The sequence below is a fragment of the Schistocerca piceifrons genome, chromosome 2, assembly GCF_021461385.2.
Source record: "Schistocerca piceifrons isolate TAMUIC-IGC-003096 chromosome 2, iqSchPice1.1, whole genome shotgun sequence".
NCBI classification, from domain to species: Eukaryota; Metazoa; Arthropoda; class Insecta; order Orthoptera; family Acrididae; genus Schistocerca; species Schistocerca piceifrons.
The window spans coordinates 1,028,505,996-1,028,627,891 of record NC_060139.1 but is presented as its reverse complement, the minus strand read 5'-3'; the positions used below and the strand labels follow the sequence as shown (position 1 = coordinate 1,028,627,891).

At 39.6% G+C, this 121,896-nt stretch overlaps 1 protein-coding gene across 1 annotated transcript; it reads left to right on the top strand.

Moving 5' to 3' along the window:
- The first annotated feature begins 1,925 nt into the window (after positions 1 to 1,925).
- LOC124776878 (integrator complex subunit 4) lies at positions 1,926 to 111,472 on the top strand. The gene is given in 18 exon segments (XM_047252060.1): positions 1,926 to 2,207; positions 9,702 to 9,854; positions 22,863 to 22,965; positions 22,968 to 22,990; positions 38,098 to 38,244; positions 48,279 to 48,446; positions 72,955 to 73,094; positions 73,975 to 74,167; positions 76,626 to 76,800; positions 80,177 to 80,382; positions 85,065 to 85,187; positions 88,808 to 88,943; positions 90,212 to 90,345; positions 92,906 to 93,079; positions 101,649 to 101,821; positions 104,147 to 104,311; positions 109,526 to 109,685; positions 110,831 to 111,472. Coding segments are annotated over 18 exon segments (2,874 nt in total). The 5' UTR covers positions 1,926 to 2,153; the 3' UTR covers positions 111,278 to 111,472.
- The last annotated feature ends 10,424 nt before the right edge of the window (positions 111,473 to 121,896 follow it).

The following is a 121,896-nucleotide window of genomic DNA, read 5'->3' as shown; positions in this document are numbered from 1 at the left end:
CCTCATTCACTGTTCAAATTCTCGGATATGTCCCTTGAAATTTTCTGTAGTGGAAACACGACCATTCGGAGTGCAGTGTCTCCAGCAGCATTGAAATTTGTCTTTACAGTAATGGCCTCCTTTTCATTGCCACTTTTGACTTAAAACAGATTGTCAAAAGAAATTGGACCCAGAACTTTCCCAGTTTCAGGACATGTTTCAAATCCTGTTTCATCTGCATTATAAATTCTATCTGGTTCATTTAAAATGTCCAAATTATTACCCTGTTGAAGATGCTGATGAAGTTCATTGAACCACTGCCTGATATTTTCCTCAGTAACTGCTGCTCTGGCAGTATTTATGCTCTCAGCACGCCGTTCTGATTGCATTTCATGGATGACTTAAACCATTTTTTACCAGGCTTTCCATCCTTGAATGGTGTAGTTCTTCCAACTGCCAAAACAATGTCACTCACAGTTTCATACAGCGTCCTTTGCTGTATAGGAAAGCCTTTTCTAGCGTTGGCATGGATTCAGCTAACCAGTAAATTCTCTTCAGCCTCTGTCAAAACTGAACTTGGTCCCACATTACGATGCATAGGTACTTTTCCTTTAATTTTATTATTTAGCGTACTGAATGAAATACCAAAATGTTTTGCAGCTTTCCTCATACTACTGCCACCTGCTTGAACTCCTACTGCACATTTTAAGTCGTCCTCAGAATACTTATCTTCTTTTGGAACCATATATTAATTCAGTCTGCAGATTTCACTCCTGTAAACATAGGGATGAAATTAATGACTAATGAAAATTTTGTTTGTATGCCTCAATACTTGTTGGTTGATGATATGTAAACTAGTAGATGATCACCCCGATCAACTACTGGGAGCCATATAAATTTCACATTTCCATCAGTATGGGACAGAAGAAAGGAATGCCTACTTGGTCCATGGTTAAAAGCAACTCTTTGTGACAACATTCTAAAAAGTACCAGTAATTGATCATTATGACCAACTACTGGAAAACATGCTTTCATGCACTCCAGTAGTTGGTATCCCCCCCCCCCCCCCTTATAAACGACTGAAGCAATAATTTACAGTTCCTTTATGATAAATGATACAATCAATCATTCATAATGAGTTATCAGTTAACACAGTTCATCATATTTCAGTATTTAGTACTTGTGTCAATAAATATCTGTATCACTGTAACCTACCTTACAATTAGTCTAGACGCTCTGACACTCCACTTCTCAGCACAGCACAAAAGGAAAGATTTTCTCAAACCTATCAGTTCCCTCCAATTGCTGTAACAATAGAAGAAACAGGTTTGCCAACATATGTTCTTTATAATTATTCTCTTACATTTTTAAAAGTGTCAGTGCTGCCAACTCCTATAATTTAAAGATTAGAATGAAACTGACCAACTACTGGGTGATGATCAACTACTGGCTGGGGCACCCTATATTGTATCTCCTGTCTATTGACTATTTATAAAACTATTGTAATATTGTACTTATAACTCCTGCATATAATTTTGTTTATATGTTGTAATTTGACGTTGTCTATTGCTTTTGTAAGCGTAACGACAATAAAATCTTATTTTTTATAATTTATTATTATTATCACATACAGCGAAAGTGAGGCCACTCTGCTGCCAATCGAGAGGCGTCACGGAAGTTGCTCGTGAATACACCCAAATTCCTGTGACACCACTTTTAGCCATTCCAAAAAAAAAAGACGGCCATGTCCTGAAGTGAATTCTCATGCTATAGATTTTTCATGGAGGTATAATAATTATACTTCCTGGAGATTTTTCCAGTCATAATATCGGCGATATCAGCCAGCGATTTTACTGCAACCAGGCAATGAAAAAAATCATAATGGTGTCGTTGGACAGTTGTCACTACTGTAGTAGAATAATTTAGTAAACAATATTAACAATTGAATGAAATGTTTTGTGCATGAGCCCACTGTGTTTTGTGTACAGTGACATTATTTAACAATAAAACATCCACGAAGAATGACATGAAGCAGCACTAGACGTGAGCTCTCAGTGAATGTTTTGGAAATATCGTAATGCGGTGGAGGTATTGTATCCGAGTTCTGCAAGTGATCTGATACCGTGATGCGGTACCGGTATTGCATGTGAGTTTTGCAAGTGATCTGTTACGAAATGGCAGCACTGTTGAAGAAGCGGGCACTTGCTGAGTACAGCCAGGTTATACAGGTAACTACAACATTTTTATAATCATAACTTCGCGGTAATGTTAGTAAAATACAGAACGCTTTCGGACGGATCCAAAAGCGATTCCTTATTTGAGTGACATTCCATTGTAGCCTTGGATACTTCACCGTTGATGATGAGCGGAGACTGACAAAACGATGACAAAGAATATAAGAGTTATAATCCTACCAATTTTCTTGTATAGTACACTCTTAAGCGCCTGCCGAAGGTAACCGTGGGCCTCGTCATTAACATGTTCGTTACTGTTGAGACAAATTAATAACACGGTCTTTGTAACTTCATTTACTTATTTATTTTTGATCCAACATCAAGTGGATCCAAAAAAAAATTGTGCCAGCCTTCTGGATAAGTCGCAGCATTAATTACTAGAGTTACATATTATCTACACAAATTTTTCCAAATTTAGTTGAGACAACAATGTTACATATATGGACAATACGTAAAAACAATTTGCTATTGCAATATATAGATGAAGAAATTTACAGTTTATGACACAGTCTAAGATCTGAGATTCATATATTTTTAGAAAGAGGGTCTTCCGTCATACGAGTGTATTAAATCTGGAAACTCCTCAATTGAATATGTAGGATTGTTTAGGAGCCATAATTTTAACTTCTTTTATAGTTCTGTAATGGGAAATTTGGAGATATTAGGGTGGAAGCAATTCAATAGTTTTATGCCTGCACATAGTTCTGCCCTAAAGCTGCACACTATTTCAGTTCTTCTACTAAGTAGATTTGCTGGGGGTTATCTGCATAAAATTTCTTCATTTTCATGTGAAATATCTCATCAGTTAAATATATCCTCATTGTTTTTGAACAACTACCAGCCCAAGCCATCCAATTAAAGCAGACACTAGTGAGGCACATTGTCTCATTATACCTGCTCTGTATGGAGACTCAGTGTAAATTTTCAAACATTCAGCTTGTTTCTAAGCAGCATCTACTGAAAACATTGTTGGATGTCTGATTTGTAGTAGACTCATCAGCATTTTTATGTCCTTTTGTCTTTTGCCAACGTGGATTGTAAGGAGCAACTGAGATTAGCACTTAGTTTTCTGGGTGTGTAGGTGGTGGGTTTTTCATTTGCAAAATGGGTTTTTCATAACCTAATTTGGATGCACTGTAGTGTTAATATTTCAAAGTATCAGCACTGGCTGTGTCTTTTAATCACCAGAGACATGTGTCACATGCAGTAATTGCATCAAATAGAGCACACAGTTAATACAAATTCTGATAGTATGTTTATTATCCAAACACATGTGAGTATAGATTTAGCCAGGCTGCCTCCTGAACTAACAATACTCCTTTTTACATTCCTCACAGAATTTCCTTTAGTGATCCTAGCATTATATCCAGTAAACACCTACAATGTCCCAGAATCTGGAGTACATCTAAAATTACACCACAAATACTGCCAAGAAGTTTGAATAGAACCCAGAATTGCATCTTGCCAGTCAGCAAATCCAGCCACTGGACTACACAAGACATTGCAAATGCTGTGGCATTTTAAATTTCCCGTTATGCCTTCAGAACATTGACAGTTAAAAATTACAGAAGTTATTTAATAGTGTCTGTTTTTTCGGACACATAACTGAAAGAACAGACACCATTATTCGATCCAGCAGCCAGCAAGATGACCAATGCTCTCTCCAGCACAGATGCACACCAGGCTCAAACTCTTACAGCAATCGGCAAAACACCACAAGTAATGAGGATAATGGGCCGGGGCACTACATTTGTAGTGTGTGGGTAAGTTGAGAATTTGGGTCTGATGGGAGGTGTGCTAGGGTATTCTGTGCAGTTGCAGTGACCACTGATTTTGCCTATGTTCTTTATTTATTAACTCATCTCTAAGATTAGTGAATTTTTATGCCAATTGTCATTATATTGGTTTTGTAGTTTCATTTTGATATTCTGCACACATTTTTAGAACACATAGTGTGTATAAATGTAAGTAATGGAGTAAAGGTTGGGAAGCATATATGACTTGTCACAAGCTGGAGCTGATAACCCGAGAAGAATTCATCACTTTTTGTACTGCTACACATACTCAAGCTTCGTGCATGTAATATCATTGTGATGTCATCATTTAACACACAGTAAGTACATAACCCATGTCAAGATGGGGTGGCTTGTGGTACGGATACAGATAACTGTATCATGGGTGCACTCACAACAGAGGAGTATGTATGGAGAGGCCAGACTAACCCATTGTTCCTGAAGAGGAGCAGCAGCCTTTTCATCAGGAATAACAGTCTGGATGACTTGACTGATCTGGCCATGTAACATTAGCTAACATAGCCATAATGTGCTGGTACTACGACTGTATGAAAACAAGGGGAAACTACAGCCATTATTTTTTCCGGTTAGGTGATGCAGCCCAGCTGTGTGGCTTAATGGGGATGGCATCCTCCTGAGTAAAATATTTCGGAGATAACATAGACTGTAATTTGAATATCCAGGTGGGGACTACTCAGGAGGACTTTGTCATCAAGAAAAACAAAACTAGCATTCTATGGGGCGGGTTGTGGAATGTTAGATCTCTTAATCCTATACTTAGGTTAGAGAATATCAAAAGGAAATGGATAGACTGAAGTTGAACATAATAGAAATTAGTGAATATGGTGGCAGGAAGAACATGACTTTTGGCCATGTCAGTATTGGGTTATCAACATAAATAGGGTTAATACAGGAGTATGCATAATAATGAATAAGATAATGGAAATGCAGGTACCCTACTATCAACAGCGTGATGAATATATTATTATAGCAATGATAGACACAAAACCAGCACCCACCACAATTGTGCAAGTTTATACGCCAACTAGTTTACACGATGAAGAGATTGAAAGATTATACAGTGAGATAAAGGAAAGTATTCAGGCAGTTAAGGGAGATGAAAATGTAATTGTGATGGGGGACTGAAATTCAGTAGTAGGAAGAGTAAGAGAAGGAAAAATAGGAGGAGAACATGGACTAGGTAAAAAGTATGAAAGAGGAAGCTGCTTGGTTGAATTTTGCAGAGAGAATAGTGTAATCATCACTAACACGTCACCGAGCGAGGTGGCGCAGTGGTTAGCACAATGGAGTCGTATTCAGGAGGACAACGGTTCAAATCTGCGTCCAGCCGTGCTGATTTAGGTTTTCTGTGATTTTGCTAAATCGCTTCAGGCAAATGCCGGAATGGTTCCTCTGAAAGGTCATGGCCAGCTTCCTTCCCTGTCCTTCCCTAATCCGATGGGACCAATGACGTCGCTGTTTGGTCTCTTCCTCCACATCAACCTACCATCTAACACATAATTTAAGAATCGGTAAAGAAGGTTGTATGCAAGGAAGAGACCTGCTGACACTGAAAGACTTCATACTTTTTGTATTATGATAAGACGAAGACATTTTTGGGAGCACGTGTATCCTCTGATCACAATTTATTGTTTATGAAATTCAGATTAAAAGCCAAAAAATTGTAAAAAGCTGTAAAGATTAAGGCAAAGGGATCTGGATAAATCGAAGAAACCAGAAGTTTCTGAGAGTGTTAGAGTGAGTATTCGACAACATTGGACTGAAATGGGGGGAAAGAATACAGTAGAAGGCAAGCGAGTTGCTGTGAGATAAAATAGGGAAGGCAGTAGAAGATCACAGAGGTAAAAATGCAAAGCCTAGTAGAAATCTGTGGAAAACACAGAACATACTGAATTTGATTGTTGAGAGGCAAAATAAAAAATTTAAAAAAACTTACAGCAAATGAAGGAGTCAAAAGGAAATATAGATGTCAAAGAAATGAGACTGACAGATAATGCAGAATGGCTATGCAGGAATGGCAAAAGCACAAATACAAGGCTCTAGAATTATTCATGGCTACAGGAAAGATAGATGCCACCAATAGGAAAATTAAAGAAGTCTTTGAAGAAAAGAAAAGCAAGCCAGTACTGATCAAAGAATGGAAAGCTGAAAGGTGGGGCGAATATACAGATTCCCTATAAAGGAAACAAGCTTGAGGACAATATTATAGAAGGGGAGGGGAAAATCGGTGAAATTGAGATGAAAGATATACTACTGCGAGAAGAATTTGACAGAGTGCTAAAAAACATAAGTAGAAAAAAGGCCGCTATAGTAGAAGACATTCTGTAAGAACTACTAATAGCCTTGGCAGTGCCAGTCATTACAGAACTGTTCCACCTGGTGAGCAAGATACATGACTGAGGGGAAAATAATGTAATAATTCAAAAAATGATAGAAGCTGATTTCGAGGAATCAAGCAAAATTTGTGATTGGATTGAGGAGTTTTTTGGTAGGTAGTACGCAGAAAATTATCTCGGATGGAGAGTCATTGACATATGTAGACGTAACTTTGAGTGTGCCCACGAAAGTGTGTTGGGTCCCTTGCTGTTCATCTCGTATATTAATGACTATTGGAAAGTATTAATTGTAACCTCAGACTTTCTGCAGATGATACAGTTATCTTTGATGAATTACAGTCTGAAAGAAGATCCAGAAATATTCAGTAAGTTTTCAAAGTGGTGCAAAGGTTGACAACTTGCTTTAAATGTTCAGAAATATAAATTTGTGACTTCACAGAATGAAAATACTTAGTGTACTATGACTATAATACCAATGAGTCATTGTTCTAAGTGGTCGACTCATACAAGTAGCTGTGTGTAAACTGAACTGTCAGACTCTGTTATAGACAGACATGAGCTATCCTGAGAAAGTCTACTTACAAAGCTTCAAGAACTGGCTTTAAATGACAACTATGAATATACTACAAACCCATACGTATTGCTCCCCTAAGGATTGTGGTTTGCAGAGTATGGATGAAGGTGTAGTTCAGTTTGGATTCTGGAGAAATGCAGGAATATATGAAGCAATACTGTTCCAGTGGCTTAGCTTATAAGACAAGTTAAAGAAAGGCAATCCTACATTTATAGTATTCGTAGATTTAGAGAAAGTTTTTCGCAATGCTGCCTGCCTCCATAGCGAGTTATCAGTGCAGCTGAATGCCGTTCAGAGGACATGGGCTTGATTCCCTGTGCTGCCAGAGATTTTTCCTTGGTGGGAGGACTGGGGCACTCAGCTTCATAATGCCAGTTGAGGAGCTACTGGACCAAGTAGTATCAGCTCCAGGTCATGAAATCTGACAGTGACCGGGAGGGTGGTGTGCTGATCCCATGCTCCTCCATACAACATCTAGGTGATGCCTTTGGCAAAGGAAGACACGGCAGTCAGTCAGTACTGATGAGCTATCCACGGCCTGTGCATGGAAGTTCCCCCCTCCCCGCACTGATGATTGGACTACATGCTTTGTCATTTTGAAGGTAGCGGGGATAAAATAAAAGAGTGAAAGGTTATTTACGACCTGCACAGAAACCACAATGCACTTATAAGAGTTGAAGCCATGAAATGGAAGTAGTGATTGAGAAGGGAGTGGTACAGGTTTATGGCCTGTACAGTGAGCAAGCTGTGAAGGAATCAAAGAAGAAATTTGAAAAAGAAATTGAAGTTCAGGGAAAAGAAATGAAAATATTAAGGTTTGTCAAAGCATTTCTGAAGAAGAGAAATTTGTTAACATCTAATGCAAATTCAAGTGTTAGGAAGTTTTTGCTGAAGATATTTTTCTGGAATGTTGCATTGTACAGAAGTGAAATGTGAATGAATAGCAGCATGTAAAATGTGATACTGTAAAAGAATGCTGAAGAGTAGATGGGTAGATCAAATAACTAATGAGGAATAGGTGTGCACAGGAAAGACTAGTGTGGTGAGCTGCATCAACCCAGTCTTTATCCTTAAGACCACAATCAGAGCAGCTAACATACACATTAACTAGATAGTCACCATATATTACTGTAGTCATCAAGGGAAGGGGCATAGACCAAATATTCAGGATGAATGTGACCAACCCAATTAAGATTTTTTGTAGTTTCCTGGAATAGCATTGGGTCAATACTAGGATGGTTCCTTAAACAAACTGTGGTCAGTTCCAACACCCTGCTCCTCCAACTGAACTAGTGCTCTGGCTTTAGTGAGACTGACATCAATGAAACATTTTTCTTCAATGAAAACTATCCTTATTGGACTGACTCACACCTAGAAAATATTGCACAAACGAGAGATAATCAGCATATTTAAATTTTTGAACACATTTCCTTTCAGATTCTAAAAGTTGATATATTTTGTGTGTTCTGGTCAATACAGTTCTAAGCAGACCAAGTACTTTGAAGACTTTTTAAATGATTATGCACTATCACATACAGGTAATTGCCAGATGCTGATAAATGTGTCCTTTCTTGCCAGTGAGAGCTTGGATATTCCAGCGAAATGTAGCATTGAATTGCTGCATGTAGATTTTGCACCTCATATCTTGAAGCAACATCAGGAATTATTGAGATTGTCTGGAGGTGACCTTCCTGTCGTTACACTCTAAATTCTGTATTTAGGTGCCACACATTTGGCAACAGAGAGAACAGAATATGAGAAGTAATCATAAAGTTTAAATTATCATAAAAAATTACGTAATTAACTTTTACTTTGGTTACAGGTACATGCATACAGTCTTGGTACACGTTGAAAATCCTGTGCCACAGCATCATAGCATGTTCCAAAAAGGGGGGAAGGGTGTGAAATCCACTGATGAAGTGGATATGGGATGTGCCTTCTTGCTCTGGCCCTCTATCACTGGTCTGTGGTATTTGGGTGTGGGCATTTTAGACTGTATCAGGACTGCAGATGTGTGCACACAAACAAAGAAGTTAATTACATAGCTTTGTTTTTTCAGGTGATAATTAAAACTCTATGACTACACCTTGTACATTCCATTAAGAAGAGGATTATAGTAGTGCATACTGTTTCCTTACAATTCCTTGTGTCATTTGTGAAATACAAATTATGTTAGTTATAACATGAAGAGTAAAGGTAACAACTCATCATGTAGCTGGGGCATTGATTAGTTGACAGGGACATAAACAAAACTGAAAACACTGCTGATCTTTCAATCTCTACTTTTAGAATTGACTAGAGAAGGAAAAAGTTCGGAGTGCTGCAGATGTAAAGAGAGAAATTAATGTTGATGTATGGTGGTACCTTCCATCCTATTATTTCTGTTCATAATTATCTTGTCATATATGGAATTAGCATTACTTTGTGCCATTAACCAATTTGTGAAAGACGAGGAGACATAAATTTTAAGGGAGACTAAAAAAGTTCAACAGTGGGAGTTCATTTCTGAAGATATTTTATTTGCTTATCTTTGTCCATAGTTTAAATGAATTTCAGTTTGAATGAGTGACTGCAGAAAATATCACCAAAACCACTGGAGCTTTATCCAAAGGAATTCATTTATTTGTTTTATAAATCACGACCAGAAAAAATGAAACTGGGTCATCCTTTGCTGTGATATGACTACTATGTAATGATGATGAGCTGTCCCCCACTGATCACCATATGAAGACTAATCACTTTTTTTATTATCTCGTGTTTTTAGGAACAGCCAAAACCATTAAAAAAATTACGACTAGCAAAGAAGATCACTCCAGGAAGTTCTGCAGCTGCCTATGTTGGTTTGTTGGAGAAGAGTAAAACCAGTAATGATGCATTGCAGATTTTGTTGAGAATATCTGACTCCCAGAAGTTTCAGGTAAGTGATTATACTTCACGGAAATTTGGAAAAAAAATAATAATAATTAAAAAGTGAAGTCATAAAGTTTCCACTTTACAGTGACGGCTCTGAATTTTGCTGATTGGGTAGAGTTTGTAGATGTGCTCACATAGTCTGTATGAAGCTTTTTCACCATAGCAAAATTGTAATTTAAGAAATATACGACTTCTGTAAAAGTCACAAAAAGAAAGTGGCGGAATTTAGTTGCAATGGTGAGGAGACTGGAAGAGTGGTGAGGAGACTGGAAGCTTGAGATCTGCTTATACTTAGTTGTTTTTTTAATAAAAGGTCAATGGGAAGTATGATCAGTGATTTTGCTAGTATCAAAACATGAGACATAAATGGCCACATCTTTTGACTGCTCTGCCTTACTATCTTACATTTGTTGCTCTGCTAAGGAACAATAGACCTTAGTATGTGACGTAAATTTCAGCTTGGTGCATCTACCCGTTCCTCAGAAAAAGAGGTCTTCATAGACTGACGGATGGGAAGACAGATGGATAACAAATGACCAAAAAAATTTTTTTTTTCACATGTAATTACAAATCAACAATTTTTGGATTGTTTCTTTGCTTGTATTGTGAAACCATGCTTTTTGCCAAATTCCACGATTCTAGTGGAAAGGAAAGTATCTTATAGTTTTGATGAGTGAGTGTGCAAATATTAAAATACGTGATATAATTGACTGTTATCTTTTGTTTGCATTGACTTAGAAGCTTCAATGTTTAGCCCCAACAAGGAACATAGACCTTAATATGTTACATAAATTTCAACTTGATATTTCTACCCATTCTGAGAAAAAGGGCTTTTAAGAGACAGACAGACAGACACATAGAGAACAGAGTGATCCTATATGGGTTCTGTTTCTACTGACTGAGGTACGGAACCCTAAAAAGTGAGCCATCATCAGAAAATTCTCAAATCCACCGCTCCCATGGATATTTATGTTTGAGATGATATTTAAATTTATAAACAATTAACAAAAACATCTTGTAATCTATTATCCAGTACAAAAATAAAGACATTTTGTTCCACTTCCATCTGGCATAGTCAGTGTAGCCTCAGTACCATTTAATAAAAATCAAATTACCAGAATCGCAAACTATCTCTACACACTCCAGAGATGTCCACAACTGTCAACCTTCAGCTGAAGCAACTCCTTTTATTGTAGTGGTTTGTACCGTCTCTCCTGTGGTATCAAAAATGCCCAACATCATGATTACTAAGTGTATTATGAATAAAATTAATATCTCTGTACTTTGCAAAAACATTGAATGCAAATTTTCTGTATGATATTGTTGATCAAAATAGTACTCGGGGCTCCTCACAGATTGCTGGTTGTGTTTACGTAAAAATCATCTAAACTAATAATAAAATTGTAAACCGATGTATCTATCTTTGAACGCACGTTAATCTCCAAATTAGATGGATTCGTATAGGGTTTTCGCTGGTAACTTCATTGTAGCTTGGGGCAATGTATAGACTTTGCTTCGTCAAAACTAGATCACAGAAAAAAAGACATTGTAATTTAAAGTTTTACTAAAATTTTCTTGTGTCTCTGTTAAAACACGCTAATCTCCAAAACTACTAGACAAATTTTCATGGGTTTTCGCAAGTAACTTGACTATAGCTTTGGGCACCATATGGGCTTTATTTCATCAAAATCAGATCACAGGAAAAAAAGAAAGCCATACATATTATAAAAATGTATGTGTGCATATTTGTGTGTATGTACGTTTGTTCCACATGTCCTCCAAAACTACTGAACTGACTTCAGCAAGAATTGGTATGCATATCACGTACTACCTGGAGAGAATCGCTGTGGAGATAAGAACTACCTGCCTATTAGAGGAATGGGGGTGGAAAAGAAATGTAGGCCAAGGCGCACAAATGACCAATATTGTATTCATCCAGTGTTTGAGAACGAATTACTTGCAACAATCTTTATATATAATTTCAAACCTTTACAAAACTTTTTCTCAGCAACACACCCCACAAAATGAAGGTACGAAAGAAGTTGATCCCGTACTACATTTTCCTGCTCATTTTCACATCAGGCGTTACACTGAACATGAGGAGAACCGGCATTAGTGAACTACCTAGAAGGACCACTACCAGTCATTTTGACCAGTGAAGATTTTTTTTTTTTGTTTGTTTTCAGTTTCACTTCTTAAGTTATTTTCTATAGAAAGTATAGTTAATTAAATACAAAAGGTCGAAATAAAGAATATGTTGTAAGTGCAAAAAAACATAATTATACAAGTACATTTTTTATCTGTATGACTTGCACTCAGTCAAAGCCACAAACCGGTCATAAACCTATATTTGGTACAAAAAATAAAGAAAAATGGACACAAATTGCTGTAGTAATAATGAGAAAATAGCATTTTTTTTTTCTCTCTATGACATCTTTTCAACCAAAGCCACCATCTTCATCAAAACACTGTACACATGTATTGAACACTTCCAGCACATGAACTACATATGAATTTCTTGCATTGCACACACAGATTTTTAGTTTTGTTCGAACTTTTACATTCTCCTGTCTGGCAGGTCTTTTATACCGGTACCTTACATATTTCAGTGATTGCAATGAATGTATGAGTAGCTCCTTTCCTTGATCGTAAATACACAGAAAGAGTTCTTCCACTAATTTGAAAAGAAACATTCCTTGGCTGACATTTTCTCCTGTTGTCTCTCTGTAGAGGATCCAGGCATTGATTCTAGCGAGATCTAGGATGTTGAAAATCAAGTGCATAGGCCATCTGTGGCAGCCAAACTGGTTAGTGTAAAGACGAGTCATTTGGTCCAGAATATCAGCTCTAAATTTAGTGGAATTGTAGCTGTTCTCACTTTCAGGGAGTTTCTTCTGTGTTTGTTTGTCTGCTGCAACTGACTGTTGCCTTGTTCTGCTTTGTGGGGCTGATATTCCGTGTCATCTTTATAATCTTTGTCAACTGTATCATCCAACTCATGACATTCAAAAATACCTCCCCCTTCAGAATATTCTTGTGGTAAACTATTCACGTAATTCAGTAATTCTTCATCTGAACAAAAACATTGTCGCATCATAATAATGAGGAGAAGCGCTAAACTTCTGCTGAAGACAACAGCATACGGACAGAGAACAGCACTCTTCCACTAAATAAATTTAAATATAAAGAGAGTGAGGACAGGTACGAGATCACAACAATAAAAACGAAATCAGTCAAGTGGCTGAAAAAATCCATTGTTGCTCCTTTACAAGCATGAAATGTAAAAAATATATCATTCACCAGAATGACTGGCTGCAGTCCTTTAAGGTAATAGTGTCTACAATTTGTTCAGTTTTTGTAATAGCCATTTGTCTTTTACAGAAATTACAAACCACCAAGGCACATTAATAGTCATGAAAAATAACGTCCATAAATTAAAATGTACACTATTTATTAAATGTTCAACACTCACTGGTCAGATTGATTGGTACGGTCCTTCTAGTGTTAATTTATTACTTCTTTACCACTTACTGTATTCAAGACACATTTCGCAGACAGTATTCATATATATTCATAAAGGTGGGAATTTAAGGAGATGGGACCTGGATAAACTGAAAGAACCAGAGGTTGTACAGAGTTTCAGGGAGAGCATAAGGGAACAATTGACAGGAATGGGGGAAAGAAGTACAATAGAAGAAGAATGGGTAGCTCTGAGGGATGAAGTAGTGAAGGCAGCAGAGGATCAAGTAGATAAAAAGACGAGGGCTAGTAGAAATCCTTGGGTAACAGAAGAAATATTGAAGTTAATTGAAGAAAGGAGAAAATATAAAAATGCGGTAGATGAAGCAGGCAAGAAGGAATACAGACATCTCAAAAATGAGATAGACAGGAAGTGCAAAATGGCTAAGCAGGGATGGCTAGAGGACAAATGTAAGGATGTAGAGGCTTATCTCACTAGGGCTAAGACAGATACTGCCTACAGGAAAATTAAAGAGACCTTTGGACAAAAGACAACCACTTGTATGAATATCAAGAGCTAAGATGGAAACCCAGTTCTAAGCAAAGAAGGGAAGGCAGAAAGGTGGAAGGAGTATATAGAGGGTTTATACAAGGGCATTGTACTTGAGGACAATATTATGGAAATGGAAGAGGATGTAGATGAAGATGAAATGGGAGAAAAGATACTGCGTGAAGAGGTTGACAGAGCACTGAAAGACCTGAGTCGAAACAAGGCCCCGGGAGTAGACAACATTCCATTAGAACTACTGATGGCCTTGGGAGAGCCAGTCCTGACAAAACTCTACCATCTGGTGAGCAAGATGTATGAGGCAGGCAAAATACCCTCAGACTTCAAGAAGAATATAATAATTCCAATCCCAAAGAAAGCAGGTGTTGACAGATGTGAAAATTACCGAACTATCAGTTTAATAAGTCACAGCTGCAAAATACTAATGCGAATTCTTTACAGACGAATGGAAAAACTGGTAGAAGCCAACCTTGGGGAAGATCAGTTTGGATTCCGTAGAAATGTTTGAACACGTGAGGCAATACTGACCTTATGACTTATCTTAGAAGAAAGATTAAGGAAAGGCAAACCTACGTTTCTAGCATTTGTAGACTTAGAGAAAGCTTTTGACAATGTTGACTGCAATACTCTCTTTCAAATTCTGAAGGTGGCAGGGGTAAAATACAGGGAGCAAAAGGCTATTAACAATTTGTACAGAAACGAGATGGCAGTTGTAAGAGTCGAGGGGCATGAAAGGGAAGCAGTGGTTGGGAAGGGAGTGAGACAGGGTTGTAGCCTCTCCCCGATGTTTTTCAATCTATATATTGAGCAAGCAGTAAAGGAAACAAAAGAAAAATTCAGAGTAGGTATTAAAATCCATGGAGAAGAAATAAAAATTTTGAGGTTCACCGATGACATTGTAATTCTATCAGAGACAGCAAAGGACTTGGAAGAGCAGTTGAACGGAATGGACAGTGTCTTGAAAGGAGGATATAAGTTGAACATCAACAAAAGCAAAACAAGGATAATGGAATGTTGTCGAATTAAGTCGGGTGATGCTGAGGGAATTAGATTAGGAAATGAGACACTTAAAGTAGTAAAGGAGTTTTGCTATTTGGGGAGAATAATAACTGATGATGGTCGAAGTAGAGAGGATATAAAATGTAGACTGGCAATGGGAAGGAAAGCGTTTCTGAAGAAGAGAAATTTGTTAACATCGAGTATAGATTTAAGTGTCAGGAAGTCATTTCTGAAAGTATTTGTATGGAGTGCAGCCATGTATGGAAGTGAAACATGGACGATAAATAGTTTGGACAAGAAGAGAATAGAAGCTTTCGAAATGTGGTGCTACAGAAGAATGCTGAAGATTAGATTGGTAGATCACATAACTAATGAGGAGGTATTGAATAGAATTGGGGAGAAGAGGAGGTTGTGGCACAACTTGACTAGAAGAAGAGATCGGTTGGTAGGACATGTTCTGAGGCATCAAGGGATCACCAATTTAGTATTGGAGGGCAGTGTGGAGGGTAAAAATCGTAGAGGGAGACCAAGAGATGAATACACTAAGCAGATTGAGAAGGATGTGGGTTGCAGTATGTACTGGGAGATGAAAAAGCTTGCACAGGATAGGGTAGCATGGAGAGCTGCATCAAACCAGTCTCAGGACTGAAGACCACAACAACAACAACAACAACAACAACATCATTCATATATACCAGATGTCACCAAACTTTTTCATGGTGGCCTGGATAACTGACAAAATAATGAGCGTGTGCCCCACCAAGGTTCTGTACTATATCTAGATACAATAATTTAAAACTGAAAATGGTAAGCTTAAGTCACATAGCAGCCAGTCCTGCTATTCCGAAAATAATATTTAATATCCCTTTTTGTTCTAAGTATAATATTTAAGTTTAAATTGTTTCACATCATCTTGTGTTCTATACATTTTATGAAGCATATTTAAGTACCAGTAGCGGGCCAGATAAACTGATGTCATGGGCCGGATCTGGCCAGCGGGCCTTAGTTTGGTGACCCCTGATACATACCACAGAATGCACCTGCAAAATTATATGATTGTACAACATACAGATCGGGGTACACAACATCAAAAATACTGAGATAGGCCTATGTGAAGAACTGCCACATCACGTATGACATTTAAATTTATTATTACTACTCCACTGAACCGATTTCAGTGAAATTTGATAATCAGATAGGTTAAGTCCTGAATAAGACCACAGCCTACTTTAGAAAGTGTGTAGCAGAAGGTACTACATGTTGTTTTGAAGAATATTATGTGAATTAAGGAAAAACATATACTGTTTACTGCTTGAAAAAACTTTACTTTTTGACTTTTGAACTTTATCATATGTGTGAAAATACTCCTGTTGGTTGACATGTGCTGTGTGATACTATTCAGAATAATGAATACAATGTTTGTACAATATTCAGTGTTTTTAATCTGTACTTCTACATTGTGTTATGCGCGCAATCCATTATTTGAGAACAAGAGCACTGAATGACTTGCTACAAACTTTGCACAATTTCAAACCTTTCAAAACTTTTTCTCACTTACAACCCCAACAAAATGGTGAAAGGAAAAAAGTGTTATATTTTCACTGTTCACGCAGTAAAATTGTCGCATCAGGCATGACATGATGATGTTTAATTTTATTACTTCTTTGCTACTAACTCTATGCACAATACATTTAGCAGACGGCATTCACATATGCCGCTGAATGTTCCTGGTGATCAAAAAGTCAGCATACGTCAGTGACTGCACATGACAATCGTGTATAAAAGGAGCTGTAATGAGAGAGAGAATCAGATGCGCCATCAGTTGCAGCATTTTGATGCTACTTGAAAAGGGGCTTTTAGTGAATCTGTATTATCAGAATGGGGAATGTGCTAGTTCAGCATTACGATCCTATCGCTATAGGAAGGGGATTCGAACGGGTAAAGGTCTGTTGACAAATGCGGCTGTGGCGAGAATGATTTCGAAGTTCGAAGCCACGGGTTGTTTAGACGATAGACCCCATAGTGGCCAACCGAGCACAAGGCGTAATGCTGCTGAGACAGTTCAGAAAGAAATGGAGACTGCAGCAGGTTCATCTATGCATGGGGAAGTCAGCACTCGTGCAGTTGCACATCGTACCAGCATTCCATACACTACTGTTTGGTTGGCACTTAGGTGTACCCTCCGATGCTATCTGTGCAAAATCCATCGGCATCATGAACTGTTACCTGGTGATCTAGTGAAGTGGAGGGCATTTGCAGTGTGGGCATTTCAAAAGATGGCGGAAGATGACGATTGGTTGAGTAACGTTTTGTGGACCAACGAAGCTCATTTCACGCTCTGAGGGTCTGTCAACGCGCACAACTGCAGAATTTGGGCTACCGAAAATCCTAGAACTGTCGTGGAAATTCCATTGCACGATGAGAAAGTCACAGTATGGGTTGGATTTACCACATCTACCGTTATTGGACCTTTTTTCTTCAAGGAAATGCATGATTCTGGTTTTGTAACTGCTACCGTGACAGGTGAGAGGTACACCGATATGTTACAGAATCACATCATCCCCAGCCTGGCTGATAAACACCTGCTGGAATGTACGATGTTTATGCAGGATGGCGCTCCACCCCATATTGCTAGACGCGTGAAAGATCTCTTGTGCGCGTCATTTGGTGATGATCGTGTGCTCAGCCACCACTTTCGTCATGCTTGGCCTCCCAGGTCCCCAGATCTCAGTCCGTGTGATTATTTGCTTTGGGGTTACCTGAAGTCGCAAGTGTATCGTGATTGACCGACATCTCTAGGGATGCTGAAAGACAACATCTGACACCAGTGCCTCACCATAACTCCGGACATGCTTTACAGTGCTGTTCACAACATTATTCCTCAACTCCAGCTATTGTTGAGGAATGATGGTGGACATATTGAGCATTTCCTGTAAAGAACATCATCTTTGCTTTGTCTTACTGTGTTATGCTAATTATTGCTATTCTGATCAGATGAAGCGCCATCTGTCGGACATTTTTTGAGCTTCTGTATTTTTTTGGTTCAAATAAAACCTCATGTCATCCCAAGCATGTGTGTTAATTTGTACCTCTCCATCTACATTATTCTGTGATTTATTCAGTTTTCAAATTTATACTGACTTTTTGATCACCCGGTACATAAAAAATTATACCATTGTATGATGCAGAGAGGGGGGAGACGGAGATGGACAGAGAAAGTGAAGAGGAGATGGACAGAAAGAAGACAGAGCAGCAGATGCAGAGAAGTGTGGAAGGAGATGGACAAGAGCGGGGGGGGGGGGGGGGGGGTGGACAGAAAGAAGGGGGAAAAAGGAAATGGCCAGAGTGGGGCAGAGGAGATGGACAGTGTGAGGGCGCAGGAGAACATGGACTACTATAATTGAAATAAATAAATAGCCGGGCAACACCGCACATTCAGCTGGTGTTTGTAATATGTTGCTTCAGACGGGTTAACAGGGGGATAAAAGTTTGAGAAACACAAAGAAATGAAATCACAATAAAAATTTCAAAATCAATATATGCTTCATGTATGTATCAGAAGATTGCATTCTAATCATATGTTACATATCTGAACTTGGATTTTTCCAGGGGAACTTTTCTTGCAAACTTTCATTGCATTTGTTTAAGTATTTTTAATTAATTGATATAAATGCAGACATTGTGGTTTGGTGAAATGAATTTACTGTATTGAGGTATTTTGATATTGTACATCGAAAGTGATCCTACAGTTACTTCGGAAACTTTCAAAGAAACTGTCAAAAAATAAGTTGAGCAGTGCTCTCATATCATACTTCACAGAATTAATTCATGGGCACTTCTCTCTGCAAAAGCTGTTATGTCAGTCTGAACAAGAGGCTCTCATTTCCAATACATGTTAAATGCTAAGGATAATTTCTAAAATAGAAACTAAATATGGACACTTCCTTGCATCATATGAAGAAAGCTGATAAAATAAATACTAGTAAAAGGATCAACATTGAAAGAGAGGAGTAATTTCGAACAGCTTTTTATAGTAGCCGAAAGTGACTTATGTAACTACTGTTACATGTTCAAACAGCTTTTTATAGTAGCCAAAAGTGACTTATGTAACTACCGTTACATGAAAATTTGAGTTATGCTGAGCAGTGTACCTCCCTTCTGACTGGGTGGGGGGTAAGGAGGAGGCTGGGGCGGGGAGAGGGAGGGATTGTATAGTAGGGGTAGTGGACAGTGAGGTGCTGCAGGTTAGATGGAGGGCAGGGGAATGGTGGAGGGAAGGGGGGGGGGGGAGGGTAGCGGAGAAGAAGAGAAGTAAAAAAAAACTGCATATGTTGGTGGAATGGTGACTGTGTAGTGCTGGAATGGGAACAGGGAAGGAGCTGGAGGGTGAGGACAGTGAGTAACGAAGGTTGAGGCCAGAAGGGTTACGGGAACATAGGATGTATTGCAGGGAAAATCCCACCTGTTCAGTTCAGAAAAGCTGGTGTTGGTGGGAAGGATCCATATTGGCACAGGCTACACTGGGGTATGGCTTTGGGCACCTTCATGGCAACATCCTGTGCCAACCTATTCATGGGCCATCTAGAGGTATATTCGTGGGCCATCTAGAGGAATCCTTTCTAAACACCAAAATCCTAAACCCCTCACCTGGTTCAGGATTCATTGATGACAGCTTTGCGATCTGGATCGAGGGTGAGGACTGCTATCCACAGTCCTCCAGAACCTGAACAACTTCTCCCCCATTTTGCATCATCTGGTCGTACTCAACAAACAAGCCACCTTCCTAAATGTTGACCTCCACCTCAAAGATGGCTACATCAGTACCTCCGTCCATATCAAACGTACTAACCACAAGCAATACCTTCTCTTTGATAGCTGCCACCTGTTCCATACCAACAAGTCCCTTCCTACAGCTGGTTAGACACTGACTCACATTCAGGAGGATGATGGTTCAATCCCGTGTCCGGCCATCCTGATTTAGGTTTTTCCGTGATTTCCCTAAATCGCTCCAGGCAAATGCCGGGATAGTTCCTGTCAAAGGGCACGGCCGACTTCTTCCCCGTCCTTCCCTAATACGATGAGACCGATGACCTCCCTGTCTGGTCTCCTCCCCAAAAACAACAACAACCTTCCTACAGCCTAGCGACCTGCGATCATCGCATCTGCAGTGATGAGCGCTCCGTCTCGAATATAGCAAGGCTCTCACTAAAGCCTTCACAAAGCTTAATTATTTTCTCAACCTTGTACAAAACGAAATCTCCCGTGCCTCATCTTTCCAGTCTCCACCAACTCCTGAAGTCCCATTGTCCCGGCCACAGGAGCATTCCCCTCATAACTCAGTACCACCCATAACTGGATCAACTGAATACATTCTCTGCCTGGGCTTCGACTGCCTCTCATTGTGCCCTGAAATGAGAAATGTCCTGTCTGCTATTCTTCCTACCCCTCCCACAGTGGTATTCCGCCGTCCACCGAACCTACACGATATACTCATCCATCCGTACACAACCCCAGCTCCCAATCCCTTATGTCATGGCTCATACCCCTGGCAAGATCTGACCCATACATCCTTTCACCACCACCTACTCCAGTCCGTTCACAAGCATCACCTATCCCATCAAAGCAGGGTAACCTGTGAAACCAGTAGTGTGATCTATAAGCTAAGCTGCAACCGCTGTACTCCATCCTATGTGGGCATGACAACTAACAAGCTGTCTGTCCGCATGAATGGCGACCGACAAACTGTGGCCAAGAAACAAGTGGACCACCCTGTTGCTGAGCATGCTGCTAAACATGACATTTCAGTGACTGCTTCACAGCATGTGTCACATGGATCCTTCTCACCAACACCAGCTTTTCTGAATAGCGCAGGTGGGAACTTTCCTGCAATACACCTTATGTTCCTGCAACCATCCTGGCCTCAACCTTTGTTAATCACTGGCTTCACCCTCCAGTCCCTTCCTGTTCCCATTCCTGCACTACACAGCCATCATTCCACCATCACATGCAGTCTTTTTAATTCTCTCCTTCTCTGCTACTCCCCCCCCCCCCCCCCCCCCCCCCACTTCCCCCCCACCCCCATCCCCCTGCCCTCCGTCTAACCTGTGGCACCTCACTGTCCACTACCCCGAACCATACTATCCCTCCCTCTCCCTGCTTCAGTCTCCTCCTTACCCTCACCCAATCGCCATTCCCATCATGCACTGGTGCTGCTACTCACAGTGTGGTTTCAGTTGCCTGAGACTGCAGTCGTGTGTGTGTGTGTGTGTGTGTGTGTGTGTGTGTGTGTGTGTGTGTGTGTGTGAAAAGTCTATTTTTAACGAAGGCCTTACTGGCTGAAAGCTTTATATGTGACAGTTTTTTTTATTGTGACTATCTGCCATACAGCATCTTTGCTGTATGGTGAGAAGCAACTTTCCTTTTCATAATATTGTTACAATCCACCTTGGATTTTCTATTGATCGATTATTACTTACTGTAATAAAGGTGTATTCAAACTCCAGTGTCTCCAGATTACTTTTTCTGGTGACTAGATTGCAGTAAAAGGATTGATTTGAGATTATGCATCAGCACCCGTTATATGATACCAAAAAATACAGATCTCAGGTTTTTGTGACTGCCCTTAGACCGCAGAATTATTTCCATGTTTGTCAAAGAATGGGACGCAATCATCTGTTTTCCCCATTTATGTGGTATTAACATTCATCTAAATTCATTGTCAATTTGCGTTCATGAGTGCAGTAGGCCAAGATAGGTTGTGCATTGATAACAGCAAACCTTTGCAAATGCAGCCATGAACAACAAAAATGTAATTTACGTAAGAGGAAAATAGCGAGAAATCTTCACAGTCTTGATCACTCACCATCTGTGAGCATACAGTCTGTGTTCACTTATTGCTATTTGTGTGACACTTTCTCTGTCAAGATGATTATGATGATTAATGTGGGGCACATAGAAGTTCGGTACAGTAAAATAAATTGAAAAGTCAGTGTCGATAACATGGTTGTCTCTCGGATATTCATGGGTTACAGTATGCAGAAAATGATCTGTGAGTACAAAATATGAGAAAATCACAAATGAAAAAGTTCCTTTTTTGTGTTAAGGCTGAGACACAATTTGTTTTTCAGTATGTATTCGAGGAAATAGTAATTAAGACATATTCAGTGAGCACTTGACTGATAAGTGTTAGTAATTGCTTGGTTTTCTATAAATTACATTAGGGAGAGCTTAGAAACATCAAGTGTCTGAATTTTTGCTTATATGGCTCTATTTTTATGAAAAGTGAATTTTATAGTATTTTTGTAGTCCAGTTCATTGATGAAACTCAAAATGGAACATTGTATGTGGTATGTACATTATAGATGGGATAGCAGTGCATATTACATGACTAGAATTCTTTGGCTAGTATTTATTTCATTAAGTGCTTTAGGTGACCCATTGGCTTACATTTATTTCGTCAGTTTTTTGTGTGTTAAATACATTAATCACTGAGCTGTGGAATGTTTTAAACATTTGACTTATTGCCACCATCTACTGGTGTTAATTTAGTACTATTGAAACAGTGGAACAAGTCACCTGCTCAACAATAGCATAGCAGCTTTTTGTTATAAGAAATTCTGTTCAGGTCAGCATTTTACATATTTTCCATAGTTTTCTTGAACATCAGAATTGTTCTTTAAGAACAGGTTTTGTAAATGATTTCAATTTTTCAATAGTTGTAATAAAGTAATTGCTGTTGTTTGATTGAACAACAACTTGGTAACTTGTAGTATCAGTATATTGTGTAGTGCTACATAAGTAAACTTTCAGTGCTTAAACAACATATAGTATGGATGAGATCCTGATATTTTATTTTCATTTATTACAGATTGTTATTGTGTGATTGGAGTAGCAATTTAATATTCTACATGCAGTTTAGGAAATATAATTTTATTTCTATAAAACCTCTGTGCACATTCAGTAACAAGTCATTCTTTTTCACTACAGGAGAAAGATTTACCAGACACAATAAAGAAGCTTGCTGAGCATTTCCAGAGAGAGCAAGAATCTGTTGTGAGAGCTAAAGTTTTATCTTTGCTTGGTGATATTGGAAAGAGTCAGGTGCAGATGTACAGGTGAGTATGTCCGTGGTTACATTTACTTGATTGTATGTTTGCATTCTTTCTTTGCAATGTAAAATCTGAAATAGGTGCAGGAAACCATAAGAATCTTAGTTTACTTTTAATCTACAAGGTGTACAACTTTGCTTCTGCTGTTTTTTCCCCCAACATTTGAGGCTTTAATGAAACAAATTTGTTACACATGTATCATTCAAAGTATTTTCCATCGCTGGCTACTACTTTCTCCCATCTTTCAGGCAGTTTGCGAATCCCGCATCGAAAAAAATTGTTCATCTTTTGAAGTGATCCATGAATCAATGCAATTTGTGACTTCTTCGTGAGATCAGAAGTGTTGGTCAGCCATGCCATGCACCATTGATCTAACAGGTCATAGTCAGGGGGAGCAATGTCTGGAGAATACGGCGGCTGGGGTAGGACTTCCCATTTTTGATGTTTCCAAAACCTTTTGCAAAGTGGGGGTTGAGTGTTGGTGTGCTGCAAAATCACTTTATCGTGCCTCTCACTCTATTATGGCCATTTGTCTTTTAATGCTCTGCTCAAACTCATTAATTGCATTCAATAACGAGCACCTGTGATTGTTTCACTTGGTTTTAGCACCTCATAGTACAGGAAGTTCGGTGGCAGGAGGAACAAGACTTCTGGTCAGGTGACTACACGGTTATAAACACAAAATCAAATAGGGGTAATGCAGGAGTAGGTTTAATAATGAATAGGAAAATGGGAATGCGGGTAAGCTACTACAAACAGCATAGTGAACGCATTATTGTGGCCAAGATAGATACGAAGCCCACGCCTACTACAGTAGTACAAGTTTATATGCCAACTAGCTCTGCAGATGATGAAGAAATTGAAGAAATGTATGATGAAATAAAAGAAATTATTCAGATTGTGAAGGGAGACGAAAATTTAATAGTCATGGGTGACTGGAATTCGAGTGTAGGAAAAGGGAGAGAAGGAAACATAGTAGGTGAATATGGATTGGGGGACAGAAATGAAAGAGGAAGCCGCCTGGTCGAATTTTGCACAGAGCACAACATAATCATAACTAACACTTGGTTTAAGAATCATGAAAGAAGGTTGTATACATGGAAGAACCCTGGAGATACTAAAAGGTTTCAGATAGATTATATAATGGTAAGACAGAGATTTGGGAACCAGGTTTTAAATTGTAAGACATTTCCAGGGGCAGATGTGGACTCTGACCACAATCTATTGGTTATGACCTGTAGATTAAAACTGAAGAAACTGCAAAAAGGTGGGAATTTAAGGAGATGGGACCTGGATAAACTAAAAGAACCAGAGGTTGTACAGAGATTCAGGGAGAGCATAAGGGAGCAATTGACAGGAATGGGGGAAATAAATACAGTAGAAGAAGAATGGGTAGCTTTGAGGGATGAAGTAGTGAAGGCAGCAGAGGATCAAGTAGGTAAAAAGACGAGGGCTAGTAGAAATCCTTGGGTAACAGAAGAAATATTGAATTTAATTGATGAAAGGAGAAAATATAAAAATGCAGTAAGTGAAACAGGCAAAAAGGAATACAAACGTCTCAAAAATGAGATCGAGAGGAAGTGCAAAATGGCTAAGCAGGGATGGCTAGAGGACAAATGTAAGGATGTAGAGGCCTATCTCACTAGGGGTAAGATAGATACCGCCTACAGGAAAATTAAAGAGACCTTTGGAGATAAGAGAACAACTTGTATGAATATCAAGAGCTCAGATGGAAACCCAGTTCTAAGCAAAGAAGGGGAAGCAGAAAGGTGGAAGGACTATATAGAGGGTCTATACAAGGGCGATGTACTTGAGGACAATATTATGGAAATGGAAGAGGATGTAGATGAAGATGAAATGGGAGATATGATACTGCGTGAAGAGTTTGACAGAGCACTGAAAGACCCGAGTCGAAACAAGGCCCCCGGAGTAGACAATATTCCATTGGAACTACTGACGGCCGTGGGAGAGCCAGTCCTGACAAAACTCTACCATCTGGTGAGCAAGATGTATGAAACAGGCGAAATACCCTCAGACTTCAAGAAGAATATAATAATTCCAATCCCAAAGAAAGCAGGTGTTGACAGATGTGAAAATTACCGAACTATCAGCTTAATAAGTCACAGCTGCAAAATACTAATACGAATTCTTTACAGACGAATGGAAAAACCAGTAGAAGCCAACCTCGGGGAAGATCAGTTTGGATTCCGTAGAAACACTGGAACACGTGAGGCAATACTGACCTTACGACTTATCTTAGAAGAAAGATTAAGGAAAGGCAAACCTACGTTTCTAGCATTTGTAGACTTAGAGAAAGCTTTTGACAATGTTGACTGGAATACTCTCTTTCACATTCTAAAGGTGGCAGGGGTAAAATACAGGGAGCGAAAGGCTATTTACAATTTGTACAGAAACCAGATGGCAGTTATAAGAGTCGGGGGACATGAAAGGGAAGCAGTGGTTGGGAAGGGAGTAAGACAGGGTTGTAGCCTGTCCCCGATGTTGTTCAATCTGTATATTGAGCAAGCAGTAAAGGAAACAAAAGAAAAATTCGGAGTAGGTATTAAAATTCATGGAGAAGAAATGAAAACTTTGAGGTTCGCTGATGACATTGTAATTATGTCAGAGACAGCAAAGGACTTGCAAGAGCAGTTGAATGGAATGGACAGTGTCTTGAAAGGAGGATATAAGATGAACATCAACAAAAGCAAAACAAGGATAATGGAATGTAGTGTAATTAAGTCGGGTGATGCTGAGGGAATTAGATTAGGAAATGAGGCACTTAAAGTAGTAAAGGAGTTTTGCTATTTGGGGTGCAAAATAACTGATGATGGTCGAAGTAGAGAGGATATAAAATGTAGGCTGGCAATGGCAAGGAAAGCGTTTCTGAAGAAGAGAAATTTGTTAACATCCAGTATTGATTTAAGTGTCAGGAAGTCATTTCTGAAAGTATTTGTATGGAGTGTAGCCATGTATGGAAGTGAAACATGGACGATAAATAGTTTGGACAAGAAGAGAATAGAAGCTTTCGAAATGTGGTGCTACAGAAGAATGCTGAAGATTAGATGGGTAAATCACATAACTAATGAGGAAGTATTGAATAGGATTGGGGAGAAGAGAAGTTTGTGGCACAACTTGACCAGAAGAAGGGATCGGTTGGTAGGACATGTTCTGAGGCATCAAGGGATTACCAATTTAGTATTGGAGGGCAACGTGGAGGGTAAAAATCGTAGAGGGAGACCAAGAGATGAATACACTAAGCAGATTCAGAAGGATGTAGGTTGCAGTAGGTACTGGGAGATGAAAAAGCTTGCACAGGATAGAGTAGCATGGAGAGCTGCATCAAACCAGTCTCAGGACTGAAGACCACAACAACAACAACAACAACAACAACAACAACAACAGTACAGGACACCGATATGGTCCCACCAAATGCAGAGCATGATCTTGGAGCCATGAATATTCGATTTTGCCTTCGACATGGAAGCATGGCTGGGATATCCCCATGATTTTTTGCGTTTAGGGTTCAAGTAATGAACCCATTTTTCGTCCGCGTCACAATGCAATGCAGAAATCCCTTCCGTTTTTGCCTCTGAAGCAACTGTTCACAAACACACAAATGCTGTTCAACGTCTATTGGTTTCAGCTCACACGGCACCCAAGTTCCTTCTTTCTGGATCATGCCCATAGCCTGGAAACAGTGTGAAATGGCTTGCTGTGTCACTCCCACTAATTATGCCAATTCTTCTTTGAGTTTGTTGCGAGTCTTCACTCAGCAATGTCTCCAATTCTGCATCTTCAAAAACATTCTCTCTTCCACCACTATGCTGGTTTGTGATTTTAAAAATCACTGTTCTTGAAGCATTGAAACTGCTCACGACACATTCTTTCACTAATAGTGCCCTTACCATACATACTTGAGAGTGTTTGATGAGACTCAGCTGCTGTTTTTATCACATTGAAACAAAACAGTAACACCTCTCTTAAATGACGAGAATTAGGCTTGTAAACTGACATTTTCAGTCAAGAACAACTTTATGATGCAGACACAAACCGACTAATGTTTGAATGAGATTATGTTAACCAAGGTCCAAGCTAACTGCCTGACGTCTGTGATCTGTTTCTTTCGACTGCTACTTACGGTTGTCACCACCTATTGGCAAATGGTGGAAGCAAAGTTGTACACCTTATACAAAAAGACCTCTTTAATCAGCAAGAGAGTTTCTTATTTCAGATTTTAGTCCAATGGCTTTTTTTTTTTTTTTTTTTTTTTGTGATCCTGTTTAAATTGACGTTATTCTAACATCCCTGTAAACTGTTTTCACAGGTACCACACATGTCTTAACTAATGGCAGTATTATTGTAATGACTGTGTGACACGTGTGGAATATCACAGATCCGTTTGAATAGCTACTTACATTTTAAATGAAACAACAAGTTTACTGTTACCAGTCACCGTTTTATTTTTTCCACGACGGGTTTCGAAGGTTTAAACCTCCATCATCGGGTGGATTTACATTAGTTAGTATTACATATGTGTGTATGTTGTGTTACGAATTTGGAGGAACTTGTGGCACTGCCTAGTGGAGAAACAAGACACTGTTTCAGAATATGGTTTTGGATAACTTTTGACAAAAAATTAAACTGATATCTAATGGTAAACTTTAATAAGTAAACTAGAGTACCTCCAGTGGTCACAGGTTCCTTTTTCTGTCGTTAAACTTCACATGTATACTGCCACATTTGTAAACAAATATGGCGTCTGCAATCAGCTGGGTGCAAGGTTCGTACAGCAGAAGAGAAGACATAATCGCAAAGTGCAAAGAATATACATCGTAACAACATTATTACAGAATAATCGTTTAAAGCATTTGGAGGTGTTTGTTTTAAGGTGTCGAATATATGTGTGTGTACTTCAGGTGGTATATAAATCCAATTTTGAAAGATTAAAACAGCTAAACATTCGTACTCGTTTATACAATCAGGTGAAATGTTAAAATGGCTTAAACTTCATACTTGCTAATAACAATTAGGTGAAATGTTACCGGCTTGAATTACAATGATCATATTGGCTACAGCAGTAAAATCATACATAGATGCCACTCTTGTTGTCTGTTGTAAAGGAATGACAGAAGTTACCCCACAACATCGGCACACAAAACCCACTTCATCACACAGGTGTGTACAAAATTGAATGTTTGGACTGTGACTGCTTCTACATAGGCCAGACAGGCAGATCATTTGAGATTAGGTTCAAGGAACACATGGCAGCACTAAAAAACAAAAAATACCACAAATCAGCAATAGCTATCCACCTGCATGAAACAAAACACCATGTTAACTACACAAGTATTAGCATCCTACACATCCAACCAAAAGGCAGAAAACTAGACATCCTTGAAACACTCCAAATATACAAACACCAAATGAATCAACCAGAACCCATCTTAAATGACAAAAATGACAATATTTACAATAGTATCATCTCTGTTTTCAGCAACTGCCTACACTCTTAACAATACACACACACACACACACACACACACACACACACACTAATATTTACCATAAATATTGACAGCCGCCAAGAGTACAAGAGATTGACCTCATTCACAGATAATTCATCACACCAACAGCTTATACCCCTTGTCAGCTTAAAACTGTATGTACATCAACTACTGGCACAAATGTATATCTATCTGCATATTTTATAGTGTTAACCAGTGTATTACCCCAACCTTTAGGCAGCTAATATATGCAACATGTAATCTTAAGACTCCTTGCCATGTAAATGTTTGCTCTCATATAATCACTCTTCCCGCTCTCTCTCTCTCTCTCTCTCTCTCTCTCTCTCTCTCTCTCTCTCTCTCTCTCTCTTCTTCAAAGAGTGGCATCTATGTATGATTTTACTGCTGTAGCCAATATGATCATTGTAATTCAAGCCGGTAACATTTCACCTAATTGTTATTAGCAAGTATAAAGTTTAAGCCATTTTAACATTTCACCTGATTGTATAAACGAGTACGAATGTTTAGCTGTTTTAATCTTTCAAAATTGGATTTATATACCACCTGAAGTACACACACATATATTCGACACCTTAAAACAAACACCTCCAAATGCTTTAAATGATTATTCTGTAATAATGTTGTTACAATGTATATTCTTTGCACTTTGCAATTATGTCTTCTCTTCTGCTGTACGAACCTTGCACCCAGCTGATTCCAGACGCCATATGTGTTTACAAATGTGGCAGTATACATGTGAAGTGTAACGACAGAAAAAGGAACCTGTGACCACTGGAGGTACTCTAGTTTACTTATTAAAGTTTACCATTAGATATCAGTTTAATTTTTTGTCAAAAGTTATCCAAAACCATATTTTGAAACAGTGTCTTGTTTCTCCACTAGGCAGTGCCACAAGTTCCTCCAAATTCATAACACAACATACACACATATGTAATACTAACTAATGTAAATCCACCCGATGATGGAGGTTTAAACCTTCGAAACCCGTCGTGGAAAAAATAACACGGTGACTGGTAACAGTAAACTTGTTTTTTATTTAATGTCAGTAACAGTCATGGTAAAGCCTAACCTAAAAATGTTCGCATTTAAATACTTACATTTTACTGGAATCAAGATGAACTGAGTCCTATGGTCCTCAGCAATGTGAGCCCACTTGCATACTCATGATAACTCAGTGGGACAGTATCCAAGTCTCTAGTGCTGACAGAGTTTGTGTTCTCACCGCTGGTTAGATTTTGTTTTTGGGACAATAAAGTGTCAATTTGGATTATTTTGCTTTTAGTATCTTGCTGTGCTGATGAAAAACCTGTTATATACTGGGAAATTGTAGGTGATATTTATTGTTACATGTATGGCTTCAACAGCCGAATGGCAACAGAACAACATGTTTGTGTCAATATTTTCTAAATCAGGGAGTGGAAATCTGCTGTAGAATTTTAGACTGCTGTCAGTAGCATGCTTCTGGCACGTCCATTGGTCTGACAGTAAAATAATGAGCTAGAGAAATTAGCATATTATTGGGATAATATTTTCCTATTTCAGCTGATTAAGTGTGTGTGTTCACCACCTTCCTTGAGAGGTTCATTAACTTTGCAATTATGGAAGCCCTAAGTTATACCCTGTGGGAATTTGTGTTATTGTAGCTTTTGAAAACGGGTCGCTCTGTCAGACTTGCACAGTATTTAACAGCAGAATAAGAGTCATCACCCAGCATGCTGATGGACTGATACCAGGTGACAGAAGAAGCTAATATTTGTAGCAGGAGGTGTTGTTGGTAGGTCAGGCATTCCATGGTTCAGTGGTTTCTAACCTTTTAGAGACCATTACCCCAGAATGAGATCAGATGTCATACAATACCTGAATAAAGTTTGGGACCTAATTAAACATCAGATTGTAAAAAATTAACTCTCTTGTTTTTAAAGTGGCAAATTATTTATAATAACTGTACTTAGTTAGTATTCAAACAGCTGAAACTCACCCATTTTTTATTATGTTTTTTCACGAAACCAAGAAATATTGAGTCGATAGGATGTTTCGTTTTGCTTATTTTTAATAGTTTGTTTTAAATAATCTTTGGTTCATGGTCTGCCATTCCACATCATAAATCCTGCTCAAGTTCATTCAGTTTTCCACTTTTCTTTGCATTGCTGCCGTAGTCGAAGGTCAAGTCATGGCAAATGGCATCTGTATTCTTAAGGAGTTTTTTCAGTAATGCATTGATTGACGACAGACCTTATGCTAAAATCAGGCCAGTTATCTGTGATGAAAATCTTTTTATAATATGTTGCCTTCTTGAGATCAAAGAAGTTGTACTTACACTTGAATTTTATTATCTGTAAATATTCCTTCTTTCACAAAAAATTTTCTTTGCAGACAGATATTTGTTTGTCTGTTTTCCAAATCAGAAACAGTTTTTTTATTAGAATATATCACTGATTACGCACAAAAACTGCCACCATTGGATGAACAGATAGAGAGATAAACAGAAGAGTAAAAATAGCCTAGAATCGTCCTGGTAAATTAGATAAGTTTTCAAAATGAAGTTATAAGTGTGTATGAAACTGATCATTCACAAATGGTTTGTATGACACAGTTTTTATTCACTGTGTTAAGACATGGCCTTTTAACATGGAAATCATTCGAAATTTAATGGTGGCTCATTGACCAATAAAGAGGTGCATGTTGTAAATTATTGGGAGGGATGGGAAATGCAAATAAATGGATTAGAGAACAGACCAGAATGGAAGACATAACCATGATAGTGATGAGAAAAGTGGAGGTGGGCTGAGCATTAGCCAGAAGATGGGTGGTAGATGACCAGAGGAAGTTGTTTTTTGGATTCCAAGAAAGTACAGAAGACTGAGAGGTCAGACTAATGGAAGGTAGGCAGAATGACATTAGGAAAAATGCAGGCATAATGGTAATTTGTATCGCTGACGCTCGCAGTGCATGGAAATGTCTAGAGGAGGCTTTTATCCATCAGTGGATATAAGATTGCTGATGACGATGATCAGTTATAGAGAATGTTCAGTTTATGTGAAGACAGTTAAATATTGCAAAAACTGCACATCGGATCCAAACAATTTATAGTTAAAATAAGTTCATCTCTGAGGGGGGGACATCCAGTGATACCAAACTCAGCCGTCCCATCCTGAGTGGGGCAATTTTGAAGTGTTAAATGGGAACTCCCATATTTTATTTCAGGTGCAGATTCTGTAAAAAAAATATATATAATTTTTGTATGAAACATACTTCTCATTTGGCAATAGAGGGCACTATAATTAGAATAACCAAAATGGGTAGAAAATTGTATGTTTCAAAATTCCGTCCAATGACATTTGAATTAACCCCCCATCTTCACACTTCTAGGGTAGGACAGGCAATTATTTCATAACTTTTAATGGGAAACCCATTGTCAACATTGTATTCCTCTGACAAAACAAACGGGGGACTGGTGAGTGCGCTGGTGTGGCCATGTGGCGAGCTACAACTTATCACAACACTCAGTATAGTCCCATTAAATATTATGAAATAATTGCCTGCGCCACTCTCGTTCCATGGAGTTGGGGTGTTAATTCATGTACCATTGGACAGCATTTTGAAACATACAATTTTCCACCCAGTTTGATTTTTCTGATTATTGCACTATGTGTCATGTAACAAAAAATGTCTTCCAGACAGAACTTAGGTTTTCTTTCATAGAATCCAAATCTCCAATAAAAAATGGGCATTCCAATTTAAGATATTAAAGTTGCCCCAGTGTCAAGGGATGTCTCCTCTGAGACAGACAAATTTTAATTAGTAATTTGCCTTATAATGGAGATGCTGAGTCACAGATAGGCACAACAAAAAGACTGTCACAAACTAGCTTTTAGTCAGTATGGCCTTCATAAAAAGTAGGCAACACACACACACACACACACACACACACACACACACACACACACACACACACGTACTCACTCATGCAAATTCAACTCTCACACACACGACTACAGTCTGTGGCAATTGAAGCCACACTGCTTGCCAGAGACTGCAGAGTGTGTGTGTGTGTGTGTGTGTGTGTGTGTGTGTGTGTGTGTGTGTCGTCATCTATTTTTGATGAAGGCCATACTGTCCGTAAGCTAATTTGTTGTGACAGTCTTGTTGTGCCTATCTGCAACTCAGCATCTCCGCTATATGGTGAGTAGCAACTGTCCTTTTCATAATATTTTTACATTCCATCCTGGAATTTCCACCGTTTGATTTAATTATAAATTTCTTGGATCCAATGTGTTGTTTTAGAGGTATTTCTATATCTTTGGATAAATTGAACACCCCGTATATTAAAACAGCAATTATTAAAAAAAAAATCATTTAGAGTGGTCACTAAATCTTCATCAAACACATTTTATTTTACGGGGTGACAATTATTTAACTATATGAAATAAAATCATCATAACTTCTGCACGATTTGAGTTAGGACATTGAAACTGCTCGGTTGGCCACAGGGCCTAATGGCAATCAGTATAGTATGTATGGTTTGGTTTAGCCCACTTTCATTTGGATGGGTTCATCAATCAGCAAAATTGGCGCATTGGGGGACTGAGAATCTGCATTTCACGGTCGAGAAGTCTCTTCACTCTCAGCAGGTGACTGTGTAGTGTGCAATGTCCAATCACAAAATTATTGGTGCGATATTCCTTGATGGCACAGTGACTAACAAACGGTATGTGAATGTTTTGGAAGATGATTTCATCTCCATTATCCAAAGTGAACCTGATTATGACAAGATGAGCTTCATGCAAGACAGAGCTCAACCCCACTGAAGCCGGAGTGTATGTGATGTTCTGGAGGAGCAGTTTGGAGGGCTGCATTCTGGCTCTGGGGTACCCAGAGGCCACTGGCATGAGCCTCGATTGGCCGCCAAATTGTCCGAATCTGAACACATACGACTCCTTTTTGTGTAGCCATATTAAATACAAGGTGTGCAGTAATAACCCTGAAACCAAGGCAGCCATTCAGGAGGTCACCAACAGCATCGATGTTCTGAGACTTCAGCAGGTCAGGCAGAATTTCACTATTCACCTGAGCCACATCATCTTGAATGATCGCAGGCATGTCAAACATGTCATAACCTAAATCTGAATATCTGTAGTGACGTTTACATGTTTTATAAATTGTGTTCACACTGTAGTTTCTAATTTACATTTTTTTCCATATAGTTTAGTAATTGTCACCATGTACATCTCTCAGAGTTATATGGTACCCCTCAGGGGGTAATTACACCCAGTTTGGGAACCACTGCAGCATAGTTGATCCGCACTCCAGTGCCGCACTTGGCGTGCTGTCATTATAACCAGCATCCCCAATGTTCCTCTGTTCATGTCGTCACTTGACATTTTCCTGTACTCTGGTGGTTCCCTCTGTTTCTTAGGTATATTGAGAGCAGGATCCTAGTGTAACAATTGAGGTATATTTGGACCTTTTTCTTTCTTACTTTTTTTTCAAAAGTTATCAAATACTTTGTGTTATAATTGAAGAATAAATTATGGACTCTGATTCTTTTATGTAACACGCGAACCAACAGTGGCGATAGCATCACTGAGGTCTGTGATAAGCCTATCATTGCTGGGAAATGTGTTAGGCAAATTTAAACTGAGAGCCCTTTTTTATATTATATAAACTTTTATACTATTAGGTTTATCACTAAATAAAGGTGCAGTGCAGGCTGTTCCAGCTCTAGTGCCAGCTGGGATGCAGCGCGGTGGCTCATCGTCACACTGTCGTGCGGCCCTCAGGTAGGTGGGCAGTAACGTATGTGACCACACTGCACTGGCCGAGCAAACGTGGGCAGCAGTGCCGATTTGCTTGTGTACACGCTAGGGCTGCGTAGCGGGTAGCTGACGCCAGCTGCGCCCGTGGGCAAGCTGTCACGAACCTGGGCACAGCTGTGTCCTACAGGGCAGCAATGGAACAACACTTTTTTAATTATTTATTTTAGATAAAGATAATCACTACTAACGCTTAGTACTTCGTAAAGCATTGTAATGATGACTGTGACATCACTACCCTTTGACATCAAGTGTCTGTTGGTATGAATAAGTACCACTTGCGCAAAACCCCCAGCTATCTTGGTGTCTGAATAATGTGCACGTATTGTTCATCTTTTTAATGAATACAGTGTATAATTTCTGTTTAGAAAGAAATATGCAATATTCAACTCAGTTGAACTATTCAGTACCCCACACTACGCTCAACTGATCAATGACATTGTTACCCATCCATTACAAAGATCGTGTAACTACTAATATGGAACACTTTACCAGTACTGAGTAAGTTATGTTAAAGTGTTGTTGTTGTGGTTTTCATTCTGAAGACTGGTAAGATGTAGGTCTCCATGATACTCTGTCTTCTGCTAGTCTCGTCATCTCTGAATAACTACTGCAATCCATGTCCTAGTGAATCTGCTTACTGTATTCATCTCTTGATCTCTCTCTATGATTTTTAACCCCCCCAACCCACACACACACACACACACACACACACACACACACACACACACACAATCTTCTTTCTAGTACTAAACTGGTGATGCTTTGTGTCCCATCAACCGAGTCCTTCTTCTGGTCAGTATGTACCACAAATTTCTCTTCTCCTCAGTGCTGTTCAGTACTTGATCTACCCATCTAATCATAGCACCACATCTCAAAAGCTAATCTCTTCTTGTCCGAACTATTTACTGTTTATGTTTCACTGCCATGCAGGGCTGCAAATACTTTCAGAAAAGATTTCCTGATACTTAAATCTATAATTGATGTTCTTCAGAAGCACTTTTCTTTGCATTGCCAGCCTACATTTTATATCAACTCTAGTTCGGCGATTGTCAATTATTTTGCTGTCCAAATAACAAAATTCAGCTACTACTTTAAGTGTCTCATTTCCTAATCTAATTCCCTTAGCATCTCCTGATTTAATTCGACTACAGTCCATTATCCTTGTTTTATTGATATGCATCTTACAACCTTCATTCAAGACACTTTCCATTCCTTTCAACTGCTCTTCCAAGTCCTTTGCTGCCTCTGTCAGAATTGCAATGTCACCAGTGACCCTCGAAGTTTTTATTTCTTCTCCCTGGACTTAATGTCTACACCAATTTTTTCTTTGGTTTCCTTTAGAGCATGTTCAACGTACAGATTGGATAACTTTGAGGATAGGCTATAACCCTGTCTCACCCCCTTCTCAACAACTGCTTCTCTTTTATGCCCCTCAACTCTTATAATTGCTGTCTGGTTTCTATACGAGTTGTAAATAGCCTTTTGCTCACTGTATTTTATCCCTGCTACCTTCAGAAAGTCAAAGAGTATATCTCAATCAACATTGTCAAAAGCTTTCTCTAAGTCTACAAATGCTATAAGCGTGGGATTGTCTGTCCTTAACCTTTCTTCTAAGATAAGTCGTAGGGTCAGTATTGCTTCCTGTGTTCCTGCATTTCTCCAAAATCCAAACTGATCTTCCCTAAGGTAGGCTTCTACCAGTTATTCAGTTCATCTGTAAAACTTTTGTGTTAGTATTTTACAACCATGACTTATTAAAGTGATAATTTCAATATAATAGAGGGAAACATTCCACGTGGGAAAAAATATATATAAAAACAAAGATGAGGTGACTTACTGAACGAAAGCGCTGGCAGGTCGATAGACACACAAACATACACACAAAATTCTAGCTTTCGCAACCAACGGTTGCCTCATCAGGAAAGAGGGAAGGAGAGGGAAAGACGAAAGGATGTGGGTTTTAAGGGAGAGGGTAAGGAGTCATTCCAATCCCGGGAGCGGAAAGACTTACCTTGGGGGGAAAAAAGGACAGGTATACACTCGCGCGCACACACACACATATCCTTACCCTCTCCCTTAAAACCCACATCCTTTCGTCTTTCCCTCTCCTTCCCTCTTTCCTGATGAGGCAACCGTTGGTTGCGAAAGCTAGAATTTTGTGTGTATGTTTGTGTTTGTTAAAGTGATAATTTGGTGTACAGGGCAAGTAAAATGAAGATTTGCGTACATTTAGGTAAACTATGCCATCCTCATCTCATAGCCAAAGTCATTCAATCATTAGACTACTTCACTTATTCTAAACTGTTTTGCTGGTGCATTTCCAGTAGAACCAGAAAAGAACAGGTAAAATATTAATCTCACCATTAAATCTTGTTGATTACTGGGAATGAATGTTTATAGTTTTGAGTATTTAACTGAGACATCAAAAATTATGGAAAGGATAGGCTGCTACTCACAGTAAAGATGAGGCATTGAGTTGCAGACAGGCACAACAAAAATACTGTTTTGCATTAAACTTTCAGCCAAAGCTTTCATTAGAAAAGAAAACCATGCACACATATTCACACAAGCAACCATACCTCACTTACACATGACTGCTATCTCTGGCTGCTCAGGCCAGACTGAAACTGAAACATATGTCCATGTCACATGCCAGCTCTGCTGCAATCATTGCTCAGCTTTTTATATTGGTAAGAGTGCCTACCAGCTATGCACCAGGATCAATGGCAACCTCCAAACTGTGGCCTAGAGCAAACGGGACCACACTGTTGCTCTACATGCAGCTGAACACAACATGCTTGATTTCAATGGCTGCTTCACAACCTGGGCCATCTGGACCCTCTCATCTACGACCGGCTTTTCTGAACTGCGCAGATAGGATCAACCTACAGTAATCTGTTGTCTGCATACCCTCTGCCCCATCATCTCCTCCCAACTCAGGTCTCCTCACTTTCATTGTGCATTGCTCTCTGGCAATGCACACACTGATCTTATATTGCTCTCTGCTCCTCTCTTTTCCTCTCTCCTTTTTTCCTTACCACCCTCCCCCCCCCCCCCCTTTCCATACACCATCCACCATCCAGATGCTGCACCGGGTAGCCTTGTCTGCCACCTGTAGTGCCTGTACACTGTGCCAGGCAGCACATTTCCCTCTTACCCAACCCATACCCCACTATACCTTCGCCGCTCCATTATGGATTGTTTTTCCCATTCGACATGTTTCAGGTTCAGTATGACCTGAGCAACCAGAGATAGTGATCAGTAGTGTACGAGGTGTGCTTGCTTTTGTGACTGCATGGGTGGTTTTCTGATGAAGGCTTTGCCTGAAAGCTTAATATGTAATAGTTTTTCCATTTTGCCTGTGTGTAACTCAGCATGTCATCTTTACAGTGAGTGGCAATCTATCCTTTCCATAATTGTTGATATTCTGGCCTGGACTTTCCTGTTATTTGATTTTGCTTAACTGAGGTGTTAGTGAACTAAATTGACTATGTCTGAATGTTGGTAATCAGTGTTTCTGGCTGCTAATTCAGATGACTAATCTCCTTGGCGGTTGTCTCTTATGTATGTGTCAGAGCCTAGTGATTCAGTGAAAGTTTTGAAATAGAATTTTATGCCTAATCATTTACAGTATACTTTTATTAGAAAGTTGCAATGCAAGAGATAATAAGAGGAAAAAGATATTAGATTTGTCATAACGGACATTTTTTACTTATTCTTAGTTATAATTTTGATCTGTATCAGATGAATGAAATACTGTTTATTGCAGGTTATAATTGAAGAAGTAATGCAGGCTATGAAGAATGAGGAGTCACATAAAGTTATATCACAAGGCATATCATCACTTTTGAAACTTGGAAAGCTTTTGCCAGACAATGTCACAACACATCACAGGCTTGTCTCCTTTGTAAAACAGGTAATAATGTTTTAAATTTTGTTATTGCTGCTTAACAGCAGTCTAATATACTGTCTGCTTAATAGCAAAGGTGTGGCTTCGACAGTATTGCTAATAAATTCATTGTGCACAGTGTGAAAAGGAACAGGGCACTTTCTCAAAACATATGTTTTATTGATGTAACAGAACTGAAACACGTTTCACAGTTGCTTGGAATTATTTTCTCATTTAGCACTAATGAAGGTTCAAAATTGCAGTAGCCACTAAATGGTGCCATTGAGACCTGACATTACTATTGTTTTAACATTTGCAATTTGTTAGTGTTAAAATAATAGCAACTCGGAAATTGTCTGAATAGTTTGTTTACATTGGGACTTTAAGGAAAGAATGTTGTGAAAAAAATGAAAATTTCTCATGGATGTTACTGTTGGATGATTGTTTTTTTTTTTCCTCATAAAGATCAAGCTAAACAATGCCTCAAATCAGTTTGGTCAGATTGTAGTGATCAATTGTCTTCAGAAAAGTACGTGTATATTCTGCAAGCCATCATATGCTATATGGCAGAGGGTAATTGTTTTGCATAGTTTCAGCTTATTCATGTCTCCATCAGTGATGAATTGCATGAAGAACCAAAAAAATCAGTTGTTGCTCAGAAAGTATCAGTGTTGTGTGCAGCGTGATTCAATTGGATCAGCATATGATTTACTTTGAGCTAGAGACAGCATTATGCTTGTTGAAGACTGCAGTACATTTGATTTTTCACAAGCATTTAGCCGTGAACAAGATCTATTCCCAACGATTCTGCACAGTTTGCTTGAAGCTCGAAAATATACTTGTATCAGTTGAGGGAAAGATATCTTAAATAAACAGCCAGATGTGGCTAAATGCCAGAACTTTAATGACAGACGCAGCTGTGTGCAAGTGTCTTGTACTGACCTAATGGATGCTTGGCCACTCTAGAATGGACTTGGGGGCATGCAAGGTTCTATGACAGCTAACAGTTTAGGCTGCCCAGACACAGACACATTCTTTGCATCCTTTCTGACACATTAGCTCTGTTTTGAACTGCTTAGCTTGGGTCAGGTGGTTAGCATATGACAGTTTCAGAGTTTGTAATTGGCGGACACTAGAGCACATGATACAGCAGGGTTTGGGGCCAGTGGGTAGCAAGAAAGCATTACTGCCAGCTTTACTGATGCCGGAAAAAAAGCCTAGGACAGCAACTGTTAAGAGTGTATGGCAGTAGCAACTGTTAAGAGTGTATGGCAGTGTGAAGCTGTATCATGGCGAAATGAGAGACTTTATTGTTAATTGAACAGACCAAACGTTAGCAAAATATGATCTAAAACTGCCAGAAAATATATAAACATACCAATGGAAAGAGGAAATTAAGACAAGTACAAGCACCCAAACAGACCCTCGATTGGACCATTTGTTTTCTCAAGTTATTTCTCACCAAAGTTTTTTTTATAGAAATTCATGAAATGTTAAAGTTAGCAACTATATAACAACTAGGCTGACTCTTACAAACCAAGCACTTGAGGAACTCTTTCAAAGCTTGTTTAATGATTTTTGTAACTTTAATAAAATTTTAATTATAACCGAGAAGGTGCATTCTGTGACAGAAAAACCTCAATTTTGATGTACAGCAAAGTATGAATAAAACTGATAGTTGGAGTATGCTAAATTAGGCTAAGATATGTTCCAGTATTTTTGTTCATTTCATCATGTTTTTAATTATTTAGTAACAAACTTGCATTATTTAGATACCACATTGCCAAAACTGTTAATATCTTTGGAACTTGTCTAGCCACTGTAATTCTGAGGACAGCATTGTAAAGCTGAAAAAATGTTACTGTAAATAAGTTTTTTGAAGTTTTCCCAGTTGAATATTCCATTGTTCGGGAGCACATCGAGGACATTATTAATTGTTTCACCAAAATTTCAGCTGACAACCTGTCAGCCATTCTCAAGGTGAGTGGCTTGCAAGATTTTTTAACTTGCATGTGCATTTACTCCATAGTGTAAAGTGCTTAAAAAATATTGCAAGTGCTTGCCTTGACAATGGCTGTAAGGTTGTCAGCCAAACTATCGGCACAAAAGTTAATAATATCCCAGATGCACTCCAGAACAGAGATGGAATAAGTGTTTTACATGTGTAAATATTGTATGATAAATGTATTTTTGGAAATTTGCGATGACAGAAGAAAATTTATGAAAGCCAACAGCCATCTAAGCTCCTTATCAGTTTACATCAAGCCTTAGGAGAGGATACATGACTAGTGAGCTACTTCGTGAAAGTATTGGAATTTTTCACAGTTCAGTTTCGCAATACAGCTCTGTGGACTTGGAATTTTTCTGTTGACAACCAAGGACTTTGAAAATATCTCGATGCAACAGTATGGACTTGTAGTATTCAAAAGTTTTCATATGAAACTTAGCAGTTTTCATCAGACAGTAGTTTTCTGAATTTTTTGAAGGGTAGTGTTAAACTTTTGTACTTCCATGAGTTGCCTTGAGAAGAGCTTTAAAATTTGAAAAGTAACGCTGATCTTGCAATTTATCTTCTGTTAATTACAGTTGGACTTATAAATTTATGCAAGTGAACATGATTTAACTTTGATTTTTTGAGAGCTTGTTTGGTTGGTACTGTATCGAATAAGACAGTCAGCTACTGTGTTTTGTAGTGTCATAGTTTGCGAACCAGCCACCAGGGGCAATCTTGATTCAGCATCAGCAGTTGTTTTGTTTAGCAACGGTCCATGGGAGTAAAGAGTGAGAACTTCTTTGCTGTACAGACAAACATCTTGCCTAACATTAATTTTACTTCAATTTACAAGTATCAAGGTCTTTCTTATCATCAGTGTGTATCTGTAAATAATTGTGTTTTTTTGAGCATTCATTAATTTCTGTGCTATCTTGGCTGATTTGCCTGAACACATGCATATAAGTAGTTCTGAAGGATATCGTCATAGCTGTTCGGACATTGGTGATCCGTAGCGATAAGCATACAGATACTAGAAGAACTAGTACAAACTGTTGTGATAACACACAAGTTATTGGCACTTTTATAACTCTGGACAACAAAAGTTTGTTTACAGATACATGTTGATGATATGCAAGACCTAGAAATTTGCGGTAAGTTAACACTCGGGAAGATGCATCTCTTTTCAATGAAGATATTCTCTCTCTCTTCTCGCGTGGAGTGTCACTGAACAAAACAACTGTTGATGCTAAATCCAGAACATCTCTGGTGGCTGGCCCACGATCTCATTCACATCTATGAAACACTGTGAGCAGCTGTTTTATTCGCTACATTAGTTGATGGTGCATGAGCTCTCTGTTTCTCAGCGGAACGGGAGTTCTTATGATTGTGAGCTTTTGTCTGTAAATGAAGCAGTCAGAGCCGGCCGAAGTGGCCGTGCGGTTCCAGGTGCTGCAGTCTGGAACTGCGAGACCGCTACGGTCGCAGGTTCGAATCCTGCCTCGGGCATGGATGTGTGTGATGTCCTTAGGTTAGTTAGGTTTAACTAGTTCTAAGTTCTAGGGGACTAATGACCTCAGAAGTTGAGTCCCATAGTGGTCAGAGCCATTTGAAGCAGTCAGATGCTTTTGACCACTGTTGAAGGCTAGAGAATTTATGATATTTACTAATCACAAGCCACTTATCTATGCCTTCGTACAGAACAACGACAAATTTTCACCATGGTAGTACAACCATTTGGACTTTGCTGCTCAATCCAGCACTGATATCTGCTGCATTTCAGGCACAAACAGTGTGGCCACTGACTGTCTGTCACAGATTGACAGTGTGGCAAATTTTGTTTATTTTGTTCGGCTTGCAACTGCACAGGAATCTAATGAGGAACCGCAGAAGCTACTTCACAATATATCATCTAGCCTTCAGTTAAAACTTATAGATGTTCTTGGTTCTGATATCAAACTATATTGTGACTTCCAGTGGAAGGTCTCACCCCTCTTTGCCACCCACTTCCCACAGGCGTCCTTTCAACAGCCTCATCAACCTATGACATGCTGGCATCGACTCACCTTGTGTCAAAACGTTTTGTCTGGCCTGATTTGCAGATGGATCACATTAGTGCGCTAGTACATGCCATCAATTTCAGCACAGTAAAATAGCCTGTCATGTGGGTGTGTCCATTGGAGAATTTCCAGACATGACAATGTGCATCGCACAAGTGCACCTGGTGAGTAATGGCATGGTCGAATAATGGCATCGTTCTTTAAAGGCTGCATTAATATGTCATGCCACCTACTGGGCACCTGCAATACCTATGGTCTTACTTGACCAGTACTCTACTTACAAAATTGAGTTAGATTCATTGTCAGCGGAGCTCGTATGTGGCAAAAGTTTTGACTGCCCGGCAAGTACATCAATCCGAGATCTTCACAGCTACCAGACCAGGACCCATCAGATTTAATTTGTTGCCTGAGGAACCACATTGCACGTGTTTACCCACATCAAGCCTCCAACACGGAACAGCATCTACCTTCATGCATTGCGATCTTCAAACATGCGTGCGTGTTATGTTGTGTACAGATGATGTCAAAGTGCCTTTACAAGCTCTGTACAAAAGCACACATTAGTTGATCAAAAGAGGAGAAAAAACACAGGATATTGTACTAAATGGTAAAATACTGCTGTCTCACATGACTGGATAAAACAGACATACCTATTTCCAGAATTGCCCCCCACACTTGTGCCTCCAAGCTGGCCTCAGACTCAAACACAAGTACTACCAACCAAAACAGACTCACAATGTGACTGAAGAAGACCCTCTGGGCATTGAACTCATTTTCCAACAAGATATTTAATTCAGCCTCACTAGTTGTTTTGTTTAGCAATGCTCCATGGTAGTAGAGAGTGAGAACTTCTTTGCTGATTAGGGGACATGCCTTGCCTAGTTAATTTAGGATTTACTTATCATCAACATGTATTTGTAAGTAAATGTTTGTTGTTCAGAGTTATAAGAGTGCAAGTAATTTGTGGCTATCAAGGCTGATTTACCTGAGCACAAGTAGTTAGGACACATATTGCTGTAGCTGCTCCAACAGAACATTTACATTTGTACCCTAGCCATGGACCTGCATGTGATTTCCTGTAGTTAAATGAACTTAGTAGCAAACACTAATGTGGTGCTGCTTTTAGTGATTTCATTCATCCTTTAGTTGAGTGAATTAAGGAACTTAAAGATTGCTATAAACTTTATTTGTTTTACAGTCAGAATTGTGTAAGTTGCAAACATTATTTAAATTATCACACTCATTCCTGCATTCAACCTAAATTTTTGTAAACTGTGTGATGATTAAATGAGTGACACAGTGGGTCTGTACTTCACACCTAGGCACCAGAACTTAGTTAAATAATTTTAAAATTCAACCACATATCTTGGGTCCATTTGGCTGTCTTTGCCAGAAGTAAACAAACAATTACTAGAGAGAAAAACCAGGCTTGTATTTCACACAGGTTTGGTCTTGCTCAACATTAATGATTAATAGCAGTAAATAGCAGACTAGTATGTCAGAGTGTACATTATTGTAACATGAGACAAACCTTTAATATATTTATATGAGCTGGAGATTAAGGAGCAGTTGACTGTTAAGATCTTTGAAGATGAATTGAAAGCAGCATGAGAGGTTCTTTCACAAAGTGCTTCCAACAAAATGATTGTTTCTTTCTTTATTTGTGCAGTACTTGTCATGATTATTGTATAACGCTTGGGCAGTCATCACCACCTTAACAAGGTGCTCGATCCTACAAAAACCATGCCTTTGTGGTACCAACATCAGAGTGAAAAAAAAAAAAAAAGTTTCCAATATTGGTTTGAACACATACAGAAGTAGTAAATTTTAAACATGAATATTTTGAGAAACAATAAAGTGATTTGTATCAAAGAGTGTCTATTTTGTTGTAAAATTTTTAAACATAGCCCTCATAAATGCCATATTATATGAAATTACTTCCGAATTTGTTTCGGTGGGTTCAATAGCCAACAAAAAATTCTTCACAAAATACTTCTTTAGCCCACTGTCACTTTTGTAGCTGCTTGAGGGTGCTTAAAGATAATCCACATCTGATTTCAGATTTCATCAACAAAGAACTGTAATTTCAGTTATGTGCAATCAAAGAAAAATTTCCGAAACAAATTATGGTTAATAATAAAATGATGAAATTAGTGTTTCTTTTGAATTCAGACTACTGAGCTAGTGTTTACATTGGTCATTTATTACACTCCTGGAAATTGAAATAAGAACACCGTGAATTCATTGTCCCAGGAAGGGGAAACTTTATTGACACATTCCTGGGGTCAGATACATCACATGATCACACTGACAGAACCACAGGCACATAGACACAGGCAACAGAGCATGCACAATGTCGGCACTAGTACAGTGTATATCCACCTTTCGCAGCAATGCAGGCTGCTATTCTCCCATGGAGACGATCGTAGAGATGCTGGATGTAGTCCTGTGGAACGGCTTACCATACCATTTCCACCTGGCGCCTCAGTTGGACCAGCGTTCGTGCTGGACGTGCAGACCGCGTGAGACGACGCTTCATCCAGTCCCAAACATGCTCAATGGGGGACAGATCCGGAGATCTTGCTAGCCAGGGTAGTTGACTTACACCTTCTAGAGCACGTTGGGTGGCACGGGATACATGCGGACGTGCATTGTCCTGTTGGAACAGCAAGTTCCCTTGCCGGTCTAGGAATGGTAGAACGATGGGTTCGATGACAGTTTGGATGTACCGTGCACTATTCAGTGTCCCCTCGACGATCACCAGTGGTGTACGGCCAGTGTAGGAGATCGCTCCCCACACCATGATGCCGGGTGTTGGCCCTGTGTGCCTCGGTCGTATGCAGTCCTGATTGTGGCGCTCACCTGCACGGCGCCAAACACGCATACGACCATCATTGGCACCAAGGCAGAAGCGACTCTCATCGCTGAAGACGACACGTCTCCATTCGTCCCTCCATTCACGCCTGTCGCGACACCACTGGAGGCGGGCTGCACGATGTTGGGGCGTGAGCGGAAGACGGCCTAACGGTGTGCGGGACCGTAGCCCAGCTTCATGGAGACGGTTGCGAATGGTCCTCGCCGATACCCCAGGAGCAACAGTGTCCCTAATTTGCTGGGAAGTGGCGGTGCGGTCCCCTACGGCACTGCGTAGGATCCTACGGTCTTGGCGTGCATCCGTGCGTCGCTGCGGTCCGGTCCCAGGTCGACGGGCACATGCACCTTCCACCGACCACTGGCGACAACATCGATGTACTGTGGAGACCTCACGCCCCACGTGTTGAGCAATTCGGCGGTACGTCCACCCGGCCTCCCGCATGCCCACTGTACGCCCTCGCTCAAAGTCCGTCAACTGCACATACGGTTCACGTCCACGCTGTCGCGGCATGCTACCAGTATTCAAGACTGCGATGGAGCTCCATATGCCACGGCAAACTGGCTGACACTGACGGCGGCGGTGCACAAATGCTGCGCAGCTAGCGCCATTCGACGGCCAACACCGCGGTTCCTGGTGTGTCCGCTATGCCATGCGTGTGATCATTGCTTGTACAGCCCTCTCGCAGTGTCCAGAGCAAGTATGGTGGGTCTGACACACCGGTGTCAATGTGTTCTTTTTTCCATTTCCAGGAGTGTATAAGAAAACTGATGAATATCTGTGTTTGTTGTGGTATAGGCATTTAGGTATTGCTAAAAAGTTAGTCACGCCGTTATGCTTCTCCTTGTACCATTCTAATGTACATGAGAGAATCCTTGGACTGAAGAAAGCAGAAATGCTGGTGGCACTGACTGCTAAAATTTGAGTAGTATGTGGTAGTCTTTTAGTACTGGGTGAGGCTTAAGCCATTCAGCATAGCATAGCGGAAGTGCTGAGTGTGGCAGTGATGTAAGTGGGCCTTGCCCTATGTCTTGCGAGGTGCTGGTGTTCTCTTGTCACATTTGATTCCAGTGCCAACTTCAGAACTTCCATTTACCAGTAGGAGCCCTGCAGTAAGGTTAAGATGGTGCAGTGATTCCATTATATGGAATGACGGGAAAGTGTAATACAGTTCAGTGAAATATGTTTGTGGCGGTATGACATTAATTTATTTGGAATGCTCAGGCATCTATCACAACCCCTTGAACTCTAATGCTAGATGGGCAGGAGCACCTGTGGTATAATGGGTGGCTGTATTTCATGTTTAATGTTATTTATAGAAACTGTCATTTAAAATATCTAGATGTGTACTGTAACTTCGATGATATGTCTTCTGAATTTCCTTAAAAACTGACAGCATGGTTTTTGTGTGTGTGTGTGTGTGTGTGTGTGTGTGTGTGTGTGTGTGTTTGTTTGTTTATAAGGTGCCCCTCCTAAGAGTCATCAGGCACATTTTCTCTGGTGTTTCAACAGATATTTGCAATTTTGTTTTTGCAGTGTATAGCTGAAGTCACCTTAGACGAAAACTGCTCATCACGTCTTTCGTGCAGTGCCCGTTGTTGACAGAAAGCATTGGTTTGTTTCACATTATGAACAAAATGATTTTTTAAAGTGGAATGTAATGTACACATTTGATTGACTGGTCCCAAATAATTAATCTATTTCTGTGTTTGTTTTATTTGGTATGTATTAACAGGGACATTAAAACACAAAGTGTGCAGCAGCTCTGCTCTGTCGCTGTCGGGGTACTGGTTATTTTTCCTGCACGAAAGACGTGGTGAGCAGAATTTGTTTGGGATGACTCCATTGCAAAAATTACAATGGAGCTATCTACGAAAACACCAGAAAAAATCTGCATTATGACTCTTAGGAGGGACATCCATTGTATTGTAACAGTATAAAGGTTAATTTTTACAAAAATATGGAATTAAAAATTGATATTTGATAACCTCTCTGTGGTATTTACTCTGGGATTGCCAGCCTCTGCTGATTAGGACTGCGCAAGTGAGTTGCAAAGAGTTTGTTTACAAATAATGTGTATACGTAGCTGGAAGTGAAACATTCTGTCTGTTGATTGTGATTCTAAGGAAAGAGGTATTTTTTAATGTGACACCCACAGTTAAAAGAGATTGCTGTATTTCCCAGAAGAGTGAGTTATACACATTCCATGTGAACATATAACAGTAGAAAAGCTTCATAATGTATTTTTCATACAACAGTCCGCACTCCACTGCATAATGCAGGATTCATTTTGGAAACAATTCCTAGGCTTTGGCTAAGCGATTTCTCCATTATATGCTTTCTTCTAAGAGTACTAGTCCAGCAAGCTTTGCAGGAGAGCTTCTATAAAGTTTGGAATGTAAGAGAAAGCTATTGACAGAATTGAAGCTGTGAAGAAAGGGTCATGAATCATGCCTGGTAAGAACATTGTCCATGAAAGTAAAGATTCTGAGTTTGTGTCTTGGATCAGCACACTGTTTCAAATGCCATTTGAATACGAAGCTCACTTGGAAACCTGTGTCTAAACTGTTCTCTGAAGTTTTGAAACAACAACAGGTTCGAAGTTCTGCTACAGTTGTTGGATCTCTGCAAAGGAAACAATGAAAGGGGGGAGGTTTATAGAGAAGATTTTGTAATTCTTGTATATGTATTGTATAGAAGTTGTCATGTTAATTTGTTTTTCAAGCTTGTATCATATTGATAAGTTATAGTCACTGAACCTTCATGTTATCACCTTGGTGTTGAAATATATATCCAAGGTTGCTTCCCTTGCTATTAATGTAAGTTGGAAATTGTCCAAACTTTATTACATTTGAAATTTAATTATCAACATCTTTTAAAAGTATTTTGGACAGTATGCAGTAGAGTCTACAATTGTGTACTGTTAAGTATCCTCTTTTTATATGTAGCCTAAGTTTCTCCTGTATGTTGAAGTAGATAATGAGTTAGTATTGATTTATAAATAAATGAAAAAGCGAATTTATACAAATTTCAATCTGATAATTCATTTAGCAAAGCAGATAGTAATATCAGCTGCCACTTGTTAATTAAAAGTATCTACTGTATATATAAAGTGCAATTACCATGCATATTTTTGCAGTATCTTTCAGATACCAGCCATTCTGTAAAATGCAAATGTTTGGAGCTGATGGGTGAATTAGTTTCTATAAGTTCTGATGCTGGAACTATACAACCACTCTTGAGACTTGTTGGGGACTACACCCATTGTGAGGAAGCTCGTGTCCGCAGCGCTGCCTTCAATACTATGGTGAGCAGATGTTGCTTTCCTTAATGGTTTACTATTATTGAATTTCATTTAGATCATCAAAATGTGTGTAAGCTAGATCCTGTTCTCATAATGTAATAGTGAGAGGAAAGCAAATTGGGATTCTTGTGGAAGTTCTGTACTCCCTAGCACCCCAAGAAGCCTGTATTATTATAACTTGTCTCTATCAACGTCCAAGTTGTGTTGAAGATTTTACTCTCTCTCTCTCTCTCTCTCTCTCTCTCTCTCTCTCTCTTATATACAGGGTGTCACATTTATCTTGACCACCCTAAATAACTGTTTGTCCAGGTGCAAATTACAAATTGTTTCTAGCAAATGTTCTTTAGCTGTCAGGGGGACATCAATCAGCATGATTGCCTTTGTTGTCGCTTTGTTTTTTACGAAGATATGAACAGCAATATGACTTTTTATAAATGGCACCATGTATTTATTTATTCTGTAATTCATTTCCTCTCCTACAATTACATAACACAACAATGACTTTGAGCCTGGGATCACAAACTCATCCACTTGCTGGAGTTGTCAGAAAACAAATGAAAACCAAGTAAAAACATAATACAAAATTGACTTTGACTCTCCTGTGCCATTGCCCAGGAGTAGAACATTCATAGGTGCTCAAAGTGGTGACCCTGGACACCGATACACTGGTGCACTCGTTGAATGAAAGAATTATTTACTGCTTCCTGTGTTGCCTGTTGAAGAGAATTACAAGCAAGCACAATACGTTCCTGCATCCTCTGGAGTTGTTGGAATATTGCGATAGACAATGTCTTTAATGCATCCCCAAAGAAAAAAATCCGGAGGATTTAAATCAGGAGACCTAGCAGGCCAAGTAACTGTTTGTCCTCGACCAATCCATCTGGCAGTATGCCTTCGGTTCAGAACACTACGTGCATGCTGGACATACTTCGTGTTGATACCACATAAGCAGTCTGGTTCTTCGTGGCATTTCATCCAGAAGAGGAGGAAGAATTCATTTGAGGAAGTTGGCATACCCTGTGCCATTTAGACTACCATTGATGAAATAAGGGCCAATAATTGTAGTACCAAGCATCCCACATCAGACATTAACTCTCCATTGACACTGATGTTCCACCTGTCTAAGCCATCGTGGGTTGTCGTTGGACCAATAATGCATGTTCCTTGTATTTACCTGTCCTTTGTTTGAGAAGGAACATTCATCGATAAATATAATATTGGAGAAGAAGTTTGGGTTGGCAAGGATTTGCTGCTGTGCCCACTGACAGAACTGTACATGATTCTGGAAATCATTCCCATGCAATTCTTGATGTAGGTGTACATGGTAAGGATGGAACTGGTGACCTGTAAGAATACAGAGTACGTACACTGGTTTTAGGAATGCCAGTCTCGTGTTCAAGCTGTTGTGTGCTCACATGTGGATTCATAGCAACAGAAACAAGAACAGTAACTTTGTCAGCTTCGTCTGTGCGAGTGCTACGACGATTGCGTTGTCATGGGTTGAAACTTCCCGTTTCCTGAAGCCTCTCAACAAGACGAGAAAACATCTGTCAGGAAAGTGGGTTCTTGTCAGGATATCGCTCTCTGTACAGTTCCGCTGCCTGCATAGCATTTCGCCTACCTTCAACAACAACAATAAAAGAAACATAATGTTGATGCAGTTTGTAGGTAGGGCAGCCTGTACTGTATGACTACTCTACAAAACAATATTTAAAAGGACTAAACTACTGTATTTAATGTACCCGTACATAAGAAAACATTATTGCAATTACTGTTCTGCTAACTTACATTCCCCACAGATGAGCAGCATTTCTATCTTCTCTTTGTTGGTGTACATTCTACTCACAGAACTCTTCAGCTGACAATGGTTGACAGAATGATGGGTGTGCAGTCTACTACATTTTTCCCCTGTCAACATCAGCACATGGATGTGTTCCATTACCGCCAGTACCTGCACTAAGCGCTGGGAGCGTCAATGTCAGTGTTACGTTATGTAATTAATAATGTTGTGTTTCAGTGAATGGTACACTGTGGTACTTTTTTTAATAGGTCTTTAGGAGAGGAAATGAATTACTGAATAAAAAATACAGGGTGCCATTTTAAAAAGTCATACCGCTGTTCATATCTTTGTAAAAAAAACAAAGCTACTACGAAGGCAATCATGCTGATTGATGTCCCTCTGATGGCTAAAGAACATTTGCTTGAAACATTTTGTAATTTGCATCTGGACAAACAGTTATTTAGGGTGGTCAGGATAAATGGGACACTATGTATATTTGAAATGAATGTAAGATGTACATACATTTAGCATTTGAAAATTCAAAAGATGAGTTATTGGACCATATAGTTGGTTGTCTTGAGTTCCTTACATAAAATATTCTTTTGCTGTTGGAACAGCCAGTATTCATTTTTTCCTTAAAACTTTGCAGTATGAACCAGTACAATTGAAATGAGGTTCTTCATGTCTTTAATAAGTATCACTGAGTACTACATGAAATCTTATAAAATATATGACAGCTACAACTGGTCAATTGTAAATGCAGGGAAGATTAGGGCTTATGAGTGTATGTCTTAATTTTGCTACTGTGAACCAGCCACTGACACATACTCCTCAGTGAACCTAATATGGCCCAGAGCATGAAAACATAAATCATATCCTTTGTACTTATAGTGTGTAGATATTTCTCCTGCCTCCATCCAGCAGTAGCTCCACAGAACTAAGTAAATGGTATCTGATCCTCCAGAATATTCTCCATTTCTGGTAGGATAATTCAAAATTTGTCTATTCAGAAAGCAATCATTGTTGAATAATTATTGTTAATATTGTTGCTCTTGTTACTGTAACTGTAGTAGTGTAGTGTGGACATTGTAACTTGGCAGATGGCCACAAGCATAAATAAATGAGAACTTAGATGCCCATTAACAGGAAAGAAACTGTTTGGGAGAAAAAGCCTCACCTCCTTCTCACAATGATGGTACACTAAAGGCTGGTTCACACTTGACGAATAATTGAGTCAAGTATCAAGTGATTCAGTAGCTCTACTTGAAAGCAAAATAGCAAGTATGTAAATACACATTTGCTCTTGATTTAATTGGCAGTCAAGTGTTGCCTGTTGTCAAGTTTGCACTGCAACGCGATTCAGAGCGCGAGAGCTAACCAAGCCATACATCTTGCTGCAATTGTTGCACTTGAAGAGGTGAAAGTAAAAATTGAAACTGCAAGGAAGAGAAAGACAAAGTGAGTACCAAACTAGAAAGAGAGTTGCATGGAGCATCCATTGTGCTTCTGAAAGAACTCACAACTGAATACCCAAAAGAATGCTTTTCAGCACTGAGGATATCGGAAAGTTGCATCAATTTTCTATTATAAGAAGTGTGTAGTAAAATTCAGTGCACAGATACTCATCTAATAGAAGCCACACTTGTAGAAAGTAAACTGCAGTTAGTGTTGTTCCCATTTGCCACTGGATGTTGTTTAAGGACCCTGACACACCTCTTTCGATTAGGGAAGTCAACTATTTCTTTATTTCTTCAAGAAATTTGTGATGCTGTTTATGAAGTGTGGAAGGACTTCATCAGGGTGAGGACTGAAAAATTGTCTCATAAGGTTTTGTGTATTTATATTTTATTTATTTTAATATGATATGTTTTTAAGTAATTATTCAGGGTGTATACAAACCAGAAGATCTGTGAAAAACCTCCGAATTTTTTCATCTGGGAGAAAGCCAGAAAAATCCTGGGAATTTTTTAGGATTCCAGGAACTTTTCATTGTTTTAGTTTTCAGTTAAATTTTTGTAATTTTGACTGGTAAAAACCGATACTCTAACAAAGGATATTACTGTATCCCGCTACTACAGAGTAATACTGCGGCAGTAAAACATGAATGAGAGAAAAAAATGTAAAGAAAACTTAAGTTGCAAAGGAAACATGACACAGACAACAACAAAACACCGTGTTCATACAAGCGTCTGCCGACAGTGAAATGTGTCAAAGCCTATGGGAAAGCTATGCAATGCTTCATAACAACAAATTTCCTCCAATGAGTGTGACTTCACAACTGTTTACATAGATTTGTTCGAGCAGTTGTGAGCGAGCTCATGCGCAGTTGAGTTGCGTAGGCCCAGATCTAGGGGCCGGGTAGGAAGGGGGGGGGGGGGGGGACTGCGGTATCTGCCCCCGATGGCAGTTTCAGTGGGGGCGCCAAATCCATGCTTTTGAGGAAAAAACCTTATTTCACAAAGCGCCTAGCATCCATCGCACGTAGGTCTATCGATTATTCTTAAGATTTGGAAATGCATCGCTGTTGGTTTTTGAGCATTTTTGAATGCGTTTTAAGTTGATTTCTGAATGAATCATAAGTTGATTTTTGAATGTGTGCATGGCGTACATGATGTCCTTGCCAGGGGAATCCCGGTCGAATCTAGAAATAAAATTTCCTACAGACAAAAGGAGCGGGGCTACACGAGCTGAGCGGAATAAACCCGAATGGGTGAAGAGAGGATATAAAAATCAAACAGGTAAGAAAAATTATGTGTTACCATCTCGGTGTACCCAAGAAAATGAAATTTTGACAGAAAAGTTTTGGCCAGATCGCTACACTAGTAAGGGCCAGTTGTACAGTCCTCGGGCTAGCAGCCGTTTAAGTTCTATTCTGGGAGTAGTGCGGAAAACGCGTTGTATGAACAAGTAATAACATCTAATCGGAGAATAAATGCGGGATAACTAAACCGGTGATTCTGGCAGGGTTAGTGAAGCTAACAAGAGAATAAGTTTTGACACTGGCAGGATTAGTTACAGAATTAGTGGTGACAAGATTATTTGTTGGAACGAGGAAGATGAAGTAACAGGGACATCAGACAAATTATGGAAGAATATGAAGATTCCAAATTTATTCAAAAATTTCATGCTACTACTTTCTGATCTAATGCTTGAGAAGCTTGAGCGTATGAGTGAAATGTGAAACTATTTCCTAACATAAAGATTTAGCTTTTAGTAGGCCTAATAGGCGTTTGATATTGGTACTTTGTGAATTATATCCTGTCGTGCTATAAAAATGACCATTTGTGCCAAAAAAGTTTCATTTATTTGTTGAGGGCTACAATTGTAGCAATATTAGACAGGCCTATTTCCTTTCATCTAGCTGATGGGCAAAATAGACATAATCAGATGAAGAAATCACACCAGTCTTCATTACTATTTGTATTAACAGCTTTTTCAGTATTAGATAACGACATTTCGATTTTTCATGTAGTAAAACGTTCGACAAACTTTGATGATGAGGTAACAGATTCTTTCACAGAAATAAAGCACACCATGTAAAGCTATAGCCAGATCAGAGAAAAAAGTGCTAGGACCTAAGGATTGAAGAAAAGTGTCTTGCTTGTCACTTGTATTCACTGGTTTTATGTATCCTATATTTAATTTTATATCGCACAAAACAGCAAGTTACTAGCTAACAGGCAATAAAGAGTACAAATTTTCTGAAGAGTTCATGTTCTCCCACTTACAGATAATCCCATCCAGTACTAATTGTCAGTTAAAAAAAAAAAAAAGAGAGAGAGAGAGGCAGGACATAGAACTGGCGGACTGGGAACAGGAGGGGCACCACAGGATGCTTTAATTTCCACTGTCCTGAATATAGTTTGATAGCATCAGTTACAGAATATACACGTTTGAATTCCACAGAGCGAAATACAGTGAAGTGCAATTGAAGAATGCTGTGTGAAGAGGCGAGGCACTGCACTTTGGCACACTTAAGACCAAATAAGATGTCGTACATTTACTCAAACATACATGTTGTACGTATCACACTCTTCAGAAAGATGTGCGCTACGAAATGAACATATTTTTGAAAAGTCGATTTTTTAAAATTCATGGTGTCCTATCTCAAATGCTCGAGGAAAGGGAGAGGGGCACCCCTATCTAGTATTGCCAGGTTCGAAAATATCATAGATCCAATGTGGATGCGCAGAGCAGTCTGAGTTTGAGTGGGGAGGGCGGTAGTCTCCATGTGACCTGTGTTTACATTTAGTGGTTTTGCTGTTTCCTCTTCGTTTGCAGCTCTCATGTCAAATGAAAACAAATACGAATTTCTGTGGCCTGGAGCCATCGAGTGAATTAAAATACGTTCACATAATTATGGAAGGCTAAAATATGTTATTAGTTTCAGATCTTATTTTATTTCTATCTTTCTGACAGTCAAGCATTAATCGCCTTGAAGAGCAACGTTGTTAATTTTGTCAGTTTGTTAAAGAAATTTGGCTTTCAGTAATTTTTTCTGCCAAGACAGTCAATTTATTTGAAACAATGTGTTTAATTCCACACCATTGGCTTGTGTCAAATGTTCATTGCATTTGAAGTGCACGTTTTCATCTTCTAGCAAATAATGGCATTATGCCATAATAAAGAACCAAGCATGAGCTAATACAGTACTGGTACTCCAAGAAAATTTACATCCTGAAACCACACTGAAAAGCTTAATATCAGATCGAGGCCTACTTCATAGGGAATCTGGACATGCAAATGTGCACTTTTAAGCCAAATTATGCATTTTAGTATGGTTCACGAAATTCCAATGCTCTGGGAGCATCCTCCGATGTCTTGTTTCTTTTATGACATAATGTAAGTTCTTTTAATGTTTTACACGTGTAAACATATGGGCTTCCTACGTTGTCGTAGCTGTCGAAGCACGGTGACACGTGTTATCTGGCGCTCTGTGGCAACTGCTAAAAAGGAACCTAACAGGTCACAGGAAAATATTGCGAATGGGGTTTGAAAAGCGTTAGTTTCAGAGTATATTTCCTTTTATGCAAGATGAACTATGTGCGAGAATGTATGATGAATTTCTTATATCACAGACCGTTTGACTCTCATTTAAAACTCAGCGTTTTGAGGACGAGCCATTTGGAAGAACTTTGAGCCCAAAAGATCTGACATTTATGTCATTGTTAAAAATTTTTGTGGCACATTGTGTGATGTATCTTAAATTGTAACATGCACAAAAAAAAAATAAATCTTACCACCTCTTGCAGCTTATTAATCTATAGGATGTGGAGAGCGGGTGTGGTAATTACGAGGATAAATAATCACACGCACTCCTGTCCCATATTATGAGTACTTTTATTCTCGAAGCGTGTGGCATAGAGTGCTGCTGCAGAGAACTGATCTTGCTGTGGTAGGGCAGCGATATTTTTGGGAGGTAGAGCCAGTGGTTTATGTCCCCACAAATCTTCGAGACCAATATTATATGTTAAAGCTTTGCTTTTCTTGTTGTAACACTGTATATTAATTTCAACCATTAACTTTTCCTATTTGTTTGTTTGCGCTACTCTTAACAATGTTGTTGCTATTGGCTGACTACATCACGTGTCCTGTACCCTGAATATCCAGTCATTGGCTGGCTGGGTCACATGACATAAGCTGTGACTGGCTTACAAAAGTGCATTGCAATCTCAGTTTCAGTGCTTCAGAAAGTAACATGCGGTGTTTGGTGGAATTTGCACTTACACTTTCGTAATACGGAAATATGCAGCGTACTTGTTGCTGCAAATCAAAGATCTTTCCAAAACGTGTTTTTTTCCCCCGAGTTTCGCTATCTAAAGTGCCGGGAAATTCTACGCCAGTGTATAAAACCATAACCATTCAAAGGATTTACAGTTCCTAAGGAAAGTGCACTGTCACTTAACACGGAAAGAGTGTATTTTCACATGGGACAAAGTGTATTTTCAACTGGAAAAATTTCAGGGATTTTTTCTTTTCCTTGTCCGCATATACACCTTGTTATTGTAAGATAAAACAAAATATATTTTAAAACAAGACTTCATTACACAACATGAAATGAAATCAAAATTATCAGCTGTCATTCATGAAGTGAAAACGTCTGGTGGAGAATGTGTCCAGTTCATTTACGAATGAGAAGAATGTGTTCATGTTTCATTACATTTTGACCCCCTCTGTTCTGAGTTTTAAGTATTCTGATAACATGTGATGCTTCTCCATGCAGAGAGGGGTGTGTCTCTCCCATGCTCAATGCACTTCCAGTGGAGTTCTTGCTTCCTTGACTTGGAGTGTAAGGTGAAGGCAAACCTATTGAAGTGTATGAAGCTTTTACTAATCTGGTTAATCTCCTTCTCCTGAAACCCCAGTATTCCCATCATCCTTTCTAGCTCTGTGATTGCAGCTACATTGGCTGCTTTATTTTTGTACAGTCGACGTTTCATGTTACGCAAGTACTCCTTTTCTAAGTAAAGAGCTTTGTTGCTGATCCACAAAAAACAGATGACTGAAAAGAGAGTGGAACGAAAACAGACAGTAATGCACAGCACTAAACAAACAGTGTTCATTTGTGAGAAACTGACTTAACCATTGTATTGTTGCTCCAGTGAGCTTTGTTGCTTATCCACAAAAAACAGATGACTGTGAATATGAAGTGGAATGAAAACAGATAATAATTCGCTGTACTAAACAGATGCTGTTCACTTGTGTCCACTGGCATGTGAGCTGTGGTGGGAAAAGTTACTTGACCAAACGCCATTCAACTTGCTGGATTTAGCTCACTAAATCATTTTGGTGACTGACTTTACTAAACAATGCCATTCTGACTCTAAGTTTAGTGTAGCACTCATCACGTGACTAAATTTCTGGTCTGGTGTGTATCAGGCTTAAGACTGTGTACTGTGTGTGCTTCTGCGAAAGCGAAACTGACATATAGTCTGATATTGTGAGAATTTTATTGAAACCCCTTGATAGATCAGAATTAGTCTCTTCACTCATTCCAAATAAGAAAAGAAAACATTGACCAGTTCTACGAGAACAACTTATCCACACACTGGGCCTTAGGGTGCAGCATCTCAATGCTACCAGATGGCTTCACCACTTCATGACCACTAAATCACAAGTACCTCTGGCTGACACCATTCATACCAATTGTTAGCACACCATCAAGATGCCAGGATCAAACTGCCTGTCATCAGTTTAGAGGCATAGCTCATAAGCTTGAACTCCACCGAACAACAGGGACCCATCTCTTTCTATCATACAGCAGCAGCAGTACACAAAACGAAGCAAGAGGAGTATACAAATCATTTGTTAATTGCTACACTGCAATTATTTGCTGAGGTTGGCAGTGTTATAAATGTGGTAATTCATGCTCAGTCTTTACCAGTACCTAAGGGAACTATAGTTTAAAACACTCCTCATCCCCTACCCCCACCCCCCCAAAAAACTGCTATGTCAGAGTTTCTGCTTAATAGTAGTAGTTATGGTTTTTTAATTGTTTAATTATATGCGTACAGTAACTTTCAAAAAATCAACTGGTTGTTGTAGTGGGAATTTATGGAGAATACCCACCAAATGCATAGACAGCAAATAAAATTATGTCTGGGACAAATATGATCACACTTATCTGACATTATCAAAACCTGTTATGAAGTCTTGATGCTTTGCCTTCAGAAAAGGAAATCAAAGCACAAACTATTAAGAAGTAAACCAGGTGTTCTGGCTGCTGCTGAAATATATATCTGTCACAGTTCTCTTGAGAGGACTTGGCTTAAATCAATCTAGAATGCCTTTTACACTTCTCTGTTCTAAATAACATACATTTCAGTTCATTAAAAGTTCCTTGGCAATGATTTTATATCTTCATTTCTGTGGCCATAATGTCCGTAGTTGCTTTATAATTCATGAGGGTATTTTTGATGCGTCGTTGCAACTACAAAAATGCACGATTTTTTCACCAGACACGTTTTGCTTTATTGAGGTAAAGCATCATCAGTGGCCTGTAATTAAGTTTATTTACATTTTGATTTGCTATTTAGATCAAAAAATAGTTCGTTAAGAATAGGATGGTTTGGACTTACGGTGATTTTTCGACTGCTTTCTCGCTTACATCGGGAAATGCCGTCTGTTAGCACATCATTGTTTTTCTATGCTAGACACTGATAATTTTCGTCTACTTTTTAGATGTTCTGCAGCACTATGCATTTCTTACAACACACCTTCATTGACACCACTGTATTCTGTTTCTTTTCATACTTAAAGTTTGTGTTGATGTTTGTGTTTGGCCTACAAATATTCTTTTTTAAATTAGATTATTGTATGTGTGTAATTCCATTTACGTATGTTTCTGTGTATTTATATACTGTGTAAGAGTAGAGAAGGAATAGTGATGGACATTGATTGATTGTGGGGGTGAAACCATGATGAGTGGACGTAAGTATACAGCAGTGTGATGGAGTGTAGGTTACAGGAGAAGGTGAGGAGCAAGAGGTGAAATGAAACAGTGTGTGTGGGGGGGGGGGGGGACGATTGTGGGAGGGGGTGAAGGATGGAAAAGGCTCTTTTCTTTTTCATGTGATTTCAATCAATTATTCTATATAGAGTCTGGTTTCCAATATTTATCTGGTCATTGAGCAACTGTTTATTTTGTGTTAATGCTTTTTGTATGTGGAAATTTTCTTGGAAAGGAAGGAGGTGTCTGTCTTTACTGATTTTTATAATATTCATATCGTTTTCAATATTGCTTGGTCTATGGTGTTCTTTACACAAGACCCATAACAGCAAACACATTCATATACACAATTTCTATCCTAGGGTGTTCAGTCTTATGGATATAATACTAGATGAAAACGAAAAACAGCTCTTAGAAAAAGGTCTAAAACACAGTGTTGTCTCACCAGTAAATGAACAACAGATACAAGATCTCATTATAAAGTCTGAGTATATTCTCACTGTAGAAGAAAAAAATGAAAACAGTAGTGTAAACACAGGGCTAACTAGGGAGATAATAAAAGAAGAAATTAAAAACATAGCAACGCATATTAAAAAAAAAAGAAAACAATAAGTTCAAAAATAATTGTGATGAAACACAGATTAAAAAGCTAAAGAAAAAACTGCAAACAGAAAATGTCATAACAACAAAATCTGATAAAGGTAATAGTGTTGTCCTCATGAAAACAAAAGAATACATAGGAAAAAAAACAAAAAAAAACAGAAGAATTCATCAGCAAAAACAACATAAAAAGGTTAAAATCAAACCCAACTAACACCCCCAGGGGGTCCACAACTCTTTTGTGGATACGTGCGTAGCGAGCATGGGACCCCGAGCTAATGTGGCCCTCCTTCCTTTCCGGGCTGCATACCCTCCCTTTCCGCATCCTTCCCCGTCCCCCATCTTCGCCTCCCCCCTCACCCCTGGCTCTTTCCTTCCCTTTCTCCCCCTCTGGGAGTATGGTTTGTGCCTACGTCCGGAGACGGACGCTCGAAACTGTTACAAATTCCTTCCTTTCTACACTTGCAAGTCTTCATCCTTCCTCTGTCCTTCTCTTTTCCTTCCCTCTTCTCTTTGCCCTTTTCTCCGCTGTGGCGTTTGAGACCCGTCTTCTTTCCTTTCCCTTTCTCTTTTTTCCTCTTTGTGCGTGTCTGAAGGCCGACCCACGCACTTCCATGCGTAGCCGGTGACGGGGTAACGCGTAATTCCCCGCCCCTGGTAGACAGGTAGGACACATACGTACCCCCTGGTAACGGCCAGGCCCAGGGAGGGGTGATTTCCCGAGCTGATACCTTCCGAAAGTGCCGATTGGTCCCTCCGTCCGTTTGTCGGGAGGTGTGACCTGAGGTGTGAACAATCACCTAAGGCGAGAGTGCCCTCAGAGAGGGCCCCCACAAGGGAGGAGCGCGCCATCGGAGACGCCGGTAATCATGGGGGATTCTTCCTCAATGGTTTCCTCACCTTCCACTATGTCTGCTCACAATCGTAAGTTCACTGAGTCTCAGCCACAGACAGTTCTTCCATCGTTGCCACAGTTCCTTGTTGTTTCTCGGTCTGACGAAGGTCACGACTTCTCCACGGTCAACCCTTTCATTATTCAGAAAGGTGTCGACGCAATTGCAGGTCCTGTAAAGTCTTGTTCCAGATTACGGAATGGCACCCTGTTGTTAGAAACAGTCAGTGCCCTCCAGGCACAAAAATTGCTGCGTACCTCACTACTACACACCTTCCCTGTCCAGGTGGAACTGCACCGTACTTTAAATTCCTCGCGTGGAGTCGTATATACACGCTTCCTCGATGAATTGCCTGACGAAGAAATTCAGCACTACCTGTCTGAGCAGGGCGTAACGGCTGTTCATAGGGTTATGAAAAGGGTTGACACGAACATCATTCTAACCCGCACTGTCTTCTTGACATTTGACAAAGTTCAACTCCCATCGAAAATCAAAGCAGGCTATGAGATAATTTCCGTTCGCCCTTACGTCCCAAACCCTACGCGTTGCTATCGGTGTCAGCGGTTCAATCACACCAGCCAGTCCTGTTCCAATCCGACCAAATGTGTTACGTGTGGCAAGGATGCCCATGAGGGTGCTTGTCCACCTCCATCCCCTCGCTGCATCAACTGTATGGTTGACCACACTGCTTCCTCTCGAGATTGTCCCGTTTTTAAGGACGAAAAGCTCATCCAGGAAATTAGAGTAAAGGAAAAGGTGTCGACCTTTGCTGCTCGAAGATTATTCGCCAGTCGACGGCCCACCGTGCCTCAGAAAGGAAAATACAGCATTGTCCTTGCTTCTCCTCGGCCAACAAAGGAGGCGGCCACGCAGACTTGCGACCTCACCTTTAGTGCCACAGTCGTCAGATCGGCCAGCGCAAAGATCGCCCGTTCAACCTCACCACTTTCGCCTGCCCACTCTCTGGCTCACCCTTCGTCGAGTTCTGCTAAATCTCGAGCCCAAAAGTCAGACACCAAGACTTCGAAAAAAGAGCATACTTGTGAAGAGTTTTTACGTACCGCAACTTCCCAACCATCGGTTCCTCCTTCCTCTAAACATCATACTTCCAAGAAGGCTACAAAGAAACCCAGTTCCTCTCCTTCTCCGCCAAGGCGTGTCCCATCTACAGCACCACCTGGCGGAAATCGCCCTCAGCCGTCTTCTGTGTCACCGAGGCGCACTGCTGGCGGCCGATCAACTGGCCGATCGCTGGTGGCAGGACCTGCTCCTGACCAACCTATGGATCAGGATCTTCTGCCTTCGGCTGAATGCCATTCCATGCTGTCGGTCGCAAGCTCTGAGCAGTCGTTGAGTTGACAGCGACCTTGGTCACATTCCTCCATTTTCTGTTCACCCTATGTCCATTATCCACTGGAATATCCGCGGTATTCGAGCCAATCGGGAAGAATTGTCGATCCTCTTACGATCCTACTCACCAGTCATCTTCTGTCTTCAGGAAACAAAGCTGCGTCCCCATGACCGCTTTGTTCTCCCTCATTTTCAGTCCGTCCGATATGATTTCCCCTCTGTTGAAGGCACTCCAGCACATGGAGGACTCATGATTCTTCTCCATGAAACTCTCCATTATCACCCAATCCATTTAAACACTTCCTTCCAAGCTGTCGCCGTCTGTCTTTCCCTTTCCGGATACACGTTCTCTCTTTGTACTGTATACATTCCATCGTCCACACCAATGGCACGAGCTGATCTCCTTCATCTTCTTGGTCAGCTTCCACCCCCATATTTGCTGCTTGGGGACTTCAATGCCCACCACCCGCTTTGGGGATCTCCACATCCTTGTCCACGTGGCTCACTATTGCTAGACGTCTTCCACCAAGCAGATCTAGTTTGCCTCAACACTGGGGTCCCTACATTTTTGTCTGCCTCCACAACAAGTTTTTCTCATTTGGACCTTGCGGTCGGTACTGTTCCGCTAGCTCGGCGCTTCGAATGGTTCGCCCTTGATGATACACACTCGAGTGACCACTTTCCGTGTGTCCTTAGACTGCAGCCTCAACTGCCCTACATGCGCCCGCGGCGCTGGAAGTTTGCCCAAGCCGATTGGACACTTTTTTCGTCTCTAGCGACATTCGATGACCGTCACTTTCCCAGCGTCGCCGATGAGGTCACACATATTACCGACGTTATTCTTACAGCTGCGGAACATTCAATAACACGCACTTCCGAATTGCCCCGGCGCCCCCCCAGTTCCTTGGTGGAACGAGACATGCCATGATGCTATACGTGAGCGGCGACGTGCTCTCCGCGTTTTCCGCCACCATCCTACTTTGGCCAACTGTATCCGCTATAAGCAGTTCCGAGCGCGATGCCGTCGTGTCATCCGCGATAGCAAGAAGGCAAGCTGGAAATTCTTTATTAGCTCATTTAACACCTTCACTCCCTCCTCGGAAGTTTGGAGTTGGCTTCGACGGTTCTCAGGCGCGCCTAGTTTCTCCCCGGTCTCTGGGCTCACTGTCGCGCATGCCACATTAGTGGACCCCGTCGCAATTTCTAACTCGTTGGGTCAGCACTTTGCTGAGATTTCGAGCTCTTCAAATTACCCGCCAGCGTTTCTCCCGAAGAAACGTGCAGCGGAAGTGCGACCTCTTGCTTTCTCCTCTCAAAATCGCGAAAGCTACAATACTGTTTTCTCCTTGCGGGAACTCCAGCATGCACTCTCTTCTTCTCGCTCCTCTGCCCCAGGACCGGATGGTATCCACGTCCAAATGTTGCTGCATTTATCAACCCATAGTCTGCGTTACCTCCTTCGCCTTTGTAATCGAATTTGGACCAACAGTACGTTTCCCAGACAATGGCGGGAAGCTATCGTCATTCCTGTTCCGAAACCTGGAAAGGACAAACACCTCCCCTCTAGCTATCGCCCCATTTCTCTCACGAGTAGTGTCTGTAAGGTTTTGGAGCATATGGTGAATTACCGTTTAGCGTGGTGGCTGGAATCCCGCAGTCTTTTAACACCTGCCCAATGCGGTTTCCGAAAGCATCGTTCTGCAGTTGACCATCTTGTTGCTCTCTCCACTTATATCATGAACAATTTTCTCCGGAGACGCCGAACAGTAGCAATATTTTTTGATCTGGAGAGAGCATAGGATACCTGTTGGAGGACAGGCATCCTCCGCACACTGTTCTCTTGGGGCTTTCGAGGTCGGCTGCCCCTTTTTCTTCGTGAATTTATGGCAGAGCGCACATTTAGGGTGCGGGTGAACACTACTCTCTCCCGTACTTTCTCCCAAGAAAACAGGGTACCTCAGGGCTCCGTGCTGAGTGTTGTACTGTTTGCCATTGCCATCAATCCAATTATGGATTGTCTCCTTCCTGATGTCTCGGGCTCCCTCTTTGTGGACGATTTTGGGATCTACTACAGCTCTCAACGGACCAGCCTTCTTGAACGACGTCTTCAAGGATGTCTCGATCGCCTCCACACTTGGAGCATCGAAACCGGCTTCCGTTTTTCTCCCAGTAAGACCGTTTGTGTTAATTTTCGGTGATGTAAGTAGTTTCTTCCGCCCTCCTTACATCTAGGTCCTGTCAACCTTCCGTTTTCAAAAGTCGCTAAATTCTTGGGTCTTATGTTTGACAGAAAACTGTGCTGGTCCTCCCATGTTTCCTATCTTTCGGCTCGCTGTCTGCGATCCCTCAACACCCTCCGTGTCCTGAATGGTACCTCCTGGGGAGCGGACTGAGTGGTCCTTCTCCGCCTCTATCACGCCTTAGTGTGCTGGAAATTGGACTATGGAAGCATAGTCTACTCCTCTGCTCGGCCGTCTATTCTTCGGCGTCTCGACTCTATCCACCACCGTGGATTACGTTTAGTGTCTGGAAAGCCTTTATGCTGAGACTGCTGAACCTCCGCTGTCCAATCGGCGAGCAGTCCTTCTGAGTCGTTATGCTAGCCATCTGTCTTCCATGCCTGCTAATCCAGCCCATGACATTTTTTTCGACGTCTCCTTTGATGTAGGGTATGCAGGCCGCCCCTCCTCCCTACTACCACCGGGAGTCCGCTTCCGTCAACTGCTCCATTCTCTTTCCTTCCGCTTTCCTAAAACCTTCTTGACAACTTGGGGTACAGCACCGCCTTGGCTCCGTCCCCGGATCTGCCTGCTCCGTGACCTTTGTCGATTTCCCAAGGATGGTACCCCTTCACTTGTTTATCGTCGGGCATTTGCTGCTCTATGTGCACAAATGACGGACGCCACATTTATTTACATCGACGGCTCGAAAACATCGTTAGGAGTAGGGAGTGCCTATTTTGTTGGCGACACCCCAAATCCCTTTCGGCTTCCCGACCAGTGTTCGGTTTATACTGCGGAGCTTTACGTTGTTCTCCAGGCTGTCCACTACATCCGCCGCCATCAGCGGATACAGTACGTTATCTGCTCAGATTCTCTCAGCTCTCTCCTCAGTCTCCAAGCTGTTTATCCTGTGCACCCTCTGGTCCACCGGATTCAGGACTGTCTGTGCTTGCTCCACCTGGGGGGCGTCTCGGTGGCGTTCCTCGGGCTCCCGGGACACGTTGGTATATGTGGAAATGAGGCGGCCGATATTGCAGCCAAGGCTGCAGTCTCTCTTCCTCGGCCAGCTATTCAATCGATTCCCTTCGCCGATCTACGGAGCGTTCTATGTCAACGTGTTGTTCATTTATGGCACACGCATTGGTTGACACTTACCCATAATAAATTGCGGGACATGAAAGCTCTTCCTTGTGCTTGGACCTCTTCCTCCTGAACGCGTCGTCGGGAGGAGGTAATTTTAACTAGACTCTGGATAGGGCACTGTCTTTTTAGCCATCGACATCTTTTAAGCGGCGATCCTCCCCCACTCTGTCCCCACTGCTCTCAGCTGTGGACGGTAAGACACCTTTTAATTGAGTGCCCCTATTTTAATCCGTTACGCTCCCGTCTACAGCTATTGCCTGATATATCGTCGATTTTAGCAGATGACATGCGCTCAGCCGACCGCATTCTCAAGTTTATTAGTGCCAGTGAAATGACGTCAGTCATTTGAAGCTTTTTTTGGGGACAACCAACCCGTTTCTGTAGTGGATTTTTAAGCCTTTCTTCTGCTTTTAGTTTCTCCAATTTTATGACTTTCGTTCCCATTGCTGGTTTTCAATTTCGGTTTTTTACTGTTTCCTAAGTCACGGACCGGGCGCTAATGACCATAGTAGTTTCGCGCTAAAAAAAAAACCACCAACTAACAGATGTCAGACACATGTTAAAAACACACTCAAAAACATAGAGTACACATTTACAGAGAGAAACAGAGACTCATAAAAAAAAAAAACCAACTCAAGCCCCCAACATGAGATGCCAACCAAAGGTCCATAAAGAAAATTATACAGTCCATCCAATAGTAAATTTCAGAGCAGCTCCTACATACCTGCTAGCAAAACAAATGCAGTCACAGTTCACCCAGTATTATAAACTAGAAAATGATAGAACAATCAGAAATACCTCTCAACTGGTATAACATGTAATAGACATTAAAATCTGTGACACAGCAACATTGCTCTCCTTCGATGCAGAAAGTGTGTACATTTTTATCCCTGTTAATGAAACCATAAAAATAATTGAATAAAATCTGAAAACACGCAACCAGCTATCTCATGAACACACAGATGAAGCCATAAAATTATTACAGTTGATAACACAACAAAATTGTTTTGAGTTCAATCAAGAATACTACATACAAGAAGGTTTACCTATGGGTTCTCTTATCTTGGGAACATTGGCCAACATTTTCATGAATCACATAGAAAAACTAATATTTGAAGACATAATAACAAAGGAAAGCTACATCATCTACTGGTACAGATACATGGATGACATAATTTGCATGATAGATGAACCTAAAAACAGAAAACAGCAGCTACACAAAGGCATAAATATCATACACAAAACCGTAAAGTTCACAATAAAAGAAGAACATGAAAACACTCTGAACTTATTAGACATAACCATAAGAAAAGACAATAATAAACACACATTCGACATATACAGAAAACTCACAACAAGTGACATTACCTCAAATGAAACTTCAAACCACTCACAGAACCACAAATAAGCAGCAGTCAGATACATGTTAAACAGGCTGAACAGGATCCCCCAAAACACTTCTAATTACCAAAATGAGTTAGCCATTATAAAACAAATAGCATTAAAAATGGACACAAAGAAACAATGGTAGACAAACTAAACAAAAAAATAAAGGGACAAATAAGGAAGAATACTAACCAAACCACACTAACTCGTACAACTTGCACTACAACAAAAAAAATGGCATACAGTGACCTACCACAACAAATTCACTCATAAAATAGGAAACGTATTCAAAAAAACAAGGCATAAACATAGCTTACAAAACAAACAGTTCCATACAAAAGCACATCCCAAAACTAAAACCAAAACTAAACAGATACCAACAATGTGGTATCCATCAGCTCAGTTGCAGAGATTGTGAGAAGATATACATTGGAATAATGGGCAGGACATTTGACACAAAGATATTGTTGTGACTCGCTGATCTTTCAAAGTGCCGCCGCGCAGTTACGTGCGTCCTCCACATGCGGTGCTGTCTGCCAGCCATGCAGCAGCAGCGCCACCTAAGCGGCCAGCCAGCCAGCGGCCGCTAGACTTGGACTCAGTTATGATTTGACTGTTAAAGTGTACACACATCTTACTCTGTTACTTGATCTGTGACTTTCATGCATTGCGTCTTCCTTGAAATATATTTGTTCAACTTGAAATTATTACAATTGGCGACGAGGATGGGATTTTTCTTTTCCATCATTGACCCACATGTTTCTGTGGCTACTTGAGAGCAACTATTGCAAGGTCTCATAGAACAGCAAACACTTCTCACAAATGCGATTCGTGATTTCATCGTGGCATCAAATGCAGGGTGTCTCTCGTCATCGTCTCTACCTACTTTTCCTCCTCACAACGAGACGGCGGAAGACTTCTTGGCATTTCATGTCGCGGACGAACAAACATTTAAGTCTCTGTTCCTTTCATGGATTTCACCTCAAATGTATCTGTTGTTGTCGCAATTGGCTCCTTTGAAAGATCCTGCGTCTTTGTCCTTTGCTGAAATGTGCTCACTTCTGTCCATCTATTTTCAAAAGCAAACGCATGTGGTCACCTCTTGTGTTGCCTTTTATCATTGTCAAAAACAACTGAATCAATCCTATCGCACTTGGGCTGCTGAACTTCACGGCCTCAGTAGAAAGTGTCAATTTGTTACTGAAGTTCACAAAGAATCCTACGCCGATTCCATGGTACGGGATGCTATTATCCGATCGGCGCCTGACAGAGAAGTTAGGCAACGTGCCCTTCAGTTGGCAAATCTGACTCTAGATGAAGTCCTATCCATCGCTCAGTCTTTTGAAATTTCTCGCGCCGCTGGAGTGCAAATAGAGGCATGGGGTGACGTTGGGGAAATACAACCTATGTGCAATGTTGACAAAACGTGTGGCGTGTCCCCGCCGGCTGACGTGGCCACAGTACTCTCCCAAGTGCAGCCTCGGCCTAACCAGAAACAAACCTCTAAGAAACTGCAGCAAAACCCCCGGCAACTTCCTTCATGTCCGCGGTGTTTTACGATTCATTCACGAGACGATTGTCCACAACGTTGGGCCGTGTGTCACAAATGGAAAAAAAAGCGTCATGTGTCATCCGTTTGCAAATCCAACTGCATACATGATGTTCATGAACATGACGCTGATTCTGATTCTGTGTTGTCTGTCAATTGTACTTCTTCCCTTTCAGGGAAGTTATTCCTCACTGTCCAAATACTTGGTCGAGATGTTCGCATGCAGGTGGGTACTGGTTCTGCTGCCACTATCATCAATTCTCAGACGTATCTTCAGCTGGGTTCTCCAATCCTGTCACCTGTTACTAGGCAATTACGGACTTACAATAAACAGAAGATTTCTCTCTTGGGACAGTTTGATGCTGAGGTATCTTACAAATCTGTCGTTCGCACTGTTCCCATATTTGTGGTTGACCATAGTAATGCAGAGAATCTTTTTGGTTTCGATGCCTTTTGAGTTTTTGGGTTCTCCATAGATGACTGTCTGTCAATATCGTCTCTGATGAAATTCCTTATGCTCAATTACATTCCTTGTCGACGTCATTTTCATCCCGTTTTTCTCCTGGGTTAGGCCGTGCAAACGACTTTGAATCTCGTATCACGCTCAAACCCACTGCTCGGCCTAAGTTTTTTTGGGCTCGGCCCATTCCTGTGGCCCTTGGTGATCAGGTCAAATGGGAGCTGGATCGTCTCACTGCTTCAGGGGTCTTGATTCCTGTCACTTCCAGTGAGTGGTCCTCTCCTGTCGTCGTCGTTGCTAAACCAAATGGTGATATTCATCTCTGTAGCGATTTCAAAGCCACTGTAAATGCTCAATGCCTTATCGACACTTACCCTATGCCTCGACCTGAAGAATTGTTCACTAAACTTGCTGGAGGCCAGTATTTTTCTAAACTTGACCTGTCAGAAGCTTATCATCAACTTCCTCTCGACGCTGCTTCCCGGCCGTTTCTGGTTCTTGACGTGCCTTTCGGCCTCTATCAATACAAACTATTGCCATTCGGGGTTGCCAGCACTCCTGGTCTCTTTCAGCGATTCTTGGAACAATTATTGCTCACTGTCCCTGGGTGTATAAATTACCAGGACGACATTGTTGTCACTGGCTCCACCACTGACAAACATCTTCAAAATCTCCGCACACTTTTTCATGTCTTACAGACTGCCGGTCTTAAGTGTAATCTTCAGAAATCAAAATTTTTTCAGGCATCTATCACGTACTTGGGATTTCAACTCTCTGGGGATGGTATTCGTCCACTTCAGCAAACTGTTGCTGTGATCGATGCCCTTCCTCGCCCTACATCTGTTAAGGAACTGCATGCCTTCTTGGGGAAAATAGCATACTATCACAAGTTTTTACCGTCTGCTGCTTCGGTGGCTCAGCCGTTGCATCGCCTGTTGCATAAAAATGTGCCTTTTCATCGGTCTGTGTCATGCGATGCGGCTTTCCAGAAATTGAAGACCATGCTGAAACAGGCCCCGTGTCTGGCTACTTATCGACCTGGCCAACATCTTGTTCTTGCCACAGACGCCTCTCAATACAGGGTTGCTGCAGTCCTTGCGCACCGTTTTTCTGACGGTTCTGAACAACCCATTGCTTATGCCTCCAAAACGCTCACAGATGCCCAACAAAAGTAATCTCAAATTTAAAAAGAAGCTTTGGCCATTATTTATGCTCTTCATATGTTTGGTGTTTTTTTCCTATGGATCCAAGTTTCATCTTGTTATGGATCACAAACCACTTGTTTCCTTGTTTCATCCATCAACGTCACTTCCCGACAAGGCTGCACACTGCCTCCAGCGTTGGGCTCTTTACTTGTCTCGTTTCAATTATGAGGTTCATTTCTGGCCGACGGCTCAACATGCGAATGCTGATGCACTGTCTCGCCTTCCCATGGGTCCTGATCTGGCATTAGATAGGGACGAACTTTTGTGTTTCCACCTGTATGTTGCCGAGCAGCGGTTTGTGGACGGGTTCCACCGGGGACCGGCTGGTGGCTCCTACGGGTTCTGACCCTACCCTCTCCTGGGTTTTACGCTGTATTCAGAAGGGTTGGCCAGATCGTCCGTCCGCTTAGACTTCTGATCCATTGCGGAACTACTACACTTTGCGTTACCGCCTCACAGCTAGGGATGGTGTTATCCTCCTTTCCACCGAAAATGCTTCGCCGCGTGTTGCGTGCTTCGGTCTTGCGCCTCCTTCACCAAGGGCACTGGGGTGTCTCTCGCACAAAATCTCTGGCGCGCTGTCAAGTGTACTGGCCCAGCATCGACTCTGAAATCGCACACATGGTCGCTGCCTGCGGCCCTTGTGCGTCACAGGCTGCCGCCCCGAAGTCATCTTTGTCACTGTGGCCTTTGCCTGAGAAGCCCTGGGAGTGTATTCATGCTGGCTTCGCGGGACCTTTTTTGGGTACTTATTGGCTTCTCGTTATTGACGCCTACTCTAACTTTTCTTTCATTGTCCGTTGCATGTCGCCTACCACCGCGGCAACCACCAATGCTCTAGCTCGCATTTTCTCTTTGGAAGGCCTTCCGTCTACTCTTGTTACTGATAATGGTCCACAATTTGCCTCTTCCAATTTTGAGGATTTTTGTGCCCGTCATTGGGTCATGCATGTCACGGCCCCTCCGTTCCATCCATAGTCAAACGGTGAGGCTGAACGACTGGTCCGCACATTTAAGGCTCAGATGAGGAAACTCCTGACTTCTTCTGCTGATGATGTGCATCTCCAATTTCTGGCTTCTTACCGTTTCACCCCCATGGGCGACCACAGCCTGGCTGATCTCTTACATGGCCGACAGCCCCGCACGCTACTTCATCTTCTGCGGCCTTTCACCTCATGGCCATGAGTGCCTTCGCTTGGCCGGTTGACCACCGATGACCTTGTATGGGTATGGGGATATGGCAGGCGACCAAAATGGAGTCCTGGCTGCATCTTACGACACCTTGGCCAACGCCTGTATGAAATCCAGACGGACACGGGTATTGCAGCATGTCATTCGGACCAGCTTCGGCCTTGTGTGTCGGCAACGCCTGTTCTGGATGCCGCTACACCACCTTCGGCTCTACCTGACGCTCGGGATACTGGAATTTCTCATTACTCGCAACGCAGTCCTCTCACCATCGTATCGGTGCCAGCACAAGAACTGACGCCACCAGGAGACATGCCCAGGCAGGAATCAGATGACCATCACCTGTCGGAGCAACTCTACTCGCCTCCTTCTCCTACGGACGCGGACACATCGCCCATGTCTCCTGTTAAAACAACCAGACTTGCCGCAACAGCCGATTGGTGCACAGGGCCCCAGCAGATTCGACCCCCACGTCTCCTGTCATCTTGACCCGTTATCATCGGGGACACTTCTGTCCGTACGGGAAGCCTCCTCCTCAAGACTTTACGGCCAGTCAAAGAACACCTATGGACGTTAGTAATCTACAGGCCACCTCCATCAAGACCTGTGCAAAAAATTCAATGAGGAGAAAAGTGTTGTGACTCACCGATCTTTCAAAGTGCCGCCGCGCTGTTATGCACGTCCTCTACATGCAGCGCTGTCTGCCAGCCATGCAGCAGCAGTGCCACCTAAGCTGCCAGCCAGCCAGCGGCCGCTAGACTTGGACTCAGTTATGATTTGACTGTTAAAGTGTACACACGTCTTACTGTGTTTACTTGATCTGTGACTTTCATGTGTAGTGTCTTCCTTGAAATATATTTGTTCAACTTGAAGTTATTACAGATATAAAGAACACATCAGAGCATTCAAATATAGTACTTCAATAGAATTACACACATACAATAATCTAATTTAAAAAAGAATATTTGTAAGACAAAGACAAAGTAGTGGACATGTTATGTTGACAAGACTACAAAACACAAACAGCAACACATACTTGAAGTACGAAAACAAACAGAATACAGTGGTGTGCATAAAAGTGCATTGTGAGAAATGCGTAGTGCTGCAGAACATCTAAAAAGTAGAAGAAAATTATCGGTGTCTAACACAGAAAAACAATGATGTGCTAGCAGATGGCATACCCTGATGTAAACGAGAAAGCAGTCAAAAAATCATCATAAGTACAAACCAACCTATTCGTAACGAACTGTTTTTTGATCTAAAAAGCAAATCAAAATGTAAATAAACTTAATTACAGACCACTGATGATGCTTTATCTCAATAAAGTGAAACACGTCTGGTGAAAAAAATCACTGCTGGATCAAAAATACCCTCATGAATTTTGTATCTGTTTTGCAGTCCTATCAGTTGGGACAGGAAAGAATTGTTTTATTTTGTAGCCAATTTCACTGTTATTTTTGGCCAAATTTGGTATTATTTTTTTGTCAAATTCTGTGTTACTTTTTGACGAATCCAGTGTTTTTCTGTGCAAGATTCGGTGTTGCCCTCCATTTTTTTGCTAAATTTGGTGTTACTGTGTTTGCTAAGTTTTATGCAACTTTTTTGCTTATTTCTATCAATTTTATATATATATATTTTTTTGCCACTTTCGGTGTCTTTTGCCAGTTTCAGTGTTTTTTGCCAATTACAGATTTTTTAATGCCAGTTTTGTTGTTTTATTTTTCAACTGCATATTTTTCTCTTTTTTTGCCAAATTTGACATTATTTTTGCCAAATCTGGAGCTATTTTTTTGACAAATTAGATTTTATTATCTGCCAAATTTAGTGGTTTTTTTTTTTTCAAATTTGATGTTATTTCTTGCAAAATTTGTGTTATTTTTTGACAGTTATTTTTCGCCATATCACTACTATTTTTTGCCAAATTTGCTGCTGTTTTTGCCATATTCAGTGTTACTACTTTGCCAGAGTCTTAGTTATTTTTTGCCAAATACTGTTACCTTTTTTGCCAAATTAGGTGTTCCATTTGCCAAACATTGTAATATGATCCATCCTTTGACAAATAAATTGCTACAACTAATACTAAAATGCTATGTTTATTAACTGTATTTTATATGTCTAGTTCTATTTAGCCACATGACAGCATCTGTGTCTGTGAAGTATATACTTTTATATTGATCATTTTTGCCTTGCCTGCATATACTTAATCAGCAGATTTGTTCAAATGAAAATGATATGCTGCAGTATGCAAAATTTACAAAAAAAGTGTTGCTTTTATTTTGTTTGCAGCTAAGATTGCATGAGCGTGGTCTGAAATTAGATCCTTCTGTCTACTCAGAAGTGTGCTTGGCTCTCAAAGATGACTATGAAATTGTTCGACAAGTTGCCCTTCGTATTGTGTGGGTTCTGGGACAAACATATTCAGAAAAGTAAGTATGCAAAATCATGCAGCTGTTTATGTCAGTGCTGTTGTGACTAATGAGTAATTGGTAGAATACTAAAAACACCCTTTATTTCCTAAAAGTGTTCTTCAGCTATTTAGATTTGCCAAAAACAGTTTCATGCCCAAATGTCTGGAGATTCATTTTCACTGGAGCTTGTGTAACGGTGCATCATTGGGACTCAAATGAAAAAGTCAGTTCAACTGAACCTATTGATACCGGTTGTCAGCTTCGTCCTATGATGTAATGATGGTGAGGTGTGTGTCACCATACATGCACCAACAGTAAGAGAACAGAATGCGGACAATATTTTTTGCGTCTATATTACCCTTTGGAATTTAAGTTGTTGTGACAGACTGATTTGTAGCATAGTGCAAGGCCTAGGTTAGGTTGAAAGGTGACAATTTGGTTGTGAGTTGACTCTCTGATCTTAAAATACAACTTTATTAGAAACACTTTATATGCACCTGAGACCATGTTCTAGTGCCTGTTTGCTATAAGTATACATACCTATAGCCTGTTTTTTTTTTTTTTTTTTTTTTTTTTTTTTTTTTTTTTATGGCAACCTACTTATTCCTGTTTATTAATTAGGTACAAGAGAATGACAGATAAATTTTGTGGATGGAATATGATGTAATTAAGAAATTTAATTATTGCTGGGGATAAAAGAAGAGATATAGTGGCAAAAGAAATTCGCAAAAATAAGTATTTACAATAAATGTATCATAGCAAGTAAGAAAGGAGTCTTTATAAATGCTCGTCATTCAAAGTGTACTTACCATGTTTGTCTGTATAGCTCACTAGTCATGTTCAGTGATAGCAGTGACGCTAATTTATGTATACACTAATTTTGTCTCTAATAATACAGCCTTGTCACACTACCAGACAGCGATGAGGAGATTCGATTGGTGGATGATGCATTTGGGAAAATATGTCACATGATTAATGACTTATCAATGCGTGTTCGTACACAGGCAGCTCGTCTGCTGGGTTCAATGACATCAATCAGCCCTCGCTTCCTCCAGCAGACACTAGACAAGAAACTCATGTCAAATATGAGGGTAAGTCTATATGCCTTTACTTTCTGTTTAATTTTTTTCAGATGTCAGAAAGATAATGCCAAGGAACTGTGGCATAAAAATTAACACCAATCATTCAAATAAAATGTCTGTGAACACAATGATACAAATGAAACACACTCATTTAGATGACATTTTGTTCAAGGAAAGAAAACATACCAGTAGTGCCCTGAATATTTGTCTGAATTTTCAAACAATGGAAAATCCAGGATGGAATATAACAATATTATGGAAATGAAAGGTGCTACTTACTATGTAACAGTGATGCTAAGTTGCAGATAGGCTCAACAAAAAGACTCACAAATAAAGCTTTCGGGCAGTAAGGCCTTTGTCAAAAATAGGTGACACACACAGTTTCAGGCAACTGAAGCCACACTGAATTTTCAGTAATTTCTGTACTTGACAGTCTATAATTTCAGTTGCTGATTATCCAAAATTTGCCACGCGGGATTAGCCAAGCAGTCTAAGGCGCTGCAGTCATGGACTGTGCGGCTGGTCCCGGCGGAGGTTCGAGTCCTCCCTCAGGCATGGGTGTGTGTGTTTGTCCTTAGAATGATTTAGGTTAAGTAGTGCGTAAGCTTAGGGACTGATGACCTTAGCAGTTAAGTTCCATAAGATTTCACATACATTTGAACATTTTTTTTAATCCAAAATTTGTTTTCATTTACTGACTAGTGACATCTCTCACATTGCTACTGCCATACTTTCCTCACATCTCTTTCGTATGCACAAGTCCAGAGTCCATTTTTGTTTATCTCCTAGAATTTTTACCCTTGTCAAGTCTATATTTTATAGCTCCACTTAATGCCTCCCCTCCCTCCCTTCCCCATGCTGAATTCATCTTTTTCAACTATATTTATCTTTGGATTCTCTGTCTCTGTTCATTTTTCCCCCAGTTTGCAGATTTCTCAACCTCTTCACTGTTTCTAGGCAAAGCATCGATTTGTGTCAGAACCAAGTTCCCTCCATTTTGATCTACCATTAGTGAACCTTCCTAAATGCGTATTTGCTTACCTGAATAAAGATTTATTATGTGTACTTTTTATCTAAGTCACTCATTTCTGTCTCCATGCACTGAGCAAGGTGGTGGAATGGTAAGACTGTTTCTGTGATTTTCCGGAATTCCTTAAAGCAGATAATGATATGATTCCGTTGAAAGGGCACATCAACGGTTCTTTCCTAATCCAAGTTGTGCTGCATCTCTGATACCTCATTGACAACATGGTGTTAAATTATAATCTTTTCCTGTGGTTCTTGTGACATGTGAACAATATCTCTCTTCATATGGGATTCTATTCAAACCATTATCAGCTCACCTTCTTCTGCATCCTAAGAGTTGGTGGAAGAAATGTTAGAAACACCCTATATAAAGTTCAGCATGATTCCTTTTAGTGCAGTAACAAAATTTTTGTTTCTTGCTGTAATTGATAGGTGTGAAATATCATGAACTGTATTATGTGAAACAGTCTGTTTTCAGATTACTAGCCTAATTTATGATTCCATTTTACACTAATTCTCATGGAAACACAAAATGTACCATGAGTCAGTCATTCTAAGAAACAGCCAGAAAGTACATGCAACTAAATAAAAAGTGCTTCCCAGCTGCAGAAATTGTTTGCCCAATAGAGAAAATGCAAATGGCATTGAATCCTGGAAGATTAAAGCTGTACCAGCCACTGTGGCCGAGTGGCTCTAGGCGCTTCAGTCTGGAAACGCGCTGCTGCTACGGTCGCAGGTTCGAATCCTGCCTCAGGCATGCATGCTTGTGATGTCCTTAGGTTAGTTAGGTTTAGGAGTGCTACTCCAGCAATGTTTGCAGGAGAGATTCTATTACATTTGGGAAATAGGAGAGAGAGGTGCTGGCAGAAGTGAACCTGTGAGGCCCTGTCATGCTTGAATAACTCAGTCAGAGAGGCAAGGTTCGAGTGCTGGTCTGATACACAGTTTTAATCTGGCAGGATATTCCAAAATACCAAGCACTCTGCTGAAGAGTAAATTTTTTTCTGGAAACATTGAAGGTTTCTGCTACCCACCCTCCCACTCCCCATCCTCCTCCTGTCTGTCTATGACAGTGTGTCAGCAGACCCCTTTCCTACAACTCTTTTGGCATGAACCACCTTCTAATTTACACAGGGGCTCACTACTCACACTGTTAAATTAGCATTGTTTATAATGAAAGCAGTCCAACATATATGTTTTGGCTGCAATTGTAAGAAGTTAATGTCAGATGGGAAGATGAATGGAGGAAAATCTTTTTGTGATTGTAACGAAGACAGGAACTATTCATTTATTGAGTGACACAATAAATTAATGATGTCCATTTGAAATGAAGAAATAGGAATATTCTGTATAATTATTGCTCATGATGTTCAGTTCTAAACATCAGTATTACGTATGTGCAGGAATCTAAAATGCAAAAGGTGTCCCTGTTATGTTGCAGCGGAAACGGTCAGCCCATGAACGTGCTTGGGAATCTATAACTTCTGGAGAGTGGTCTAGTGGCCGCAACTGGGCAGATGATGCCCCACGTGAACTGGTTGATGCAGAATCAGTGAGCCTTGTTAATAGTGGTTCATGTGGGGCATTTGTTCATGGACTTGAAGATGAGTATCAAGGTAGGTAAAAGGTAGCAAAATATGGAACAAATAAATCAACACAAAATTTTATCTTTCACACACCACAAAACATTGACTTCGGAAACAGCTCTCATGCTGGCTATGGAAATTAGTGCTGGCAGAGTGGTACAAGTTTTATAGAACACAGTGAGAGGAAACCAAAAGTTTGAAGAGAATGTAAAAAAAATCTGAAGAGGGGAGTTGGAAAGTAGTTAATTTAAAACTCAATGAAAATAATATCTGGTTTCCTACAGAAGGGCAGCTGACTTATAAGAGACATGGATTAAATATAGTTTTTGTTGTTGTTGGTGGTGGTAGTTGTTGTCTTCACTTCGAAGATGGGTTTGATGCAGTTCACTGAGTTAGTGTGCAAGCCTCTTCATAACTACCACAACATACATCCATCTGAATTTGTGTGGTCTCTCTCTGATTTTTACCCCCACTCTCCCATTACCAAATTGGCAATTCCTTTATGTCTCAGAATGTGTCTCATTAATCTATCCCTTCTTTTAATCAAGTTGAGCAATATATTTCTTTTCTCTCCAGTTTGATTCACTACCACATCATTTGTTGCGTTTATCCATCTAATCGTCAGCATTCTTCTGTAGAAACACATTTTCAAGAGCTTCTATTCTCTTCTTGTCTGAACTGATTATTATCCATGATCACTTCCATACAAGGCTATACTCCAGACAAATACTTCCAGAAAACACTTTATAATATTTAAATTTATGTTTGATGATAGCAAATTCCTCTTTTTCAGAAATGCTTTTCATGCTGTTACCAGTGTGCATTTTATATCCTCTCCATTTTGGCCATCATCATTCATATTGCTGCCCCAATAGTAAAACTCAATAAGTGTCTCGTTTCCTAATCTAATTCCCCCAGTGTGATCTGATTTAATTCAGCTACGTTTCAGTACCCCTGTTGTGCTTTTGTTGGTGTTCATCTTATGTCACCCTTCCAAGACATTGTCCATTCTGATCAACTGTCCTTCCAAATCCTTTGTGGTCTCTGACAGAACTATAGTGTCATCAACAAATCACAAAGTTTTTGTTTCTTCTCCCTGAACTTTAATCCCTGCTGCAAATTTTTCTTTTGTTTCCTTCACTGCTTGCTCAGTGTACAAATTGAATAACATCACAGATAGGCAACAACCCTGCCTCACTCCGTCTCAACAACTACTTCCCCTTCATGCCCCTCGACTGTTATAACTGCTGTGTGGTTTCTGTACAAGTTGAAAATAGCCTTTCGTTCCCTGTATTTTATCTCTGCTACCTTCATAATCTCAGTGTATTCCAATCGACATAGTGAAAAGCTTTCTCTAAATGTATAAGTGCTATAAACAAAGGTTTGCCTTTCATTATTTTGTCTTCTAAGATAAATCATAATGTCATTATTGCCTCATGTGTTTTTATATTTCTTTGAAAGCCAAAGTTATCTTCCCTTGAGTACCACTTCTACAAGTTTGTGTCATTCTTCTTTAAATAATACGTGTCAATCTTTTGCAAGCAGTATGTATTAAACTGAAGAGTCAGTAGTATTCACACCTACTGTAGCCTACCCTCTTTAGAACTGGAATCATTACATTCTGCCTGAAGTCTGAGGGTATTTTGCATGTCTCATATGTCTTGCACACCAATTCCGTCCGAACAGGCCTTGGAAGGCCCAATGGTACTGACCGGCCGCCGTGTCATCCTCAGCCCGCAGGCGTCCCTGGATGCGGATATGGAGGGGCCTGTGGTCAGCACACCGCTCTCCTGGCTGTATGTCAGTTTAAGAGACTGGAGCCACTACGTCTCAATCAAGTAGCCCCTCAGTTTGCCTCACAAGGGCTGAGTGCACCCCGCTTGCCAACTGCGCTCGGCAGACCAGATGGTCATCCATCCAAGTGCTAATCCAGCCCAACAGTGCTTAACTTCAGTGATCTGATGGGAACTGGTGTTACCACTGCAGCAAGACCTCTTGCTTACCAGGTGAAACAATTCCGCCATGACTGACTGTCCCAAAGATCTCAATAAATCTGTGGAAATATCTTCTATTCCAGGGGTCTAGTTTCCACTTAGATTCTTCAGTGCGTTGTCAAATTCTAGCATCCTTGTGTGTCTCGTGTAATCTTCACCTACTTCCTCTCCTCTTTGTATAGTATCATTGTCAAGTTTCTTGTATAGATAGCTTGTATATATTCCTTTCAGTGTTCCTTTCTTTACTGAATACTGTCTTGCCATCTGAACTGCTGATATTTCTTTTCCCCAAAGGTCACTTTAATTTTCCTGTATGTGGAATCTATTCTTCTCCTGCATGTTTCTACAGCCTCACATTTGTCCTCTACTCATTCCTTTAGGCATTTTGCGCTTGATGCCCTCCTGAGTGGTCCCCACCCAGAGAACGAAATGGGGGCTATTTTATCTTTGGAGTATTTTACCCAACAGGATGCTGTCATCACTAAGACATACAGGTAGAGCTAAATACCCTTTGGAAGGAATAAATGCTGAAGTTTCTCCTTGCTTTCAGTCGTTTGCAGTTCCAGCACAGAAAAGCCATGTTGGCTAATGTTACAAGGTCAAATCAGTCAGTCATCCAGATTCTTGCCCTGCATCTACTAAAAGGGCTGCTGCCTCTCTTCAGGCAACCTCAGCTTGACGTCTCCACAGATACTCCTCTGTTGTGGTGCCACCTGAGGTACAGCTATTTGTATCATTTGTGGACCCAGTCCCCCCATGTCGACGAGGTCAGTGGTTCACGGGGGGCAATATAATTCCGTTAAAAGGAAAATACACCATAAAATTATGAGACAGAATGCTTCTTATTCTAAGGTTTGAGTGACCTAGACTCAATTCTTACAATTCCCAACCTATCCTTCTTTTCCTCTCTGGGAAAGGAACTAATAGTTCTGAAAGCTAGGATTAGTGCTTTCAGTTTTAACAGTATGAATCATCAATATGGGAATTTATACAGGAGCAACATGGATGCAGACCATAATGAACAAAGAAGTCACGAGGCAACCTTTTTGCAGCTGTGGTTGTTGATGATGATAAGTATTAAATGACCCATTCAGGTGGTCATCTTTGAAGTGATCTCCTTTTCCTTTTTTGTTTTTGTTTTGTTGTAATGTTCTGAATCTAAATTGGAATGTGATAGGGAAGCAGAAGGGAGAGAGTTGTAATGTAAAATCAAATGTCAAATTTATTAATGTAACGGAAATTTATATTGAGATCTGCTGTTTAGAATCATTGACATAATGGTTTTTTTATTATTTTAAAATAGCAACAGTGATTTTAATAAGCAATTAAATTAACTTGTTTCATCACTGTAATGATGATTTCATGCTTATTTTCTTCACACTTTAAAGATTACTATTTCCTTATTTCCGCAGAAGTAAGAAATGCATCCGTGGAGTCACTATGTTCATTGGCAATGAACAATCCACAGTTTGCACTAATGTCTTTGGACTTTCTTGTGGACATGTTTAATGATGAGATTGAAGAAGTTCGGCTTAAAGCTATAGATAGTCTTACAAAGATCAGCAGACACATTATACTACGGGAAGATCAGCTGGAGACAATTCTTGGTGCTCTTAAGGTAATGTACAAATAAAGTCAATTGAACTGCAAAAGATGATATATTGTTTTGGTTCATTTAGATTTTTTGTTGAATAACCATAACATTACAAAGAGGTCTGCAGCATTTGAAGAGTCAGTCACACCTGGTCAGTTTGGCCAGAAATAAGTTTATATATCTAACATTTGTTTTCTAAAACAAGGCCATTGTTATGTTCTTCGTGTTTTATTTCTGCTATTCTGTTCACACTGGCTGATGTTATGCCTCCTTGCTTTTTTCTTCATATATTAATACAGGGTGACAATTAATAACATTTATATTTAGTGTATTTTATTTGTGTCAAACTTTCAACTTCAGATTGAAGTAATAGGTAAAAATATAGGAAACTAACAAACATTGCCTATTTTTTGAAAATTACAGTTTTAGATATCCTCCATGAATCATATATTCCTGACAGAACTAATACTTTGTTCATAATTTGTGGAAGTGTATTATTTGATATCAATTGAATTTCATTTCTAATGGCTACCTTTAGATCTTCTGTGTTGTTTGGTTTATTGAAATATACTTTAAGTAACCCCATAAAAAGAAGTTCGGAGCAGTTAACTCTGGGGTATGAGTAGGCCATTCATTATCACAAAACCTTGAAATAACTTGATAAGGAAATGTCTGTTGCAATAATTTCCTTGTTCAACTGTCTTGCTGTCCCCAAAACTGGGATTTCAGTGTTGTAACTCAAGAGTAAAACAATATCTAAGCATTTATCTGTTGTGTTTGCCATGAACAATTACAGTAACACCATTTTCATTTTTTTAAAAAGAATATGGGTCTTTTGTCCATGATCTTGATATTGCACATCATACCCTTACACTACATAGAGGGCTTTCATGAATCTCACATTTTTGTCCAGTCCATAACTTCACATTTGTTTAATTCATGTAACTGGGTGAATGGAGGTTTACTTCATCACGTATTATGAGCCGCTCTCCAAAATTATGATTGTCTTAAGTTTAAGCTAATTGTATTGTTGCATAAAAACAACTTTGAAAATCAGCTATTTCAACTTGTGAGATACCTGAAGTTTGTAAGGATATAATTTCAGATCTTGTCTCAAGATGTTGCACGCTGTGTCTGTGTTGAACCAATTTCTTGTAATGAACTTCTTGCTGTTTGTGGTTACTACTCTTACACTTTCAACAGTTTCTTCATTGCATACAGATCAATGCTTACTTATTAGGTTTAGCATCAGTTAAACTGTCACTGGTTCTGTGAGATTCAACATATCCCAGAACTGACTTTTGAGAAGAAAACACACACACACACACACACACACACACACACACACACACACACACCAAATGTAACGGGAAACCTTCTTTGAGTAATAATAACTGAAAAATTGCTTGAAATAAAATTCCACTATTGATCCTCACTGTTGTGTGCCCCAAATTTCCATGTTACACCACTAAATTTTGCAAATATTGGTCTTTTTTTTTCATCTGAAAGGAAACATAAAAAGAAAAACAAATTGGTACCATATATAATGTTCAATGTAAATGTGGTCATTAATTAATTGCCACGCTGTATTAACTATCATTTTGTTTCCTGCAAGAAACAAACACTTCATGCATTTTCCTTGTCCTCAACCAGCACTTGAGTAGCTTTTTACTAATGTTGTGGATAATGCCGTTTATCATGAGTTGTATCCAGTGAAGATGTTACTACATTGGAACATAATTTTTGGATTGACATAGTTTGATAAAAAGGATAGATTGCTACTCACCATACAGAGGAGATGTTGAGTGGTGGGTTGTGATTTGTGTGTATTTTCTTCTTGAGAGGTAGGCCTTTTGACTGAAAGCTAAAATGTGTAGCAGTCTTTCCATTGTACCTGTCTGTGACTTAAGGTCTCCTCTATACAGTGAGCAGCAGTAGTGTATTTGATTAGTTTTTTGAGATGTCATATATGAGTGACCATTTAAGCTTTCTGCAACTTCCTTCATTTTCATCATCAGTAACATCATAACAGATGCTGTGATTGTATTTTGTATTTTATAAGTGGCTGAATTACATTGAAATATCATTCAGCAGTCACAGAAGTTACTTATGCTACCAGAGATTATTTCAGTATCTGTGATGGAGAAATGCATAGTGCCACTGGTTTCGTTAGTAAGCAAATACTTGGCATATTTCTCTGTAGTAACAGGTGCATACTACCATGAAACAGTAGAGGCATAGCTACTATCTTAATAAAAGTTGTTGCAAAGTCAGATCTCACCATCTTCCTGGATGACTGAATTGAGAAAGGATGATGCACAGGACAGCGCATTTGATCTATTTTCTGGCTTCCCAAGATGATAAGGAATATGTTAGTCCTTGTAAAAAAACTGTCTTGATCTCAGGGTTACTACAAAGGAAATGAGCAGGGTGCTTATACAGACATGCCTACTTTGATACATTTCTTAGCTTTAATATTGGATCACATCAAATCATTTTCTGCATTTGTACAATCATGTTTTTGGTGTAGATGCTGTTCACTGTTACTACTTCAGCTTATAGTATCACAAGTTCATCCTCGTTTGTGTATCCACATCATTCACATCCACAAAGACATATTTCACACCTGCTGTATTGGTCTTTGGTCCGAAGACTGCTTTGATGCAGCTCTCCACACTACTCTATCCTGTGCAAGCCTCTTCGACTCTGAATAGCTACTACAACCTGCATCCTCCTGAATCTGCATACTGTATTCAACTCTTGGACTCCCTCTATGATTTTTACCCCCCACACTTCCCTCTAGTACTAAATTGGTTATCCCTTGATTTCTCAGAATGAGTCCTATCAACCGATCCCTTCTTGTGGTCAGGTTGGGCCATAAATGTCTTTTTCTCCCCAATTCCAGTCAGTACCTCCTCATTAGTTACGTGATCTACCCATCTTCAGCATTCTTCCGTAACACCACATTTGAAAAGCTTCTATTCTCTTCTCGTCCAAACTGTTTATCGTCCATGTTTCACTTCCATACATGGCTACACTCCATACAAAATACTTTTACCTAGCACTTAAATCTATATTTGATATTAGCAATTTTCTCTTCTTCAGAAATGCTTTTGTGCCATTGCCAGCCTACATTTTATATCCTCTCTACCTCAGCCATCATCAGTTATTTTGCTGCCCAAATAGTGAAACCCATCTACTACTTTAAGTGTATCATTTCCTCATCTAATTCCCTCAGCATAATCTGATTTAATTTGACCACATTCACATCTATAATACAGTTACTGTAACCTCGATGAGTTGATCGATTTAGTCGGCTGTTATTTTACAATATTAAAGACAACAGTTGCATTGAATAAAGATAGCATTTAAAATTACAAATTTAAAAATATACCGGGTGATCAAAAAGTCAGTATAAATTTGAAAACTGAATAAATCATGGAATAATGTAGATAGAGAGGTCCAAATTGACACACATGCTTGGAATGACATGGGGTTTTATTAGAACCAAAAAAATAGAAAAGTTCAAAAAATGTCCGACAGATGGCACTTCATCTGATCAGAATAGCAATAATTAGCATAACAAAGTAAGACAAAGCAAAGATGATGTTCTTTACAGGAAATGCTCAATATGTCCACCATCATTCCTCAACAATAGCTGTAGTCGAGGAATAATGTTGTGAACGGCACTGTAAAGCATGTCCGGAGTTATGGTGAGGCATTCGTGTCGGATGTTGTCTTTCAGCATCCCTAGAGATGTCGGTCGATCACGAAACGCGACTTCGGGTAACCTCAAAGCCATTAATCGCACGGACTGAAGTCTGGGGACCTGGGAAGCCAAGCATGACAAAAGTGGCAGCTGAGCACATGATCATCACCAAACGACACGCGCAAGAGATCTTTTACGTGTCTAGCAATATGGGGTGGAGCGCCATCCTGCATAAACAACGTACGTTCCAGCAGGTGTTTATCAGCCAGGCTGGGGATGATGTGATTCTGTAACATATTGGTGTACCTCTCACTCGTCACGATAGCAGTTTTGCTGTCCAGCGCCATCTGTCGAACATTTTGAGGACCGGCATTTGAAGCTGACTGCCAAATGATTCTACTGCCACCAACATACATTGTGTGTAATGACCATTAAGATAAGATACGAGAAATTAAGGCTCATATGGAGGCATATAGAGGGTCCTCTTTCTCTCACTCTATTTGCGGCTGGAACAGGAAAGGAAATTACTAATAGTGGTACAAGGTACCCTCTGCCACGCACCATATGGTGGCTTGAAGAGTATCAATGTAGATGTGGCAGAATAACTGTGATAAACAGGAGTAACAAAGACAACCATTTATTAAAATAATCTACAGAAAAGTATGTTCAGCTTTTGCTTGCAGGAAAGCCATGACATTGATGTAAAGTTCTGAAAATAGTTTAACTTCACACAGCAGTTGATTGCTGACTAATCTAACCGAATTTCAATATAGACTGTAGTTTAGAGTGTTTAAGTTCAGTCCACCAATAAGTAAGTACTTTGACTATCATCTTTACTTATGTCTGACACTCGGCATAATCAGTCTGACAACAGGAACTGGTTGGCACTGTGCATAATTTGTAGGCACCCCATAACAATAACACTGTGTGCCACATCTGGTGTATTGTAATTTGTTTACATTTTAACTACACTACATAATTTTATTTTTCTTTGTAGGATTTCTCCATTGATGTGAGGGAAGGACTACATAAGATGCTTGCCTCATGCCGCCTCTCCAGCAAAGGTTGCTTGCAGATGTGTGTTGAAGCACTGTTGGAAAACTTGAAGAAATACCCAGTTGTAAGTTTCTTCAAGATTCTGTAAAATAAGGGTTTTTGTAAACTGGATATATATTGTTGAAAATAACAATCATAACTTGGAGTTGTAAATATTGCCTGGACACTCAGAATGGGCTTCTATATTCAGCCGTATTTTAATTGGTTCAGCTTAAATCACCAACAAAAGTGAAATCTAAAATATTTGTAATGTATCTTTTTATTTTGATTTGCTTCGTCTTCATATTGTTTTATAATGTCAGCACGTGAAAAGTCATGGTGGGATGGATATGAATACAAATATGCATATAAATCGACACTATGTATAATATTTTATAATACCTCAACACAAAATAAACAACATTGCCCAGTTACTGAGGAATGATTTCTAATGGAGTTTTAGTGCACAAATGTTTTTTTATGCTGAAGTCTGTCATAGTGCTGCGACAAGTTTTATCAACTGGATGATCAGTTTATTAAATACATGATTTTGCGCTTCACCAAAAAATGTGTTTGAGGGACGATAGTAAAGAAACAGAATTGATACTGTCCATTGGAGTCTACACGTGTCTACTCATTTGTTATGTCACTCCAATCTTTCTACACATTTTTGCTTCCCCTGTGAGTGTAACAGTTCTTCTGTGGTAAACTGCTCATGTACTGTCATTGGATTGGTGGATTTTTATGAAACTTTGCACAGAATAAGAATAAAGTTTAAAGATCAACATTTATATGTGACAACAAATAAATCCTTAATATCTTTGGTATTAAACTGGTATTCAAACTCTGAACAACTTGGACACTATTGGAATTAAAAGTGAGTGCCACAGAGCAGGAATGGAAGAGCAGATTTATACAAGAAGAGAAGTTGGAGCACATATTTCTCTCTCTTGAAAGGGATTAAAGTATCTTGTGAAAGGAAAAGGGAAATGTGTCTGTTGGCAAGAACAAGTGGAGGTCCTGTAGTAGTTACACACTAGAAAAATTACTAAGAAAAGTCATTTAAAAAATCAAAGAACGTGCGCATAATGTCAGAAATCAGTAATTCCAACAGTTGACTTAAGGCTGTATGGAATGTACAGACAGGACAGTTAGCCACAGAATGGAATAACATCACTTCTGAATGGGATGGATGGGCTATAAATGATAAGTTGCAGGTAGCAAATGTGTGTAATAAACGTTTGTGGTGTTGATAGTGTTTCAGAAGAGTACCTAAGATTTGTTCCCATATAATAAGCTCTGTCTTATTTCAAATATGTAATGCATCACTAAATCAAAGTATTTTTCCAGAGAGACTGAAATGTGCAATTATACTCCTCCATATGAAAAGTGATAGGAGAGATGTGAATAACTACCAGCCTGTTTCACTGAAGACATCATTTTTCAAAATTTTTTAGAAGGTGGTGTATTCTAAAATAGTATCTCACATGAGCAAGAATAATATTCTCAGCAAATCACATTTTGGATTTCAGAAAACTTGCTCTGCTGAGAATACCTTTTACATGTTCATTCACCAAGTTTAACAAGCGTTAAATAATAAAATAGTGCCAGTTAGTATTTTCTGTGACCTATCTGAGGCATTTGACTGTGAATCATAGTATTCTCCTAGAAAAATTGAAGCTTTGCTGGACTGGTGTTAAAGCCAGCCAATGGATAATACCATATCTAACCAAAAGAATGCAGACAGCTGTACTTAGTAATTCAACCAATGAAGTAGGGGCCATTATTCTGACTGAGGAGAAACCACATATGGGCTTCATCAAGGCTCAACCTTACACAGATTATTGTTCCTCATATGTAAACGATCTTCTGTCGAATATACAACAAGGAGCATTAGTTGTTTTTGCACATGACACTAGTATTGCAATCAGTTCAAGAATACATACAGAAATGGAAGAAATGATAAACAATGTTTCTAAAAGTATCATTGATTGGTTTTCTGCAAATGGTCTCACCCTTAGTTTTAAAAAGATCCGACATATTCAGTTCTGCACATCTAGGGGCACACCGCCAATTATAACAAATGGCAATGAAATAAGAAATAGGGTGGAAACGTCAAAATTCTAAGGTCATCACACCAATGAGAATTTAAATGCAAAAAAAGCACATTTTGTAACTCCTAAAACAACTTGGTACAGCCACATTTGCACTTAGAATCATTGCAAATCTTGGGGCGAAACAAATCAGGAAGTTGACATATTTTGTACATTCTCATTCAACAATGTCATATGGAATAATGTTCTGGGGTAACTTATCTTTAAGAAAGACAGTCTTCATTGTTAAAAAATGTGCTGTAAGAATAATATATTCTGCTTATCCATGATTGTCTTGTAGAGATCTGTTTAAGGAATTGGGAATTTTGGCTACTGCTTCACAGTATGGTACATTTATTCCTTTATGAAGTTAGTTGTAAATAGTTCACTGTAGTTCAAAAGGAACAATAACGCACATAATTACAATACCAGAAGGAAAAACAACGTTCATTACTCCACTTTAAGGTTTCCTTTAGCACAAAAAGAGTATACAGTGCTGCAGCTAAAATTTTTGATAACTTACCCAGTGGTGTAAAATGTCTGACAGGCAGCAAAAACAAACTGAAAAAGTGTCTCATTGACAATTCCTTCTATTCCATAGAAAATGTTCTATTGCTGTAATGTGTGGGAATTACTAACTGATATCTGTATATATTTTTTAAAACTTATAAATGTTCAGGACATAGCCATCTTTACAAATTACTTTACAATATGGATGTTCGACGCGCAGGTCGCCGAAGTGGCGTCAACTCGAAAGACCTGCACCAGCGAACGGTCTACCCCACGGGAAGTCCTAGCCACACGACATTTCAATATGGATGTAAAGTGATCGTTCCATGTCATTATGATTTATCATACAAATGATCCCCGTGGAACATTAAATTAACTAACTGCTTTTGAAAACCAGAAATATTACTCTTTTTGATGTTAGCTGTTCGCCATTTTATGTGTGTCATTTAGATGATTTCTGCACTTTCCTTGTCACGTGGAATTAAAAGTTTCATACAATCAGTTCAGATGTGATGAATAAGAGTTGAACAGTGTACAGCAGAGTGATTAATTATTGTAACATGATGATAATATTTGGATCTGGGATTTTAAACCAATATCTGAATTACAAATAATTTTATGTATTTTAAAAATACCTTAGTTGAAGGTAAGGATTCTGCAGTAGTTTGTATTAAACCATTCAGTAATTGGCTGTGTGGACAAGTGCTTACATCAGAGAAGGATGAGGATATCAGAACCCCATTAGCATTCTACCTAATAAAACGTGGTGATGTATATACCGAATTTAATAGTGTTTTATTTTGATGTCACAGGAATTTGAATTGTAATCAGAAATCTTCCTTCCTTACAAAACCCTAGCAGTTGCAGATTGGTAACTAAAATCGAATGCTGGAGAAAAGCAGGGAACTCATCTTGTGTGATACATGCAACAGCTGAACTAGATGCTCATGTAGCCTCTGAGTATTCAGTTATATGCATTGACATTGCTGTTGCCTAAATGTCATTTTAGATAGCTTTCCAGTGTGTGCGCAGTGTTTGAGAATCTGTAGCCCCTGTGTCATTAATTAATCTAGTACATAATTAAATGCTGGTTATGTTACAGGATCGCAAGTCTACTTGGTGTTGCCTGCAGAAAGTTGGGCAGCAGCACCCAGAGTTGACACTAATTCTTGTGCCAGAACTGCTTGCCATACATCCATTCTTTGATATGCCAGAACCAGATGTTGAAGATCCAGCTTGTATCCTTGTCAGAAGAAACACTGTTATTTATCGTTACTGCTACCACCACAATAATTAATGGTAATACCACTGCTAATATTAGTGTGCACCATTTATAGTGAATAATCCATATATTGAAGATTACTGTTTGATTTGGGCGTATGACAAGGGAACATTGCAAAAATTCAGTGATCACATGAGCAGCATCCTTCTTAACATTTAAGTTTTTTGTGAAAATGGAGGAAAGCTACCTTTCTTTGACATTATACTGACACAGTCAGCTTGATCTTTTGGTGTATTGCAAAATGACCCACATTAGGTGACAATCGTATCGAAGTCATTTGATGTAATTTTTATTAGAATTATTTTGATTATTATACTGCACTTTGTCATTAGTGGTTCCTTTGACAGTTTTGAGAGCAAGATTTTGCAAACCACACCCTTAATTTCTGATTGTATCATTTCACCCCTTCCCCGTTTTTTCTTTGCATCGTTGTCTTTTCCACCATTTTCAGAAGAACCTCTGAACTCATTTTTGTCTGTCCACTCTGCCTTTTTCTTTAATACAGTCATGAAACTGTTTTGCCTCTGTTTTCTCTTGGGCAAAGTAGCCAAAGATTCTTTTATTAAACTGCCTCTATCAACACTCAGTAAACACCATTGAAGTAATATTATTCTCTACCTCTTTAATTCTTTCATTTGATCTGTAGTTTGTTTCAGTTGTTTGTTATGTGTTAATTTAATCTTGCATTATGGTGCCCAAATTGTTCACAGAACATTCCTTTTTCTCCTATGGGGATTTCCAGTCACCTCCGGTGTTTTCTGTTGCATACAAATATGGAGATTTGCCGACTTCTGCTACTACCACCGAGATTATCATTATAGCCTGATAAATGTCCAAATAAATAAAATTATTGAATTTCCATCTTTCAAAATTTTGCATGCAACTTTTATAAGACAAATTGAGTATCTGGGTGATTAATTTCTCAGTCATATAAATGCTATACCAGAACTAATATTTTACATTAATTTAATTTGAAAAACACGAGTGATATGTCAAATTAAATGTAATCCCTGAATTACAGGTATTTTGATTGCAAAAATTGTTATTATAAAAAGAAATCTGGCCATCATTAATAGTACCTTTAGAAGTATTGTACCTTCCAAAACAATGTTGTCATTTTGCTCATGCACAGTGCAGTAATTTAAATTTATTTCATCCAAATGGATTAACGCTTCAGTTGTGTGAAAATTGCCAAGACCATATATTTCTTTATTGTTGAGTTAGATGTAAGTATTCTCATTCTCGTGCTAAACGCCGCACAGCATTGTCCTACAATGTTGCAGTTGTTTGAAGAACACACACTCAAGCATTATTGTTATCTCCGAGATACAATGCCTCATCTAGTTCCTGCACTCAAGGTATGTTTTAATCAGATTTATAATACAGTTTCTGTCATAGTATGATTAGTTTATTAGTCTGGTATTTGGATTGTGTATTATTATATTTTCATTATTAGTTTCTTGACATTTGTTTTCATGCAATTTATTCGTAGCGTAAACTTCATTGTTATTCTCTTACAAGAGAGAGAACGTTTTTGATGTTCTGGATGCCTTATGGAGGAAAGTGAGGCACATAACACGGTAATGAAAGAATTCAATTTTTTGTTTTAACTGGACTCTATTGTGGTTCTCCAGTTGATTTTTCTTTGTCTTTTCTTTCTAATAAATTTCTCTTCAAAATGAGAGTGAAAAGGAGTCTGGTAGGGGAGTATTAAAATAATGTTATCTTCTTTTTTTCTTTTCTTTTGAAATGATGAAATGCAAACAGAATACTACCTGAAAGTGTAAACATGCTACAATGATGTGACAACACAACTGTTCATTAAACATTTCTTATTCACCTTACTTTCATTAAACATTTCTTATTCACCTTACTTTGTTGTCTCAGAATGGTAAACCATATTAACTTGCAACCATACATTTTTTTACATGCTATCATTTAACTTAGAAAGCTGAAGGCTGTCAGGAATTCTTAATTACTCCATTGGAATGGGAAAGAAAGGCTTTTACATGTGCATATCAATCTCAAATGCCGTTTTACCTTCAATAAAGACAGATTGATGATTATGATATTGAAGTGAGTAGGAAAGAGAGTGCCTGATTAGATGATATATTTCACATTTAAAGGAGTAAGAACCCGTAGGCCTTTCAGCCATAATTTTGTATCTATCCCACGAATGCTCAGTTAAAGATCTCATTCAGTACAGTTGTGACCACTTATGTTTAATTATATGCTCACCAGCTATTGGTAGGAATTTTTGTTAGCAATTACAGAAGCATATTGGATAACACACTACCATAATTAACTGGAGGAGACATTAGATGCGTTGAAAAGAACCAGGGGTACTCATTAGCATCTGTGGGATGTTGAGGGGGAAAGCATTATTGTTCCTTTGTGTGGTAAACCCATTAAGTCGCAATAATTTGAGTCACATGATGCCTAAAACAATGGATGCTTTTAAATGTGTTTGAATGGAATCAATTTTTTGATGTGTCATTGGTGGAAAAGAGGTGAAATTCATCAACACACACACATTTACAGTTAGAATTTTTATTTTATTGCTAAAAGTTGGAAAGTTTGAGTACCACACTAAAGTACAAGTATTGAGAATGACTTGATTTTGGTCCATTGTCACAATCTCAGTAAAGACAATCAATAGAAACAAGCTAGGCTGAATGGTGGTGCAGTTTTTGCAAAAGTGTGAGGAAGAGCAACCATTATCACTATTTCCACATATTTGTTTTCCCTAAAATGAAAATGCTAACTGTGAGCATCCTTTTTATTCCCTGGAAGTCACTACATCTCTCTGTGAACCATTCCTGAACAACTATCACAAGAAAACATATTTTTATCTTTCACTAAGGAGTTTGAGAGGATGCACTAGCAGATATATCTTCTAGGGAAATATTTGAAGATGCTGCGGAGGCAATTTTTTTAGAAAATATTGTATTTTCTCTTATGTTTTGTAGTGACCATTCTATGTTTCTGAATAGCTTTCCCACTGGCAATTTTGAAGACTTTAGCAGCTGTTCTGGCACTAGAACAACACAAAAGTTCCTATTTTTACTACTGCTGATAATTGTAGTGGTCAAAGTTGCCCACCCACAATAATGTATGCGAATGATAGTAAAAAGGCAAAAGCAGAGTATCATAATTGACAGAAACAGATTACGGAAGAATGTAAATCATATGACAAAGTATAATGGCAGATAAGATTAGGCTGTAGAACATTATAGTATAGATCGTTTTGAGGGGTATTCTATGACCTGAAATGTGGTAATGATCAACAGTAATGAAGATGTGATCAGATAATTTTGTATCTGAAGTTCAGCTCACAAGTAAAAGCAAAACAATTGTAGAATCAATGGTGCAAACATAAGTTTTGTGAATCTGGGAACTGTAACTTCACTTGCTTCCACTGGCTGGCCTCTTACAAAGTACCATTCACTACCACAAGTTTTCCTGCTATGTCAGGAAATAAGAAAATGAGAAAGAATAATATTATTGAGCTAGATTATCCTGAAAATGAAATACTTTGATTGAACTGACCATATGTGACCACATACTCCCATAAAAATGGTTTTCATTCCCTCCCCCTTCTGTATTCTGTATACAAGTGGTTAGCCTTTTAGTAAAACAATACCTTTTTACGTTTCCTAGGACTCGGATTGATCGGATTGGAGACTTTGTTTCTCATTGCTTTAATTTTCCACTTTGTCAGTTCGTGCAGTAAATCACATAAGGAAATGTGAACATTTGGCCACTCTAAAATAACAGGAATTCCACCAAGTGGTAACTGTCATTCAGTAACTTCATACATACTTTTTGCGTCAGTGGTTTAATTTGTATGTTGGTTTGTTTATTGTTTTATAATTTGGTTGCTGTATGTACTTACAGCCAGTAACTGTGATGTTACAGGTGGGAGGATCCTCTGGTGTTCGTGAGGTAGTTGCAGATGAGGAAGCCAATGCCACTGCTGTTAGATTTCTGGAAGCCATGGTTTCCCGACTCGAAGCTGCACGTCGAGGTCCTGCTCGTGTGCGAGCAGAGCTGTTGGCTGCTGCTCAGAGAGACCTTGCAAGGCTGGCAGAGGTCTGTTCACAGTGCACCTTTTCATGGCCATCTCCTAACTTTATATACATCAACAATGTTTTCAACAGGACCTTTATTTAGGGACTTCAGTTTTTTGTTCACATGAAATATTACTCCCATATTATGTTGGATGGAACTTGTTTAGGTATAAGACACTAGAGATGTCACTATTATGTAAAATATGCATTTGTATTCTACAAAACATATGGTATTATTGTAATTTTCAGTAGTAGCTTTTTTAAAAGATATTTACAACAAAAATGCACTGTCTGGTTAGGAAAATGAAGAAGCATGAGAAAATTTATGGTCTTTATTAGGACTGACAAGCTAAATCGTCACATTTCAGGTCATTACATCCAAATTCCTAGCACAAGATAAGCACTTTGTGTGAACCTGTCATGATCTTCATTGAATGTCATATATGGCAGCTTTTAACAAAGGAGCCAGTTTGTCAGAAAATTGAAGCTACATTATATTTGCACCAGGCATCATTGATGGATTGGTGTATCAGTCAAACAGGAAGAAGTATAGCATGTGAAGCTGAAAAATGCATGCCTCATTGGTCCAATACAGTATCCATTTGTCTTGGAATGTTGTATCAGAGGTGCGTCATAAGATGGGTATGCCTTTGGTCTCGCCAACCTCCCAAATGTTTACTTTATTGTTAAAGTAACTAAAATGCTGAAATCTATGTATGAGCTTGGGATCATTTACGATGTTCAGTGGTACCTATCACCATTTGTTTATGTGACATGTCAGAATTTACGCTTGGCTTTAGGGAGCCAATACTGCCCATGCTTTTGGCAGTCAAAAGAAAGGGGTGTGGTACATGATTGTGTATAAGGAAATTACAAAATTACAATTGTTAGCATTTAGTAATTATAGCTCTGAATATAATGCTAAAATTTAGTTTAGGATCCCTTTTTTACTGAAAACTTTCAAAGAATAACAAATGTTTTGGAGACAAATGTTCTGTAGAAAGTTTACATTAATTTCAGTTGTATGTATCATTCGTATCAAGTTCAAAACAAAAGCTGTGTTGCACTGAGCAAGGAAATACCATTCCACACAGCACATATATTACGATCTAAGCCACTCGGTCAGTGAAAGAAGCAAGAAGCTTTTGGTTGATCATAGGTTTATTAAAATAACAGTTAGTATTGCATCACACTCTAGCCTCATGACTACCCATCTACATTTGAATTCAGAGATTCAGCATCAGACTAATTTAAACGTTGCACTTTTTACTTTATTTGCATGATTAAGTTATGAATTAAAATATGTAACTAGCTGTTGTAGATCCAAACTTTGTAAAATGATTGTCCACATATAAAAGCATATTAACATAGAGTAATTTGCACTTCTTACTTTGCGTCCAAGGGGTTCTGTTATAATTTGAAGTTATAATTTAAAACAAGTAACTGTCTGTTCACAGAAAATTACAGGCCTTTTTGTCTGTAATCCATATTTCCTAATTTGAAAGCACACTTCATTTAAAATTTACAGAAAGCAACAAAAAAAATTCCAGAATGGAAGATAGGAGATGAGGTACTGGCAGAAGTAAGGCTGAGAGGACGGGGCATGAGTTGTGCTTGGGTAGCTCACTTGGTAGAGCACTTGCACACGAATGGCAAAGGTCCCGAGTTCGAGTCTCGGTTCAAGACGCAGTTTTAATCTGCCCTAAAGCAACAAAAACATTATTGGAGTAATGCCTCTAGCTACTGTCAAAAACCAATCTTCAATCTATTTTCAAGTTGTGTGCATGCATTTATACTCTGAGTACATGGCTGTCATGATTTCAAAAAGATATTCAGAAACTGTGTTCTTCAAAAAATCACACACAGACTTTATCAGTTTCAAAACAACAGCACAATGATTTCCCAAAACATGGCAGCTAGTAGCACACATGGCGTTGCAGGAAGGGCTGAATAACGTGTCCCTCTACGTATTCTCTACCTATCTGTGTTTTGGACTTTGATTCTCAGTAACTTTTCATGTAGTGGAGCAGATTAGAATACAATACACTCGGTATTCTTTGACCAGCTGATAAGCTTCTTGATTACATAAGAAACGAAACTGGCGTGCAAGTAGATATGATGGTGTCAAATAATCATTTTAGCAGCAGTATGAGCTGTAGGGCATTTAATTATTCTAGTGAGGTGACAGCACATTCAGTGGCACACAGATTGACAACAGATAATAGTTTTGGATGAACCAAATTTCTTTTGAACTGTAATTAGGGCTGCATAATCATTAGACGACAATTTACTACACTATGTAGTATCCAGACACCTGGCTGAAAATGACTTAAAAGTTTGTGGCACCCTCCATTGGTAGTGCTGGAATTGAATATGGTGTTGGCCCACCCTTGGCCTTGATGACAGCTTCCTCTCTCACAGGCATACTTTCAATCAGGTGCTGGAAGGTTTCTTGGGGAATCGCAGCCCATTCTTCATGGAGTGCTGCACTGAGGAGAGGTATTGATGTTGGTTGGTGAGGCCCGGCACGAAGTTGGCATTCCAAAACATCTCAAAGGTGTTCTATAGGATTCAGGTCAGGACTCTGTGCAGGCCAGTCCTTTACAGGGATGTTATTGTCGTGTAACCCCTCCACCAGAGGCCGTGCATTATGAACAGGTGCTCGATCATGTTGAAAGATGCAATCGCCATCCCTGAATTGCTCTTCAACAGTGGAAAGCTAGAAGGTGCTTAAAACATCAATGTAGGCCTGTGCTGTGATAGTGCCATGCAAAACAACAAGGGGTGCAAGCCCCCTCCATGAAAAACAACTACACAATAACACAACCACCTCCAAATTTTACTGTTGGCACCACACACGTTGGCATTCGCCATCCCTGCCTTCGGATCGCCACATTGTGTACCGTGATCCATCATTCCACACAATATTTTTCCACTGTTCAATTGTCCAATGTTTACGCTCCTTACACATTTACCGGCATGATGTGAGGGTTCGCTCGACCATGAAATCCAAGTTTTCTCACCTCTCACCTAACTGTCCTAGTACTTGCTGTGGATCCTGATGCAGTTTGGAATTCCTGTGTGATGGTCTGGATAGATGTCTGCGTATTACACATTACAACCCTCTTCAATTGTTGGCAGTCTCTGTCTGTCAACAGACAAGGTCAGCCTGTACGCTTTTGTGCTGTAAGTGCCCCGTCTCGTTTCCACATCAGTACCCCATCGTAAACAGTGGACCTAGGGATGTCTGCTTTGAGTTGCAGACTGCTAAACATTTAAGCGTTCAGACAAAAAAAGTCCTTCTTTGGAAATAGAAAGCACACACATCACACAAGCACAACTCACACATGTATGGCCACTGTCTCCAGCCACTGTGGCCTGACTGTGACTGCATCTGATGTAAGCAGCAATATGAAGTGTGTGGTGGGGCTAAGGAGGAGGTGTGGAGTGGGGAGAAAGAGGGATAGCAGGGTAGGGGTGGGGAATGATGTTGTGCTGCCTGTGAGTGTGTGCAGGGGCATGGTGGGGCAGGATAGGGCTGCTAGGTGCAGAGTAGGGAGAGGAGAGACATACAGAATGGGCAAAGACTTTAGGTGCTTTGGCGGAATAGAAGGTGCGTGTAGTGCTTGGGTGGGAGTGGGTAAGTGAATAGGTAGGCAGAGAACAGGAACTAGTGAAGGTTGAGGCTGGAGGTGAAGCCCATCACATTCAGTAACTGAGTGGTCCAGTTGTCTCTTGGCCACAGTTTGGTAGTGGCTATTCGTACAGACAGACAGCTTGTTAGTACAAAATATGTACAAAACAGTACAGTTGCAATTTAGTCTGGTTGCGTTCACAGATAGGCCTGCCTGTGACGACAGGATGGGAGATCCCTATGACAGGACTGGACTAGGTGGTAGTGGGAACATTTATGAGACAGGTCTTGCATCCATGTCTGTTGCAGCAGTAAGAGCCACGAGTCAAGGGGTTGGAGGAGGAATGGAGAAAGGATGGACAAGCATATTGCATAGGTTCGGTGGATGACAGAATGCTATTGTGGGACAGGTGGGGAGGATATTGGTAGAGAATGCCTCATTTCAGTGCATGAAAAGAGGTAGCCCTCACCAACCTAGTCCTGTAAAAGCATATAAATCAGGCCCAAACCTCTTCAAATTCCTGCATCCTATCTCCCAGACTGAAACCCTTGCCCTTCAGGAACGAAAACATGTGCACAATGCCACCTAAAAAAACTCTCAAATCTGTTCAGCACCTTCTCCTGCTGTGGACTACCAGTATCCACCACCTCTACAAGAGCCTGTAATATCTCCTGCATCCCCTCATAGCTAATTATCCATCCTTGCAGACCAACTACATCTGTGACACACTCAGAAACTCCCTCCCACTACCATACAGAATCAAAAGGCTAAACAGACCGATAACACAGTCTTGAAACTTTCCTCCAAAAGCCTCTGTCCCACAGAAATATCAGTCCTTTCCAAAGACCTTACCTTTTGTCCCATCTCTTCTTCTACTGGTCCCTATCGTGGAAACATTTTTTCACCACCAATCCGAAACTGTTATTGAACCCTGCCTGACTCAGTTCACTCCTCCAACCAACCAACCATGTTTCACCCCATATTAACTTTCCAGAATTTCCTAACCTTGAACCTTACTTCACCATCATTCCCCGAATCACTCACTCACCATGGAAATGCAATCTACTACCTAAAAACCGATCCTGACCTGATAATCCTTTCTGCTAACAAAGGTGCTATTGTTATGAACCTCAGGGGTTACCTGGCAGAGGACTTCACCAAATGTTAGATATGTCCTCCTACTCTGCTACAGTGACTCCATTCCAGAAATCCAACAGGATCTCCCTTCTCAAATCCTAAGGCCCATCCCAGATCATGTCTCCAAAATTCTGTCCCCTCTCGTCCACACAACTCCTGCACTACTACTTAAACCTAGCAACCCAGAATGCCAGTTTGTGGTTGATTACTGTGTCCCCGCAGAGAGAATCTCTGATCTTGTGTACCAAAACCTTCAGCCTGTTACCAGTAACTCTCCCTTGTAAATAAAAAGACACCAACCATTTCCTTCACCGACTCTCCATAATTCCTGTTCCTTTACCACATGACGCCCTGCTCATCAGTGTCAATGCCAGCTCCCTTACACTAACATCCCCAATGCTCATGGCCTTATCACCATTGAACACTACCTTTCCCAATACCCAACTGAATCCAAACCCACAATCTGCTTCCTAGTCACTATGACCAACAATATCCTCACCTGCAATTACTTCTTTTTTGAAGGCATCACTTGCAAACAAGTCTATGGTACAGCAATGCACACATGCATGACGTCTTTCTATTTCTGAAGAAGGAATTTTTTCCCTAATACTCTCAACATCATCTGCTGTCTTGATAGAAGGGGAAGGGAATTCAACAAGACACATTTGTAACAAAATGGATACCTATCATTTCCCAAACTGCAGAGCCTATTCGCATTTGCTGACTTGTGTTTACCTGTCAGCACTGTGACTTTGGATCAGAGTAATGTAAAAGTTGCCACAAAATGCATAATCTCTCTTTGTGGTTATGGTGCTTTTTATGAAAAAGCGTAATTTTTTTTTAACAATAATGTGAACATGTAGGCCAAACTGAAATGTTTCATATGCTACAGTGTTGTTATTGTAGGCTGTAGCTTAGTTTTTTATTTGGTGTGCCTGTAAAGACATGTTCTATCTCTTTCGGTCAAATTATATATAGTTGAAAGTGCTTTCTCCTGAAAGCCCATGTGCTCTTGTTTTGTATTACACAATTCAGTAACATTAATGTAACCACCACCTGTGTTTGAAATTAACACGCAATAACCTCTCACAGACAGATGGTGGCAGAACTAGCAGTGGAGCATTTAGAAAATGTGTCCTGGAGAGGGAGGGGGGAGGTTGCGGAAATCAGTACAGTTGTTGGTGTAATGCGGGAATGGAAAGCAATCTGTCTGTCATCCAAAAGGGCATGATTCTTGGCTTTCGGGTCAAGGGTCAAAGTTTTTTTGAAAGTTTGTAAACTGATCACGTGCCGCTGTTGTTACAGTATACTGTACATAGCAAAATGCCGCTATCTAAAACCAGCACCAAGGCAACTGTGGTGCACCATGGGCTATAGATGACAGGTGTGAGTAGTGACTGCAGAGATGAGTACAGGTGAACAGATGTGCAATTGTTGAGCAACTGACAACCCAGATGGACCAAGGGGCTACTAACAGTGTCTCTTCAATGACCGTTCAACGAATGTTGCTGTGTATGGGGCTCTGCACCAGGCACGTGGTCCACCCACCAATGCTGACTGCTGTCCATCGAAGATGAAGGCTGAAATTTCCGCACTAATACCGCAACTATATTTCCATTGTGTGGCAATAGGTGGCCTTTTCAGATGAATCACGTCTTATGATCCATTGGGCAGATGACCTTTGGCATGTAAGGCCCTGCAAAAATTGTCATAAGGGTCCAGACCAGAAGAGGGAGCACTATAGTGTGGGGAATGTTTTCATCACATTACCTGGGTGATTTAGTCATTCTGGAAGGCTCAATGAATCAACACAAGTATCCATCTACCCTTTGGGGATAATGCCAAACCATTCATGCAGTTTGTTTCTTCCTTGGCACGATGGCACCAACCAGCAGAACAATGAAACATGTCACACGGCTGGTAGCGTACAGGCATGATTCGAAGAGCACCAAGATAACTTTACCACATTCCCATGGCCATCAAACTCCCTGAATTTAAAACCAATTGAGAATATGCAGGACCACCTCTGTCGGGCTGTTCACGCCAGGGATCCTTAGCTAAGAAGCTTAGTGCAGTTGGCCATGGCACTGGAATTAGCATGCTCTACATCCCTTTCGGAACCATCCAGAACCTCATTGTCTCTCTTGCTGCACATATGCACTACAATAGGTCGTCATTTAGGCTTTTGGCAGGTGCTCACATTAATACCAATTTCTGTTGTTCGTTACATTCTCTAATGGTCTCTCTCTCTCTCTCTCTCTCTCTCTCTCTCTCTCTCCCTCTCCCTCTCCCTCTCCCTCTCTCTCCCTCCCTCTCCCTCCCTCCCCCCCCTCCCCCCCTTCTATCTCTCTCTCTCTCTGTATGTGTAACATCATTGAGATTATTTAGTGATGGGGAATCTTTAGTGGAATACAAATATTTGAGGAGGTAAGTTAACAAAGAATAGTTGAAATGTTGATTCTTTGATAGGGGCATAAACAAGGCTGATAATGTTTTTAAGCTTTCGTACAGTGTCCCTCTTCAGAGCTAATTACCGCGTCTCTTTCTTGCTGTTTTCCCCCTTGATATAAATGTCTGATCAGGAAGACACTTGGAAAAAATGTCATGTTTCCTCAGTACTGAAAATATCCCATCGCACATAATTTGCCAGCAAATTCGCTAGTTCATTTTCCCAGGCTAAACAAAGTGTCTCACCAACACTCTAATATTCTCCATATATTTTCTTAAAAGCTGTATCATGTCTCTCTCATTTTTAGGATTCTGTTCTTCAGTTGGTAAAAATGGAACCCGTATAGGATCACTTTGTTCTCCGTCTGTCTTACTGTTAAAAACCCATTTTCTCAGGAAAGAGTAGATATATCAAGTTGAAATTTGTGTCACAGATATACGGTCCCTTGGCAGTGTAAAAATTGAAGTTTCCAAGTCAACCCAGTCAAAAGATACGGCCATGAAGCTCACATTTTTTGATACTCGCAAACTCACTCATCAGAACTTATACGGTTCTTCCCATTGGCCTAGAACCATAAAATTTGGCAAGAAATGAGCTTTCGTAGCACAGCTAAAGGAAAAAATTAGAACATTGTTAATTTGTAGTTATATGGGGGGAAAATATCATTTGTTGTCCAACCGTCTGTCTATTTGTCCGTTAAGACTCCTTTTTCTTAGGAATACATAGACATATCAAGTTGAAAGTTACACTTTTGAACTCATTTTTACAACTCATTTATATATTGAATTGTGTTAACCATTATTGAGTGCAATATAGAAGTGAATGGCAAAGCAGTACCACTACTGTGTGATAGACAGCCATGACTTTGAACTGTATTGTGTTTGCTGTTGGTCTGTATTGACAGTCACTTTCATTTACTGAGTGCTCAAAACCCATAAAATTTCTTTGATTTGTCAAGATTGCCGGTATGAAGATTTGAATGTCCAGTAGGCAAATGTATTGAGTAAACAAGATGAACAGAATTTGACAGTTTGGGAATAATCATTGTTGAAAGGTATGGTTTACTTTAGGCTTCTGCTTTCATTTCTCTCCATATCATATGCCATTAGCAAATACTGCAGTGCAAATAATTATAGTTCCTTCCGCTTTACCATGAATTGAACCAATGAAATAAAAGTTTAGAAGCATTTTTTAAGGCAAGCTGTGGGGGCATTTTCACTATCATCAGTTGTGCTGTTTCTCGTTCATTTGAGAAAGCTCATGGAATTAAACCCATTGGTTTCATTGATGAACTTTTTTATTTTTCAATTAAAGTCACAGTTCAAGTGTGTCAGTATACTTGTTTTACTTTTTAATGTGTATTATTGCAGGTTGGTGGTGCAGCTGGTGATGCTGCTCGTATGTCAGCTCTTCATGTCAACTGCCAAGTTATGCTGGCACGTGTGCTAGAGTCTCGCCTGTGGGCTAGTCCAGGAGCGCTTGCCAGCCAGCAGGGCGCTGCTGTCCGCACAAACATCACACAGCTCCTGCATGACTGTCTTAGGTGAGCAACTGTCTGTGAAAACATGAAACTTTGTTGTACATAAATATTGTAAAAACATACATTGAAGAATAGTTTATGTAAATGAGGACTACTTGTTGGGCAGTAGAAGTATAATGATTGAACTCAGGAATTTCAGGACTCAGAATCACAAGTTCATTCTTTGGGACAGTGAAAGAGGAGCTGTAGGATGATGGAGCTGTTGCTTTGTCAAAAAGGAAGAAGGAAAGAGAAACTCAAGGACAGTGTCGAAAAAAACTGTGCACTACAGTAAGAGAAGCAGCCCAGTACCATGTTCATATACTGCCATCTAATGCAGTGAGTGTGGCATGGCAATTAATTTATCTTGTTTAGAAGTGTTCACATTGAAAGTTAGTGCATCATATAAAACAATGAGTGATGTGTAGCTGCATGGAAAGTAATAAACATGGCCCAAATAAACATTTTTACAAGTTTGTTTTACCTTTCAGCCTATTGTTAAAGCAACAACACGGAATAACTGATTTTTCCAGTTTTTGGTCAGTTGGCATGCTTGACTATGTGCACCTGTGAATTTCAGGGGAATAATGGGCTTTCAGCTGCTTCAAATGAACATTAAACTGAAATAATACTGCATAAGTCAATGATAGGTGCAGTGGTTGGCAGCTGCCAATCACACTCTCACAAAAAGCTTTGTTTTTATACACTACTTTCAAGTGAGCAGCAGATTCTTTTTTAAAAAAAAAGATTGTTTTGTGAAACACTATCCAATTCCATCAACTGAAGTCTTGTCTTTAGAACTGCCTACCAGTATGGAGAGATAAGTAACAAACAGTAACAATGTGCTGTGGCTGCACACACTTTTTCGTTTGCTTGGCAAATCGACACAGACATTGTACTGTTTCTTCAAAGATGCTACGTTGTTAAATCTTCTGTAATGGTTTATTCTCATGTATTCAGTAATTATAATTTTTCAACTGTTTTAGAAATTTTTATTCACAACAGAAATATCAAATAAATTTAACCACTATTATGATAAGTTGAAACTTTTAGTTTAGAGTTCAGAATAAAACAATTAAATTACGTCTTGTATTGATTTTTGGGTTATGGGAGGCTCTCTGTTCCAAGTCCCAGTCCCGGACACAGTTATTATCTTCAGAAAGATTCATTTCAGCAATAGGCCATGGCCAAGCCACTTTTATGTAACCTTTGTACAACATGTGTTAGCCTAGCAAGACTGAACTGGGCCATAAGGCATGGTTGTGTAGTTATGAAAGTAAGAATATTACCGTGAAAACCAGCCTGAACGCAGTTTTAATCTGCCATATTGGTTCAGTACTTCAAGGTATTTCATATAAACTGGAAGTACTAAATAGTTCTGACACACACATGCAGGAACCACATTTTACATTTTGACACTTTACATTATGACTAAAGACAGCACAGAAAAAGGAATTGATATGTTGCAATATTGTGTGATTTTTCTGTAAAAATCTAAACTCACAAAGTATTAATGTAATTTTGTTGTGTAAGGAACAGCATCACATAGTTTGTTGTGGTGTATTAAACTTATTTACTGTTTTTAATGCAATTGTATGTAGTTTCCTGGAATATTTTTCACGTTCTTTTCATCAAGTGTCTCTGTGTGTGTCTCTGCTAATCTGTTTTCTCAGTCTGTACGACCCATAATGTTGACATAATTGACTGCCCCACTGTCACTTTTAATATCCCACATTTTCATACCTGACCAGTTGCATTAATTAATTGTTGCTTTGCCTTCTCATATTTGGCTACCTCTCACATGATACTAGATGTTGAACAGATTTCCCTCTGAACATTTGATAAGTTCAGTTTTCTCACTCTTTCCTTGACATGCAACCTCTGATTTCAAAAGCTGATGTGAATAATGCTTTCCTATGTTTTAATTTCTCTTCTGTTGCTTACCAGTTTGATGAAGAGACACATGGAGATACCGAAGAAACGAGCTACACTTGTGTCCTAGGTTCTACAGAATTTTACTGGTTCCCCTTTGGTTCCAAAATGAGTTTTGTAGAAACTGAATCTAGGGTACAAAACAGACAGTTCCAGAATGCCTGTGAAATGCTGTGTTGAGTTGAGAGGTACAGGCCTGCTGAAACCTCGTCCTCCTCTACCTTCCCCCCCCCCCTTTTCCCCTTCCATATATATTTATACAATATGTAACAACACCTGTTTACTAATAGTGTCTTGTACTCCTTTTTTACATTTATGTGTTGGAAGTTTTGTATTGTATGTATTGAACCTACCACTTGAAAATGTTGATACAAACATTTTTTTAACTTGTCTTTTTAACCACCATTGTCATTGCAGGTTACAGTATCTTTTCATAGGAGTGAGTGAAGACGACTTGGCACTTGTAAAGCAGTTGAAGTTAAAGGCACTAGCTTTACAGCTGGTATACATAGTACGTTGCAGTAATTCATCTGCACTTGCTCTTTGTGACCACTTCCTTGAGCAAGTTGAGGATGTGCACAGGTAAGTTTTCACTTGAAAATTTAAGTTATGTAATGAATAATGAAACTAGATTTTGTTTTGAAATTTACATGATAGCATACTGCTCCCTATCCTTGTTGTTTGCCTGTAAAACCAAATCATGGTAGCTTCTGTATGATACTTTTGTATCTGCACTGTCATGACAACGCTGCTACTCTACTCTGTTAGTGCGGGCACTTTACTAGCTGATGGTGGCACAATAATGACAGGGAGCAGACCCTCATGAGAAGAAATGAAAACTCGCTTTGTGAGTCAATCTATTGGAAGCAGAAAGTCCAAACCCTCATACAGACATGCATGGCATAAGCACTGGGGTGCTAGGCTTACAGCTGCCTGCAGGTAAACATCTCTGGGGTACAATCAGAAGTACCCATTACAGTAACACAGTTTTGTTGCTGGGTCATTGAAGTGGGCAGTGCAGAAAGGATCCCTTCATTCCAATATGTGTTTGCAGTGACCTCCTTAATATTTCGTTCTTATTGTCACTGAGGTGTGTAACATCAAAGACAAAAAGCTATGACTACTTTTTGTCTCAAGATATCATTTTATGCCAACATAGATAATATGCATTTAAAAATATTTGTTTGCTTTGGCTTTCTCAGATATTTGAACTGGTATAAAATCCCTGAACGTCCAGCTCAGTGCCATTATTTAAAAGATATGACATTTAAAATGTTGCTTGCTGAACTGAGCACTGCATCCTTATCTACTTGTTTGGACCTCTGCCAGGGCTTGGGTTACCAGAGTAGCCTACCTTGATCTGTGGTGAACATTCTAGAGTGATTTCTGCAATGTCTTCTTCTGCCACTCTAAGATTTTTTCCCCACTGAGATGAACATTATTGTTAGCATAAAAATCAGTTTCAGACTTTGAACCTTCACTGCAAAGTTGTGGTAGTTACAAATCCACAGAGATGTAAACATGGTTTTTCCTTTAATAGTTTCTGATTCAATTCTGGTAACCCATTTAGAAAGTTATGTGTTGCTTTCAATATACACCAGTAGCGTAGTGTCCCTTCATGTGGGTTGTCCAGCAAAGAAGTCCCTGATTTGAAAATTATATATCTTGAAAACTAAGATTGATAGATGAGTACAACAAATGATATGTTTATTGGGAAAGCTATAATGACTTTAGCAGTAATTGTACAGAAGTTTCAAAATAGTTTGAAAAACTGGTAACGGATAGGCTGTAATTGCAAATATAGTGCCTGTAAATAGTGCACTGCAACTCGGAGCAACTAGTTCCACAAGTGAAACATGAAAGGATGTTAACATACCAAGGGAAGAGTTTGAAGTCATGTCTTCCACTGAACAATGTGTCTTTCTGGTACTGGAATACCACAGATCAGAAGTCCTACGGCATCAAGGCACAGTTTTCAGTTACAATTTAATCTTCCAAAAGGACCCAATGTGAAAACCATTTGCAAGCTCCTCACCAGATTCCTATGAACAGGCAGTTTGGCTGATATTCTAGTAGGTAGTGTTGGCCCCAGGCAAACTAAGAGATACCCCTAAAAATATCACCTCAGTTTCTGGAATTATTCAGCAAAATCCAAGGAAATCCTTCCAAAGAACTGCAACAGAGATTGATTTGAAGCATTCCAGCATGCAGAAAGTACTGAGACAGAGCCTACACATTTCCATTCAAAATACAAAGCTACCAGGAAATATCTATATGAGCTGTGTGACTCAGGGCTGACTTTGTGACCCAGATTCTCACAATGATTGATAATGAGGGAGTTGATTTTGATTGCATCTGGTTCACAGATGAAACAGCTTCCCCATGAATGGAGTTGTGAATAAACAAACCTGACAATGTTGAGGTTCTGAAAATTCCCATTTGTGTGAAGCAGAGGCATTATTGGTCCTTTTTTCATGTGAGAAATGGTCAGTAGTGAATGTTACATTGCAATTTTGGATCATTTTGTTGCCATACAGCTAGCATTGGAGGATCAACCAGGTACTGAGTTGTTCGTGCAATATGAGGCCAGATCTCATTGGACCAAATAGATGTGTTACTTTCTAGATGAATACTTCGGGAATAGAGTCGTTGCATTGGATTATTGTAAATTTACTGGTGCAGAGATGGCTTGGCATCCATATTCATCTCATCTGACTCCAACAACTTTTTTGGGGGGCACATTGAAAGATACTGTCTGCCAGAAACATTCCAACATGCTAGATGGGCTTGAATCAGCGATCTGTGTGGCATTTGAATACGTTTACATTGAGACCCTACATGATTTTATGGTAAATTTCATTGCTCATTTGTGCAACCTCTCTACTGGAAGTGGTGGTCATTTCGAAAAGATTGTGAGGTGATTAGACTGCATGTGGTGCATGAGTTTAATTACGCACACTGATACCATATGAGCTGCATAGTGTACAGCACCATCTTTTAGCAGTTTTTTTGAACTGTTTCGAACTTCTGGACAAAATTCTTAAAGCTTTCCCAATAAACTAACCTTTGGTTGCACACGTCTCTTGATCTTTGTTTTTGAGATATTTAATTCTGAAATTAGGGACTCTTTCACTGAACACTGCGTAGCTACAAGTCCGTAATACCTATGCTATTTGCATGTATTCTTCGCTCAGTTAAATCAAGAAATAAACAAATTTGATTTAAGTTAAGTGGATATTTTTATAACACACGTTGTGAGATATTTTCCATTGGTGTGTAGATTATACTGTTTCTTTTTTGATGAGAGGTAAAGGCCATCTGTGATATAATTTTTCTTTGTGGTACTTATGTAAGCAAATGCATACATGGTGAACAAAATACACTGCTTGTCTGTGACATCATTCTCATGTATAAATATTGGCATTTATTTTGAATAACATTAAGAATTTGCTTTTATTGTATTGCAAGATTTATTTGATTGCTTCATGAATGATTTTTCTCAAGACTAATTGGGTGCTTAGTTACTAGAGGAGGACAGATTTCCTGTCTGTAAGTACACTATGTAAACAGTACATTTATGCCACTGCTCTTGTCCTGTCGAGGAATTTGGCAGTGTGTTTTTTAAAGTTCTTTGGCAGTGTGTCTTTTAAAGTTCTGATAACTTCTTGTCGATTGGAAATGGATGACAATTTATCTGCAGTTGTACAATAAAATCTTCAAGGCCATGGAAATAAAGTTTCATGAACAAGTTTTGTAAATACATGAATAATTCTGTATAATAAGTAGACGATCATTTAGTATTTTTGTCTATTTGATACATTGTGTGCTATATTTTAACATGTACTCCACAAGTGAACGAGACATCTGTAGTACGTGTATTTGTCAACACAGTAATTATCTTGAGACAATCTTCAAAGTTTTAAAGCAAATGTGCAAAGATCTTTACATGCAGTGTGCATATTTTACATCCTTCTTTCTTATCTGGAATGTGAACCAACACTGGCGAAGTTAAAATACATTTAATCGTTTTCTTGGTTTTTTCCCCCAGGAATGTATTGATTCTTGTTATTCTATTTTCATTCATCCTGTTCTGATGATCAATGGTTTGTCTTTGTGTGGTAAGACTCAAAACAGGTGCCACACTTTGTGTTTCCAGCAAACCATGCATCTACCCATTAGGGTATCTTTCATGGAGTGCTCATTTGTTCCAACATTTGGGAACTACGTCCCCACAAATCATAGAGGATTATCATCCCAGCATCCTTTCCTGCGGGCTTTTCTGCAGTCTGTTGCATGTTGTTGTTGTTGTTGTTGGTGGTGGTGGTGGTGGTGGTGTGCTCTTCAGTCTGAAGACTGATTTAATGCAGCCCGCCATGCTAGTCTATCCTGTGCAGTCCTCTACATTACTGCCATTCCCCAAGAAACCCCCAACACCTGATTGAACGTATGCCTGCAAGAGTGGAAGCTGTCATCAAGGATAAGGGTGGGCAAACACCAACAGTTAAAAAAAAAGTTAAAAGAATTTCTGAATGACAACTCCTACTCAAAAGATGAATTTTTAGACATCGTTATGAAGTGCTGTACTCATGATATATGGAACAAGTATTAATGTAATGTAAGAATAATATTAGTTAATGTAAAATAAATATCTCTCATTTCAGTTACTTATGAAGTTTTGGCAGGTTGGTCTCTGCTATGAACAGTAGTACATGCATTTGTCTCATAGTTGTGAAGCCAGGAAAAAAAAAATTGAGCGTGAATACCAACTGTTGATCTAAAGACTATGTGTTTGTTTAAGCTGGGACTTCATAAGACTTGCCAATATGTCACCACTTTTCTGCAAATTGTAGAACGCAGTTTCTGTTGTTGTCCCTGTATAAACTATGAAATGTAAGAGAGAGCCAGTCCAAAAGTTAAACAAAACAAATGTTCTTATTTTGAATCTACTCCATTTTGATGGAATGGATTGTTTTGAAAGATAAAGTGCCTTTCAGGAACAATAGGTTTTTGTCAGCTCAGAGCTACTGATGCAGATTAAATGCAAAGCAGAGCGTTGCAATAGCTTTATAGAGAATGTTTGCGGTTTTGAGTAATCCGTCTCCTCTGCTGTTGGCAGAGTTTTCACTGAATTGTAACATTCGCAAAAGAAACATAGAACCATCTCTGCATGTAATTTCACTGATAACTATAGTGTTCAGAAGATCACAGCTGGATCCATTTCGCTAACTTTTAGCCTTTTCATGCTATTCATAACTAAAATTTTTAAGTATACGTTTGTGTATTATAAGCATTAGCTGTAAATGCAAACATGTGAAATTGAATGAGAACTCTTTATACCAGTTCATTGCTGATTGATTTTAGTGAACAGTGGCCATTTAAGGGCACCGTAAATACCTCTAGATACTTGACAGAGCCTTTATTTCAGTAGTTAATTATTTCAGGCTGTATGCCCTAGCATATTACTATAAGCCCATAAACTAAGGCACTAAATTTTTCATATTACGACTGTTACAATGAAAACAACCAAAGAGAAGTTACAGAAAGTATTGCTTATACGTCATTTCCTTATCTTCTCTCACTCTCTAAGTTTGTATTTGGATATTGCTTTCTGTCTGAGATTCTGTCAATCCAGCTTTACTTATTCATATTTTAGCATTCTATAGGGAAATGCTATTGTTGCATATTGCATGTTTTTATTTTTATCTTAATTTTTCTCAATTTAAAATTAATTTGTTTTGAAACAGTAGTTACTTTCACATAAATAGTCTTTATTGTCCTGTTACGAACATTGTATAGGTATCTTGGGGAACGAGGCATTGCTCCTGAGGCGTTTACTGCCTCATTGGTTAAGGAGATGTCTCAGTTGGAAGAGACAAAGCCAGGGCCTGTGGCACGCTGTCTTCTGCCGCTCTTACAGAATGCTCCTCCAGTGCCGCAGTTAAGGCCTACAACTAGTGTGAGTACTGGAAAATGTAGTTGATAGTCTTCAGCTTATTTTTGTTGGTTTAATTATTTTTTATAAATTAGTTATAAATGTGTCTAAAACTTTAGAAGTCTGAGAAATGTTGTGATCTCCTTCTCTTTCGGAAATGTGTTGTTTATTTCTGGATTCAATTTTACCCCATTGTGTACTTGTTCATTTTCCTGTGCTTATTTCATTAATCAAATCTCTGGCTGTCTGCAAGTATCAGTTCTCCTTTTATTCACCACTTCCTCACAAATGGCTGAAAAGTACTGTTGGAAAACTTGCAGCTGTGTGTGTGGTGAAGAAGAAGAAGGGGGGGGGGGGGGGGGAAGTAGTGGTTATTGCAGTCAAATACATACATAAAATCTTCGATGACTAAACTGAATTTAGCTGATTATTCATTTCAGATAGAATATGGGTAATTCTTGGCCCAAGGCTGTAACAGAATGTGTCAGCACTTATGGGAGGCTTTTATTAGAATTACTTTTATCAGTTGAAAGTAGTACAGCCATGGAAGATTTTACTCAAGTATTTGACATCAATCAGCTTTATTGGTAATCAATATATATATATATATATATATATATATATATATATATATATATAAAAAAAAACAAAGATGAGGTGACTTACCGAACAAAAGCGCTGGCAGGTCGATAGACCCACAAACAAACACAAACATACACACAAAATTCAAGCTTTCGCAACAAACTGTTGCCTCATCAGGAAAGAGGGAAGGAGAGGGGAAGACGAAAGGAAGTGGGTTTTAAGGGAGAGGGTAAGGAGTCATTCCAATCCCGGGAGCGGAAAGACTTACCTTAGGGGAAAAAAGGACAGGTATACACTCGCACACACGCACATATCCATATATGGATTGGAATGACTCCTTACCATCTCCCTTAAAACCAACATCCTTTCGTCTTTCCCTCTCCTTCCCTCTTTCCTGACGAAGCAACTGTTTGTTGCAAAAGCTTGAATTTTGTGTGTATGTTTGTGTTTGTTTGTGTGCCTATCGACCTGCCAGCGCTTTTGTTTGGTAAGTCTCATCATCTTTGTTTTTAGATATATTTTTCCCACGTGGAATGTTTCCCTCTAGTGAAATTAATATGAATCTGAAGATTGTCAATTCTGCACAGGTTCAAATGACTACAGCGACCTTGGCGTGTGAACCAGGAGGTGATGCAGACGCGCCACTTAAGTTCACTGCTGGGCTCGTATTAGGTGTGCCTCTCGAAGCAGAGCTGCGGTACCTCCAGTCTCCCGAGCTGTTGCGTATCAAGGTACGCTATCCAGACCAGCAGACACACCTGCTCGTCCCGCCACGAGGAGACCTGCGGCCAGGGACGACTGCAGGCACCTCACGCTTGTTGACACGTGCACTCGTGTCTCACCAGGTGTGGAGTGAGGCGTGTGCTTTGCACATAGGACTAGCTCTCGACCTCGCTGCTGTCGAGGGAGGAACTGCCGCTGCCACAGCAGCACGACGCGCCCGTGCACCTGCCGATGCTGACCCGTGTCTTCTAGACCTCTGCAAGCCTGTCAGGGTGTACGTTTCACCAAAACCTGTTAAGAGGGGCATCTAAAAGGCCTTTACAGTGTAAATATTCAGTGCTAGGCATTTGCAGAGATATCTAGACTATGCCAAAATTTCTCTCTTCTGCAATCTGAATGATGTCAGTTGTCCTATTGCAGATTGAACACATTCCCAAGTTTTAGCTGTCTTCTTATTATACATTTCACTGTGTGTTTGTGGATGCACAATAAAATTTTTTACCATACAGTGCTGGTATTGTTTTATTTTCATTTGAGTATCACATGATCACTTGTTCCATTTTCCCAGCAAATACTTTTTAATATACCTGCCTCCTCCATGGATGCTTACAAGGGAGTTACAACAAGTTGTGATCGAAGCTATGACGATGTGATATTCTGCTCATAGTGGGCTATATCTGATACGATATCATGACTTTGGTAACTGTAGTCATTGTAAACAGTGTCCCTCTAGTAGCTAATGTAGTTATTTGCAGTGTGTGTTGTGGTCGACACATACTGCACTGTACCAAAAGTCATGTGATGAAGTGTCCGATGCAACATCTAGGTGAACCAGACAGACATTACACATGAGAGCAATGAAACCAGTATAATAGTGACCCCTGTCTGTATTGCATCAACATTGGCAGTTAATCGATCAGTTTGTGATGTACCATTACGTTACTCTCACTGTCAACATAATCGTGTGATAATGAATCCTACAAATGTAGCGAGTACTTATTGTTAGCCATTACAAAAACAAAACAAGATCCACAGAAATTACAGTAAAGGAGAGAAATGCAACTGCATTTATAATCAATATGATAGCTAAAGTGGTGGCAACCAGCCGCAATAATATACATCACAAAAATACAATAGACTATATTGAAGAATATGAATACACAGAAGACTTGTGTGATTGTGAAAAACGTATGGATGATCCAGAACCTGATAGTGACACAGAGTTGTTATGAAGCCAGTTATCTGCCAAGCTGACTGAAGAGGAAGAAGTGGCATGATATATCTTTTGAAAAGGTTTACCATACTTATGACAGTCTACATCCTCATCTTCTGTTGACATAAAGGGGACATCACATTCACTCGATGAATCTGGTTCCAGGTCCTTCTTCTTTGAAGACATTCAATTATGTGATCTTGATGTTTTAGGTTTAGGAGCACTTGTTTTATTTCCAGCTGCAGTTTTTCCCATATGCCGCTTCCATTTGTGTTTTGCAATCTTTACCATTACAGATGTGGAAGGATTAGGTCCATTAAGTTTGCCATTTGCCTCCAGAACAATAATTTTGTGTGGAAAGTCAATAGATTGTGAACCTCATATTGTGCAGGTTGTTGTTGGCTAACAACTTTGATAGGCCTAGGCCTATCATTTGGACTAACAACAGATGGCTCAGAGAATTCACTCAGACCAGGGATTTCTAGCCTAGAAGTGTCATTAAGGCCTCTTGTGATGACTCTTCCACTCTGACTTGGATTTGAGTTTCCTGCTAATGACTCAGGTAATCTACATCGCTGAATATTTCTGCGCTGAATGAAGCAGTTCCAGTCTTGCGAAAACGACTTATGCCTTTCTGTACTGTTGCTGCACGACTGCAGGCTTATGCAAAAAGAGAAGCTTTTACTTGTTGAAGTGGGGTGGAAGACAAACTATCGAGATTTCATTTGCACAAACTTAGTTGATGACTATATTACGAGTATGTGAATAGTGTCCATTCAGAATTAGCACAAGTGGCTTGTCTTTTGTAGGCTTTTTGGTGTTAATAAAGTGCTTAAGCAATTTGATAAAAACCTTTGACCCATCCAGATTCGGAGCAGGAACCACTTGAGCCAGGAGATGCACCATTGAGTAGCTCATGCTCACACACCTGCTGACGTGCTGGTGATTACAGTGATTGTTGCTCCACGTTTTGCAGAGGCAAGCTTTTGTACTTGCTCTTTGCCCTTGGCTGCAATGACTCTTCTAGACTTACGCTGGACAACAAAAATTCCAATCTCGTCTACACTGAATATTCTCATTGCATCATAATTAATTCTATGAAGTTCTGATTTTAAAATGGAGATAAATGTGTCCACATTTCCTTTTGTAAACCCCCAAAATTGGGTCATAGACAGGCTTTCTGCCCTTCTCATACAAAATTCGGGATGCCTTTTTTGGAAGAATTTCTTCCGCTTTCAGTCAGCTTTTTGTGTTTTACAAAATGGATTTGTTAAATTGTGTGCCACAGCTAATTGAAAAGCCATCCTTGTCACATCTCCAGAAGTACTGTTTCAACCACTGCTTCAAGTTTCCAGTCTTATTTCCCATCTGAAATAAGCACAAAAAATGAATAAATTAGATTAAGCACAAAAAATGAATAAATTAGATCATTTCCGAAAACAGTCTCGGTTGTGAAATTATTTAATGTCAATAAAGCCTTTCACTCTTTTGGGGGATCAGCAGATTGTCTACGAAAACAAGAAATTAGATAGAAATGGAGGAAAAGGGCATGGTTCTGTCTTGTACGGCTACGCAATATGAACTAAAAGCAGTAAAAACTTAGGTAAAAGTAGCTGGATACTCATGAAACCACTTATAATGTAATATAAAAGCCAAGGTAGCTGGATATATAATCCATCTGTCATGAAACATCTAAACCAGGCTATGTACCTAGTGAAAGGAGAGGAACAACCAGAATAACACCGAGAAAGCGGAAAAATTTTACACAGTTATCGTATGTTACCTTCAGCACACCAGCCCATTCCGCAGTTGCAGTACAAGATAGGGCCACGCTGTACACGGAACAATGTCTATATTGGCACGCCCACAAATATTACTATGACAAATTGAGATACAGGTGCCTTGTATAGTGCGGCAGAAGTAACCTGGTGGCACACATGACCGGCTTAAGGCACATTTTCGAAAAATCAAAGTTCGTAAAACTAGTAATTAAAATGCATAGCCTATAAGCAAACTAATGCAGACACACAAAACCCAAAAATAAAATAATAGTACCGCCATATAAAGCACTAGAATAGATAAAATGATTACATGAAAAACAACGAATTAAAATGTGTGATTAAAACTCCATGACACGGAGTAAAACAGCTAAATTTTGGAGCATTCTGAATCGATAAAACTTCAGGACAGTGAGGACACCAGGATTGGGAGTGACAAAGAGAATAGTCCCCTCAAAGAGCTGAAGTTGTAGGTCTAAAATAGTTACGTGTCCTTTTATGGTCCATCGCTTAGTGAGTGAACATCATCTTTTCGTATGAGGCATTAAATTCCTCAACTAGAAACGTAATGTTAGAAGTAGGGCCGTTGAAGATGATAATGTGACCTACATATTGACGATCAAATAGAACCTGTTGAAAGAGACCATTGTTCTGTCTAAAATTTTTAGATTCCAGATGATCAATAAAAATATCCGCGAGACCCTGCTAAACAATTGCCCATGGCCAGTTCATCAGTCTGTTTGTTATACTGACAGTTAAAAGCGAAATAACTGTAGGATGTAAGTAGCCTAAGTAAGATGATTGACTCTGCTATTTCGTCTGAGCTCAGATGCCGATGTCTGAGAAGATTTTCTTTTACAATGAGGAACGTTTCATCCAGAGATACATTAGTATACAGCTATTTAATATCGAAGGGGAGCAAAGCAGAGTCAAGTGGGAAAGTCTTACCATCTAGAATGCGAACCAAATTATTTCTATTGGAGGTTGCAAAATTTTCTTCATAGTCAAAATTTTTTGCTAATAACTGTAGCATGTATTTAGTGGCAGCATCACATGGGTTTCCTATACCATTAATTATCAGACAAATCGGGAATCCAGGTTTACGAGTCTTTAATCTGTGCACAAAGGGCCAATGGCGTAGGATACATCACTTTCATTTTTTGTACGAGATCAGGACAAGAAATACTAGGGCAACCGTCTATACACGTCTTGAGCTCCTTCGCGTATTTTTCAGTGGGATCGTAATCTATCTGCAATGTTTTAGCGATATAATATTTCCTATAAACACAGACCGCTGTATTTCCCTTATCAGCCCGTACAATTAATGCCTCTTCTGACCTCAGTTTCTTTTTAATAGAATTTAAAACTACCTGATTTTTAGTAATAGATGTTTTGGGGTACCGGTACCACCTTTAATAACATCACCAGCCTTATACAACATCTTTAGTTTTTCAGATTTGTTGCATGTGGCCGCATCTAGCGCAGTTTTTAAATCTGCCACCTGACCCATCATCTAACCGTGACTGGGTGTTACATTGGAGCCCTTCATTTAATACGTCCCACTGCTGCGTACTACAGTATATTTCTGTCAATTTTACTATACACTCAGCGAAGAGAAGTGCGTATTCTTATCATCATTGCATCTGTAAGCTGGGCGACAGTAAACTTTCGTTAACTTCTGCAATTTTTGCTCATGGGTCTAAGTGATCAGCAGACTATTTTCCCAAACAACAGCATTCAGAACTCTCGTCGTATCATCCAAGACCTCCTTAGACAAAATTTTTACAATAGAAAAATAAGTATCAAACGCTAAAACATTAAGTCTATCTTTTTCTTTATAAATTGGTCTAATTTCATTACCAATAAGTGTCCTGGCGCATTTGGGTACATCCTTGCTAGGATACTGATTTATACGTTTTCTAAGATGTTTATGAAGATACACTGGCATAAGCTTCTCGCTGAGACACTGTCTGTTAAACCTTACGTTCATAGAAGCCTTCATAATCTTGAATTTAGTTTTCTGAAAGGAGGCCGCCGCCATCTTGGTTTCCCGACAAGGCAAATTCATGTAAATCTTTTTAAATTAGGTTGGTTATAAATAGGCCCTAACAGATTTATAAAACGAAAGCCGTTCCGAATTTCGTTCCCAGGACGAAATTAGAACCATCAAAGGGGACGCAACTCAGTTAAATGGTTCTTTTAAACATTGTTGCCGATTCCAACAAAACCAAAAGGAAGACAATAATGCCACTAGACAACGTTAAAAAAGAGAAAACAGATTATACGTAGGTAATAATACACGGCAAAATTACATACCTTGATAGTGAAATATAATTATTTCAAACACTTATTATTCCGCGTCGAACCGCACATTAAAAAAAATCACCTCTTTGACAAAAATGTCACTATAATCCGATTAAAATTACTTAATAGTTGACATCTGGCACTTGACACTATACTGTTGCTACATTGGTTACCGTTCGGTTAATGGCGATACGCAAACACGACGGATCACTTCACAATTACTGAAATGCTGTTCAGGTAATGCTGAGCAATGTTGGAAGCCGCGGCCATCAGTTGTAGCGCGGACGCGATGTGCTCTGTCCACGGCTGACTTAGATAACCGATGACTGAACTGCGGCAGACAACGCGTTCTGTAGCCCTGAATTCACACTTGTATCCTATCCTAACTACAATCTTTCGACGTTCAATGTATCCGAGAAATCGGCGCTCAGCAACATGCGGCAGAACTACTAACCATGCTCGCTTTTCTCACGACGATTAAAGCTGATCTGTATGAGCAAACTAAAGACAAAGAAATTCCATTTCAGCGCTCAAAGCGAAATGTAACACCTCGCTTTTGCTACGTGATATTGACCAATAATCAGTCCTTGTTGGAACTCATTTACAGGTTACAGGCCGCCCGCGGTGGCCGAGCGGTTCTAGGCGCCGAACATAGATGGTCACATTAATGTGACTGGACCATGTAATTTGTGTCCGGTTACAAGTACCTGACAGCAGCTATTAAGTGATTATAAGAACAAGCTGCTGGACATGAAAAACAATAGGCTGTGTTTACTTCCGTGAGGGAGCAGTTAGATGACAAAGTTGAGTTTAGTCTACAGAAGAATACGTATGTTGAGGAATTTGCCACACCTGTTAGAGTTGCCATTCCGAGGGAATGCGAAGTTTGTCCCACTGATTTTTATGGATGTCAAAAGAGATATTCTGTCTCCTAATAGAAACAGATTTATTTTTAAAAAAATGTAGAGATGCTTAATGTCTTGAAGTACAACAACTTCATGTTTTTTCCTTCTTCTGATAATAGGAGAAATAAAGCTTCTGTCGAGTTTCTCAGAACTGATTAAAAACGAAAAACTTTCTTAGTACCGGTAATCGAAAGGTTAGCATCTGAGCCAAGGGCGAGACTATGAAGACAGACAGAAACGTAACAAAAGAGAAAAAAAAAAAAAAAGAACATGATAGTGAATATACACTCATCGTCAAAAGTGTGGAATCACTCCTTTATTTCGCAACTCTTGACACAGAAAAAATTTGACTCCGAGGCATGCGTATACATTCATTTTCAACGTGTCCAGATAAAAAAAAAAGAAACAGCGTATTTGTAACTACAAAATCGTCTGTTGCCCCAAGGGGGAAGGAGGTTCTAAGCAATCCTGAGCAATGCCAGCATGCAGTGGGATGTCACCTTGCTCGGATCCGTCATGGCGTACCATCGATGAGATCATCAGCCATAGTGTCCCACTCTTCGATGACGATTCTGCGTAAGTCACACAGTATATGTGGTCGTTGTCGACGTCCAAAAACAGCTCTTTTCAATCTATCCCACACGTGTTCGGTTGGAGAATAGGCAGGCCACTCTATTCTGATGATCCTAGCCTGCTGAAGGAAAGTGTTCACGAGAACAGCACCGTGAGCATGTGAGCTATCATCCACAGAGATGTCACCAAAATGTTGTCAGTACGGTCCCACGATTGGTGTCAGAATCTCATCCTTGCATTGTAGGACAGTGAGATTTCCCTAACCAACCATGAGACTTGTATCACCCTCTTGCACATGTGGGACACAATGGCGGAGCCGTTTTATATTACTGGGTTGTCTCCAAACATGTTTTCGATCATCGGGGTACAAGCAGACCCGAGTTTCGTCCGTAAACAACACCTGACTGCAGTCCTGGGGCATCTATTCCACATTATTTCTTGCCTATCTGTAACGGAGTCCATGACGTGTTGTGTGCCATGTAGTGCTCCCCATGGTCGTCGAGAATGGAAATTCGCATCATGCAATCGTCTCCTAACAGCTCTATGCGATACATGACGTCCTGTGACCTCTTCGAACGCCGAATTCAGTTCTGGAGCACTCAGTCCTCGCTTCCATTGACTCAGAAGTCGTAGATATTGATAATCCTGTGCACCTGTTGAACGTGTACGGCCTGTGCGGTGGAAGTCCTCAACATTATCTGTCAACTGGAACCAATTTCATGTCCACACCTTCTCACTTTGATTCCGGTGCACATGACGAGCAACTTCTGTAGTTGACAAATTTTCTTAGCGTATCGTGACAACGCAGACCCGATCATTGGTATAGATTCTCTTTTGTGGCATGATGGATGTTCGCTCTACGGCCCCACAGGCGTCTCTAATGCGTCCCTACTGGTGCTTTACCTTCAACTGAAATGCTGCAATCCATTCGAGTATATGTAGCGCTCATGAGTATTATGCTAACACTATATCGTGGCCAACGATACTAGTTACAGCGCTCCTAGCGGCAACCAACGCTAACTCGGCCGCCATGTTCTCCTTAGTCAAAACATTAGGAAAGTGTTACTGTTGTTTGTGTTGGAAGTGTGTCAGCTGTTGTGATATTACTGCAATATTTAACTTTTCTAGTTGACTTTTTTGTTACAAAATATAAAGTCAACATGCCTGCAGTGTGTTCAGCGTTCAACTGCACAAATCGCAGCGACAAAACAACAAATATTTCATATTATAAGTAAGTATATTAGTACCGAAATACGACACACGTTTTTTAATGTTTATTAAAGAGTTATTTGCATTGGAACTGTAATTATGCTTTAGACAAATGCAGGAAAGTAATTTATTTATCGTTGATTACAGATTTCCTTTAAAAGATAAGGAAATTACAAAAAGATGGGTTATTAATATGAAGCGAGAAAACTGGTTTCCTACTACAGCCAGTTACCTCAGTTCAGCTCATTTTGAAGAGAAATATATGTACCACACAAATGTCCAGAGGCGCCTTTTGTCAAAAGCAGGACCTACTATCTTTAACTTTCCACCACATTTACAAAAGCAAGATAAAGTATTACGACCACAACCCAGAAAGCGATCTTTCGACAATTTGCAAGATAGTGCTGTTACAGTGACATCATTAGCACAAAGTAAGTCAATAATTTAATTTTACTCCGTGTTCTTATTACTTTGAATTACATACTTTCTATTATAATCTTATGGTGTAACTCTGTTATAAACTTATGATGTAACTGCATTCTTTCAGTGCCTGTCGGACCCACATCTGTTTCTGCTGACCACAATTACTGTCTACCAAGCCCTAAGAAGTTGAAAACACAATATAACAGAGTACAAGCAGAGAATGTGCGATTAAAGAAGCGGATAAAGCAAATGAAGCAACTTCGTGTACGACACAAAAGAAGAATAGTGCAGTTACAGACTTTGGTTGCTGGTTTGAGAAGAAGGCTATGTAGTTCAGTTTCTGATATGTTAAACAGTGAACATGTAGTTGGTTTGTTGAAGGAGCTATTGGAACTTCAGTGCAGTGCTAAAGTATGCCATTATTCTCAGCAAATAAGGAAATTTGCCCTGACCCTACACTTTTATTCTGCCAAGGCATAGCGACAAAAATATCGCATTTCTGCGCCCATTACTGTTTCTAATAGTTAACCACAGCATGTTTAGAAGTTTCACCGTAATATTCTGGTGGTACCAGCTCTAATTGCATTAATTTATGGGCAACAAGTAACATTATAGTGGATGGACAGACTTATTAAAGTTGTCTTGTAGTGTTATCTACATCGAAAAGTTTAGCCATATTTCGACAAAAACATCCCTTTTTGCTGTCAGTGTACACTGAAATCGCTGCTGTCTATTGCTTGTTTTAGAAAAAATAAAGCTAGAATGGGCTATTTCAAGTAAGTCAAACGCAGTTACAAGGGGGCGGGACACAGCAGACGAATGCCTTGACTAAAGAAAACATGGCGGCCAGAACTTCAATTTGCTTCAAACATGGCGGACCTATAGCCACTCTATGAAATTTTAACTCGTTGCAGAAATCGCAGTTGGACTCGATAGCGTGTCGCAGAGACGAGCGTAGTACGAACTTTGGCCTACAGATGGCAATGTTAACTGCGCTTTTTAGTTGCGGAGGATGCTAAGTTCACCGGACTTGGATACGATGTGACGTCATTCTGACGTATACACGCTACATCGAAAACGATAGAAACCGTATATCGACTATTCGACTTTTGTGAACTTTCGAGAGGTTGTGACAGGGTAGCGCTGTGCTCTGCGCCATTCGTTTAAATGTGTTTTGCGTTCCTTGCGTTTAATCGTGTATTGTACTGTGTTTGTGTCCTGTGCGTTGTTTTTCGTTTGCTCGTCTCTAATTATGTGTTCAGCATTCGAGAGACTAATGAGTGAAAAGCTGAAAGAGTTCGGCATCGATGACGACGGGCAATTGCGTGGTTATTGTGAATCTCAAGCAGAAATTGATGTACTTCTGACCCAGCTGAAGTGCGTCGGTTATTCGTACTCGGTGAGAAGAAGCACTCAGCAGCCAAAGTCTTTAGATGCGTCAAGACACTAACCTTTGGTTAAGATTACATTGAGAAATCCACTTCCCCTCGTATTTCATCTCTGGTCGACGATTTTTCTTCAACAATGCCTCATATTTTTCTTTTTAAGTTCGAAATTCAATCATTCTATACACCAGTCATTACTGGACACTAAGGTACCTGTCTCTGCGGTCCGAGTGTAAAATTACTTGGAATTATGGTTGATAAAAGACTATCTTGGGATGGACATATAAATTACTTAGCTAACAAACTTGCACGAGTTCTCTTTCAGGCATATAAATTAAGAAAAAAAAGTCAGCAAGGGTATGCTGCTACAATCTAATATGTACTGACAAGACCAATTGTATGAAACCATACTAAAATATTGATAATAAATAAATATTATTTTCGGCATAAGCGTTCAATACAACAATCACACAATCTAATCTGGTCGGGACATAAGAAGACTTCACTTTTTTACGAAACGTGTTGTCCGTGGTGTTTTCAAGGCCACGGTCAGGAATATTTCTATTAATATCCAGCTATTTTATTTTGGCGAAATACATATACGCTGCCACACTGAGCTGTTATCAGAATCGCACGTGTCAAAACAAACCACTAGCTGACGACAGTTTAGAATCTCGAACGTTCGTAAAAGTCGATAGACGTGTTAATCGACTAAAGCGTAAATACGTCATAATGACGTCACATCATATCCAGGTTGGGTGAACTTAGCATCCTCCTTTAGTTGCTACTTGCGACTTCTAGCCGCGACTTGTCACTGAAATCGCAGAAAGGAGTATGGAATTCGGCCAACAGATGGCTCACGGCGTTGAATGTGAAATGCTATTTGCGACTGCTAACTGTGACTGAAATCACAGTTAGATTTTGTAAAGTTGTTATTTTGATATCTGTGATTTCTCAATCACTGTGATTTCTAACAGATACGCGATTTCCTGCCCACCACTAGTCTGAGTTCTTGTTTGTTTGCAGTCGCGGCGGACTGCTACGATATGCTGTCCGCATAAAAACTGTGTGGATGTTTACGAACGTCAGTGACGGCCTTCCGATCGGCACAGAAACAGTCGCAATAACAATACACAACAC